The 144,179-nt window shown below is 32.8% G+C and overlaps 6 protein-coding genes across 6 annotated transcripts in view; all 6 read left to right on the plus strand.

Annotated features, from left to right (window-relative positions):
• Nucleotides 1-39,644: 39,644 nt before the first annotated feature.
• On the plus strand, nt 39,645-42,863 carry LOC133202098 (patched domain-containing protein 3-like). The gene is made up of 3 exons (XM_061337880.1): nt 39,645-40,669; nt 40,887-41,093; nt 41,193-42,863. The coding sequence occupies exons 1-3, from the start codon at nt 39,655-39,657 to the stop codon at nt 42,734-42,736; spliced, it is 2,766 nt and encodes a 921-aa protein (XP_061193864.1). The 5' UTR covers nt 39,645-39,654; the 3' UTR covers nt 42,737-42,863.
• Nucleotides 42,864-51,524: 8,661 nt separating this feature from the next.
• On the plus strand, nt 51,525-55,263 carry LOC133201983 (patched domain-containing protein 3-like). The gene is made up of 3 exons (XM_061337769.1): nt 51,525-52,533; nt 52,787-52,993; nt 53,318-55,263. The coding sequence occupies exons 1-3, from the start codon at nt 51,549-51,551 to the stop codon at nt 55,261-55,263; spliced, it is 3,138 nt and encodes a 1,045-aa protein (XP_061193753.1). The 5' UTR covers nt 51,525-51,548.
• A 5,301-nt stretch (nt 55,264-60,564) lies between these two features.
• On the plus strand, nt 60,565-103,187 carry LOC133202144 (phenolphthiocerol/phthiocerol polyketide synthase subunit B-like). Its single transcript, XM_061337919.1, has 5 exons — nt 60,565-60,817; nt 87,547-87,707; nt 100,998-101,201; nt 101,766-101,947; nt 103,005-103,187. The coding sequence occupies exons 1-5, from the start codon at nt 60,609-60,611 to the stop codon at nt 103,185-103,187; spliced, it is 939 nt and encodes a 312-aa protein (XP_061193903.1). The 5' UTR covers nt 60,565-60,608.
• A 10,530-nt stretch (nt 103,188-113,717) lies between these two features.
• On the plus strand, nt 113,718-117,369 carry LOC133201984 (uncharacterized). Its single transcript, XM_061337770.1, has 2 exons — nt 113,718-117,185; nt 117,355-117,369. Exons 1-2 carry the CDS (start codon nt 113,718-113,720, stop codon nt 117,367-117,369), a joined length of 3,483 nt encoding a protein of 1,160 aa, XP_061193754.1.
• Nucleotides 117,370-117,428: 59 nt separating this feature from the next.
• Nucleotides 117,429-119,982, plus strand: LOC133201985 (uncharacterized). Its single transcript, XM_061337771.1, has one exon. It carries the CDS (start codon nt 117,820-117,822, stop codon nt 119,980-119,982), a length of 2,163 nt encoding a protein of 720 aa, XP_061193755.1. The 5' UTR covers nt 117,429-117,819.
• A 21,370-nt stretch (nt 119,983-141,352) lies between these two features.
• Nucleotides 141,353-144,179, plus strand: part of LOC133201878 (leucine-rich repeat-containing protein 46-like) — an 11,860-nt gene continuing 9,033 nt past the window's right edge. The window contains exons 1-4 of the mRNA XM_061337671.1: nt 141,353-141,449; nt 142,876-142,963; nt 143,137-143,248; nt 144,174-144,179. The exon at nt 144,174-144,179 is cut by the window's right edge and continues 151 nt beyond it. Coding sequence (XP_061193655.1) covers nt 141,386-141,449; nt 142,876-142,963; nt 143,137-143,248; nt 144,174-144,179 — 270 coding nt within the window. The 5' untranslated portion in view covers nt 141,353-141,385. The remainder of the gene's footprint in view (nt 141,450-142,875; nt 142,964-143,136; nt 143,249-144,173) is intronic.

The raw sequence follows: 144,179 nt of genomic DNA on the forward strand, positions 1-144,179 counted from the left end.
TAAAATGATACCTTATTACTTATATTTACATTTGAGACTGATTCACAACGCACATGATGTACTTAAGTTTTAAACCCATAAAATGATTTATTTTTTTCCAAACCTTACCGGTATAAATTGAACTTGTCTACCACTTATGACGTCACTGTGAGATTACGTCAATCGTTTATGAATGAACAATGAATTAAAGGACACGTGACGAATCTGTTTTTACACAGAAATAAATACGCCTTGCTTAGATAGTGTTACATAAGGAAAAACATTTGCAAATGTAAATATATGCGTTTTAATAAAGAGGTAACTAATAAAATTTAAATGTTGTTAAATAAAATTAAGTTTTTACGAATTATCTAAACTACCGACTCTTAATCTTTAATCTGTTCCAGAAAACAAACATTTATAATAATTTTGGCTTTATTTCGAGAATAGGAGGAGTGAATTCATGACCTTTCTTCCATTAACCAACAATGAAATTAAAACTTGCTTAGAGAAAATGATAGAAGGTGCTTCAGTTATTACCGTTAATCCTTAAAATCTGAGGCAGGGGAAAATACAGATCTTTTCCGTAAAACTTTTATTCGAGGGTTATGAAAAAGCTTATAGTGCACACATCCGTGAAATTTGCTTAGAGAAAATGATAGAAGGTGCTTCAGTTACATGTATTACCGGTAATCCGTAAAATCTGAGGCAGGGGAAAATACAATCTTTTCCCTAAAACTTTTATTTGAGGGCTATGAAAAAATTAATAGTGCAGACATCCTTGAAATACCCACAATGATTCTTAATGATCTTTATTCCAATGCCCGCAGTTACTTAAATTGAGCTTTTAATTTTAATTTTTTTTTCATCGAAATACTCTTGCGGAATATACTGTTAAAGGACCCTCTCTACACTGCACCCTAGTTTCAGGGTACTTTTGTGTAGCTAGACTGACCTACCATTTGACATAAAGTAGAATAAATTGTAATCTGTACTGTATGACATAATTTAAAATAAATTCAAGCATTCTAAACATTATATTAGACCAAGATAGAATGGTTGAAAACTTTATTTGCATGCAATTTCTCCATTTGAGTGAGTAAAAGCGATTTTTCTTTATTATTACTTCATTGTCTTTGAAGATTTTTCCTGGATAAAAAAGCCACGCTCCCTATCTTAAAAATGAATTAGTTAATTTCAAAATATCCTACTTTACGCCATATAATTTTCTCAAAGTCTAAAAAACATTTTTAATCAGTGTATAGAGGGTCCTTAATATTACAAAAGGCAGTAAGTTATCAAATGACAAGATCTAGAGTGCATATATAAAAGTAAAATTTTTGTCGCTAATTTTAATCAGTTGTATCTATGCATTTTATGAACATTTAAATGTTTTCAGCATTATTTCTTTATTTTGTAAATTCTTGGATCCACTCCTTGGCTGATGTATTCAATATTTGCCAGTCATGTCAGTGTATTTTAATACCCACACGCTGCATGACCACGGTTTAAGCACAGTATGCCTATTTTGAAGACTCACCACCACCCAAGCGATCCTACCACTCTTGAAGTCCAATCCACACTTTGCAAAAGTTGCATCCCTTTGCAGGGTCAACCAAAAGGTCAAAAGGGAAAAAAAACGAAATTTCTCCTCCTTGTGCTACCAAACATTTGGGCGAGCTCCGATAAATCCACTGTGTTTATTTTTTTTCTTTCAATGTGTGGGTAGCCCCATCTCGGGGCAATCAATATACAAGATTCAACGATTTTTTCCCAATCAAATGACAAAGTTACAGACCAGAAAACTAGAAAGGCTATTGTGAGGATTCTATGGGTTTTCCCCAAAAGATGGCGACCAAGGGACATGAATTTTGAAAAGTGTGGATTCAACTATTCTTTTTGAATCCTGTGTAATTTTCTTTTTTATTAAGATGTAATATATTAGATCGTTCATTCTTCAGGGAGCGGAAAGCAGTTTTGCTTACATATGTATATTTAGAAATCGCATCATCAGATCACAATTATCAGTCTTGCCAGACCACCAGCTAATACTAGATAGCTAGTTTCTATTTGCCAGATCACCAGCCAATCAATGGCATCTTACATTTGAAATTCACTTCCGGCTTTCAAACTTAATATGTTATCTCCCAAGAGAGATGACAATGAATGTTAGCCTAAATGGTTTTTAGAATCGTCAAAAACACATGAAAAATATTGCATAACGTTAGATCAGTTGGATTATTGGCTTATAATTCTACGCACTGCGTTAATTACAATAACATGTTATGTGATGAGAGTGCTGGAAGTTCATAAGCATATGTAACTGTAATGAAATTAAATCAATTATCTTAAGATCATAAACTAAACGGAAAGCATTTACTTTTTTGTCCAACTTTCGATACTTCTGTTGCAATAGTGACGCCAAACATGACGTACACTCCTCCGATAAAAAAATGAAACCGACCTGAAAATAAAATGTGGAATAATTTTCCTCATCATTACGGCTATGAAATAAAATACAAATTTATTCATTCTTGAAAAAATCATTATGGAAACACAGTTAATGTACAACAAACAAATTTGACTTTGGATAAAGGGGGGGGGGGGTCAGAGTAGCAGAGTAGATATCCCCACCCCCTGAACGCAAGCCTGTAACAAAAAATGATCTTGATTCATTTAACGTAACTTTTGAGCGCAGGTGGATCAAGCGGTGAACACTTTCATACGTGATTTCTTGTTGTTAGAGTGTCAGACTCAAAACATACGTTGGACGTATGTTTGAAACAAATGTATGTTACAAATATGTACGACATACGTTAAAACTGTGGTAACCATAAACATACGTTCAACGTATGTTTCGAATCTGCTATATTTTCAACATATATAGAAAACATATACAGTGGAGCCTCATTATAAAATAATATAATATAATATAATATAATATAATATAATATAATATAATATAATATAATATAATATAATATAATATAATATATAGACACAAAATTTTTGGGATCAGTCCATTTTTCTTCATATCAACTGAAAGGTTTCACGATTTTGAACATTTTCAGATCAACAACTTTTCAGATTTTTTTTTTAATTTCTGAGATTTGAATAAGAGAATTTTTATGGGGTATTCCTTTAAGTCCTTATTGGGGCCGTTTTGCATTAATTGAAAGGGTACATATTGTTGAGAACATTATTCTGAACATCTTTTGTTCAATATTGCTTATCAAAATATTTCTCCTTTTCCAGATATGAAGCGTTAAAGATTTAGCATTCTGGCCCCCTTTGGTCCCTAATTACGTAAAAGTTTATAATATATAGTTGCAAATCGTTAAGATGAACTTTTTTGCTTCAGTAATTTATAACAAAATATTGATCGTTAAAGAGTTATATATAAAAGACTTTTGGCCCCTCTGAGCCTCTAATTTAAAGGGACAGCCCCTTTTTCTTGATTTAAAATCACAGGTTTTGTGATTCTGAAGACTTTTTGTTCAACAACTATTCAGAAGTTTCTTTTCGTTTTCGAGATATGTAAAATAGAAATATTTAGGGGACAGCCCTTCAAGTACTTAAGGGGCCGTTTTGCGAAAATTGAAAGGGTGCATATTGTTAAGATCATTATTCTGAACATCTTTTGTTCAAGATTGTTTATCAAAATATTTACCCTTTCCGAGATATAAAGCTTCAAAGAAGTAACATTTTTGGTCCCTTATGGACACTTATTACGTAATATATGATAAAAATTTTATAATATTTTGTTGCAAATCGTAAAGATGAACATTTTTGCTTCAGTAATTTATAATAATAAATTGATCGCTAAAGAATTATAAATGAAAGATTTTTGGCCTCTCTGAGTCCCTAATTTAAAAGGTCAGCCCCTTTTTCTTGATCTCAAATGGAAGATCTTGTCATTCTGCACAACTTTTGTTCTAAATGTTTGAGCAAAATATATGCAGGTATAAAGATATGAAAGAAAACGTGTCAATTTTTTCGATCTTCGGCATGCTTCAGTTCCTTTTGCGCTGGAAAGGTATGGACGCAAAACGGCACATCTACAATCCTTCTTCTACCTTTACTTACATTCTTAACTCAATATCTTAAGTCGTTTAGGAGGAGTTTCCAGGACCTGCCCACCCTCCGAAAATCAGAAAATCTTCTATATCTCAAGATTGGAAGTTACGTCATGAACGAACAAAATTTCCTATCAAGATCAGATGAATATCTTTCAGATCAAAATGTTTTGTGAAAATCGACCCAGTCGTTTCCCAGAAATCGCGTGCACAATATCGGTTGGAAGAAAAATAATAGGGAAAACAAAACGGTCTTCCGTTGTAGACGAAGGACCTTATTGATGATGATGATGATCATTCGTCTTCTTTTTCTTCTTGTAATTATTTTTTATATTTTCACGAAAAATTGGTTTGTAGATCATTTTCGTTATCAAAAAGAAAATTGTTATTTCCTAGCATAATTTGAAGTCTTTGGTGGAATTCTACTATTGATTTTTTCTGGATATTTATCCAACCAATATTTGATCGCCTCATATTATAAACTTATATACTGGCTACGAGAACATTAGCAAGTTTATTGTCCCCCTCGACAACAACCTTTTCCTCGGGCTGCGCCTCGGGAAATAATGGCTGTCTTGGGGAACAATAAACTTCCCATTGTCCTAATAGTCAGTAAATAGGTATTTTTATATACCGAAGCAGACTTTACTTGTGTTACGTCACGATCGGAGACCAGAAGAGTCCTGAGATGAGACAGGAAGGAAATGAAATGCTGTCGGTAAATATTTCGATTCTTACTCCTCCATGGCACCTGATCCCACCTCTGTGTTGTTAGACGTCCGTGTTTATTCTTCTCCAAATTTGATATTGATCTGAACCTAACTGGATTTTTTCGTTGATGACGTCACTTCCTGTCCTTATATATTTAGTTTTTTTAGAGGATCGGCTTGTCCTGGGAAGTCCTCCTAAACGACTAAAGATATTGAGTTGAGATTTTCACTGACGGTAGAGGGAATATTATAGATGTGCCATTAGGTGTCCATATCTTTCTAGCTCAATGAATGCATTCTTCTGATATAAGAAAAAAGTGGCTTGCTCTTCAAACTAGGGACCCAGTAGGGCAGAAAGTTTTTAATATATAGGTGTTTAACGTTCAATGTTTTGTTAAACATTACTGAAGAAGCAAAAATGTTCCTCTACACATTGCGCAGCGAAAGTTTGTGACTATTTTTTTTATCATTTGTTAAGTATGGTGTTGTAAGTGGCCAGGGTACTTAGGGTCTTAATTTATTTTTCAGAACTGGGAATATTTTTAAAAGAATTATTGAACAAATGATGTTCAAGATGATGTCTATAGAAAACCCAAGAATAAAATCTAACGTAAGAAATTCTTTATATCAGTATCTATTAACTAATATCGCAGTCAAAATCATATCTCATCTTATCGAAAATCGGCCCAAAAAAAAAAAAATCACATCTAGTTTTTTTGAGGTCCCCCCCCCTCAACTTTTTAAACCGTTGCTACGGACCTGAGAGGTATATAATAAAGGAATCTATTCAATTCTTTCTATACGATGTACAGTTAATTGAAAATTATATGGTAATGTGGTCATAATTTCTATTTTACGTAATTGCAAAAAATGAATTAATGAAAGTCAGTATTAGAATACTTAAATATATAAACAGTAGTGATTTTCTCTTCAATAAAACAACATGTCTTCGAAATAATTCGCTTTTTACTGTGTCGTTTGGCTGCACTCAGTTTCAGTCAAGCGCATGCATTCCGTGACACGGAATGATGTTTACATCTAGCCTGATAATAATATTGTGGCGACACCAGCTGAGATGTGCAGTGGAAAATGGCAGTAGTTAGGTAATTTCTTTTAAAATGACAGGGTCAAAATAATTGGCTTCATTTATTTCTTTTAGGAGGAAATGATGAATTTATGAACTTGTGTACGCATAGTGCATAGGTACCAATTGTTAATATCAAAATGAAATAACAAAAAGTGTACATGTACAAATAAAATGTTTTAGATGTTACAAACTGTAATGCAATACCCCGCGTCGATCCCCCCCCCCCCCCCCCCACACACACACATTATGAAAATTGCACACTATGTCACTTTCAGTGAATTTACAAGTCCTTGTCGCTCAACTTATTTTTGTGGAAAAACATGTAGCAATGGAGATGTGCAGTCATGCAAAAGTTAACTATTTCATTTAAATTAAATTAATTCATTTCTATACTTGTACATCATTGATTACTAGTTATATGAAATGATGTTGGCATACATAACATCCATGTTACATAGTATGAAAAGCACAGCATCTTATTAAATGATAATTTCAATACATGTTGAGTGTATATATTTGTAAAGTCAAAGTTTGTGTATGCATGTATGCATTTCATACCTCTAGCAATCAAATCGAATAAATTTAAACCATTCAATTTTCACAAAGCACCTCAAATTTTAGATTCCTCTTTAGAACTTTAATTATATGTATTACTGAACTCTAAATTTGTTGGAAGGTATTTCAAATTATTTAAGGTAAAATACTTGTCATGGAGTTACCGTTCACGATAGCTCAGTCGGTAGAGCGCTCGCTCCGTGATCAGGAGGTCGTGAGGTCGAATCTCGGCCGCAACTGACCTAAGTCAATAAAAAAAGAGAATGGGTAGCAACTGTTCCTTCGCCATGCACTTGGCACTTTGAAGTGAAAGTTGCGGGTCCTTCGGATGAGACCTTAAAAACTGAGGCCCCATGTCATGGTAGGTGTTGGCACGATAAAGATCCCTCACTGCTCAATGGCCCTTCTGAGTGCCGAGTAAAGGTCAAAATTTGAAGCCCTTCACCGGTATATTTTGACATCTCTATATGAGTGAAAAATTCTCGAATGGGACGTTAAACAACATACAATCAATCAATCAATCTTGTCATGGAGTCAGTTTCATAGTACACTTTAACTGTGTACATGTACACTGCTTTTATCATTGTAGTTGTCAGAAGTTGCATCAACGTACCAGACTTATCAATGGAAAACATACGCATCAATTTCTCCACTGGGTATGGTCATTATTAAAACATTTAACATTAATTTTATGGTAAGTCAATGAAATTTTTCTTTCAGTTTTGTATAGTTGAAAAATTTTATGATTAATCAAGAATATTTTTTCTTTAGCACATTGTTCTAGCTGTCATTTCTTTATGATAAAAGTAATCATGATCCACTTCACTCATTTTATTTGTGGTATATTGTCTTTCTAGCTGTTCCCAAACAATTTGAACAAATACTTGATTCGGGCAGCAAGTGTATGTGCACCAAGTGAAAAGATATGCTCTATATAAGATATCAACCACACATATTAATGGCAAGATTATTTAAATAATTTGGGTATTGACCGAGTTACAGATCTAAAATTAAGTGGATTTCATTTTCATTTCATCTATATTTGGTGTAAAATGAAATAAATCTTAATTTCAGCATATATATATATATATATATATATATATATATATATATATATATATATATATATATATATATATATATATTATGTTCAGTTGTTATAGTGGTGTATCTGTTTCTGATTACACTATGATTAACTTGATTGTTCATTTCTATAAGTATTGATTGATAATAGAAAATGAAAACCCCTCCAAATGTGATTTGTGTTACAATATCCTAATAAATAAAACCAGATACTGAACTAATATAAACACTTTTTAATTAACTATATTTTTCCATGCAAGATTATTTATTATCCTATTAGTGAAAGAAGCCACAAGTAAACTGTGAGGTGTTTAGATCTGTAGATAAATAAAGTTGGTATAAGAGAAACCCACCACCAGGTTCGTACATCGATTTAACTAGAATCCCTAAACACCAGAAGATTTTGATAGACACTGAGGAAAACCTATATATAAACAACTTCATTCTGGTGGAAATATCTCTTTTCTTTGTTCATTTCATGTGTGTGTGTAGGGAAGGGGGGGGGGGGGAGGGGGGTTGAGGGTACAAAGAGTTACTCATACTTGAAGGGAGCTACATGCTCATTTAAAATGATTTCCATATTTGTTTTAAACCCACAACCATTCTTAAATTGAATTCATAAATGTTGGGGTAGTGCGGCGCTGTCTAATTTTATGTTCATTGGTATGTTTTATCTTCGAGAAAATGCGGGAGGTATCAACACCGTCACGTATGGTTTATGGAAAGGACAGGGACATACAAAACAAAGTTAAATTAATGATTTTTATAAGCATACCGTTTTAATTCGATGAAACAAACCTTAGCACAGTTCGTAGCTATTAATTGTTCAATTTGCGAGGTATACATGCAATCTTTGTTTAGTACCAAAGAGTTACCCCCCGTGCTGGGTCAACAGTGCTTTAGAATGAATGGTGGGACTTCATTTGTCAAACCGGCGTACGCCGAATGCGCCGCTTGACCTTTGGTAACCCGGCTTGTTGCTTCATTTGACCGGGGAAGGTTCACCGGCGTACGCCGATCTCGCCGGTCTGAAATGACCGGCGAGCAATTCGCCGGTCTTAGAAATATGGCGGGAAGATAAAACAACTTATAAAATGAGGATACTTTTTACCAATTCGGCATATTCTTTAATTGTTTACTTTTCTTGAACAAATCTCCATTCATGTATTTAAAATCCGTTCTTATTTTCTACAAAAAATTTTTTTCATCAATTCCATGACTTTTTTAAAAATTGAATTTCTAATTATCCAACCTTTTCTTCGCTAAGACATAACGTAAAAAGTGATAGATCTTAATTAATTGATTGTTATATAGTATAATTATTTTTTGTTTTCGCCGGTTTACTTCATTTGCCAGTTAGCCGTTTTACGCCGATCATATGACCGGCGCAATTCGGCGTACGCCGATCTGTGACAAATGAAGTCGGCCCAATGTGTCCAGATTTTGATTTTGAATTTAAAAGTCCAATGGCAAGGCGACATCCCAAGAGCTGTAGAGTTTTTTTTTAAATTGTTTATTTTATTGCATAGTTTTTGAAAAGCAAAACTAATTTCTCTGTAATTCATTAGGTGATTTGTCATTTCCCATGAAATGTGGAAAATACCCTATTTTATAACACTGGCGAATATTTTCACTATGTAACTAAATCATTTTATAAATTTGATTGTATGAGCATCACTTTGAGTTATGATGGATACTAAGAGACAATTTGAAACATTGTACAGTGTAATTTTTCTTTGCCTTGCCTTTGAACTTTTGGTTATATTTGACATTTCGTATTTAGAACTAAAATCAGAGCCCACGTGACTAAAGATGATCATGATAACAAAAACTACATGTAAAAAGCGAAGGACAAACTCTTCAAGAAAACACTAAGATTGTTAAACTTGAAGTGTCTAGTTTTCAGTGCCTTTTTTAATAGAAAATGTTGCCTTAACTGTACTGCCTATTTTATATATTAAAGTATATAGAGAGAATATATGCTACAAATTGTTAAAGAGTTTTCATTTCGTTTAGGCACGGAATAAAAATCTTCCCAATTTAGACATTTCTTTGACATTTTTAGCACATAGTAATTATATTAATTTAAAGACATCTGTTTTTTTTTTAATCTGAAATCCTTTTATGTGTTGTTTTCTGAGACCACGATATACAGAGCAAACTATTATGTTTATAGAGCTATTAGATTGTCCATAATATAAAACTACTAAAAACTAGAGAATGTTCCCGTTTAATATCTTAGGGGTCTTTTGAACGGTGAGTTTCAATTTTGTATTATGTAACGAGCATGCCCCGAAACATTCCGAACACAAGTGTTGAATATCGAACGTGCCATTGTAAACAAAAAAGTCGTCTGGTAAGCTTTTCTATGGTAGAAATTATTATGGGTACAAGTTGCTGTCCTTTAAAAAAGGACTGCAATACGTGGACCATATGCATGTGTTTCGAAACGAAATTCAAAGAAAATTTCTAGATTTAGTGAGTTTTAAAGGTGTAATTAAGTTTAATCTTTTTTTCTAATTTTCATCGTTATTTAAGTCTGCTTAATAAGGCTGTAATGATAAGAAAAAATCATGACCTTGAAATGATATGAATATGAAATGTTGATCTAGGTATCTATCACAATTGTAATTTAGCCTTTAAAATTAACAACAGAATTAAAAGAGGCCTAAGCGTGCAGGTATCGTAATCTCCATTGGCGTATCCAGGGAGGGGGGGGGTCGGGTGTTGGAACCCCCTTTATTTTTGCAGAAAGAGGAAGAGAGAGAGAATGTTTATTCTGTAATATATATATATATATATATATATATATATATATATATATATATATATATATATATATATATATATATATATATATGTATATATTTTAAATCTAGTATTTTCAATAAAATATTAAGTACTTCAATCTCTGCCCTTTCTGCTCTCTAGATAGAGTTTTGCTTATTGCTTCCTCCGTGTACCTTCACAATACCACCCACATGTAACATGAAATATTTCACTTTGATATCATCGGAAGATTCCAGCGAACGAAAGTACGGCTATGCCATTTTTGGACCATCCTCTAAAGTAACTAACTTTAAGAAGTATGCATAAAAAGTCATGAAAGGGAGTATCCATAAGAGAATATTATCCTTTTACAAAAAATTTGATATTTCTTATGCAAAATTTGTACATGACAATTAATTGTCATGTACAAATTTTGCCTAAGAAATATCAAAATTTTTGTAAAGGACAATATTTATCTACTTATATTATGGGAATATTTAAGAGCCGCCATTCTCTGTAACGACTTGAACTTTTATATAGAAGCTGTGGCACGCATAGTCTCAGAATTTCTCCAAACTCTCTATGATAAAAGTCTTTGATACCGTAAACTCAAATCAGGCAGAAGTTGGTTGCTACGTGACATGGTTACCATGGCAACATGTCCTAAAGTTTTAAAAATGGCATTTTTCAACATGTTCAGAGTCCCACAGTTAACGTTTGCAGCAAAGCAAACAAGTGGTAATGATTGTTTCTGAAAGTTGAAGGCCTGATGTCGTAAATGCATGATAAAAATGTTTGGTAAATCAACTATTACATACGTTACTATGGAAACAAAGTATTCAAAAGTAATAATTTTGCTCATTTAATTTTATAACATCATACACTTAAGAATAAAAAAAATTATAGGTTGAAATACAAGCAAATAATAGACAAAAGATCCTTGTAACATATACCATGGAAGAAATATGATATTTTTTATAGGTTGGCAATGGTTGCCATGGTTTTAATACCAAGAAGGGATTTTAAATTTACTCTCTTAGTGATTAAATCTAATCCTATCATTTTAAAAAGCACATTTCTATATAACTAATGATAAATTTTTAAAGATGTTCATGTGACCCTAATTCTCACATTTCAAAAAATGCAAATCCAATTCTTTAAATAGAGCGTTGCTATGGAAATAAGCCGAAAAAATATGCATAAAAATCTGAAAAATATTCGGTTTCCTTGGATACGTACCCTTGTATGTAGATTCCCAAAACTTTTATGATTGGTAATTATGAACAACTAACCTGGCTTTCAATTTTGACTGCCACCCAATCTCTAACTGGATGCAAAAAGCTGGCACATAGGGTTAAATATTGATATAAAATTAACAAAATCGAACATTTTCCCTTCTTGGTTACCATAGCAACAGTGTTGTATTTTTCAACAAATGTTATCAATATATGATATTCAACTTTAGTTTTACCAGATAAGTACTATTCAAGGTGAGTCAAATTATATGTTTCTTGAATAAAAGGTAAGTAAATTCCTAAGGCAGCAAAAAAATATCACTTAAAACAACTGGTACATTGTTTCCATGGTTACACTGCAAAGTAACAATTAATCCCAATTTTTCTTATGTTGTCGGTGTTGCAATGTTCTAAGGATATATATGTGCCAGTCATGAAATTTATTGTTTTTCCTGAATATAGTAGCATTAACCCAATCTTACCAACACATTTTGAATGGTAACACTGTGTTACCATGGCAACCATGAAAGTTATTTTTAGAATAATATTGCCAATACCTAATTACTTAAGGTCAGATATTTTTATTGTTTTTTCTTAGGTTGTTGATTGAGTTTGATCATTTAACACCTATCATTAGTGAATATTGAGCGTTTTTCTGCAATTTTCAGCATCTAAAATGTATTCCAAATGTACCCATGGTTACCACTTACTTAGAGATAAATTCTAAATAGTTTCTTTATAGCATAAGTGGCAACAAGGTGTCAGGTTTTGGGCAGAATGGTTTGTTTGTTATTCTTATTCTTTATTAAGGCTTAATAAAGTATCAAAATAGCTGAAAATCTCAATTTTTTCAACTTTTCTGGCTGTTACCATGGCAACCAAGACACGTAGCAACGAAATTTTATTTGATATATGTTTCTGGTGTCAAGTTGTAATAATATGCAAAGTTACATCAAAATCGGTGACCATGCGTGGCAAAGAAGTTTTAGTGGTTACAGAGAATCGCTATTAAATCAATGAAGAGAAAGGTTCAAAATGTCCTGTAGTATATGGGGGCTCACTTTTTCTTTAAAAAAATCTTTTGTTAGAATTTGAATATATAAGTTTTAATTTGCATTGGAAGCTCCCCCGCACTTTTTGTTGCGGAAAGGTTCAAAATACAGAAAATCAAACATTTAAAAGAAATCAAAATGTACCGAAAAGTCAGGCGAACCCCCCCCCCCCCCCCCCAATAGAATTTTACAGGGTGGTGCACAGGTTGTTAATTTATTTATTTATTTCTGCTTGTGACCTCTTTTTGGAGGTTGGCCCCTTTTGAAACCCGTTGCTACAGTCTTGAATGTAAGTGCCTGTGGTGTGACTTAGAACCCCCCACCCCCCACCCCCTTTTACTAAAGGGTCTCGAGTTATCTTAAACAATGCTAAGTTATCGATTAACTCGATCAATTTAAAAACACAAAAAAGATTAATTTTGTGTGGGTTTTTTTCTCTGTCTCTTTTAAATAACGGAATGGTTAATATACAACACCTGCAATCGTAACTTCTCGGCAGAAGGTCTAAGACCTTGTGTGTAGACCTAGGCTATTTGGTCTTGCAAGCACAGGTGTGTGTACTGTTTGCTAGTGACGCTTAGACTGGTGACGGTATCTGCTACAGACATGAAGAACTATACACCAGTTTCATAACATGTACAGTTTTTTCTAGTGAAAATTGGAGTAAATTAAAAGTCGAATATTTTGGATATGGGGTAACCCATATCTATTCTTGTTACAACGACCGTCAATGCATCCATGGACGAGTTCATTGGTTACTCTGAAAGGTAGCACAGGTTTACCTTTCGTTAACATTTTCTACAATGATCTGCCTACTTTGAGTGATTGTACTTTCATAGCAAAGTTGTTAAATTTTATTCCCGATTGGCCTATAGTTTTGTCATATAACTGAAAAAAAAATCGGGCTATTTCGATACATGTAATGCTTAACGACTGGGACTTGACATCTGTACTAGATTTATACGGAAGTATCCTATCCATTGGTGGATTTAAAGGGGGGCCCAGGGGCCCTGGTCCCCCTTTGTGTCCAAAATATACATAAGATTTAATAAATCAATTTTTTTCGTGTGGCCGTAGGCCCCTACCCTGACCCTGGACTGGTCCCCCCCCCCCCCTTTTCAAGATTCCTGGATCCGCCACTGCTATCATTGGAAAGATAGATGGTACACGTGTAGCACAGATCTGTAGTACGCAGACTTTTTTTTGGATGTTTCTCCCTCTCCCCCACATGGAAAAACATTGCTACAGGCCTTTATCAAGCTATATTTGGATTGCTGCCTATCAAATTATTTTGCAAACCTTGATGCACAAAACTAATGTCGGTAAACATGGCAAAGACTATCTTTTAAAACCTAGTGGTTTTAATTCAACATGTTCAAGCTGTTAAGCTATCTCTTTAAGTTCTTCCTACTTATTTAAAATGCTTGTACCATAGAATTTAGTTTGTATATAAGGATATATGTATTACAGAGATATTCAGATCTTGGTTACGCCAAAGAATACATAAATACGATGCGCAGATTTTAGAGCGAGGTTTGCCAATGATTGGCATATTCTAATTCGAAAAGGGCGAATTGTTCTACGGGCAAGTTGTCTTAGAGGCGAACTCTCTAGCATCCTCGCGCATGCGTAGCCTGACGTAAACCCATGGCATCCGGTTTAACTCCGCTAATATATTTTCTGGCAGCTAGGTAGGATTTGTTTATTTCTTTACGGTATTTGAATATTTGCAAGTGATATAGTGCGTACATAAACTTCAATAAGCAAATCATAAAACTTTGTAGGGTTATTGGAATGACATAATATTGATCACTTCCAGGACTAAGCCCTTATTGTACGCGGGTGCATTTGTACACCAAACTCATGCCAAAATTCACCAAAATAAATTCAATAGCCCTATATTATAGTATCCAAAGCTTTCTAACTGAACATTTTCCATTACACATGTTTCCTTTTTGTCAGAAAAAATGAAATGTGCTGTTTAAAATTTCGAACAATAGGAATTTATTTAAGGGAATAAAAATTCAGACATTAACAACTTGAACAAACACAGATAATATTAAATATGTATGAATCACAACTGTTTTCATGAATCATCATTTGAATGTGTGTCGTTTTATTTTAATGGTATCTGCTTATACAATTTTGAAAGAAAAAAAATCAGAAAATGTCACTCAATTACGTTGTTTTTCTTTGAGTCATGTTTTTAATGTTTTGATACAGTTTTATGCACAAAGGTTTATTGATCAATGATACGCATATTAACCGAGTTGATAAGCAATTAATACAAAATAGATGTCAGAGGTTCTTGATATTTATTTGGGAAAAAAGTCAATAAAGCCGTGGTGTGCATTCAAAGCATAGTGATTGTATGGTGTGAATTTCTACCGTAGTCGTGACTCAGTGGGTCATTCTTGCGTAACAAATACCATCTGACAAACACCTATGTAAACAGAATATAAAATTGCTCCAGTTTCATATACAAGGTAAATGGACATACTTTAAATCTGATCAGAGCCCTTTGGCCCGGCATGGCCTCAAATTGGCCTCTCTAAAAAATATTGGCCTCAGTTATGTCTTCAACAATTTTTTTTAAAGAATTTGATTGATTTCCGATTTTTATTTATACCCGCAATTTCTAAAGAAATTCGGGTATATTGTTGTTACCCTGGTCCGTCCGTCCGTCTGTCACACTTTCTTCTTAAACAATCTACTCCTACATTTTAAGCAGAATTCAATTAATCTTTTGGAATATGATAGGTGGTGTCCTATAGATGTGCAAAAAGGTTTTGGAATTTTCAGTTTTACCCTGGGGGCAAAACGGGGGTAAAAAAATGACGGTTTTTATACAAAAGCCTGGTCCCCAGTACTCCTACATTTTACACAGGAGCCTAATCATCTTTTGGAAGATGATTGGTAGTGTCCTGTAGATGTGCAATAAGGTTTCGGAATTTTCATTTTCACCCTAGGGGTTAAATGGGGGTCGAAAAATGACGTTCTTTATACAAAAAGACCAGGTTCCTAGAACTCCTCTTACATTTTATGCAATAGCCTGATCATCTTTTGGAAGATGATTGATGGTGTCCTGTAGATGTGAAATAAGGTTTCGGAATTTCCATTTTCACCCTGGGGGACAAAAGGGGGTCGAAAATGACGTTTTTTATACAAAAAAGACGCTGGTTCCCAGAACTCCTCTTACATTTTATGCAGTAGCCTACTCATATTTCGGAAGATGATTGATGGTTTTCTACATATTTGCAGTAAGTTTTCAGGATTTTCATTTTTACCCTGAGGGTCAAACGGGGTTCGAAAAATGACGTTTTTTAATACAAAAAGACCCTGGTTCCCAGAACTCCTCCTACATTTTATGCAATACCCTAATCATCTTTTGGAAGATGATTGATGATGTCATGTAGATGTGCAATAAGGTCTCGGAATTTTCATTTTCACCCTGGGATAAAATGAGGATCGAACAATGACATTTAGTATACAAAAAGACCCTGGATCCCAGAACTCCTCTTACATTTTACGCAGTAGCCTAATTGTCTTTTGGTAGATGATTGATGGTGTCCTGTAGATGTGCAACAAGGTTTCAGAATTTTCATTTTCACCCTAGAGGTCAAATGGGGATCGGAAAATGACGTCTTTTTTTTTTTTTTATCAAAAGGACCCTGGTTCCCAGAACTCCTCTTACATATTATGCAGTAGCCTGATCATCTTTTGGAAGATGATTGGTGGTGTCCTGTAGATGGGAAATAAGGTTCGGAATTTTCATTTTCACCCTCGGGGTCAAATAGAAGGGGGGGAGGGGGCAATGACATTTGATGTTTTAATGTCAAAGATTTCATGAGTTACGGTCTGACTGTCTTTTTTCTTAATTTGACCTTGAATGAAGAAAGGGTCAAGGTAAAAAAAATGATGGAGCAAATCTTGTGTCAATGTCTTCTATCCATGTTCCAAATCCAGATTATGCCCTGAATTATATTTTCATGTAAAGTTTGACCTTGACTTTATAAATTGGTCAAGGTAAAAAAATTTTGTCATGCACCCTTTCTCCATACCACCTTTCCATGGTCCAAGATTGAAGTTTTTATGTCAAAGGGTTCTTAAGTTATGGTTTTGAGGTGTTTTTCTCAATTTGACCTTGAATGAAGAAAGGAGTCAAGGTCAAAATTTTGGTGCAGTGCATCTTGTGTAAATGTCTTCTTTCTATGTTACAAGTTTGAAATCCTAACGTCAAAGGGTTCTCAGGTAGTAGCCTGAACTATATTTTGATGTCAAGATTGACATTGACCTTATCAAAAGGTCAAGGTTAAAAAAGTCTGGTGGCCTCAATCCCACCTCCATACCACCTCTCCATGATCCAAATTTTAAATCGTAATGTCAAAGGTTTGTCAAGTTACGACTTGGACAAAATTTGATTGAAGAAGAAAACTGACAAAAACAATATGTAGACTAGTATAGTCTACTTGTCGCATCAAATCTGTATGAGGAGTAGAGTTTTGAAAGAACAAATTTGTTTCTACATTATGTAATGAAACTTACACATAAGATTCAAATTTTCTTGCCCAGTGGTTCTTGAGAAGAAGATTTTCTAAGTTTTTTTCTTATCCAGTAAAGCATGCTAATAGCGAATACGCTTATAATGAATTCACGCTTACAGCGAAGCGATTTTCATTCCCCTTGACTTTAAAATATATTGTAAACTTAATGGATAGAAGCAATTACACTTATAACAAAGCAAAATCGTCAGTCCCAGACACTTAGTTATAAGCGTGTTTTACTGTACATTCACATATTTACAAAACTCTGATCCCTTATTGTGGCCCCATCCTACCCCTGAAGGTCATGATTTGGACAAAGTTGAATCTACACTAAGTAAAGAAGTTTCAAATAATTTTAAACTTTTCTGGCCCAGTGGTTCTTGAGAAGAAGATTTTTGAAATACCATTTAATTTTCACTCATTCTTATCTCCCCTTAAAAGAAGGTTTGACTTCTTCATTTGAACAATTGTTTTACACAAAGAAAGAATATTTTGCACGAGAAATAAAACTCTTTGTGTTTCTAAATAGTTCATCACACCTGTAGTGTGTTTCTTGTTATTTTAACTAAGATAATGATGATTTAATTATGACTTCAATTTTGTAAGGCCTTTGTATGATAATCATACACTGTACCCTGAGGGGCATGCTTACCTGTCTTCAACAAGTCTGGTGATTGTTCACAGTGAGTACTTTTCAAGCATATTTGATCAAGTTCATTTCTGTCTACTGAAAATATTGATCTTGAGCAAATTAATAGGAGTTACAAGTGAAATTTGTAACAAACCACGTTGAAAGACTTCTAGCTATGTCCTTTAGTAATTATAGATATAGATCAAAGACAAGATAGTGAGTTAACGTTTTTAAAACTTTTTTTTACGTTTCGGGGAGGGATAAGGTAGTAATATAAGATTAATTCCGGGAATCTGAAGTCCGATCCATTTTGTTTTCTATCTATATTGAAACCTTCAAGAGTCTCCTTTCTTTTGTTATTTGAATTCATTTGTTCTAAATCTTATGCAAAGCGGTGTTTTTTTTTATTCGAGGCCTTTCTTTGTTGGTCTAAGGACCAAGCTTTCCCCTCTCCCTCTTTTATATATATTTTTTTTTATTTTACTTCTAAATTAATTTTCTATTTCCCGGACTTAAGTGTTAATTTTTGTTATTTTGTTTTCTAGTATATACTGTAATAAATTATAAATCTTCGTTATCTTTCTTTTCATTTTGAAGTTATTATAGACAATCTGAAAGTAAATCAATGAACCTGGGTTGATCAATTGATAAGGACACTGTCCTTATATAACAATATCATTCTCGCTGCAGTATGAATTAGAATCCTAAAACGTCATCAATTTATAAAAAAAATGATTAAATATCTAAATCAAAGTGTTTTGAATAGCAAAATCAAGCTATACAAGTAGAGCTAATTCAACTACAGAGCAGCGTAATCAATTTCATGAGATTGTTCAGGACCTGTTTTTATTCTTAATCATTCTTAAAATATTTATATCACCATTCCTAATTCTAGGGAGAGCTAGGCATATGACCAAAATGTCCATGATCTATTGATTTAATAAACATGTATGTTGTGAGAAGATCAGTAAATAATGATGACAAGTGGGAAACGGCCCGGTTAATATTCACAAATTTTAAGAGTTTTCAACATTTAAGACCATGTAAACATAACTCCTTCCCCTTTTCCCCCTTCCAAGCCCCCGGGTCGTTTATGTATACAAATTATTTATAAATCGATCGTTTTGATATAAAAACAAATTATGTATACAAAAATGTACATGTACACAAAGTTTAATGGCGGGTCTCTGAATGATTTTCATTTTTATAATTCTAGGAGGGTGGGGTCATGAATAAAATGTCAAGGAGATTATCACTGACACACTTTTGACGCAGGTCATATTTTGATCATTTCCAGTTTCAGGGTGAGGATGACTTCAAGGGGTCATAACCTTTATACCATTTAATGCATAATGACTCAAGGGAAAATATTATATATGGTTAAGGGGAGAAGTTTTAAACCATTTTCAAGATATATCATCATGATGATTGGCGCGAAATAATGTATGGTGACCCAGCTTTCATAATAGACAAATGGACTGATGCAGTAGTGTAAAAGTACAGAATAAGATTACACAGACATGTCTGTATTTGAAATTGCAAAGAATAAAAAGTTAAATACATAAAGAATAAAGGAAGTAAATACATCAATAGTTTTTTATCAGTAACAGATTATTTCTTCTGCTGTTATTTTAAAACTCTAGTACCAAAGTCCGCACTATGAGAAAAATAATTCAACTTTCAACCTGCCTGACACTTATAACTTCAGGCAATGAATGCTTGCAAGGTTAACATCGATGATGTCTGGTACATTGCGCTAGTGTAGTGGTTTAAATATTAAATTTCAAGCAGGCGATCTGGGTTTAATCCCGACTATATCTAAATATTTTGTCCCCCGCTGAAAGTGGGGGATATTAATTTCGGTCTGTCTGTCCGTCCGTCTATCTGAATTTTTGTCTGTCTGTAACACTTTCGTTTCTACGATATCTCTAGAAGCCTTTGAGCTTTTGCAATGATATTTTACACAACAACTTCCAATGGCCTATGGAGGACCCCCTTTTAATTTTGAGGTCAAAATTTCAAAAGTCAAGGTTATAATTTCAAAAATTCTGTCTGATTTAACACTTTCGTTTCCTCCCGATATCTCGAGAAGCCTTTGAGCTTTTGCAATGGCAATTCATACCACAACTTCTTATAGCCAAAGAAAAACACCTATTTCTTTTGAGGTCAAAAGGTCAAAGATCAAGGTCGTAAATTCATATATTCTGTCTGTGTGTGTGTGTGTGTGTGTGTGTGAGGGTGTGTCTGTGTGTGTAAAACTTTCATTTCCTGGCGATATCTGAAGAAGCTTTTGAATTTTTGCAATTAAATTTTATACCATAACTCTCTATGGCCCCGCCCGTCTTAATTAAGTGACCCCTCCCCCTCGACCCCATTCCCCCCAGATTCACGCATGCTTTTCTTTTTTCCTCAAGCGGGGGACACAGATTCTCTGAATTAGCTTGTTTTATTAAGTATACGTTTTCATCTTTATAGCTGATGTTGAGGTTTTTTTTCTCGATCTTTGTAAATTCTGTGTTCTTTCTATTTATTTATTTATTTATTTTTCTTTTGAATAAAAAATCTTCTTTAAAACACATGTTAAATGTGTAGGTGTCTTTACTACAAGCATATATAAATGTAATTTTACTTGCAAAGATTATCATATATAAGGATAGTTTATCAGACGGAAGACCTCTCCTTGCAAGCAACAAGTATCTAGTTTAGTTATTATTATTACAAAGACAGGTTTTAAAAGAAATAGGGTACTTTCCACATTTCATGGGAAATGATAGAGTACCTAGTGAATTACAGAGAAATGAGCATCACATTTTAAAATGTATGCAATAAAATAAACAATTTAATGGGGAAAAAATTCTTTTATATGCCGCCTTGCTCTTGAACTTTTTAGTTTAAAATTGAAATCTTGAAACATTCATTCTAACTAAAGTTTTCAAACGCATTATTGATCCGGAATGGGAGATAATTCTTTTGTACCTAAGGTTGTATTCTTTTAAGCGACACGGGTAACACTAGTAACAAGAATTGTAAATAAAATTTCTAATTTCCGATACTTGTGTTGAACGCGTGTAACGCGAGTATTCTCCCCAATTTAGCTGGAGTGACAGGTGTTCCAAGATGGCGGGATATGAATACAAAACGAAAATGTGGAAAATTTTTTGCTTCTATTAAAATCAGAAATGTTTATCGTCGATAAAAATGCCTTGAAAATATTGATTTAGTATTCTTTTTGAGTTTTTTTTTTTAAAGTTTTCAGATCGAATTGAATATTAATGAACAACAATATACAGCATTTGTGAATGCAAAGACAGTAGACGTGTTGAAATCGAAAGGTATTACATACAAATATAACAATATTTTCTCTTAATTCAAGTTAATTTAGCTTCAATATTATTTTATAACTATTTTCCGCTAAAGGGGGGGGGGGGGGCATAACTTACCTAAATTACAGCCAACTATATGGTAATCAAGTGCTTGTTACTAGAGACGGATTTACTCTTTTAACTTTTTTGGTAAAAGGATTAACACAAGACACTTAAGCTTCATATTTTATAGGATAGAAACCAAATGAAACAATTGCCAACCAAACAATATCTGAAAAGGATTTGGACATATTTTCAGATGATAATTCTCTAGATCAAGGTCAGATATCTACAAAGTCCTTACGTCCTACATAGTAATCACTTTCGTCCAAAATACACTCTACAGATAATGAATCAAAAAAGATTCAAATACATGGCTCTCTTTCTATAAGTATCAATGAATTTCATGCTGTGGTTAAAGAAGGTCTCGTTTAAAGTCATCATTTCGTAAGTTCTATGGTCGATACAAAGACTTTGTCAGCAAATACAATTTATCATTGAGTCAAATGCTGACTGACGTTTTTCCTACTAATTGTTAGGCCATTATTTACACACTGAATTGTCGACGGATTTTTCCGTTATTTACGGATCATGACAAGGAGCACACGGCGGGTGTGACCGGTCGGCAGGGAATGCTCACTCCTCCATGGCAACTGATCCCACCTCTGATGTTTTGGACGTCCGTGTTTGCTCTGCACCTATTTTGTAATTTTTAATGGACTTTTGAGCTTGAATACTGTTCGTTATCTCCATATATTTCATTTGGAGGATTATTGTGAGTAAAAAATCTTTTCTGTCCAATGAATAGTGTCTTTTGAATAGTATGGTTTCCATCTGCTTTAAATAAGTCTTTTTCATTGATATTTTATATGCTAAAGAAATCTGTCGGAATTTCAGTGGGTACTAATTGTGCCCCGTTATTAACAGATCTATTTTTGTATTGATATGAAGCAGAATTTATTCAGAACTTCTACATGAAAAGAAGAAGTCTCTTGCTTTGACGTTCACTTCAACATTTATAGATATATGGACGACGTTTTATCAATTAACAATATTCCTATTCAATCCTACGATTCGCTATAATAATAATAGTAATAAATAATTTCTATAGCGCCCTATATAATAAAAATATCACCCTAAGGCGCTTTACATAGAATGTACATAAAACATTAATAGATTACTTTAAAAATAAAATTAGTCTAATATTGAAAATTTTGCAAAAAAAAATTTAAAAATACGGTTGATTAAAAGTCTAGTGGTAAAAAAAGTAAAAAATCACAAGATGGATAAATCTAAAAAAAATAATCAAAAGCTAATTTATAAAAATAGTTTTTCAATTGTGTTTAAAATCACTGGATGGATTTGGCATGTCGAATGCGCACCGGAAGACTCTTCCATAAATGGGCAGCAGCATAGTTAAACTGTCTTTCGCCATACGTTCCGGTGCGCACCCTCGGTATATTGAGTTGCAAACTTCTGTCCGATCGTAGAGTACGGTTAGTTTTACAGATAGTAACCAGTTCCTGTAAATACTCTGGAGCAAATCCATACACTGCTAGGTAGGTATATACAAGAATTTTGTATTTAGGTACAATAGTACACTATTCTTGTAGTCCAGTCTTGACGTAACTACGGAGTCTTGCATGCATCTGTTGAGATGAAACTCCTAATTCTTCCCATGTTGCGGAGATGATAATTACAAGTTTTAATGATGGACGCTACTTGCTTTTCCATGGTGAGAAACTTGTCAAAATGGATGCCTAGATTACATACAGATGTTACATTGTTGATGACGCTTTCTCCAACTTTAAGTTGTAAGACTGGCACATTTTGGGATTGGAATTTTGTTGTAAAAATTATCAATTCGGTCTTGTCCTTGTTTTATTTAAGAAGATTATTCGACATCCAGGTACCTATATCCTGCAAGCAATTTTCAAGTTGCTTAAAATAGTTGTTCCAGTTTTCACGGCATCTTATTATCATGTAAACTTGGGTGTCATCGGCATAGCAATGATATTTGAAACCGTGTTGACGACAAATTTCTCCAATTGGTTTAGAAAAGAGACAATAAAGTTTTGGTCCTAAAACGGATCCCTGTGGGACACCAAACCGAAGATGGCAGGGGTCTGACGTGTCCGATCCAATGATATAACGTTGTTGCCCGTTGGTGAGGTATGAGTGTATCCATATTAGTGATTTCCCAACAATACCATAAGTTGTCTCTAAACGTTGGAAAAGTATTGTGTGATCTATGACATCAAAGGCAGCTGAAAGATCAAGGAGTACAGTTACAGCAGACGATTGATATCGAGGGCCTCCATGATGTTATGATTAACCCGGAGAAGTGATATTTCCGTAGAATACTGTGGTCTGGAAGCCGATTGCAAAAGGTCCCTTAACAAATTTTGTCAAGATGTTCGTCAAGGCGAGGGGCAACATTTTTTTCCCAAAAATTTTCGATATAAAAGGGAGATTAGAAACAGGACGGTAGTTTTTATAGACTTCCTTATCGAGTTCAGATTTTTTTCAGCAATGGTCTTACTAATGCCTATTTGAACACTAATGGTACTTCTGATTGGTCAAATGACATATTAATAATGTTGGTAATAAATGGAACTACGGCATCCAAGTTCTTTTTTTAAAATTGACGTCGGGACTGGGTCAAGTTCACAAGCCTTTGTCGGTGCTTTGCCTAGAGTTGCTCTCACTTCGTCGTTTATTGTGTGTCTGAAACTCAGCAACGGCTCGCCACTAAAAGAAATATCCATGGACATAGTCCTTTCTTTGTAAAAGGTAGTAAGTTCTCTCAGACCATCTCTAATTGTGGCCACTTTGTTGATTAAGAATTTAGAGAATGCATTAGACAACTCTTTATTGGATGTCGACGATGGTAGTATAGTTTCCTGTTGTTTTCCCATCAGTGACTTTGATAGTTTGAAGAGTTGTTTGTGGTCCTTACCGCATTTTTCAAGCTTTTGAGAAAAATAGTCTTGTTTGGTTTTATGCGAGGATTGATTCAAAGGTAATGTCACAGTGTCCATATCTTTTATATTTGGCGTCATATTATTAAATACAATATACCAAACTATGCACATATATAAATCTAATTAACATTGGAATTTTGGTTAAATAATGTTAAATTAAATTCATTTTATAGTTGTTTCAAACATAAGGCATACGGGGTGTCGCCGCGAGTCACAACTAAACTTCTCGTTTTATAGAGTATTTTTTAGGATGAGAAAGACAAACACATTAAACAAAAAACATAAAAAAACACGACTTATCGGCCAATAATTTTAACAGACAAAAATATACGTAATTCTCTAATGATCAGTTGAAAATTAAATGACGTCATTGCTATTTTTGATTATAAACTTTGTGTTTTACTCATGCATTGAACAAAGGACGTGTCAAAATAGGGGGAAAATGCCGCAACTTCAAAATTGGGAAATCACCGGTATAGACAGTTACGTTGATTAATCAGACTCACAGTGAAAAGAATGTAAATAAGAGTCTTGTTTATAGATGGTTTCAGCGATTTTGGGGTCATTGAATGATTATCAGAGGGCAGGAAGACCAAAAGATGAGAGGTCGGACGGAAACGTTTAACTAGTGTCTGAAGTTGTCAAAAAAGATGCTTGTATCTGTTATGTAAAGGGATATGAACACTTTGTCTGTGTACTGTTCAAAGAATTTTGACAGAGGACTTAAATATGAAAAGAGTGAGTGAACGATGGGTACCGAGAATTCTTCAAGAACAGAAATTTGTGAACGTGTTCGTAAATCTCAAATATTTTTTATTGGGAAACGTTTGAATGTATGAATGTATGACGGCGTGTATCCATTATTTGACGTTATTTAGATGCGGCGACTACCAAAATCGCACTTTGTATAAAATACGATATTTTTAAATGTATAAATCATGTTGAATTGAAATTTTCAGGTCTGATTTGAAATAAACTTAGCTTTCACCATTTATAATTTCGTTGTTTTACGTCGACTAGTAACAATATAAATATAGCTTCCATCCTTTATAATTTCGTTGTTTTACGTCGACTAGTAACAATATAAATATAGCTTCCATCATTTATAATTTTGTTGTTTTACGTCGACTAGTAACAATATAAATATAGCTTCCATCATTTATAATTTCGTTGTTTTACGTCGACTAGTAACAATATAAATATAGCTTCCATCATTTATAATTTCGTTGTTTTACGTCGACTAGTAACAATATAAATATAGCTTCCATCATTTATAATTTCGTTGTTTTACGTCGACTAGTAACAATATAAATATAGCTTCCATCATTTATAATTTTGTTGTTTTACGTCGACTAGTAACAATATAAATATAGCTTCCATCATTTATAATTTTGTTGTTTTACGTCGACTAGTAACAAGTTAAATATAGCTTCCATCATTTATAATTTTGTTGTTTTACGTCGACTAGTAACAATATAAATATAGCTTCCATCATTTATAATTTTGTTGTTTTACGTCGACTAGTAACAATATAAATATAGCTTCCATCATTTATAATTTCGTTGTTTTACGTCGACTAGTAACAATATAAATATAGCTTCCATCATTTATAATTTTGTTGTTTTACGTCGACTAGTAACAATTTTATCAAAGTTGTAACATTACTTTTGGATCAACCCTCGTACAAGAGTTTGACTGTCGTAGAACATATACCCCTGAAAAGTTTTCAGCTTTGCGTCTCTTGCGTTTTGCGTCACGGAGTTCTTCAGAGCACCACTGGGTGTTTGGTCGAAGTAGCACAGATTTTGTACATAGAAGTGCATGTTTTTCCACAGCATTTTGTAGTGTGGTGTTGTAATGGTTCACTAATTGAACAATAGAAAAAAAATTATCAGGTATATCAAGAGTGATATCCTTTGATAGCTCATCTAGATCAACATTTTTCATTTGCGGAAAGTTATTTCCTTCTCAGTGCGCTTTGGTTTACTACATGATAGCACTGCTTGAATGGAATGATTATCACAAAACGAGTTTCCATGTGCATCTAATAAGTTGGGATCGTGCACAGAAGGTTTGGTTTTAAGCAATCTGATTTAAATCTGATCCTTTGATCCGCTCACAAAGATCGCTACACAAGGATCTGAAGAAACTCCATTTAGGGTCATCTCCTGGTAACCTTTCCAATAAAAATATTCATTAAAATTTTGACCAATCAGAGAGATCGTACTTACGCGACATTCGGGAAAATGAATGTAGAAGTTAAAGTAGCTGTGGAGAAGATCTTATTGTTTCTTACAAAAAAAAAGAGCTATAAAACAAGGCAAAAGCAAATACTACAGATATTTCTGTACAGAAAAGACTGTGGTCGTTTTGTTTTTGTTTTTTTTTGACAGGCTACGGAAACCAGGTCACGGTTTTCCGTTCGTGTATCATAGGGCTTTCACTTCTGTAACTGAATTCCGAAGTTCTTCTAAATTCTTGAAAGCAAAGGTTTGATTGGATAATTGAAAGGTCATCAGGAGATGACCCTGAATAGGGTTTCTTCAGATCCTTGTGTAGCGATATATGTGAGCGGATCAAAGGATCTGATTTTAATCAGATTGGGTTTTAAGTACAGTGGATTCAGATCTTGTTATGAGGAGATCCAGTATATGTCCACGGTTATGGGTACCTGTGTTGTGTTAAGTTATCATCTTTTAATGTTTGTAGAAACTTTAGAGCATTCGGGTTATTTTCGTCGATATATCCATTTGAACTCGAAATAAAAGATACCACAAAGTATGACACATCTAATTTATATTTCGATATTTTACTAGAAAAAGGCATTAATGGTAACCTAATAACAAACGTTTCTATCGACAACTTCCCTTATTTATGTAGCAATATACCATTATTACCTGCATATGGAGTTTGTGTCTTCAAGTTAATTCGATACGCAAGAGCATGCTCTACGTGCAAACATTATCTAATACGAGGCATGCTTATGACAAATAAGTTGATGAAACAAGAATATCAAAAGTCTCGTTCAAAGTTAACATTTCGCAAATTCTATGGTCAATACAATGACCTGGTTAGCAAATACAATCTATCGTTAAGCCGAATGTTGAATGATGTTTTCATACAAATTGTTAGGCCATTATTTTCAAACTGAATTGTCTACAGATTTTTCTGTTTGCCCGATCATGACAATGAGCATAAGGCGGGTGTGGCCGGTCGACAGGGGATGCTCACTCTTCCATGGCACCTGATCCTACATCTGATGTTTTCAGAGATCCGTGTGTGCTCTGCTCCAAATTTGTATTGTTTCAATGTTTTTTTTTTTTTTTCTTTTTTTCTTAGCTTGATTACTGTTCGTTATCTGCATATTTCATTGATACCTTTCTATTGTGTCATGTGCTTATTGATTCAATATTTTGTTGAATGTCATAGGTATTATCATGTTATGCTTGTGTTCTGTGTCAAAAAGCACCCGTCCATTTTAATTTTAATCAGACTTTTTTTTTATTTTTGAAAACTGCAGCTGATTATTTTATTCTTGTTAACATTAAATATGGAATAGATTTCAATCTTTGTTATCCTTTAATTGTAGAATTAAAAAATAATAGACACTTCATCTGCCCTTAATTCTTATCATGACAGGAGATCGATTTTTTTTTTAAATTGACATTGCATAATGACTGATATTATTTTATGGCAAATATTACTAATTTTATTGAGCGATAAAAGCATTTCAAATTTTATGAACTAATCTCTTTGATTTTTTCCTAAAGGGGTCTAGATATAAAATAAATTTAGCTGTAATTTAGAAAACTTTGATGGATTACATGTAACTTAAATGAGAAATTGGTTCCATGTTGTGACAATGCATTGATTATATAACCTATAACTGATGAAGAAAAACTGTTTTGGAAATATGTTTGAGATACATGTACCTTACAGATTACAATGCATAATTCTTATTGTGAGTTTTCTAAATAATTAACAATGATATTTCTGCTGACTATTCCAGGAACAGCATTTCGAATTAAAAGGACCATAGTTGTTAACTTTATCTGCAGGAATGTAATTTTGCAAAATATCTTGAACAGAATCGTTACATATAATATACATAATATACATAATTATGCAATACACAACATGCAGTTACAGTTTTGCATGATCTTTCCATGTCCAAACAGGGCAACTTAGTTTCTGAAATCTGCACTTCAGTAATCCTATGGCTCTCTCCACTATTTGGCCTGAAGTGCTGAGTTTCCTGTTATATGTCCTCTGTCCTTGTGTTAAATGACAATTATCTCTAAAAAGGGTTTATAAATATTCTTTCAAAGGATGGACGGAATCACCTATAAATAAAAAGATACATTAGGAATCTTAAGTTGTTCATCAGGAAATTAATAAGGTTGATTAAAGTGAGACAAAGAGAAACTTGCCTATAATAAAACCATTCCGCAAGATAACACGACTATTTTGTGCTGCTTCGCATAAGGGAGAGTTTCTTAAAAAAAAAACCTTGCGTCATGCGAAGAACCTGGCGACCCAACATAGGTACCCTTAAAAGGTCTCAAATCATCCACAACTACCCGAGGGTGTAAGGAGGGATATTCCCTTTCTTTTTATATAATCAACTCCCTTTTCGGAAATGCCATTTAACGTGGTATGAGTACCGTCAATAACGCCCACTATCCTAGGAAATTTGCTGTCCAATTCGAAAGTCTGTGATATTTCCTCCTGAGTATCTCCATCTGACTATGTCTACTGCAGATGGTGCTAAGTGCGCCACATACGGACTTTCCGCATTCAAAAACAGTACAGATTGACAACCCAAATGAAAGTGTTATTTCTCGGATGCTGTTGGTATTTAAAATGTACCACAAGCAATTTGTTTTTCAACTGTTAGTGGCCTCTTTTCTTTGGTTCTTTCTTCTTTGGCTATTTGCTCAGTCGGTAGAGCGCTCGCTCCGTGATCGGGAGGTCGTGAGTTTGAAATATCGGCCGCGTCTGACCTAAGTCGTTAAAAAAAATGGGTAGCAACTGTTCCTTCGCCATGCGTTCGGCACTTTGAAGTGAAAGTTGTGGGTCCTTCGGATGAGACCTAAAAACCGAGGCCCTGTGTCACGACAGGCGTTGGCACGATAAAGATCCTTCACTGCTCAATGGCCCTGGGTGCCGAGTAAAGGTCAAAATTTGAAGCCCTTCATCGGTATGTTGTGACGTCTTTATATGAGTGAAAAAATTGGACGTTATACAACATACAATTATTCAATCTTTGGCTATTTGGGGACCAATTTCTTGAACAAATTTCTTGAAATGTTTCCTTACTTAAACGAAAGTGTTTTCTAAAATCACCTGTTAATTGTGGAATTGTGCCTTCATAAAAGTTCTGTACAGATAGAACAAATTCCTTTACAATAGGTTGATTAGATAAGAAACGAATCACAAATTCATCAGCATCTTCAGTATGCCTACTCAATTCACATGTGGTAAGTTAATTGACGATAAACATTGGGGGGGGGGGGCATAGATACAGCTCCTGGGCATTGACAATACATCTTCCTATACATACGCACACTTGATTATTTCATATTGATGTTAACAATAGTATGTCTACATGTTGATACCTATGTGTACACATATAATATAAAAGTAGGGTAATTCCCAAAGTCAGGGTATGCACATATCAAAGAATTCAATTTCTTTCCTTACAAAGATAACACAAAAATGAAAATGGTTTTGAATGTGGAATTTTCTCTTCTTTCATATATATCAAGCATCTTTAGTTCAGATGACCTACTTATTTTATAAACTGCTCGCAAGTTAAGGAACTATTTCGTTTTAGTGAACTACTTTCTTCCCCTACCGATTCTAAAAATAATTAGAGGAATGTAGGGAGCTTAACCACATGCAGTATGCCACAAACACTTGTGAGACTTGTCTATTTAAGGCAGCTTTTACCTTGGCATTTCAGGAATTGCTAAGACTGGGCGAATTTTCCTTGTCAAAAGAAAACACTGCTAGTAAGCTCATCCAAGCTGAGGACACTTCAATAGAGAATAACAAAATTGTCCTGTTTGTGAAACATTCTAAAACGGATCAGTAAGGCAGAGATACTAGATTGCTGTTACAGGCATCAATGGGGTTGTCATGCCCAGTAAGATTACCTGAAGGTTAGTCATGCAAACTCGGGCCCCCTCTTTTGCCACTATTCTAGCAAACCTTTAACCCGTTATCAATTTTCATAAGTATTAACAAAAACTTTGATTGTGTTGGGAATTGATGGTAGGAACTTTGAATCACATTCATTAAGAAATGGTGCTGCAACCACAATAGCCCAACAGGGCATGTCAGATGATATCATTAAGGCATCAGGACGTTGGGGTTCAAGGACATACAAAACTTAAATCTGAAATTCACCAATTACTTTGCCACAGGTCAGTAGTGAAAGCGTGCTACCTAGTGTTTCAATATTCATTAACTTGAAACTAAGATTTATTTAACACACTGTTTTTATAGTATACCAATAGCTAAAATACACCAAGTTTTGCAGGTTGGGTTAAAGTTTGGGTGGTTGGATCATCGATCATCAAGAGAGCAGTTATGGCTGCCAGAAAGATGGAGGGGTTTAATCTTACCCTGTATGAGACTGAGATTTGGTGGCAACGCTATGGTGGAATGAAAATCCAAGATCTGTTGCCAAAATTGAAGCACCGCAAAAAAACATAGAAGATCCTCTTCATTTCTTAATTGAACTTTGTGGTGCAAACAATATTGGCCTTACAAGCACAAGGTACTTGCTGTATCTAATAAGATCTGTAATGACAAACATAACATCATTGTTCGCCACAACAAAAATCATATGGTCAAGCCCCTTACCAAAAAAGTGTGAAGATTTTCAACGAATATTAGGGCAGTGGAAGATATTAGGTTGACTGGATAGAGAGGCCATATCGACTGTTATTTCCTTGGTTGGGGGGTATATGAAACATCTTCAGTTTAGAACTAGAGATAAACATTTATTTGATGGAGATGGTGTGCACCTTTCAGAACAGGGGGCTATTGAATATTTTGCTAATGGTAATGATAATTCGTATAAACCTTATTACCATCAAGATAAAAAGGCGCTGGCTGTTGTGACCACGTGAGATAGGGTACTGCCGCCGTCACCAAGGTTTTGTGCCACTCCTCTGGTGGCGGTTGCTAGGTTCATTGAACCTGAAAGTGGCGTGTTCGTCGCATCCCAATTCAACTGGAGGAGTGCTCATTAACATTGCAAAGACTGGGGATATTGGCCTCATATCCATTGATGACATTGGCTGTTGATTCGCTTGCTGCATATTGCTTGAATGATTGATTGAACTGAATTTTTGTTGACTTTGTGCATTTGCTTTATTTTTTTTATTATTGAGTGTTGTACTGCAGACGGTGTGCACTTGTGAAATGAATGTGTTGTATTGCGGGGCGGCCTTCCGGTAGCCCCAAAAACATCACTGCGGCCAGTTGAGCCATTAATTAATAAATTGCCTTTAAAATAATAAATGATATGCAAGTCTAGAAGATAGCTTTGAAAACTTTCCTTACATGTTTTTCTGAGATTATGAGTTAAATGCGTCGAAACCCCCCAACCCACCCTATCCCTTCCTGCCTTTAAAAACATTACTCTATGCAGTTCTTTAATGCATGTGTAAAAGTTTTTAAAAAATGTTGCCACAATAAGTATATTCGATTAAGAAACTGATGATTAATAAAGAATATTCCCAGAAACGTTATTATACATTTAACAGTAATTTTAAAGTCGGTGACGTGAAAATGTTCTTTTTTCTGAAACAAGTGAAAAGGAACAAATATATGACATATTCGTTATAGTTTTCGATTCAGCATAAAATTATTTTCATTAAGCTTATATTTGTCCCAATCAGTTAACAAATAATACGCTTAACCTGACAGTTATGCTTATTTGTCTTTGTTATATGAATTTTTATTCCTTTTAAAGAGCCTTTCTTTAAAACTTATTTTTGCAGCAACGTGCAATTTTGAAAATTTTTGATTTTTTAAACATTACTTATACATGTATAACCTTAAAGGTTATTTTATTGCCATTTCTGAAAAAAATTAAAACACTGCAGGTTAACTGCACATATGCCGAAACGCTTAGCTATGTGCCTGACACATTCTAGGTGTGTTCTATGTTCTGTTTTAAGATATAATCTTCAGACTTGATACGCAGTATAGCAGTGGCGTAAATGGAACATAACTTCTTGCTCTAATTGATTTTTGAATTGAAATATTACACTTCCTTTGAGCAAATGTAAGCATTCGATTTTTTCCTGGATATAATGGAGGCTATTTTTAAAATTCCCCCTGCTAACCAGATATTTATGTTTAACAAATTTATGAAAATGTGGGAGTTTCTTATATTGAAAATTAAATATTGCTTGGGAAAGATGAGTTGTCTTCCCATGCTTGCTACATGAAATGTTTGTGAACTGAACCTTATTCGTACCTTGAAATTAGGTGATCTGAATCACTGAACTATAAGATCTGGTACATGTAGACGTTTCTGTTAACTGTCGCTATTTCACCACTGTTGAGGCCATGCAGTATAAATCAACAATCGATGTTTGTAGATTTTGATTTTCTTGGTACCAGAATAGCTTAAATATTGAGATTTTTTTTTTTACCACAACAAAACAAAAAGGGGGATAATCATACATGTGATTTATCAGCATGTAGGATATCATCAAGGCGTTTTACATCATCACTAAGAAATACCTTTTCAGTGGAATTTCATCTTAAAGCAGGTAATAAATTTACTCAGTTGTGGTTATTTATCTCCAAGCGTGCATATCGATTGTCCTTTTGATGTTTATATATCCACATATCAGTTTTAAATTATATCCACAAAGGTAAAGATGAAGTCTAATCAGAATTTAAGGACATAGGATACACAAAAGATTTTGTAATGAAATTTTTAAAACAGTTTTTGCAGACTTTATTATTGCTAAATCACATATTTATCAATTCATATTGATCTTTTTTTTTATTATCAAACCAGCCTATTGTTTTACTCTCCTCCAAATCTATACTTTTTATCTATATTGAAATTCAATGCATTAACATAATAGATGAAATCTTATCTTCTAAATAAAAAACATATTAACTCTAATTTTCCGTTGTATATATTTCATTTAAACCTAAAAAAAGAGTAGTATTATGAATTCCCCATCTTCCCCGCATTTGGGTATGCTATGACCTTACATATTATTGGGACACCCAAATATATTTTCGAATCTTGATCTTCAGCCATCACCAGAATTTCTTCAAGATATAGAATTATAATATTGCACACGGAAATTGACAACCTTTACAAAAAACAAAAAAAAAAACAAAAAAAAAAACAAAAAAAACGAGATTTATCTTAATTTCTAAATTTCTATTGAAAGACTTTATTTATTACATTATTAACAAGTGAAAAAAAATTAATATTCTATATTAATTCTAATCTGTGATAAATGAAGTTAAATATTTTTGCTAAATAAGAAAAATGTGCTATAAATCACCTACTTGGTTGATAATATATACTGTAATGTTTGTCAAATTCAGTCTCCAGATATAAGCATGAAGAATTGAAAGTATAAAATAGTTCGTATTACAATAAAAAAAAAATAAACATTTAATTCATTTAATTAAAGAAAAAAAAATAGAATGGAAAATTTTAAAATGATATTTTTATGAATTACTTTACACACATGATCTATGAAACTGTAGATATAAATTGTTACTTGACAAATGTCTTTTAAAATTATATATATATATATATATATATATATATATATATATATATATATATATATATATATATATATATATATATATATATATATATATATATATACACTTATGACAATTGTGCAGTCTTTAAAAAATGTCTTGTACCTTTTGTGTAAAAATCTTTATTCATTAATACTTTTTTCACCTTTATCAAAGATGTTTGAGACAGAAACGTATTATGTTTTATGGGGTAGCAAAATTCATAAGGTAAAAAAAAAATTATCAAGAATTATAAATATGGAGTTCTAAAAATCATAGATTAGACAGAATTCATATCTGCTCTAAAATCAAGTTGGATCAGAAGACTTATTCGCTCACATGCAAACTGGGTAAAATTGTTTGAACTGAACTAAAATCTTTTGATAAGAGGTTTTGATAACATTCTCAATCTTTCAACAATGATTTTTTTTTTGGAAAGAAGTTCTGTTAAGCTGGGTAGGACTTCTCAACATAAATCAAGGAAATGGCAGAAATATGCTGTTTGAACATCTATGGAATAATCCAAACATTAGATTTAGCAATAAATCTTTCTTTTGGAAAAACTATTTTTTTAATGAAAGCATTGTTTTTCTTAATGACCTCTTTAACAATGAGGATAGCTTCATAAGTCTTGACTCCTTAATAAACCTGAAATTGAGAACAAGTTTTGTTGAATATAATGGTCTTAGATGAGCTGTATTAGATAGACTTGAATATGTAAACAGCATTGAATTTTTTTAAAAAAATAATAAAGTTGATAGGGCCAAATGTTTCAAATTACATATGTATATACTATAAACATAACGAAGACTGTGGGGATTTGTATAATATATTTATAAGTAAAAAGAAAGAACCAGTTAACTCACTTCAAATTAGGAGGAAAACAATGTTTTCCTTTGTGATGCAGACTGGAATAAAATATTTGAACTGCCTTTTAAAATAACACAGGAATCAAAATTTCATTGGCTACAATTTAAAATATTACATAGAATCATTCCAAATAATTATTATCTTTTTAGACTTAAATGATTTTATTTTTCTCGTGTATTCTTTTTGTAGAAGTTACAAAGAAGCAATTTATCACCTATTTGTCGAATATTTTTATGTAAAAGAACTCTGGTGCAACATTGAAGAATGGATTTTAGAAAAGTTTGATATCCTTGTAGTTTTGATTCACTAGAAAATTTTTAGGTAAATATGAAAATATGAATGTTCATAAATTTCAAAACCTTTTAATACTTATTGTGAAATAATTTTCTTTTGCTAGTTAATATAAAAGTATCCCAAAATTAAATGTTGACGCTGTATTAAAGGGGATCACAGACAGAATTTTTATCGAAAAAGTTTTGTTGTTAAAATGTTGTAAATATGAGAAATATGAAAGGCATTGGCAAAATATCTGTGATGCACTGTAATTAACACAGATTATATACTTATCGTTATCTTCTGATTCATAGGAAATGTAGATAATTTCCGTGTGACGTATTTTCCCTTCGAGTTGTTTCCCTTTGCCACCCTCTTAGAGGTCAAACTAGTGATTTTTTTCCTCTCTGTGCAACCAATTTTAAACTTGTATGGCAGAAATATATGGCACAAATCTTGAAAGTATTAATATTATGAATAAAAGGAAGCTTTTGTAAACATGTATTCGATTCGTAAGAAGAACGGTGTTATATTCACTTCATTGCCAGTATGACAAGTTTAAATTAGTTAAATAATGAAGGAATCTGGGCTTGTTGACTTCAAATATGGCGAACAACGGGAAGCAACTCTTGCTAAATTACGTCTATCGAAAACTATTAATAGTTTTCTCTTGCTACCCCCCCCCCTTTTTTTTTCTTGAAAACATTTTTAACCGTATATAAAAGAATATCTGTTGTTTGTAGATATGATATATGACGGATTATGTGTAACTGAATGTTAACTTTTGTCTAAAGATGAGACTTACTATGCATACCTGTGGAAGTTATTACAATAAAAAAATACACTTCCATCTTTCTTTTTTTCATCTTTAATAATGATAGTAGGGTCATCACAGAGAGTTTTAAGACTTTCTCATATTCCTTAGAAAGGTTTGGGTATATAGTCTTGGGTTTGGTCGGAAGATGAATATTTTCAATAAAAATAGAACTCGTAAATATACTTACCTTGTCATTGGTCATTTGCAAAAATTATTTTGTTAAAACACATTCTGATTGTACACTCAAGTACTCTGAAGTTGATATTTAAAAGATGCTTGTGTTTCTGATTGACCATATTTCTGTAGTTTTTGGACAACAGGTCTTCCAACAATCTGCTAGAATTTCCATTGGTACCAATTGTGTCCCCTTATTAGCAGACCTATATATATTTATTGTATTCATATGAAGAAGAATTTATTCAAAAACTTTTACATCAGAAGAAGAAAACACTTGCTTTGGCTTTCAGCTCGACATTTAGGTATAACGATGACGTTTTATCAATTAACAATACTTACTTCAATTCATATGTCGACTACATATATCCCAGTGAGCTTGAAATAAAATATAGCACAGATTCAGACACATCTGTTTCATATCTGGATATTTTACCTGAAATATTATTTTGCAAGTTCTATGGTCGATACAATGACCTTGTCAGCAAATACAACCTATCATTAAGGTCAGACGATACGTTCCTCAAATATCTGTTTTGCAAATCTTCATAATGTATGAAAATTATTCAAAATTTTATTTACATTCTGATTTCTTAGCAGGATTCTTATTGTCTTAAAATAATCAAAACACTAAAAAAATGTTATATTGACAAATAAAGATTTTTCCAAAAGGATAATATAGGAAACTTCATCCTCTGGTATCTTGCACAAATGCCTGGTAAGGTACCTCAATATTTTGTGAGTAAACATGTTGAAGTAGCAATACTTCACTGACAAAATCTTGGAAAAAATTATATATTATTCAGGAACGTATCGCCTGTCCTTAAGTAAAATGCTGACTGACGTTTTTCACACTAATTGTTAGGCCATTATTTAAACATTGAATTGTCTACGGATTTTTCCGTTCTCCCCGATATTGACAAGGAGCACACGGCGGGTGTGACAGGTCGCAGGGGATGCTCATTCCTACATGGCACCTGATCCCACCTCTGATGTTTTTGGAGGTCCGTGTTTGCTCTGCTCTCGATTTGTATTGTTTAAATGGACTTTGAGCTTGAATACTGTTCGTTATCTCCATATTTCATTTCTCACAAGATCATTTTGTTATGCCTCTGTAGATTCGGAATCTGATTCATTGGTCATTTGCAAAATCATTTTGTTAAAAAACATTCTGATTGTACACATAAGTACTCTGAATTTGACATTAAAAAGATGCTTGAGTTTCTGATTGACAATATCTATGTGGTTTTTGGAGACCAGGTCTTCCAATAATCTATTGGAATTCCCATGGGTACCAATTGCGCCCCGTTATTATCAGACTTTTTTTGTTTTCATATGAAGCAGAATTTGTCCAAAATCTTAAACGTGAAAAGAAGAAAACACTTGCTGTGGCCCTCAACTCGACATTTAGATATATCGACGACGTATTGTCAATTAACAATTGTTATTTCTAGTCTTATGTCGATACGATATATCCTGGTGAGCTTAAGATAAAAAATACCACAGAGTCTGACATACCTGTTTCGTATTTAGATATTTTACTTGAAAAGAACGTTAATGGTAATTTAACAACCAAGCTTTATGATAAACGTGATGACTTTAACTTTTCAATCGTCAACTTCCCTTACTTATGAAGCAATATACCTTCATCATCCGCATACGGGGTTTATATCTCTCAGTTGATTCGATACGCAAGAGCATGCTCTACGTATATACAATTTCTAAAATGAGGTAAATTATTGACAAACAAGTTGATGAAACAAGAATATCAGCAGTCTCGTTTAAAGTCATCATTTCGTAAGTTCTATGGTCGATACAATGACTTTGTCAACAAATACAATTTATCATTGAGTCAAATGCTGACTCACTTTTTTCATACTAATTGTTAGGCCATTATTTACACACTGAATTGTCGACGGATTTTCCCGTTATTTCACGATCATGACAAGGAGCACACGGCGGGTGTGACTGTTCGGCAGAGAATGCTCACTCCTCTATGGTACCTGATCCCACCTCTGATGTTTTGGAGGTCCGTGTTTGCTCTGCTCCTATTTTGTATTGTTTAATGGACTTTTGAGCTTGAATACTGTTCGTTATCTCCATATATTTCATTCATTGTCTCTCGTTCATATAAATATTCATGTAATTCGAGTCACCGAGTACAGGATTTAATATCCGTTTTAAGTTCTTTGTTATTCAAAGGAGGTTTAGGGCAGTATTTAAAACCCTTTAAAAGTAATTTGATTTCGGAATCTGTTGGTTGTTTATTCGAAAGATTAAATATTTTAAATGATGATATGTCACAAATATACCAATCAGCTATCCTTCTGGAATACAGAGATTCCTCTATATTTTTTATGTCAAGTACGATACTAAGAAAATACGCTCTTTTGTTCGAGTTGAGAAGAAAAGGCAATGAATCCCTATTCCGAGGTAGGATAAGGTTTCCCACAAAATTCCACAGTACACTCTGTGCCTTCACTTCTCTGAACTACTAATATATGACCTCATAATGGAAAATAATGTCAAGTCACTGAAAATTGAGCGGCTATGACGGAAAGAGTTCAAAAACTTTTATCTTTATTTCAAATTGTATGTAAAATATCAGTACGCTATTGAAAAACCCACCTGTCTTAAGGATGTCCGCTCCTCCGTTAATTAGGGTTAGGGTTAGGAATGATAACTATTTAAGAACAAGGTTCACTTAGGGCCTTTTTGGCCCTGTGAATTTCTGAAAAATCAAAACTGCCAGTTTTGGTTGAAAAATACATTAAATTTCACTTAGACATTGGTGACTGCATATCTATTAAAATGACGTAATTTTCTTGCTAGTCCATGTATTATGATGTCATGAATTGCGTCATTATCCTAAAATCCTGAAGATGTCTCCAAAAATGTCAAATACTTAAGCCGTCTTAGAGCCCAACATCTGATCCAAAATGTTCAATTATGTTATAAAAGAACTGTTCCAGAAGATTTTAATCCATGTTTTATTTTTTGGATCGAGGGATGGGCTCATATTTTAATTCTTTGCTGGACCTACTCAAAAACACCCATTCTCTTCAAAATTCAAGAACATTGCAATTTCACAAAGCCTGTTTTTCAATACGTGGACTCTCATAGGAAACTTTTTTTAGGAAATGAAAGCACGTAGTCTCTACTTTATACTGAAATTCGAAATGGGACATTGGGACTTAGTCAGTTTATTGGTACATGAACAGGGCCATTTTATGGATAAAGTAAACCTAGCTCTTTAAAAATCAATATAAAAAAGTATCAAAATGAACCTTGAAATTGAAATCTTTTTGTGCTACATTTTTTATTTCAGGCATCTGTATAAGGAATTCGTAAAATTTATTTAGCTGGGGATCCAAGAAAACATCGCTATATCCGTGAATTCGCAACATCCGTGTTATATATATATATATATATATATATATATATATATATATATATATATATATATATATATATATATATATATATATATATACAAAATGATGTGTGAATGAAGACCTTCCCATCACACAAAAAATAACATACATGTCATATGAGATCATCCTAAATTGAATATAATTATTATTCAAAGCCAATTATTAATAGGCATTGACAATTATTTTTATAATTTTTTTAAATAATTTCAGGCGAAATGGCATCTAAGTGCAGTCCTTGCTGTAAGATGTGTCATAAAAAATGGGAAGCAATAATTCATAACTCATTTGCCAAGCTTGGTGCCTTCATTTCAGACTATCCTGTTCGAATAATGGTTTGCTGTATTGTTGTAAACTTACTCTTGACAATAGGGTTGATAAGAATAGAAGTAGAAAATGATGTCGAAACCCTTTACACTCCCATGGATAGCCAAGCAATACAAGATCGATCTGTCTTACGAAACTTATATGGTGATCCGACGGACAATCATTTTCGTTCATACCAACTTACCGACTTTGGATTATATGGCAGTGTAATGATCCTTTCAAAAGAAAAGACAGATATAAGAACACAAGCTTTTGTGGACGAAATAAATAGCATACACAATGTGATAAACACCTCCATTACAGTTACGGATTCTTTCGGAACTGTGTTTACCTTTAGTGACATATCTGCAGGATCCGATCCTGTCGATGCGATTTCTGGATCCATTTTATTATCACAAACATTTCAAAACAACTTCGTTATGAATAACATAACGTATCCCTTCTTCGGCCAAAACACATTGTCTCCTTTCCTTGCCAATGCTGTTTCGGAAAATGGAATGTTAACTTCTACCATTGGTGTTAAACTGCAGTACTATCTAAAACATTACAATACATCTGTGCAAGAACTCTCCAAATCATGGGAAAAGGCTTTTGCATCCAAACTTGAAAACATACAGACAAATTTGACAGACATTGCTTATGCATATTCAGATTCCCTTGAAACAGAACTAACAAAAAACACAAATAGTGACATTCAATATTTTTCAATAACTTTCGCCCTAATGATGACTTATGCCTCCATTGCCTCCTTATCTATTAATTGCAATAACGTGGCAAATCGCATGAATTTAGGGTTTGCTGGGATCCTTGCACCGATTTTAGGCATTGCTTCAGCCTTTGGTTTTGTTAGTGCAATAGGAGTCGAATTCACAAATATTGTTGGTGTTATGCCCTTTTTGGTTGTTGGTGAGTATTTGAACTAACATATCCATGCCATATCCTCAATTGTACAATCTCTAAATTCAAATTCAGGCATAAATATTGGATATCAAACTATTTGCACATCAAATTTTCTTTGTAATTTATCATTTTTGCAGCTTTGAAAGAATACTTTCTTTCTTTTAGTTGCCTTTTATACTTTTTGTACAATCCTTCAGTTGTACATTTGAATCTGTTTGTTTAGGTATTGGAATTGACGATATGTTTATCCTTATGTCTGGAATGGCGGACGCGCCCCCACTTACTAAAGTGACAATAAAAGACAGAATGGTGTTCATGATGAAAAAAAGTGGAGTAGCTATTACTATTACATCCTTAACAGATTTGCTGGCCTTTGTTATTGGTGCAACCTCTGTTTTTAAAAGCATCAGGAATTTCTGTATTTACACAGGTATGATTGCAAAAGCATAATTTTAAATGAAAAAATCTAAACAATTCAAATGAAGTTGTTGCCTCTGAGTTGAATATACATGTATGTCATTCAATGCAGGTGTGTCCGTGTTCTTCTGCTATTTAAATCAACTATTCTTCTTGAGTCCGGCTATGCGAATTAATGAACAAAGAACAAAAGATAAGAGACATTTTTGTTGTTCCTGCAGAACAGTGAAAAGAAAAGAAGATTATGAAGGGAAATCAAAATGCTTTCGTCTTTGTGTTCCTGGATCAATTCCCGAAACAAGACTTGACGTTGAAAGTCCTATGGAAAAATACCCTAAAAAGGTTATCCTTTTCGTTTTAAATCATACAGTGGGCAAAATCTTGATCATCTTTGCATTCATTGCTTATCTCGGAGCTTCTGTTTATGGCTGTATCAATCTTCAGCAAGGCCTACAACTATTCAACTTGGCTTCAACAGATTCATACTTTTATAAGTACAGTCTATTGAATGAAGATTACTTCACTACCGAACCTATGATTACCCTGTGCCTGACAAAGGTTCAAGAGTATCACAGGACAGAAACACAAAATCTTTTAAACTCCGTCTTATCACAAACAAAATTGGACAGTCACATTGATGCACAAGTTGAAATAAATTGGCTTGAAAACTACAAAAAATCTGAAGTTTATAACTCTTCATCAGAAACCGCATTCGTCAGTGGTCTTATCAACTTTCTGGGATCACAGGATGGTCAGTCATTTACAAACGATTTGGTTTTAGACAAATCTAACTTGAAAATATTGTCATCAAGATTTTATTTGAAGTCGAGAAACATGAAGACATCGAATGAGCAAGGTGACTTTATGAAAAGGATGCGTAAAATTACGGATAGTACTGAACTTCCTTGCATTCTTTATACCCCCGCTTTTGTATTTTTTGAACAGTATGTACAAATTCTATCCAGTACCTTTCAAACTGTAGGAATTGCGGTTGCTGTCATGCTTGTTGTGACTTTTATATTCATGCCAGATTTCAGAGTTGTGATAATTGTTTGTTTGACTCTAATTAGTATCCTAGCCGGGATATTTGGTTTTATGTACTACTGGGACCTCACTTTGAGTTCCATTACCATGATTCATTTGGTTATGAGTGTTGGTTTTTCTGTAGATTTTAGCGTCCATATCTGTCATGCTTTCATTTCAGTTGATGGAGAAAATCGAAAAATTATTTTAGAAAATGCTTTAGATCGTGCTGGTGGTCCTATCGTGAATGCCGCGATTTCAACACTACTGGGGATATGTATGTTAGGATTTGCGAGAAGCTATATATTTAATTCATTTGGTATTCTAATGTTTCTTGTCATAGGGTTTGGTCTGATACATGCTTCCTTCTTTCTTCCTTTATTTTTATATGCGTTTATTCCGTGGATCACTAAATCAGGTATGACAGAAGAAGAAGGCTATTCTAAAGATGGTCATGTTCCTGTAATAGAACCACTTCCTAGCTTATCAGGAAAAGTCCCCTCACAGCAAATATTTTCAACAGAAAGAATCAATAATTATATTCAGGGAAATGTAAATATGAATTCAAAACATCGTGGTAAATTTACGGATATTGGTGATGGATACAAAATGTATCAGCCCTACAAAACTTAGGCAAAATGATTTTTTTACTTCTTTTGGAAACTGTATGCTAAGTTTTGTTCTGTCCTATTTGCTTTTTTTATGTTTGAACAGAAATCTAAACTAAAAATCAGGAAGTAGATCGTAAACATGTTAGATATTTGGATTTCCAAACAGAAGTAATATTGCAAATACAAAGTTTATTATTATTATTATTATTATGTATTTGTCAAATTTTCCACAAATTTGTAAAGTAAATAAAATCCATGTCTTATTGGTCTGTGTGAAAAATTAAACCGTGTACTTTTTCTTTGTAAAACTTAACTTTATACTTTTGTATAAGGAAGTATTACTTAACAAAGTTAAACACCTTCAAATACACATTGGTATGACATAGTTGAGTTTTCGTTTTTGAGTTTAAAATGTCATGAGCATTAACTTCTAACCCCCCTTGTTCCGTATTGCAAATATGAATTTAAAGGTGAAAAAAACGAGAACTTTTACTTTTATTGAAACAAAATGTTGAATTTTTTACTTGTTTAAATTGAACTTCAAGTGCATTAATTATCCTCATAAATATTTACTACATGTCATGTAATAATATATTTTTGAGTAATTTAATTATCTACATTTTGACCTCCGTATTGACCTTCACTTTCGATGAAAGCTACCCTTAGAGTTTAAGAATGCAAGTTACTGAAATTATTAAAATAAATTTTAATGACAAAGTGTTGGGTATGGTAGTTGCTGTTGCTGAAATGTTGTAATACTCGTATACAACCTGAAAATCAATATTTTTTAATTGAACGTGGTAGGAAAAAAGGAAGTCCTAAATGATCATGCAAGTTATCAAAAGAGTTTGTTTACTTTTTCATTAGACATTCTTTTAAGTTTTTGGAATTTATATGCAGTTAGTATAGAAAGATTTGACTGTTTAAAATATATAGAAATTTTTATTATCAAAAAATACAAATACTCGCTTTCATAAAAAGGGAAAGATATGAAGATTTAGTAAACAATAGAAGTATCCTTTAACATTTTTAAACAAAGGTATCAGAGTGTGACATTATCCAAACATATTCTAATATTTATGTAAATAACGCTGTATAGATGTTTTTGTCAAATGAAGTGCCTAGAACATGTTTGTGAAGTTTTTAACAGAAATAAATACTTTCCATTCCGTTCATGCCGTTTATAAATGCAAATATTTTTTTTAAAGCAACAAACTGATTTTAAGCAAATTTCTTATAGATATTATGTACAAAATCATTAACATTCGATCAAGTGTCACGTCATGAATGACAGATCGATTTTCTTGATGATAATAGGAAATTCAAATTTTTTTTGGGGGGGGGGGGGGGCTTAGCTATATTTCTGCAGATACAGATACATGTAAGCATGTTAATGAAGTTTCGATAATATGTATAATTTAAAAAGTTAACTTTTGACATACATATAAAAATAGATATACGAAGATTGGCCAAAACGTACATGGACAATGAAGTTTTCGTCCAACTGATTTGTCCCAGAGCTAAACATTGTATATCGAATATTTGTAATGAAAATGTAAGTCAGAATATTTTGGTTTTGATACTTTTGTCCCAATCTGACCCTGAGACTGCTTTCTAAAAATCAGGTACTGTTGTGGGAACTGCTCTGGGATTGCTCTAGAAAAAGAACCTTGCAGTCTCAGCAGTCCTTAGGACTGCTTAGTGGGACAATTATGTTCAACCTTACGTAATTTGAAGGTTCCTTTTTGCAGATTTTTTTTTCTTAATTTCAACAAAAGTAGCAGGGTTTCCTCTAATATGTGCATTTAACTTAAAACGGTTGTTTGAAAAAAAAAGAAGATAATTAGGATTAATCAATACTCTTAAAGTATATGTAATGAATGATTTCATCATCATAAGCCCTGAAGAAAACAATAATTATGTCAGCATGAATAGATATTTAAAGGAACATGTTCAATAGGAAATAATTATTTCTAAACTGAAAAATAATCTGTCTTTTTTTTCATTGCTTCAAATTAAAATCTAATTATCAAATCACTATCCATGAAATAAATTATTCTAACATTCCGCCGTCATATATAGATAAATAGAAATATAGATAATAGATAGCGAATATGGTTGAGAAATATCAAAAATTGTGATTTATTTTTTATTTCTTTTCGTGCGTTTTCAATCGCATAAAAACAAGATAGATGTAGGAACTGCAATGCCTGGCAGACTAAAAGCCATACATAGTGTACAGAAAGTTGTCAACACCTGAAGATCAATCCTCTGTGGGCATAATTAGCAGAAAATCAGCGTGTTTTTTTTTTTCGAAGACGGAGGTCTGTGTGTGTATCAATATTGCATGTCATTGATCATGCTACTTAACACTTCTAGAATAAAACTGTTAAAATAATAAGTATAAATTTATTTCAAAATGTTTTTTTATTTAATGTTGAACAGAGCAAAGTTTGTTACTTGCTTGATTCACATGAACATGTAAAACGCTCATGAACACTTTTAAACAGAGATTGTTGAAATTATTGTAGATTCTAACCATAATTAAATCTACAAGTTAGTGAAAATAATCATAACAACCAAAATTGAATAAACTAATGATTTATTTTGATATGGAAGTTTTAGTAAAAGAAAGTAAATAATGATTTGTACAATGAAGAATTTACTGTATCCGTTCTTGATTTTTGTTTCTCAAGTTCCAACATCAATAAGAAACGAATAAAGAGTGGACATAAGCGACAAATATCGGATTCGGCTTTGCTCTGTAATTCTAAGACCAATTATTTAAATTCAGTATTTATATTCTGATCTTAAGATAAGCTATTCATGTTATTTAGACATGGTCAATTGTCACAAAATATACAATAAGCAATATCAATCAATCAAAATTGATACATAAAAATTTGGTTAAAATGAATGAACTACGCGGGAAGATCAAAAGGTTCTTGGACTGTCGAGGTACAATTCTCACTGTGTATTTTTTTATTATTATTATTATTTTTTTTTTTTTTTTTTTGAAAATGTATATACGTTAATTTGACAAGCATGAGAAATTTTCATCGTCATGTGCCAACTTTTTTTTTAAATGACCTCGTACAAAATCGAAGGCGTCGTGAACCGGCGCAGTCCGCCAATCAGTTTTTGCAGTTAGTAACGTCAAGAACTTTTTTATCGAAGTCTTCTCCATCAAATTCTTTTGGATACATTTCTGCTGCCATGCTTGTGGTAACTTTTATATTCATGCCAGATTTCAGAGTTGTCAGTTTACCCACATGTTAAAACAGATTCAAAACATTCAATGAAATCAAGAATATATTTTTTATTGTTAGTCTAAGTTATTGCAGATTGCTCTAAACTTAATTGACATTTCCATTTCATCTGGGAAAAAGGAAAAAATCGCACGATGTGGGGAGTACTCTCCTTGACAAGACAGACGCCGCTTCTTGCGTTACAACATTTTGACATCCAAAGCAAAGGTCATTTTTACTTTTCGCCCTTCTGTCCCTGAACTGCCTATGCTATCAGAATACTCTGTCGGATTTGACACATTAAGCGTTTCCGTTGGTGATTTTCCGAGTTTTATACGAAACTGCATAGTATTGCAGGATAACATTTTTCTTTCCAGCGTCACTTGTCTAACACTACCAGGAGGTTATCCTGCATCATTCACGACAACAAGAACTTTATTTCTATTCTACTAACAGCTCTAACATACGGCTGATCGTTTCCTCTATAGAGAAATGAATTAGGTCACCATGTAGTGATTAGGCTGTTCCATACAATAACAGAGGGACAACTTGTTTATTTACTTGTGTTTTGATTGCAACGGAATGCAGACAATGTTAGCTTTCGTTGGATTAAAAATATTTTTTGATCATTTATAAATTTGTTTGTCAATATATTGATTAATTTTTATGATCGAAAAATAGCAAAATCAGTTCTATATTTCATTGCTTTATCAGTAAAATCACGGAGTGTAAATTTTGTGGGGAGATGCTTACCCCTCCATGGCACCTGATGCCACCTCTGATGTTTTTTAGAGGTCCGTGTTCGCTCTGCTCCCGATTTGTATTGTTTCAATGGACTTTTGAGCTTGATTACTGTTCGTTATCTCCATATTTCATCTATAAATAACTGATTTTTTTTCTCTCAAATATCATTCGTTTCATAATTTTTTTAAAATATGAATCGTAGATATTTTAACCATTTTGTGTGAAGATACGTACATTTCAGCCAACAGTCACAATAGATAGCATAAAGTATACTGTAAACTCACATGTTTTCGCGGGGTCAGATTTTCAATGTTCGTGGACAAATTATTGGTACCTGGGGAATTGATTTCGTTGGTGAAGAAATGCTTAAGTTATAATATATTAGAAATTTTACATTTCGTGGAGGACATGAATACATGGGTCTCTGTATACCTAGAAAACAACAAAACGTAAAGCCCCACTGAAATTAGTGACTTACAGTAATTTAATAACTTGTCTGTTTATGTTTCTAACAGTAGCCCTATGTATATATACGAAAATATACAGGTGTCTGAACTGGTTGGGTAATAATTTGTACATAGTCTTATTTTAGTTGTCCTTATATATTTATACATTTGTTCAGATGATTTTTGGACTATTAAAGCACCCTCTATTATTTGATTGATTTTATTCCTATATTTGTTATCGACATGAAAAAATATTTATTTGAAGAAAAAAAATGATCAAGCATTAGATTCAAACATATCGATGAAGTAGTTTTGACATGTCTCTAAGGTTTTACATTCAAGATTACATTGACTATTAGATTTATACATATTTGCTATTTTGCTTCATGCGAGAAAGTCACAGATTTGTCAGAATTAAACATTTGATAAGACAAATGCACGAAATGAACACATTCGAAGAGTTAAATTATGTTGTGTTATAATAAATATCAACATTTCAATTATAAATCAATGAGGTTATTCACCAAAAAAAAGCGTGCACTGATTTATGTGTGAATTGAAATATGACACATTTATTGAGCGAATGTTTGCATAGCATGTGGGGAGGAAGTATCCCACTTGCTCAACGGCGATTTTTATTTATATTTATATGCAGAACCAATCATTTTTATACAGACAAATTCATCTGCAATTACGAATAAATACGATTAATGCAGTTTTGGATTTACGGAATATTTAAACAAAATATGGGCATTAGTCAGAGTCTGAAGTAAGCTGACCTAAATCATTGAACTGTGAGAGCTCATGGAAGCTTTTCCATTTATACGTCATGTGAAACCAACAAATCGATATTTTAACAATGGTTAGCAGACTGTTTTTATTTTCCTTGGAAACAGGGGTATCTAAGAGTTTAAATGCAATATTTTAACAAAAACTAAGCAGAGACAAGAATTAAAGAAGAAGGTACTCATATGTCTGTTATTTCTGCAAAGGAAATATGGCCAAATAAATAAGGAGTTAGGAGTTTGAAGGTAAGACTGTCATCAACATGATAAAGAGGCAAATGAAATAAAAGACAAAAATCAAAAAACGCGAAGCACTAGGATAAATCAACAAAACCAATTGTTTAATAATTTTACATTTTTATTTTTATTCTGAAAACAAAATAATATTAATTGATCTGGAATTCTGTGAAATACTTCCAGTTCGTCGTGTGTTCTATTTGGCACTAATATTTATTTTTAAATACATACAAATATACATAATGATATAGCAGTAACAAATTTGTACTATTATAGCAGAAGATACCTTGTCAAATCGACAGTCAGCAGGCATTAAACGTTATTAAACAAAGAAATTCGGTTTTAAATACATATCATTCTCCACCATTGAACAAACCTAATAAACAGATATGATTGACTTTTATGTCTTGTTGATTGATTGATTTTTTATACAGGCAAATACCTTTTTTTGCAAACGTCCTGCTTGCGTAAAATTGCTAAAAATGTATCAACAGAAAAAAACCCAGATATCGATATGATATTCATAGAATTTGTTTACATTCGATGCTTTTCCTTGATTATCATCTTTAAATAGTTGACTAGTCCTTAATAAAACACTGCATAGTTCATTAAAAAGCCTTAACCTTTTAGTAAATGTCCAAAATTAAGTTAACTTTTCAAAAGTAATACACATGCTGGTTCATTTATGGTCATTTTGTAGGAGAATGGTATTATGAAAAAGACGTGAATAATGAGTTTAATGAAATGTTTTTAACGTAAGTGCGCAAGTGTGTAAGTACCATTCTTCAATTAGTGCAAACAGAGTAAAAGTAAATTATCAATCCTGAATATTAAAACATTGCTTAATTCTATTATTCATCATATCTTATGTTTGCACCTTTGTTTAGTAGCAATATATTTATTTACAGAATTTGTATTTAGTTAGTTCACAAAAGTTTCAGTTAAAAGTGTTTCGAGCTGTAGTTCTTTTTGCGTATTCTTTCGCCGTTACAAGGTTTAGAGTGCATGTTCATTGCCGATTGAACTTATTAGATTTCCAATGGATTTCGACAAATAAAAATGCACTGCATGTAAATATTTAGTGATAAATGGACTTCAAAATTGATGTTTTGTTAGAAGAGAAGGTTTATGTAAAAGAGCATGATTTATCATTGCTTAGATGTCTTCTGTTTACCATTTTAAATGATCTTATATAAAAACTGCATGTAGTTGAGAGTAACATTGAAAATTCACCCCAAGAATACCATCGTCAGCCGATGCTGTCAATGGTTTTCGAGGGGTTCAACGTTACCTTCAACAACCTGTAGCATTCACTATAATATACTTAATGTTTTATACATATACAAATAAAGGTGAAACGGTCGCTCATAAATTTTGTGCAGCCATTTTATTTAAATATCACCAGTCGTGAAGCAGTGCTGACTGTTTCTATGTTTGCGCTGGCGTGCTTGGTTTCCTAATTTAGAGAGTAATAGTGTTTTTTACCAAATGTTTCAGGACAAATCAAATTCAATTATTTACATTTGCATATATTTTTCTTAGATGAATCTATTGAAGAGAAAATATGTTCAATTCTGTATGAACTTATTAGGGGGTGAGAGGTTATGGCGTGACCGAATCACACAGTGAAATGATATCTTGTCTACATATTTCTGTCACGGTGAAACTGGTTTCCGAACTTCTAAACCGTTAAAGCGATGAAAAGATAATTTTTTTTCGTTCAACAAATGATCATTAGTTCTTTCTTCGGTGTGAAAAATATTTTAATTAGCCTAAAATCACGATTACCTTTTTAACCCGAAATTCCTTTGAAGGTATGTAAACTGAAGACGATACCACCGCTTTTGACTTCATATATAAAGAACTCATACAATAATAGTAAGATTATTCCCAGTAGCGATCATTGTTTTTTCATTATGAACAGATATTTCCTGATCTGGACTGCTGAACATCAATGTAAGTATTCAAATGTTGGAGCGAGGCGAACTCTCAAGACCAAACAGCTTCTAGGTCATTGCACATCACAACATAGCAATACGGCGGGCCGTTCGTGTAATAAATGCAGTTCTTTCAGAATATTCGTCTCAAATGTAAATAAAAGTGATAAACAACAATGTAAAAAAGGTTCACTGGCAAATGAACTTGGTTGGTACGTGATCAAATCTTCTGAGAAGCCATTCGGGCTTCAAAGGATTTGATCACGTGACCAACCAAGTTCATTTCCCAGAGATCTTTTTAACATTGTTGTTTATTTCTTATGTAATATACATAAAAGCATGATACAAACAATAATGAATTTATGATAATATTATTTTTAATTATTTTTAATGCCCCAACCTGCACTTTATTTCATATCATAATCTTTCTATAGAGGGTAGCATTATGGCTTAATTAGATATCTATAGACACAAATACTATGAGCAATTCACTTAAAAAGTAAAGCAAAAAGATTTAGAGTATAATGTAGTTAAAGACTCCCTAAAAATTTTATCTTAATTTAGAAGTTAATAAATTTATTGAAACAAACTATAATCAAATGTGTCTATTTCTTTTCTTTTTTTTAATTTCTGTTTATAAGTTGTTAATTTAGCAGATATGCAAATGACCCCATTAGACCTTATCAAAATTGAGATGAACTTTGCGAAGAAAGTGACCTAAAATGGTTTTGCTAAACACGCAGGGGTAATTACAAGTCTTTGTTTCACAAAGCACTCATACTTGTTAATTCAAGGATGTTGGTGATACAAAAAGCATAACCACTTATTCGAAAACTCCTTCGTAATCCTTAAAAAAATATTATAATTATATAGAGTTTACTATAGTTAACGACACAAATTATAGCAAATTCTTTGATATACATTAATTTACTTTGAAAATTTACTCCAGAACTTTTTTATTGAGATCTAGGGCCTTAATATCTCAATTACACACCAATGATGTAAATTTTAGAAATAACATATGCATGTCAATATATAAGTTCATGTAATATTTCCAGTGACTATAAAAATGCATGTGAGGCTTAAAGGAATAAAACAAATCAATTTGAATTTCATAGTTAAATTACTTTAATTTACTAAGGTAAAACTTTTAAACTATAGTTAATTAGAGAAACTATAGTTTTCAATATTTCTCTTGTTAGAGAAATTGAAGAATCAATGACATGATGAAATGCTACCTTTGATGCGAGCGCAGTTGTGTGTTCATTACTTTCTAACTTAACTCAATCTGCCATTCAAAGAGACATTTCTTGCACCGCTCCCTGCGCTCGCTTTAATCAGGACAAACAAGCTAAAAAGAATTCGTAACCATTTATTTATGTGTTTATAAAATATTTTCAGGCGAAAATGGCACCTAATTGCAGTCCTTGCTGTAAGATGTGTCATAAAAAATGGGAAGATATAATTCACAACTCATTTGGCAAGCTTGGTGCCTTCATTTCAGACTATCCCGTTCGAATAATGGTTTGCTGTATTGTTGTAAACTTACTCTTGACAATAGGGTTGATACGAATAGAAGTAGAAAATGATGTCGAAACCCTTTACACTCCCATGGATAGCCAAGCAATACAAGATCGATCTGTCTTACGAAACTTATATGGTGATCCGACGGACAGTCATTTTCGTTCATACCAACTTACCGACTTTGGATTATATGGCAGTGTGATGATCCTTTCAAAAGAAAAGACAGATATAAAAACACAAGCTTATGTGTACGAAATAAATAGCATACACAATGTGATAAACACCTCCATTACAGTTACGGATTCTTTCGGAACTGTGTTTACCTTTAGTGACATATCTGCAGGATCCGATCCTGTCGATGTGATTTCTGGATCCATTTTATTATCACAAACATTTCAAAACAATTTTGTTATGAATAACGTAACGTATCCCTTCTTCGGCCAAAACACATTGTCTCCTTTCCTTGCCAATGCTGTTTCGGAAAATGGAATGTTAACTTCTACCATTGGTGTTAAGCTGCAGTACTATTTAAAACATTACAATGCATCTGTGCGAGAACTCTCCAAATCATGGGAAAAGGCTTTTGCATCCAAACTTGAAAACATACAGACAAATTTGACAGACATTGCTTATGCATATTCAGATTCCCTTGAAACAGAACTAACAAAAAACACAAATAGTGACATTCAATATTTTTCAATAACTTTTGCCCTAATGATGACATATGCCTCCATTGCCTCCTTATCTATTAATTGCAATAACGCTGCAAATCGCATGAATTTAGGGTTTGCTGGGATCCTTGCACCAATTTTAGCCATTGCTTCAGCCTTTGGTTTTGTCAGTGCTATAGGAGTCGAATTCACAAATATTGTTGGTGTTATGCCCTTTTTGGTTGTTGGTGAGTATTTGAATTTTCGAAGTAAAATATTCATGCTTAAAATAAACATCCGATTTACCATAGAGACACATATGCATTTTTCAAACTCTGTAGATATTTTTATCAAATTTGTTTTTGTAATTCATCTTCGATCTAATGTTAGTCAGCTCACAATACATGAAGACTAGCTTCAGTATTTTGTGGATTACTACCTTGTTTTCTTTCAATATTTACTGTGGAATTATTCAGTTGTGCATTTGAAATTGTCGTTTAGGTATTGGAATAGACGATATGTTTATCCTCATGTCTGGAATGGCAGATGCGTCCCCACTTACTAAAGTGACAATAAAAGACAGAATGGTGTTCATGATGAAAAAAAGTGGAGTTGCTATAACTATAACATCCCTAACGGATTTGTTGGCCTTTGCTATTGGTGCAACCTCTGTTTTTAAAAGTATCAGGAATTTCTGCATTTACACAGGTATAAATATGATAACAAGTATTTCAATGAAAAAGAATCATATATTCAAAGTTACTTTCGGTCCATGTTATTTTTTGCCCTTTCATACCTGCAAACAACTTTGTGCCGTTTCAACTGTTCCCAGAAACAGTTTCGATAAAGAGATACAATGCTGTGGAATTTGATTTTTCTCTATTCTAATTTTACCAATATTAGCGAGGACTAAAGGGACGAAAATAAAACGGGTTGGAAATTTCTATGTAAACAGTATCTTTATTAATTATACAAGATAAATTCCTAAATGATTTAAAATGGTCTTAAATGTTTTATATTAAATCATTTCAGGTGTGTCCGTTTTCTTTTGCTATTTAAATCAACTATTCTTCTTTTGTCCCGCTATGAGAATCAATGAACAAAGAACAAAAGATAAAAGGCATTTCTGCATCTCCTGTAAAAAAGTAAAAAGAAAAGAAGATTACGTAGGGAAATCAAAATGTTTTCTTCTTTGTGTTCCTGGATCAATTCCCGAAACAAGACTTGACGTTGAAAGTCCTATGGAAAAATATCCTAAAAAAGTTATCCTTTTTGTTCTAAATCATACAGTGGGCAAAATCGTGATCATCTTTGTACATGTATTCCTTGCTTTTCTCGGAGCTTCTATTTATGGCTGTATCAATCTTCAGCAAGGTCTACAACTATTCAACTTGGCTTCAAAAGACTCATATTTTTATAAGTACAGTCTATTGGATGAAGATTACTTCACTACCGAACCTATGATTACCCTGTGTGTGACAAAGGTTCAAGATTATCATAGGAATGAAACACAAAATCTTTTAAACTCCGTCTTATCACAAACAAAATTGGACAGTCACATTGATGCACAAGCTGAAATAAATTGGCTTGAAAACTACAAAAATTCTGCAGTTTATGACTCTTCATCAGAAACCGCTTTCGTCAGTGGTCTTATCAACTTTCTGGGATCACAGGAGGGTCAGGCATTTACAAACGATTTGGTTTTAGACAAATCTAGCTTGAAAATATTGTCATCAAGATTTTATTTGAAGTCGAAAAACATGAAGACATCGAATGAGCAAGGTGACTTTATGAAAAGAATGCGTAAAATTACAGATAGTACTGAACTTCCTTGCATTCTTTATACCCCCGCTTTTGTATTTTTTGAACAGTATGTACAAATTCTGTCCAGTACTTTTCAAACTGTAGGAATTGCGGTTGCTGTCATGCTTGTTGTGACTTTTATATTCATGCCAGATTTCAGAGTTGTGATAATTGTGTGTTTGACTCTAATTAGTATCCTAGCCGGAATATTTGGTTTTATGTACTACTGGGACCTCACTTTGAGTTCCATTACCATGATTCATTTGGTTATGAGTGTTGGTTTTTCTGTAGATTTTAGCGTCCATATCTGTCATGCTTTCATTTCAGTTGATGGAGAAAATCGAAAAATTATTTTAGAAAATGCTTTAGATCGGGCTGGTGGTCCTATCGTGAATGCCGCGATTTCAACACTACTGGGGATATGTATGTTAGGATTTGCGAGAAGCTATATATTTAATTCATTTGGTATTCTAATGTTTCTTGTCATAGGGTTTGGTCTGATACATGCTTCCTTCTTCCTTCCTTTATTTTTATATGCGTTTATTCCGTGGATCACTAAATCAAATAAGACACGTGTAGGGCATTCTGATGAGAATGGCCAAATTTCTGAACCAACCCCAGTTTTAAAAGGAGAACGCTATTCTAAAGATGACCATGTTCCTGTGGCAGAACCTTTACCTAGTTTATCCGTGATTCATTTGGTTATGAGTGTTGGTTTTTCTGTAGATTTTAGCGTCCATATCTGTCATGCTTTCATTTCAGTTGATGGAGAAAATCGAAAAATTATTTTAGAAAATGCTTTAGATCGGGCTGGTGGTCCTATCGTGAATGCCGCGATTTCAACACTACTGGGGATATGTATGTTAGGATTTGCGAGAAGCTATATATTTAATTCATTTGGTATTCTAATGTTTCTTGTCATAGGGTTTGGTCTGATACATGCTTCCTTCTTCCTTCCTTTATTTTTATATGCGTTTATTCCGTGGATCACTAAATCAAATAAGACACGTGTAGGGCATTCTGATGAGAATGGCCAAATTTCTGAACCAACCCCAGTTTTAAAAGGAGAACGCTATTCTAAAGATGACCATGTTCCTGTGGCAGAACCTTTACCTAGTTTATCCGGAGAAATCTCCTCACAGCACTCACAGCTGTTTTGTCAACTAAGCACGTAACAAATATAATCAAGGAGATGTTTGAATCTAGGGAAAACTAAAAAATGATATACGTATTTCTATATCCTAATTTAAAACAATTCAAAACATAAGCAATTAAATTCGAGCAATTTTTTTTTCGGGGATGCGGTGGGGTTGGGGAGGGGTTATTTTCATTCTTTAAAATATTTAATAATTCAGGGAATTAACTTACACATATTTCTTATTCTCTTTAATTTGTCTATGCTTAGATTTGAACTGTGTATCATTCTTTGGTGACGTTCAAAATATTTCTTCTCTTTTGTGCTTCTTTTAAAGATATGATTTATAAGGTAAGGAAAACCCCAGTTGAAAAATTTTGGCATAATATGCTTTTCATTTTCGAGTTTATGACATAATGATATTTTAGCTTCAAAAATCATTATTATTCATAGTCAACATAAGATAGTGAAAGCAAAAATTGGACATTTTAACTTTATAACTACGCATGTAAAATTTGTTCTTGGAAAATTCACTTTTATGATAATGGATATTCATGATGACTTTTACTGAATATACATGTATATACTAAAATAAAAATATCACTGAGCTATTGAGTTATCAGCTTAATGTGCTCTGTATGAAGTTGTTTTGAGTTGAAATCCAGTCTAAGGTTTAAGAGTGCAATTTAAGGACGTCTTCAAGAAAGATTTTGCTCAAAATATGCTTTGAGTAGGGTATTTGCTAAAATGATTTAATACTCATACACAGACTTTACATTACTTAATTCATGAACAGCCGTAATTCCATAATTAAATGGGATGGGACAAATGACAGAACACTGTTTTAGGTTGAACGTGCCGGAGGTTTCTTGATTTTGGAACAGTAATTTACTAAGTTTGTCTTTAAACCTTTTTACATTGTAATTTAAAGTAATAAATATAAATGCTATGAAGTGAGTCTTAAGAAGTAATCGATTGCTAGATTTGAAACTAAGATTTTTTTTTTCTGTGTTGCATTTTGAATTAAAGAAAATGAATATTTTCTGACAAAAAATTAGAAATGACGAAGATCTAGACGAAGTTTTGTCCACGGAAGAAGTATCCCTTTTAGCTTAGCATTTGATTATTATGGTGTAAAATACTGACATTCCCTACCCAAGAAAAAAAAGAGTGTAGTAAGCTATAGTTTACTTTAGTTAACTTAAGTTTCCTATAGTATCAAAGTTTTCACTATAGTAAATCAAATTTAGTTTTTTTTTATATAGTAAATGGAAGTATTTTATAATGAATTTAAAATTGCTCTATTTCACTTTCCCCATGTCTTATATGCAATTTTGATATAAAAAGAAACTATTACTTGTATATTCGTATGTCACTTCTACAATTTACAGCATAAAAATGTAATGAAAGAGATACTAAAGCCTTAAATCTCAAAAAGAGTTCTAGAGTGACGTTTCAAGGTAGATCAAAGGAACAAAATATTTACTGTAGTTAATAATAGTAAGCTATTGTTAAGTATACATGTAGTAAATCTTTGTTTGGGTTTCTATTCTTCAACTTAATTAAAAATTTTAGCTCATTACGTCCTCATTTTGGCTCAAAAAATCTAATGAATATTATGGCAACATTATCGCGCATACCCTACCTGCCTTTTCATGTCATGCATAACTTAATACATTAGATAATATGTCAAGCATAGAAATGTTGTTCTTATTTCTATCATACATGTAGCATCATATACATGTAGTATACATGCTGCCGCTTTGGAAAAAAAAAACTTCATTAGTTTAAATAGGTAAATTTTAAGTTTCACGTAACCTAGAATGTTTGCAAAATAAAAGAAAAATTGCACAAGACATTATTTTAAATCATATACGGTACCAATGTTGATGCACACATTAATATGTAATATATCATTTTTGTGAAAAAAGCACACTTGACTGGGTTCAATTTCACAAACATTAGATCAACTTCAAATATTAATATCTATGTTCTTTTTATTATCATATATTGCTTACTTCTTGAACATGTTATATAAATATATATATGCATATTTACATGTACTTTTGCTTAGCTACTAATGTTAGAACAACCTCAAGTTTTAGTTTCTATGCATTGTTTATTGTTAGATACTTAATTATCTATTGTTTTATTCTTTTCTTTATATACACTGAAAACAATAATTTAGAGAAAAGAAAGTGCATAAACTATTAAAATAAAATCAACCAAACCAATACAAGGACAATTTAAACACAAACTTGAATAGACACACCAAGTTACAGAAGGAAAACCTTAACCGAAACGGGTAACGCTTTCAACCTTTTTTTCTACAAAAGGATTGTAACTAACTGATACCCTAGTTGTTTTTTTTTCGATGTTTAAATGCTGGATGGTTGCCAGATTGTCAAAAGGCAATTAAACCGACGTTTTCCTTTCATAGACATCTATACCTCGAAAGTATTGAGGCTTTCTGATATCATAAACAACTGCTTCTTCGATAAAAATGGATCTCAGAAATTGTGTACCTTGTGATTGGTCATCAACAAAATTACTTTGTTAAAAATCACTCTGATTGTGCATATAAGTACTCTGAAGTTGATACTTAAAGATGCGGGAGTTCCTCAGTTCCTCATTCAGATATATCGACGACGTTTTATCAATTAACAATAGTTACTCCTATTCATATGTCGACTCGATACATCCCAGTGAACCTGAAATAAAAGGCACCACAGAGTCTGCCACATCTGTTTCATATTTGGATGTTTTACTGATTATAGATAATAGAGGCCAACTAATAATTACAAACAAATATAACATATCATTTATTCTTTTTCCGGGTGACGTGTTTCATACCAACCAAAAGTCCTTTGTTTTTATACTTAATATGACTACTGAATGTTCCGTCTACCTGATCAATATATAAGGCTCAACGCGGGTGTGACCGGTCAACATGGTGTGCTTAGTCATCCTAGGTACCTGATTCCACCACTCACATTTCCATGGATCCGTGTTTTATGCCCTTTTCACTAGTTTGTATTGATTTTTTGAGATCGATAATGTTCGTTACTTTATGTTATCGTCTCCAAACTTATTCGATACTCAAGAGCATGCTCTGAGTACGATCAATTTTCAAGCGGTGGCAGGCTACTAACAGATAAGTTGATGTTACAAGGATTTCAACAGGCTCGTTTAAACTCAGCATTTCGTAAATTCTATTGTCGTTATAATGACCTTGTTAACCAATATAACCTATTATCGGGTCATAATTTGGCTTATAGTTTTTCATAATAATTGTTAGGCCTTTGTTTGTACTAAATTTGACTAGGGAATGTTCCGTCTACCTGATCAATACATAGGGCTCACAGCGGGTTTGACCGGTCAACGGAGGATGCTTACTCCTCCTAGACACCTATCCCATCGCTTGAATTTCCTGGGTGCGTGTTTTTGCCCTGTTCACATATTTGTATTATTTGATTTTTTGAGTTCGATCATGTTCGTTATCTTCACCTTTTTTTTTTAATCAATAATCACAGTTTTGCAGACAATCATACTTACTAAGTTTCTGTCATTATATCTCATCCCTTGGATTATTTCATTTTGATTTTTTCTGCATTCTATATATAACTTCCAATCCTGCTACATCGACATAAATGAGTTGCAATAGGGATGTAAGTCCTGATACATCCACACAAAAGAGTTTCAAATGGAGATAACTAGCGCTAATAGACAGTTTTTTTTTTTTATCAATTTTCAGGCTCAAATTCGCCTAAACAAATCGTTGACTACTATTGTTGACGAAAGGAATGGCAAGTTATTGACTTGAATATTACTGCTTATATAAGGCATATTTATGATATATTGCTTTTTTTAATTTGAACAATTCAAAATTACTTTGAAGCATTACAAAGTAAGGCAATTTTTGTCCAAGGTGAAAACAGAATTTTTTTTTTAAACATAAAGGTAATACAAATATTATCTATATTTAGCCATATGCTGACTGAGCATTGAAAATTCCATAAAGGGTATGCGTTTTAGCAAATATTTGTTTTATGATTTTTGGAAACCAGATTTAAGTGTGCCATTACGAAAACGCATATGACTTAAATAAAGATGGTATAATGGCAACTTATTTTTTTTTCACTTTCAAAGAGGGCTTTAACAAAATCTTCATATTCTGTACATAGCAATAGCTGAAGTTATCTCTTTAATTTACATGATTCGACATATTCATAGAAACGTTAACATTAAAAAAAACATTAAAAAAGGAAACGCATACAGAAACATACATAAGAAGAACGGACATAGATATAAAATATATTTACACAAGATTATCTATATGCAGTCTAACAGTTAACGTATTAACAGTAGTAATATTTCATCGCAGGATCTATGTTAAACAAAGACTTAAAGTTTGGTATGTTTATTTATAATATCTTGTTTGTAATGTAAATCCCTTATCTTAAAGATATATTCTGTATCAAAATTTTACAGTTTTATTTAAAAATAAACAAGTCAATAAGATAATTCTAGAATAAAACAATTATTACATGCTTCATTTCTTTCCTTATGAAAGAGACAAAAACATTGATTACATTCTTAAAACGAATTTCCATAGGGGCTTTCTGCTTAAAAGAGTAAAGATATTGTTGAATTGATTACAAAGAACAAAATGCGAAAATAAAAGTATAACCACGGAGCAAGTGTTTAAAATTCTCCAGAGTTTAATATTAAGTTCCAGAAATTTTATTTTATAGATAACTGGTATAAAAATCAAAACTTATATCAATTTCACAATTCAACAACATATTAATCATAAATTCTAAACTACTAAACAATTTCTGTCCCCTGATACATATCAAATATCAATAGGAAATGTTCCAGTTTTTCTCCAGATCATCTATAAAAGATACCTTCTAGTATTCAACTTCCGGCATCAGACATTTAATGTGCTGCATAGAATTTTTTTATCCGTTTCGGTCGACTGCTATAGCAATCATGCATTACTCTCTCTTTCCCTTTCTCTAGTTAGCTGTATTTTGAGTCATTATTAGAAGAGGCGGAGTTCCGTTTGATGACCAATCAGTCAGCAGTGATATTATCTCTTTTCAGAACTTAAGACATGTCACTGAAGTAATTGTACATTTTGCATAACTAATCAATATCTGATTCGCAATTTTAAGAATAAAAAGGCGGAGTTCCCCTGTTTTGTTTTGGTAACCAATAAAACAGCATGACATAATTTCTTTCAACGACTTTTGGCAGTGTTATAAATACCGACACTAGTGTTTTCTGAAAATAAGACAGAGACCAGCTACAAATGATTTATCTAAAAACATTATCATAGGCAATCTAGTTATGTAAATATTGAAATATCTCACACTAACAATGGATGAAGACACTACAATTGCTATCGTAGGCATCGGTTGTATTTTTCCTGGGGCTAACAATATAGAGGAATTCTGGAGAGTTCTTCTTAATGGAGAAGATCATGTTGTAAATATCCCTAATGAGAGATTCAATGTTGATGCGTTTTACGATCCCGATCCAGAAAGTCCACGCAAAACGTATGTCAGAAAGGCTGGACTTGTAAAAAGGTAAGATTTTTTTTTCTATGGTTTAAATTTTAATACTGTTTATTGTATAATTTTTTTTCTCCCCAAGGTGAATTAAATGTAAGATACTGAAAGTGGTGTCAGAAAAATACAGATAGATAATCACAATGTTCTGACTTAATATTGAGAAATCTTTAAACATTATTCATTTTCACTGAGATGGTGTGTACAAAACGAAGATAACAAACAGCGATCAATTTCATAAATCCAGTTAACAAAAGGAATGTAATAGGGCATAAAGCACGGACCACTGGAAAAACTAGAGGTGGGATCAGGTGTATAGGAGGAGTAAACATGCCCTGTCAACTGTTTACATTCACGGTGAACCCTATCTGTTGAATGGGGATATGACGAATGTTATTTCAGCTCTTTTGAATCAAATGCAAGAAGCACTGCAATATTTTTAACAACACATTTGAATTTGTTATTCATAGAGAATAAAGGACAGGAATGACAATTATATCATTTCAGAATAGTGAGTCAATATGGCCCAAGATATTCACAAGATTTTTTGAAGATGTATTAGGGAAAGCACAAGATTTTGAAAATAATATATCTTTGTGGTGATTTTAATTTTGTTATGAACCCTAATTTAGATTGTAAACATTACAAAAAAAATAACATAAATATTCCTAATGCCTGAGATATTATCTTAAAAACAATGGATGATTTAGATATGTTAGATATTTTTAGAGAATCACTTCCAAAAACAAATATACATGGAAAAGGAAAAAAAAACCATGAAGCTAGCAAGGCTTAATTATTTTCTTGTCTCCAATTCCTTGTTTAATAGTGTACAAGAATGTTTTGTTGAACAAGTTACAGGTCTGATCATTTTTCAGTAATCCTTTCACTCAAACTACAAGATTTCAAAAAAGCAAAGGTCTATGGAAAAATAATAGTTCCCTTTTGCATGATAAAGAATATGTTGAAAAAGAAAAAAAATAGCTCATATTAAAAACAAAGTATATGATTCCTGTTTATAATATTGAAAATTTTGCTCACATTCAAGATAATGAAATTATCTTTCAGATAAGTGATCAACTATTATTAGAAGTTCTTTCAATGAAGATCAGAGGACAGAGTATATCTCATTATACATATTTGAAGAAAAGTAAAAACTGCAGGGATAGGGGCTTATATATTAAAAACTAAACAAAATATGAAGAACAGGAAGAAAGTACTAATAAGGTTGAAGGTTCTAACCTAGAAAAGGATAAGGAAGAGTTAGAAAACAAAGATCAGAAAAATTAAAGGGAACAATGATAAGATCAAAGAATATCCTTTGTATTCCTTTGTATGATCCCCTGTTATGGTCCCTCTATTCTCCAAGGGATCATGATTTGTACAAATTTGAATCTATGTATACATTACCTGATGATGCTTCCATTTAAATATGACTAATCATGGCTTTAATATTCTTGAGAAGAGATTTTTAAAGATGTTCCCTATATATTCCTATCTAAAACTTTGATCACCCATTGTGGCCCTACCCTACCCCTGGGGGTCATGATTTGAACAAACTTGAATCTACACTTCCTGAGGATGCTTCCATATAAATATGACCAATCATGGCTTTGGTGTTCTTGAGAAGAAGATTTTTAAAGATGTTCCCTATATATTTCTATTTAAACTTTGATCGCTCATTGTGGCCCCACCCTTCACCCGGGGGCCATGATTTGAACAAATTTGAATCTACACTACCTGAGGATGCTTCCATATAAATATGACCCATGATGGCTTTGCTGTTCTTGAGAAGAAGATTTTTAAAGATTTTTCCTATGTTTTCTTATGTAAAACTTTGATCCCCCATTGTGGCCTCACCCTACCCCTGGGCGTCATGACTGGAACAAACTTGAATCTACACTACCTGAGGATGTTTCCATATAAATATGACCCATGAAGGCTTTGCTGTTCTTGAGAAGATTTTTAAAGATTTTTCCTATGTATTCCTAACTTTGATCCCCCATTGTGGCCCCACCCTACCCCCGGGGGTCATGATTTGAACAAACTTGAATCTACACTACCTGAGGATGCTTCCATATAAGTTTCATATTTTCAGGCACAGTGGTTTTTGAGAAGAGGATATTAAATGATGCCATTAATTTTTCATGAATTCATAATTATCTCCCCTTGGAAGAAGGCGTGGCCCTTCATTTGAACAAACTTGAATCCCCTTTACCCAAGGACACTTTGTGGCAAGTTTGGTTGAAATTGGCCCGGTGGTTCTTGAGAAGAAGATGAAAATGTGAAAAGTTTACGACAACGACGACTACGACAACGACAACGACGACAGACAACGGACAAATTTCAATCAGAAAAGCTCACTTGAGCCTTCGGCTCAGGTGAGCTAAAAAGTAGAGATGGAAGGGAGTGAATCTATTTTGAATCAGACAGATATATTAGAGAAACTATGTAAATATTATGAAAATTTATATCAAAACAAAAATAGAAATTCAGCATAAGAGAAACGGAAAAAGATCAAGCATTTAATAAATTCAATAAGCTCTCTTTGGAAGGAAATGTAAATTTAGAAGGGGAAATAACTTTTAGAGAAGCAACAGAAACACTGAAAAGAATGAATATGACACCAGTCCTGGTGTTGATGCATTAACCAAAGAAATTTTCTTAACGTAATTTACCCTCAATTTGTCGAACCCTTGGATACCATAATTTTTTTTTTATCGCATCAAGTTTGAAATAACAAGGTTTGACTGTACTTAAAACTGCACATCTTTTGTATCCTTGAGTAAAACAAAATGCTAGCAAATACATGTATGCTCTGCTATACAAATTACACATTTAAGGTTATTGATGTTGTGTCTCTAATCCTAGATTGAGAAATATTGCCCATTTATTAAAGTTTCAGTTCCACTGTGCATTTAATTTCTTTATCAGCTTGAATCGTTGTACCTATGACAAATCATAGTCATGATTGGTATCAAACTTTTTATTCAGTAAGACAGTGACAGTAACATCTATATAAAAGAAAATTATAAATTTATCTTCTTTTTCATAAAGTAATAATACATAACGTTAAATCATAATCCTTTGAGAATGTTTGTCATAATTTCTGCACAGTGTTTAAGTATTCTAGGCCTATTCATTAAGATATTTACCATTTACACAGGCCAAGGGTTTTCACATCTACCACTCCCAACAAGATCAGAAACCCTCGTCTCCAAAAAATGTATGAACTCAACATGCTGCCATAATTCATTCATTTCAAGGATGTAAACAAATAAATAATGTACAGGGGTGGATCTATCAATTTTTTAAGTTGTCTAATATTCTGCCTGACAGATTTTACTTAGATTGTGCACATGCAATGTTATTATAGTTCATTTAAATGGACTATGAATGCAACAACAAGGTAATATATCAAAGCAGAACCAAATCTGCTCAATATATTGAGTGATTAATGAGTGGTTTCAACCCAATTCCCTGTTTGCCCTGAGTGGATTACCCATAGCACACACACAAAAACACAAGCATAGAACATTAGCGATTTGTCAGAACAAACTGCGAAAATCCATAAGTGCAAAATTTTAACACTTATAATTAATTGGTATAATAAGGGCGAAACAACTCGAGGCGAAACCATGCAGAGCAAACATGTGATCGGGGCAAATCCACCCGTTACCTAAGAAAACTGTACATTAATTAAAAAGTTCAACACTACCCTGAGTACCCCAGATTATAAAAATTTCTCTAATTGAGAATATTAAATAAAAATTCTGAAGCTTTTTTAAAAGTGCTGATTGAATCCCCCTGTCCTATTAAATCTTAAAAGAAATAATTCTTCCATATTATATGACATAAAAACTTTTCCCAAGTTTCTAAAGTTATCTAGATTTAAGAATTTTCGTCATCAATGTTTTAATCACACAATTTTAACCACATTTCATCACGTTTATATTTTTCATATGTATTATTAAGGAACAACTTTAGCCTGGGCAATATTCAAAATATGAAAGTCAGTGTAGTTTTAAAGTTTGTTTTGCAAAATGCCTTCAAGAATGACAGAAGGAAGACTGTGTGATATCTTTTTACATGATTCCACTACTTTGATCATGAAAAAAAAAATAGAGTAAATAATTCAGCCATTCCTAATTAATTAATGATAAATTCATATGTTAACACATAATATTCCTGTATTCACAGCATATACTTTCATCTAAGTTTTTACATCATCTGTTAAGAACATGTACATGCTGACTGAAAATCTACAAAAGCTACAGTTTATTTCCCACAAAGTAAATACATGTATGTTCAACATTCACTTATAATTTATTTTCATTTTGTCAGTTTCTTTTCATGATTTAAGATTGTAAAATAAATAATATTTGCTAAAATTAACATTCTGTATTTTGGTGTTATCAGCTACAAGATTTGAAATGTGATTAGAGGACTTACAACACTGTACAAGATACAGTCTAATTTGTTTACAAAATAGATACACTGTATCATTTGCATCAATGTACATGTTAGTGCGGCATACATGAGAGGTTCGTTGTAGTCGGGCATTTATGTTCATTTATAAGTGTAAAAGATCTTATCTTAATTTGCCTGTTTGCGTCGACTATTAATAGGTCTACATGTACATTCTAACCCTGTGTACGAGCTCCAGAATTTCCTCGCTTCCAATTAACAGAATAATAGAGAAATGGTTCAGAATCATAAATAGACTTGCAGTAACATAGACTAATATTTTAGATTCATAACAAAAGAGTGTTCATATGCTCAAGCTATGGTCTAAACAGCTGAGTATTATCTACAATCTTAACAGTGAATGAAACGTCAATCAATTTCTGAAACGTTGTTTTTCTGCTTGTAGAAAATGCCCGAGAAGTTGCGATTGAAATTTAATCGGGTCGTACTAAAATACGTATGGCAAATGCTATCGAATAATTTATTCGCCAGCCATATTTTGTTTTATTTCTTATGTCAGTTGTCTACTACAATGCTTATTAAAGAAATTTGTCAAATTAAAAAAAGGACACTGGATATATAAAACGGCAGACAAACAGATAATTATCGACAGACGTGTTTTCCCCAACAGACGTCTTTTAGGTGGCAGAGGATAGATTCGGATTAAGTACCGGTCAAAGTTATAAAAAAGAATAAAGAAACCTAAGGTTTGAATGCATATTATATGTGATTTTATTTCTAGAATATTTTATGTGTGCATTTGGATGGAATTGGTGGTCTTGTATATTTTATTGATATATGACACTTTAGTGTCACTACTACTATTCATAGGATATGGACTAGAAAAACGAAACTAAAATCAAAAATCACTCATCCGGGATTTCCTCAGAAAAGCGGGATGGGTTTATAGGATGAATTGTAGCTTGAAAATGAGGTGGTTGAGCCAGTATCTCTTGCTGTTCAGTGGTATATACAGGTGTTTGTCTGCATTTTATGTGGTAGCGTAGGGCATTAGCACGGGCCTGGAAGCTGTTGCGGATCTGGTGAAATAGTGAAAATAGGCTAAATTTTCATGCAATTTTGAGATTTTCCCTGAGCCATCATTTGGGCTTAATATGTAAGTTGTACATGTTTTATTCCTAAAAGCTTCAAAATTCCTCAAGGGACTAGACCATACAATTGTTACATGTAGAGAGAATTTAAAATTTTCCAATGCACATTTTACTAGCAGCTCAATATTAAGGAAAACGTCAGCCAAACGTTTTGATTGCCAAAAAAACTGTCCTCTGCCACCTTAGTATAAAGTTTAAAGTTTAAATAACTTGATCCCAGGCAATTTCTTAATAAAAACGTTCTTTTATATAGAAATAAATAAAGCACAAAATTCAATTCATTTAATTGCAAGTAAAAAGCTTTAAAATTTTAGATAATAATTGATTGAAAAATTGCATTGAATGTAAACATTTTCAGTTATGTAAAAAAAGACTAATATTAACTACTGACCCCTGATTTAAAGAGACAGGCACTTTTTCTTGATATCATTTTGAAAATTTCACGAGACTTTTGTTCTACATGTCTTACCAAAAATGGTCAGTTTAAAAGTTAGACTACAAAACTTCAAAAAATTCTTTTAAAAAAAACTGAAAAATTTGCCACTATATAACTTCTGATTTCATTAAGTTTAACTGACACTTTTGATATCTGGAAAAACAACATGTTTGGCTGAACCTGAAAGTGATGAAGGTCAGTAAAATCACTTAAACATCATGAAAAATCATTGTATGCCACCTCAAATGATTTCAGCAAAAAGGCTTCATATTTCCATTACTTCTGGTTTCCATCGGAAGTACTTCGATTAAAATGTTTTCCAAACTGATATTCTATAAGAGCACTTGTTCTTAATGCCTCATTCAAAAGAATTTTTTTTTGTTTTGAAAATGACGAATTCTAAAAAGACTTCCGATGACGACGAAGTAACGAGCGCAAAAACAAAAGGGGTCATACCCAAGCCAATGAATCATTCTATCATCACTGAAAAAATAAAGTCTCTATCTTTATTCATTTTTTAGAAAACGCGTGGACAAAATGACAATTTGAAAATATGTAAATCGGATAAAAAATGCCACCGGTGATTTTTTCAAATGGGAAAAAAAAGTCTGGAGATATTCACATGATGATATTCCAAAAAAAAAAAAATCTTGCAGATTGGTCAATTCGTTTTTAAGAAATCGCGATGTACTATGAGAAGGGAATAATAATAATAATAACTAGATACTCGTTGCGAGCAACGAGAAGTCTTTCGTCCGAAAAAACTATACTTATATGCATATGTGATGTTCTTTGCATGTAAACATATATTTTATATGCTCGTAATGGAGACGCACTAAAATATATCATGGGTCTTTCAAAAATGCAAGGATTTTAAAGATTTCTTCTGATAAATGAAAATAGCACAGAATTCACACAGAAAAAAACCCGCCAAACATCATTTATAAACATGAAAACGTAAATCTAAGCTAAAAAATGAAAAAGGAAATTCAGACATAATCGGGATTAAACCCAGATCGCCTGCATGGAAACTCAATATGGAAACCACTACACCAGATCAATTTTACCAGCCATCATCGATTTTTTACTTTGTATCATTGCCTGAAGTAACGAGCGTCAGGGAGGTTGAAAGTTTTTTTTTTATAAAGTGCGGAATTATAAGATGAGAGCTAGCTAGCCAAATTTTGTGCAAGCTGAATCATATAGGAATTCGTTACGTGAGTTTAAACAATAACTGTTAGCAAAAGAAATAATCTATTACTGATAAACTGATGATACTGTTTACTTCCTTTATTCTTTATGTATTCCACTTTTTATTCCATGCAATTCCATATACATGTCTTTCATACAGACGTGTCCACGTAATCTTTTTCTGCATTTCTGCATCCGACAATTTTTCTACTTTGAAAAGGGAGTCACGATACATTGTTTCCCGCCAAAGTCACGTGTAAATCTTCGCGCCTTTCTTTGAAATGTATGTTCTATTGAATGGTTTCGATTCTCATATATATCATTGTATGTACCGTACAAATTACTTATTTAATTGCATTTGGAGGTCAGAGTACTTATGTTTTCAAAGACAGATTATCAATTTCAAAAATCTTCCAGATCTAACAATTCTTTCACATTCCATTGATCCATATGGTAGTTACCTTCAACAAGACGCTCGGCTGTCTCCATAAACTCCGACCTGCCCATCGGCAATCCTCAGCTGAATCCGCTACGCTCCATACAAACATACAAATACATCAGCAACATGGTAGAACACCGTTGACGTCCAAGGTTAGTGTGCGAGGTACGAGCCACCCGAGGAGCTCCGAGTGTCGACCTGCTCGTCGGAATGTATGGAGACAGCCGCCATTTTAGAACCGCTTCAAATTTTAAAATGCGAATATCTAGAGTTCGAATTCATCTATTTGAAAACAAATTATATATTAAGCATTTTCAGAGGGGTTTCTATTAACACTACTTCCATTAAAGAAAAATATTGAAAATCAAAAAAGTTTAAAAATTCAACTTTTTAAATTTGCATCTGGGAACGACCGGAAGTATTGACAACGAACGAAAGGTCACGCCTAGGCTAGTATTTATTACGATCTATAATCCCTGAAAGTTTCACATTGATATCTTTTACCGTTCTTGAGATAATCGGCGGATAAAATGTCATTTTAAATTCAGAAAATGGTCCTAAACTTGGCACCGGAAGTGAATTTAGAAATAGATCAAGTTCATGTTACGACACATCTTTCCCGAAAATTTCAAGTAAATCCGTCCAATAGTCTTCGAGAAATCGCGTGCACAAAATTAGAAAGTCAAAAAAATAACAAAAATAATAAGAAACAGTAGAATCACTATAAGGTCTTCTTAAGAGATGGTAGACCTTAACTAGAGCAAAGCTCGTTGCAGAGCAATGAGTAGGTCTTCCGTCCGATTTTCAGAAGCACTGCTCGTAAGATGGGTAAATAAATATAAACTATTCGCTTAAAAGTAGGTTTCCAAACCATAAATGCTGTCGATCTGTATTTAGTATTTTAATGATTGAAACCTATGCTGAGTTTCGTGAAATAAAACAATTAAAACTACTTCCGGTTTGACCAAAAGTGACCCTAACCGACAGAAAATTTGGTCCGAAGTCTTGGGTGAAGGAAATCATTTGATTTTATGTTAATATCTGCATTAATAAGTTATTTGTGGTTACTTCCGGCTTAATCGGAAGATGTCAATAATGACGATAGTCGACAGGAAATACGCTCGGACGTCCTCTGTGACCTGTATAATTCAATTCAATGCCAATATCTGTGAAAATAAGCTTTTTTGACTACTTCCTGTCATTTGACGTCTTTTGACAATCACACTACAGTACCAACCAGACCCAACCTGACACAAAGCAGTTCCAAAGCAGTCCCGTGGACTGCTTTCTGGGACTGCTAAAGCAGTCCCACAGCGGTCCCAGAGCAGTCCCACAGCGGTCCCAACAGTCCCAGCGGTCCCAGAAAGCAGTCCCAGCAGTCCCAGTGGGCGGGGTTAAGCAATTTAATGGGCGGAGCTTACTCAGAATTGAGATTACCAATAAACTATGTAACTATAAAAAGCAGTTGAAATTGATGATCATTTCTTTCTGAGTAGTATCAACAAATATTTACAATTCTTACACGACAGTCATTTCTGAACTGTTAAGAAAATTACAGTACGCGTATAGAAATAAATAATAATTATTGACGAAGAAGACATTCACACCCATTAATTACATGAATATTTAGACACAATTATTTGGTATATTATTTTTCACCAAAATAAATCAATGTCTTTATTTTCTGTGATTGATATTGGTTTTTGTATTTATTTATTTTTTTTTTAATAGAAAATTAAATTTGAATTGTTTCTTTTTACCAGAATTAGCTTTAAATAGATCTTATAATTAAAGAGCAAGGCCAGTTCCCATACCATACTCTGAATGCATTTTCCTAAGTATTGGACAATCGGGCAAACCGTTTTTGAGAAATCGCGTGCACAAAATCGGTAAGAAAAAAAATAATAAGAAAAACTAGATGAGATCTCGTTGCGAGCAACGAGTAGGTCTTCCGTTAGATTTGGGAAATTTTGATTAATACAAGAAAGTAAAACAACTTCAAATGAAAAAAAAAATATCCATATCAATTCTTCAAAATATGCTTAGCAACACATGAAAGAGTAAAATCTATAAATTTCAAACAACTTCCGGTCTTTTATATTCACTTCCGGTATGACCGGAAGTACTCAAAATGACTTTTAACTGAGTGTGGAGGAGTCATCCCTCAAAGTTTCGAAGAAAAATGAGCATTTTCTCGTCTACTTCCGGTTTGGAAGAATAGCTTCCGGTGGAAATAATATGACTTGAAACAGTCTATTTGCCTCTATTATCTCTATTGTAAACATTTAAAAAAGAAAAAAAAGAAAAATTTGCATTTTTTAAACTACTTCCAATGGACAACGGACGTCACGGCAACATACACTAATCAAGAAATTCAAATCTACTAGTCACAATCTATCATCCCTGAAAGTTTCGAGACTCAATCTCAAAGCGTTTTTAAGAACACTTTCGGACAAAATGCAACTTTAAAAAAAGAAAATTGACTGTATCTCGCGACCGGAAGTGACGACGGCAAAATAAAAAAAACGCCCTAAGTTCAGATGATTTTCCATCATTCTGAAAGTTTCATGAAAATCTATAGAGGCGTTCTCGAGAAATCGCCTGCACAAAATCTGTAAGAAAAAAAATAACTAGAGCAAAGCTCGTTGCAAAGCAACGAGTGGGTCTTCCTTCTTAGCGATTAGCTTGTAAATTGATGAAATAAATGATTTAATTTTAGTTTAATTTCCCTCTAAAGGTCAAATGTTTCTGTTTACATTATCAACTTTTCTAACATTCTTTTCTCCTTTGACCTTTGAAACTTTGACCCAAATATTGACCTCCTTTCTGGAAGTCTGAATCTGAAGTGATTTTTCATTAGCTCATTTGCATAGAAACGCCTATACCTAGCTTTAACTCACATACGTCTGCAACAGTACTCTGTATATTTTATACACAACACTAATAATCCCTCATATCTCAACCTTTACGACTTCTGATTTTTAATTCCTAGACTTCTCTCTAAATTAATCTAGCATCTTTGAAGCAATTATGTTAGTAAAATGATGAATGACATACTATGCGCTTTGCTACATCAGTGTCAAAAAAAATTGTTTTAAAAATATTTACTAGATAGTAAGTAATCCAAATGTTTAACTGATTGATGATTTCCAATGTTTGACAATCAGCAAGTTGAGAATACTCTCATAAGGAATCCACATGGATGATTTCTAGTTTTACCAGAGGGGGGAAATCAATATCAGTAAAGATTAAAAAGGCGAAGTCGCAAAATCAACGTATCAGTAAGACAGTGTTACTTGTGGATATTTTAACATAACCTCTTTCTTAACCTTTTAAATACAGTTGAACTTCATTATCTCGAATACCGATATCTCAATTCCAGGATATGTCATAATGATTTGGTTGTCCAAATCACTTATCATGTTTTTTACCCTTCCTGTTTATCTTGAATCAACAGATATCTTGAAATTTAATTTTGGTTCCATTGAGGTTGAGATAACAAGGTTTGAGTATACATCTTGGGTTCATTTATTAAAATGTTTTACAAGGAAAGAAAAAACACACACATATTTAAATTTTGCAACATGTTTAAATAATTTTTACATGCATATTACAAATATTTTCAAGTAAATTTGCTATCAAAATTCACTTAAAATATCTGAATCCATTGAAGTTTATTGCAGTAGATACAGTACAGTATAACATGAAGGAACAAGTGAACCTAAGACACAGCAAGAAAATTCAAAGAATTCTTGTCTCATTCTTTCGGAGTCTTTTTGGTTGACATGCAATTATCTATGGCATATTTTACCTTTCTTGTCCATGTTTCCTGTCTTGTCTGTCTATTGTACAAAAATATAAATTTTAATAAAAGTTCTGACCAAGACTGAAGTTTCTGAAAACTGCATCAAATTTCAAGATCAAGGTCATGAAGTCAATTTTCATAATACAATCCAAAAGGTTACAAATAATGCACATGTGAAAAACCTTTTGGTAAAAAATAATGCACATGTGAGAAAACTATCTTCTGGAGCAAAAATTATAGCCAAAATTAAAATGTTTTATAGGTAGGTTAAAACTATATTTAAATAAAACCATAAAATTTCAAAAATAGGTCACAGTGACCTCCATATCATTCGACTAACTCTGCAGACCCAAGATGCATCAACTGACAAAGTTTGATGTTTCTAAGCCAATCATTACCTGAAATATTTAATTATAGTAATATAAATTGAAAAGTAGGTCACGGTGACCTATTTTACAATCGACCTACTCTGAGGACCCAAGATATATCAACTGGCAAATTTTGATGATTCTATGCCAAAATAGTACCTGAAAATATTAAAAACAGCCAAAAAAATTCAAAAGTAGGTCGGGTGACCTACTTTTCAGTTATCGTATTCCAAGGACCGAATGCATCAACTGACAAAGGCTGATGATTCTAAGCTAATTAGTACCTGAAATATTTAATTAAAGCCATAAATTTTCAAAAGTAGGTCATGGTGACCTACTTTTCAGTCGACGTACTCCGAAGACCTAAGACGCATCAACTGATAAATTTTAATGATTCTAAGACAATTCGTACCTGAAATATTTAATTATAGTCATATAAATTGAAAAGTAGGTCAGGAGACCTACTTTTCAGTTGACATTTTTTGAGGACCCAAGATGCCTCAACTTACTAAGTTTTATGAACATAGGCCTTAAAATGTCCAAATTATGCCTCTAAAACGCTTTCAAATCGAATGCCTGCAAAGTTCAAAAAGTAGGTCAAGGTGACCTACTTTTTAATAAATATGCTTTATGGCCCCAAGATGCATCATCTTACAAGATTTAATGATTCTAAACCTCTCAGTATTCGAATTAATGAACTTAATTGTTTTAAAAAGATTAGCCATAAAATTCAAAAAGTAGGTTAAGGTGACCTACTTTTTAGTCGACATACTCCGAGGACCCAAGATAAATCAACTGACAAAGTTTGACGATCATAGGCCTTAAATTGTTCAAAATATGCCTCTAAATCATTTTGAAAAAGATTGTCCGCAAAATTTGAAAAAGTAGGTCACCGTGACCTACTTTTGAGACAACGATATGAAGTCGTTAGATGCATCAACTGACAAGATTTGATGATCCTAGTCCTTATAGTTAGCAAAATATCAACATTTTAATAAAATTTAATTTTTGGTCAACTTTGAAGTGACCTTGAGACCACGCCCTTTGCCCCAGGGTGATGCCTTGAACAAATTTTAATTTTCAACATATCCTCATCCTTTTGTGTAAGATTGGTGATAATCTTCCCAGTGGTTCTTGAGAAGAAGATTTTTTAGCAACCAGTACTTTTGTTTCTATTTTCCTAATTATCTCCCCTTGTTTAAGGGTCACAACCCTAGTTTTACTATAAATGGGAGCCCTTGGGGCAAGGATACCCTGTGACAAATTTGACAATAATTGGCCAAGGGGTTCTTGAGTTATGGCCCATATTCTAAAAAGTTTATGCACACCGCACAAATGGCCATAGCATTAGCTCTTTAAGCCTTTGGCTCAAAAGCGCTAATAAATATAATAATGACTCATTTATTTCTTAGACGAAGAATTCTTAAGATAATTCCTACATATTGAATGGACTTTTGAGCTTGAATACTGTTTGTTAAATCCATATACCAGGTACAGTAAAACATGGTATTGTTTATAACAAAGTGTCAGGGATGGACGATTTAGCTTCGATATAAGCATAATTGATTATGTCTGTTAGGTTTACAATATAATTCAAAGTCACAGGGAATGAAAATCACTTCACTGTAAGCATCAATTCATTATAAACATGTTCGCTACAACCCTTTCTTACAGTAAAACTTTAATGTTCTGTTGTGGCCCTGTTCTACCCCATGAGGTCATGAATCTACACTACACGAGTATGCTTTTATTCATGGATTTGCTATTTGTGAGAAAAAGATATCTAAAAAATTTTCCTATATATTGCCATGAAAAAATTGATCCGCTGCCATGGCCGTACCCTAACGCTGGGGGTAATGATTTAAACAAACTTGATTCTACACTATATAATAAAGCTTTCACATGTGTAAGTTTGATCTTTTCTGGCCAGTGGTTCTTAAGAACATTTTTAAAGGATGCCTTTAGGTTTTCAATAATTCTTAATTATCTCCCCTTGAAAGAGTTGCCCTCTACTAGAACAAATTTGAATCCCCTTCACTCAACAAGGTATTGTGCCAAGTTTCATTTAAACTGGCCCAGTGGTTCTGAGAAGAAAATGAAATTGTGAAATTGTGACTTTTAAAGTTTAAGACGATGACAAAAAAGGGAAAGTTTTGTTCAGTTATTGGCTCAGGGTAGCTAAAAATTGAAAAGTTTACAAAGGACATAAGGCAGACGAACACTGGGCACCCTTCGATCAGAAAAGTTCAAGTGATTGAACACTGATATGTGGAATACCACAGATATGTTGAAGTGATTTTGGGGGCCCAACCCCTTATTCTTTAAGAATTTTACCCTGGATATCTCAAATCCTCGGATATATCAAAGTTAATTCTCATTCTCATTTAATTCAAGATAATGAGGTTTGACTGTAGTTGTATATATGCCAAAATAGCTCTTCCTAAATTAAACTGTAAAATTACACATATTACAAGTTCTTAATGAATTAATTTAAGATCTAATGTGTCCATAATCCTAGATGGACTTTTATCCTTGTGTGACTGTTTAAATTTTACTATGCTGCTTATTTCTGCATGTTCTTTTTCATCTCCCAACATGTTTCTTCTGGCAAATCATGGGCATGCTTGGTATCAAATTTCACATTCAGTTTTCAGATGACAGTCACACCTATCTAAAAGGAATTTGAAATTTCTCATTTAAGTTAAAATAAAAGAAATTGATATTGTGCAACATATAGATAATAAACCATCATTTTGAGTACAAAGATACTGTCACATTTTCTGTGCATTATTTGGTAAAGTACTGTTTTTTTTACATGCAGTCATTTGAGGGTGTAATAAAAATAAAATAAAAAGATGAGTGTAAAATATTTTTTCATGATTTCACATAAAGAAATGCATATATAATGTAACTTGCAGTACATGTATAAAATTTATTAATGATGGCAATGGTTAATAGACTAATTGGTTAGAAAGATGGTAAACTGTTATGATTTTCATATATATTTTTCAAATATGACTGTCAAAACAAATCCCATTTATTTAGTCATTATAATCCAATTATTAATCAAAAGTTAACAAATTAACCCCCGTCATAAAAATATTTGACCTATATTTTCTGTTTCAATTGATGAGTTTAAAACAACAACTAATTTTCTACTAAGCAATGGTTTACATGGTATTTAATCTAGTTTGTTACCTGACATAGTAGCTTAATTAGTGGTAGGGTGTTTAATTTGTGATGTGGAAGTACCGGGTTTGATTCTCGTTCACTGCATCAAACCTAAGACATAAACATAGATAGTGACTGTTCCTTCACCAAACATCCAGTATTAGAAGTCAAAGTTACAGGTTTTTCAGATGAGAACTGAGGCCCCATATCACAGTAGATGTTGGCACGATAAAGAACCCTCACTGTTCAATGGCCTGAGTGCCAAGTTAGGTCTAAATGTGAAGCCCTTCATAGTATGTGGTGATGTCTCTACATCAGTGAAATATTCTTGATTGGATATAAAACAGCAAACAATCAATTTTTTTTCATTATATCTATCTAGATTGTAACACAAGTTCTGATTGGTTACATATGTAGCAGGCCAGGTGTAAAATTCTGTACACCTGGCTCCAGCTTGGGTAAATAATGTGACGTCATAATGTATTGTTTCTCTAGCACAAAAAGCAAATAACATGACGTCACAATCATGACGATGCAGCGCAGCCCAAAGTAAATCTCATCGATAATTTGAAACACCATTGATAAGACTTGGATTTATAACGAATTTATTCGTTACATAGGAAATAATTTGTTATTCAGGTCCAATCAAGGTTGTCTGGGGTGTACGGCCTTCGGGTGTATGGTATAAAACCCGGGGTGAAATCCACGTACACCCTTGATTGAACCTAGATAATATTAGTTATCTAGCTCCAATCAAGGGTGTATAGGGATTTACCCCGGGTTTTATTCCAGACACCCTGAGGCCGAAGGACAAAGGGTGTATGGAATACAACCTGGGGTAAATCCCCGTACACCTCTGATTGGACCTGGATACTTCGGCCTCAGGGTGTCTAGAATAAAACCCAGGGTAAATCCCCATACACCATGATACACCCTTGATTGGACCTGGATAACAAATTTATTTCCTATGTACCCAAATAAATTCTTTGTAAACAAGCTCAATCAACTGTGTTTCATGCTATCGATAAGATTAACTATGTCCTACAATGCATCATGACGTCATGTTTGCTTTTTATCATAGAGAAACTATGCGTTGAGACGTCAAGTTTTTTACCCCCAGCTCAAGTTGGGTGTACAGAAATTTACACCCGACTTTGTAACCAATGAAAGCTCGTGTTACAAGCGACATAGGAAATAACTAATATTACAGCTTTTAGTTTATTAGCGAAAGTAAAGAATTCTGATTATTATCATTGTTTACAAATTGTTTTATACATGTAAGAAAATGAACTAAAAAAAATAATAACAAAATTCTAACAAGTCCTGTCACCTGTTACTTGGTGAGAAAATTTTCGGACTAACCCGAGTTTCAAAAATTTATCCAACTCCCATCCCTAAAATTTATTTCAAACTTTCATATAAAACATTTCCAATTTTTTGCTGTTTATATACATTGTACACTGATCATGAAATATACCTGAGAAATTTAATTAAGCTGTATGACTTTTTACATGTGTTACAGAATATCAAATTCTGACATATGGCAATATTTAATGTATTTTGGATAGTGTATTGTTGAACCTATGCCTTTTTGTTTTCAAGAATAAGGTACGTGGCATAGTTGCTAAGAGTATTTTCTCATTTTCTTCTAGAGTTGTGAAATAAGGAGCTGATCCTTAGTGCGCAAGGTTCGACACTTACATTAGTCCGTTAGTTTCAGGCTAATACATTTTCATTCTGACTAATAAAACCTATGGCTATAATTAGTCCAAATGGACATAACCCTTTATACTTCCAGTTCATGGGTTCAAATCCACTGAGTGACAAAGATACAGATCCTATGGATAAAACCATATAAAACCAGGTCTCGTGTTTCAGTAGGTGCTGGCATAGGTGCTAGGAAGAGTGAAACCGCGATTGAAGATTTAAAGAAAACAAACAACTAAAAATAAATTTGGATACCTAATTAGTTAACTTAATTCAATGTAGGTCCCCTGCTTGGTGCAGGGGGTAAGAGCGAATGCTCTAGAGTCACCAAGTAAGGACTTGATCCTTATGTCGCAGGTTCGAATGTCACTGTGGGACGTGGAGACAGGTCCTTTGGATGAGACCGTATAAACCAAGGTCCTGTGTCGCAGTAGGTGCTGGCACGAAAAAAGATCCCTCACTGCTCAATGGCCCTGAGTGACGAGCATAGGTCAAAACCTGCAGCTCTCCACCGGCAAGCGGTGGTGTCTCCATATGAGTGAAAAATTCTTGAGAGGGACGTTAAACAACTAACAAACAAATAATTCAATGTAGTTTACACATACCATAATAATTATCATGATTATGGCATTCGCTGTTTACAAGCTGGTATAACCGACTTCACACCGAATTTCATACAAACTATTAAATCATTGCCAAATAGTTACGACATCAGCGATTATAGCTATATTTAGAGTATTCACTGCCATGACTGTGAAATTTACACAGCTCATGTAAACTACCCATTAACAAACCTACAAGTTTTTGTTTTTCATTTGGGTCTGCCATGTACTACCCAACATACGGTTGCATTGTGCTCAAAATAAATTTCATAACCACACTCCATAAAGAAAACGAAGTTTGGTATTATATGTAATATACACTATTTTTTTCTTAATCTTATCACCATGATCACTGCAGCTGAACTGTACCATCTGAATTTTACAACTTATTCAATACTCAATTATTTCAAATTCTTTGTGAAATAAAATCTAATAAAGTATTAATTAGCATGACAAACTATTGTAGTAAAAGTTTGATAATATCATCAAAGTGTTTACAGTTTGAGTCTGTACTATAAAATAGATAACATCAGCTGATCAGTGTATACATGTATGTCATGTGCGTGCTGGCATTTATCAATATGTGTATATTCCAAATAATTTAATTACATAAAAAATCTTATCTTAATTCTTTTGAATCGTTCATACTTCACAGGAATGACATAGACACTATAACACATCACTGATAACTCTTTTAATGACATAGACACTATAACACATCACTGATAACTCTTTTCTTACTCGTTACACAAATACTCTGTCGTCAGAATTTCCTCGCAATCGCACACAAGATCTTCAGTTTAAAAACTCAGAATAAATCCTTCTTTACATTTATGCTCCATATACGTATTCAGAAATGTTAATCTGCACATAAGCCTAGCTGCGGATTGAATAATGCATGCCTACATATGCAATCCATGTCAAACATACAGTGCGAATTTTTGGTTCATTGACAAATGCCGCCATGCTGGTCCCCTACCCACAATGCCGTTGAATGTTTACATCCAGTGCGATCGAACCAAAACATTTGCGATATTGTAACTTAGGAATTAGATAGGTGTTTAAAGTGACAAATATTTAAGCACATTTCAGTACCAGCATGACAGAAAGCCGTCATATAGTAATAATTGTATACATTTAGGTCCTGATAAGACATGTACGCGTTGATCTATTTTTAGTTTGTAGACAACTTGTTCTTATATTTACATGAAATTCATTTCGTAAAAAAGCTTTAAATAAAGCATGATTTTTTTATGGCAAATAAAAAGATTTAGTATTCTAGATAGTATGGAATAAAAATTTTGTAGCAAATGTCAACATTTTTAGCTATTTCAAAAAAGACATTTATGACGTACTGACCCCTAAATATAGGGGCCAGCCCCTTTTTCTTGATTTCATCTGAAAGCCCTTGTTATTTCACACAACTTTTCTTCTATATGTCTTAGCAAAATATTTTTAGTTTAAAAGTTATTAAACAAAAAGCAACAAAATTTAATGAAAAAAAAAATTCTTCAAATTTGCCATCAAATAACATACAAATTTGAAAAGTTTAGCCAATATTTTTAACATCTTACACAACTACAATACGTTAGCTACATTTTCTTAAAATTTTCATACAACTATCTTACATAGTTCCCAAGCTCTCAGCCGGACACAAGACCCTCCAAATATCAATTATAGGGCAATAACTCTTAAATAAAGCGTAAATCAAAAAATTGAAAAAACCGTTTTTAGGCCTTAACATAATATTTCATAAAAATCAGGCGAAAAATCTCCGAGAAATCAGCTGACAAAAATTTGCGGGGAAAAAATAAGAAGAAGAAACAGTAGAATAACAGAAGGGTCTTCCGAAGCCGAAGATCGGAAGACCCTAATAATAGTGGAAAAGAAACAACAGAATCAGTAGAAGGTCTTCCGTTGGAAACGGCCAATCAGAGCGAAGCGCACGTGCATGCGCGTGGGTTCATGCTAATTTAACCATGTCATCTTGTCTACATTTCTAATGTATCTTTATTTATGAGTTTCAACGCATTTAATCAAAAAATATAAAAGTTATCGTTATATTAAGAATATCAATCATTTCACTCACATGCATATGAGCGCAAAATGACCTTCGTCGAACACATCTACACAACATGCCTATTAACCCTAAAAAGGTTTCAACTCAATTGGATGAGCAGTTTCCGAGAACACTCGCGGACAAAAAGAACCGGAGAAGAAATAAGAAAAAGAAGAACAAGAAAGTCTGCTATTGCAAGCAATAGCGTATGTCACTACGAACTGAACCATAAGCTATAATATTCTTCAATGCTTAAAAAAGTGGGTATTTGTAGAAAAAGACATCCACCCACCCCCTTTCAAACACAAACGAAACACGTTATGCTTGCTAGCTTTGGTGGAACCCAAGATGAGGGAAGCGAAAGTAGAGCTTTCGGAGTATTGCGAGGTTTACGTCAAAATATAGCTGAAACAAAATAATTCCTGAATTTACCTCTTCATTTCGGGCATTTCTGCATTGAAGAAGGGCTGATTTTTTATGAGGTGATAAACTATGTGTAAATTTTCTTAGTTTAGCAAAATCATAAACATTTCCGGCGTGCTGGATGTTTTGTGTACAGTATGGTGAGGCCTTCACGCACCTGCGGGAGCGGATCCCAGGATTTTCAAATTAAAAAAAAAAAAAGATAAAAATTAATTTCAAATAATTTTAACTATCATTGAATGAAATTATTCATATGCACGTAACACATTTTCAAGAAAACGCAAAATCCTAATGAATACAGGTGACAATCACTACTATTTAAAGATAAATTGATTTAAATAAAATAATTATAAATTCTATAGACAAAACAGAAGAATGAATGCTGGCAAAATATCAGATCACATAAGCGGAACTGAATTTTTTTAATGAAACTCTCAAGATCTTCCTTATCAATTGTAAATTTTATATCTGCGTATTCTACCTCGCTGTTTCGAAGGTAGGGAGGTGGGGGTTGATCTTCAAAATAGACATGTTAATGAAAAATCATTTTGTAGTAAGTATTAAGCCTTAGCATTCTCAAAACTTCAAGATGAAGGGTTGCTTGTGATATGAAGGTCAAGGTCATTTTATTTAGAATACAAGATATAAAGCAAAGTTTTCTTAATAATTAGAGAAAGAGATAGAGGGGGGGGGGGGGTTAAATATGACAATGTCTTCTACATTTAAAAAGAGGGAAATAAAAATGCGCCCACGAGATTTGTACCATATATAACCCTTTTTTATTAAATAGAGACTGGTTGCTATGGTAACAAGGTTTTCCGTCTCCTCTCCGTCACCAGAGAAGTTTTACTTCTACACTTCGTACTATGTGTGTTACTCCCCGTAAACTACATAAATGAAAGTTTGTAGTGTTTAAGAAACGTTGGGCCTAAGTTTTTGGAAAATGCTAAGATATTTAATTTCTTCTTAATTCTTAAGCATATCAAGAAACTGGTAATATATAAAGCTAACTAGACGTACCCTAGGAATATTACAGTAAAAAAAATTAGAAAGAAAAAGAAATTGAATAATTTATAGTTTTAAAAAGATCAATCATAAACGTATATACAACTTTTTTTTGGCAATTCGTATCAAGAAACTTCATATATGTACTTTTTAGTTTGTAAATAGACATCGCCACATAAAAGTCACATAAAATATTTAAGAACAAAAAATATGTTGTGGTGGGATTGTAAACGTGTTTATTAAAGAAACTTCTGATAGCATACAATGGTCACGTGACAGCAACATTTCTTAAATTATTTGTTCTTTCCATGTCTAAAGCGACGAACTTTGAAAATTTAAAATACATCCGCAAAACTATAAGTGTTGACTTTTATTTCTGTAAAGTTTCATATAGATTTTATAAGCTATCTACGAGAACAGCCCGGACAAAACTATGGTGATTCAAAAACAGTAAGTCGCCCCAACTTCCATCTGGTGACCATCGATTCCATTTTTTGCAGAAATTACTTTGATGCAGTGAAAGGGATTAAACAAACAAAGTTTTGAAAAGATTGCTTGGGTAGTTACTAAGAGAAAGGAAATTTAAAAAAATTCTTTTTTTTCTTCTGTTTCCATAGCAACGATAGGCATTTAGGAATTTTTTAATGCTGACTGTACAAATAGAGTGTCTAATCATAATTTCTGTAAATTTTCGTCACCATTGTCCAAGCAACCTCGGAGAACACATGTGTGCATATTTAGCTTTTTTTTCTGTTTCGTTTCTACGGCAACTGTTTGCGAATCTATTTTTTTATATAGAAATAACTTTGACACAAAACAAGGAACAATCCTTAAAAGTTTCAAAATAATTGCCTTAGCATTTAGTGAGAAAATCGAGGTTTAAGGTCAGACGACGCGTTCCTCAATAATATATAACTTTTCCTAAGAATTTGTCACTGAAGTATTGCTACTTTAACAAGTTTCCTCACAAAAAATTTAGATACCTTACCAGGCATTTGTTCAAGATAACAGAAGATGGTGTTTCTACATAATCCTATTGAAAATCTCTTGAATAGTCAATATCACAATTTTTGCTGTATTTATTTTTTAAGACATTTTGAAAACAGTTTAAAAATCACAAGATAATGATAATTATGAATATTTTTCTATATATTATGAAGAGATACAGAACAGATATTCAAGGAACGTGTAGTCTGACCTTAATATTTTTTACTTTTCTTCTGTTTCCATGGCAACGATTACCAAATTAAAAATTTTAAATGCCATCTGCACAACTACATGTACAATTACTGATTATCATTTCTATGAAGAATCATTACGATTGTCCAAGGGACCAGTGAGAACACTCCCGGACAAAATTCTTCATTTTTCGTACGTTTCCATGGCAACGGTAGCCATGTTGAAACTGAAAGTGTTCACTGCACAACTACAGCTGGTCATTATCTTTTATGGAAAACTTCAGCAAGATTGTCCCAGCCATCTGCGAGAAAATCCGGGACAAGGTTATTGGGCGTACAATAGCAAAATGTCCCCCCGATTCTTTCGGGGTGACATAAATAATAAGAAACAGAGTAAAAACAAAATATGTTCCCAAACTTCGTTTGGAGAACATAATGATAATAAGATACAGAGTAAAAACAAGATGTTTCCAAACTCCGTTTGGGGAACATAATAATGTTCTTGCAAGATAAAGGAGAAATATGCAGCTGGCATGCCAGCATTTAAAGGAAAAAATACTCCCTCAACATTCCAAATGTAAAATTTCGACACGGTGTGATAAGTTGTTTTAAACTGGAGTGTCATTTCTGTTGCATAATAAAAAAAAATATGAAGACCCATGTCAATAATTTTAAGTGATCAAAGGCAGTTGTATGGCTGGCAAGAAAACTGTTTATGATTGAGTGCCACATAATGAGCATATAACACCTTACATTTGTTGAACTTATCATAAAGCTTATGATGCATTTAACTTTACATTATACTGGGTTAACTTTATTAAGATCATTTTAAACGTGTCTCCTTAAGATTTCCATCTGACTGCACATTTAAATAGGTAGAATTAAGAAATGAATCTTTAAATTTTTCTTTGATGGAGGTATCAAAGAAACTTGGACGGAAAACTTTATCAATGCTCTCAGCGCATTGATGAAAAAGTTTTCCGTCCAAGTTTTCTTTGATACTTTCATCAAAGAAAAAATTATAAGATTTATTTCTTACTATTAAATATTTATCTTTCAAATTCACTGATGAGATTCAACATAAAACGAATGATTGCCCAACATATAGCTTAACTTTTACAATATTTAACCCAAATATTTGTAAGCGGAGTAATAAATAACGAACAAACAACTTCCACAAATTGTCGTGTAAATACCAGCTGTTTCCATTTGCTGTTTCTAACAAAAACACAAAATTGACTTACCAGTTGTATTATTACATTTTGTTATATCCCTTGGGTATATATCTACTTCAATTTTTCCTCGGTAAGCTCGTAAATGTAAGGGGAAGCTACTCCAAATATTTTAGGTCACCGAAATTTTGGATTTCATTTGCGTATCTCTTCATCTGTATTTCAAACCTAACCTATAACGTACACGTTACAACCTGCCCATGCATAACACCTGGCTGTAAAATCTGCTATTTCTTGCCGATTGTTAAATCGTCCTCGCTCAGTGTCGTATTTCCCATGCATGCATTTCCAGAGAATTAACAAATTAACGGCTTTTCCCTGATTTGATAGCATAAAGACCATTTCTTCAAAGTTTTGTTGTTCAAACCGGTTATCTCAAAGGCAATCATTTAGCATCTGTATAATGATTTCTTCCTTTCTTTCCGTAAAAATGTGCATTGTTGTCATGCAGACGATCCGAATTGTTAAGCAAATGGGGATAAGACGAAAAAAAGAAACGAAAGTAGAAAATATCTCGGGAACATATTGGACAACGTTTAAAATTCATGAAAATAGTGTATTTTTTTTCACAACGTACTCTGGAAGGGGAATTATGTAAAATGTACATGTAGTTTCGGCTGATTTGTGAAAATTTATTGGTGCAGGTATCAAAGAAACTTTTCAACCAAAGAGAAACGCCGATATCTCATCAATCTAATCAATATTAAATGATTACTCCTGCAAGCTATTTCTGTTATTTGCAGGTGTTACTAAAACAATATGTTTATATTTCTTTATTAACATAAAAAAGCAACAGTCAGAAGAAATTCAGAAATAATTCAATAAGACGTTATACTCATGTAATTTGCCATCCTTCTTACCTTTTTTACTCTATAATATATCAAATTTTTTTTTCTCTTTTATTAAGACCTGGTACATAAATAATTCAGTGTACAGAAAATCATAATACATACATTGTATAGAAATTTATAAATCAAAATCACAAATAATTGCCTACTTCTAGATACAGATTATCATTAATTACATGTGCTTTCTTTAGAATCACGTTTTGTAAACAAAGACAATTTTTTATCTTATTTCGAAAAACTTCTATATACATGTTTTCTTTTTGAAATCTACATTTCATTTTATATTTATAAATGGTAAAACAAATGAATGACAATAGATTATTCAATCTAATTGTTTTTAAATTAATTTCATTGTAAAAACCAAGTACCAGTATTTTCCATGTGATTTCAAAACCGAAAAACAAACCAATTTTTTTCCAAATATTTTCACAAAGTTTACACCGGTACAGGAGATGTTCAGTGTCTTCAACAACCATACAATATTTACAAAAAGGTTCTACATCTTTGTTCCATTTACTTACATTTAAATTATTGTTCAATATGCAATTCAATAATTTATAATTGAATTCAGCAACATTTTTTTCATACATATACTTAATTTTAGCTAGATATACATTTTTCCAGACATATTTGTAACTAAGATCAAAAGTCTTTTGCCACATATTTTCATAAACTGATCGTTGAAACTTTATGTTTACCAAAATTGAATAATAAAAATCACATTTAAGGTTTGCTACAGTTCTTACACTATTATCTCTAAATAAAAATGACACTTCGTTTTTAATATTAATAAATTTTGCATATGTACAATCAAAATTGTTTTTGTATTCTCTGAGTGCCTTCTTTATCATGATATATTCACAGAGTATATTGTTTTTCTTTTCCAGTATATTATAAAAGTGTTCAATACTAAGGAAGTTTCCATCATTATCAAAAAGATCTTTGATATATAGAATATCACTTTTTATCCAGTTTTCAAATCAAAGAGGTTTAGAATCATACTGAAACAGATTATTGTTCCAAATGAATTCCGATAAAAATTGGTCTCTCTTTAAAGCACAAATTTGTTTAACTTTTTTACATTTATTGAAAGCAGAAAGGACTTCACCATAAAAAAGTGGTATTCTTAGCATCTTAAAAAAAGCAGTATTTTCAAAGTTACATACACTTGTTTTAACAATATCATTAACTGACAGGTTTTTAAGATTAAGAATATTATTCAACATTTTATATATTATACTTCTTTTATCTAGTATTCTTTTTATCCAAGAAGCCTTCGCTGCAGTAAATTTACTCTCTACATCAACAATACCTATTCCACCTTGGTCAACTTTACCAATTAGCGTATTTCTCTTTATCCTATCTTTTTTCTTCCATAAGAAATTAAATACAAGTTTTGATACATTTTTAAAGAATTCATTTTTTGGATTTGACAAAATAAAAGCATTATATACCAATTTAGATAATGCTAGTGTATTTATTATAGTGCATTTTCCGAAGATCGTTAAGTTTCGCCTTCTCCAAACACTCAGTATTCTTTCAAGTTTCTCTAATTTATTTGTCCAATTCATATCATAACAAATATCCTTATCATGACCGAGGTATACACCTAATGATTTTACATGACTTTTAGCAATTCTAACACCACAAATATATTTTTCATTTAAATACATTTCAATAAATTTTCCTGTCAATAAACATTCTGTTTTGTCCATATTCAATTTCGGGCCTGCGACTTTGCTAAATTCACGTATTGTTTCTAAAGTTTTTTTCAATGAATAAGTGTCTTTCAATAAATTAGTGCAATCATCGGCATGCTGTACGATTTTTAAATTTCCATTATCACCTGGCGATAAACCGATGATTTCTTCATTATTTTTAAGCTGAACTGCTAGTATTTCTAGCACGAAAATAAATAAAAGTGCTGACACAGGACAGCCTTGTCTAATCCCTCTTTGCATTTCACATGATTTTGACATCCAGCCATTATTTTTAACTTTAAAAGTTGGTTTAGAATATAATGTTTTTATCATTTTGATAAAATTTTCACCAAAATTAAATTTTTCTAGAGTTTTGTACATGAAGTTATATTCAACAGAATCGAAAGCTTTTTCAAAATCGAGAAAGAGCAAAATACCATCAATATTATTATTGTTACAATATTCAAATATCTCTAATATTATTCTCGCGTTCTCCCCAATGTATCTACCTTTGATATAAGCACCTTGTTCACTACTAATTATTCTACTAGCAACTTTTTGCAAACGATTAGCTAGAACATGAGCAAAAATTTTGTAATCAACGTTTGTAAGACTAATTGGTCTATAGTTCTTAAGATTTTCTTTCTCTCCTTTTTTATATATCAGGGATATCACAGCATTTCTTTGCGAAAAAGGCAAGTACCATCATCAATACTTTTAAGTAAAGAGGAAAAGAATGTTTCCTTTATATCATGCCAAAAAACCTTATAGAATTCTGCTGTTAAGCCATCTTGACCAGGGGATTTGTTATTTTTCATTTTAAGAACAGCTTCTTCACATTCTAATTTTGTAGGCAACATGTCACATAACTCTTTCTCGGCCTTTGTAACCTTTTCGCAGTTAACATTTTTTAAATAGTTTTCTATTTCATTATCAGAAATCTTCTTACTAGTATATAATGAACTATAAAAAGTATAATATATCAAATATATTTTGTCATCTAGCTTTGATGAGTGGGACAACAAATTTTTTGGAATAAGCGATAAAGAGGCTGAGCTCGTTGATCCACAACAACGTTTTGTTCTGGAAACAGTGCACATGGCCCTAGAAGATGGTGGGATAATAAGTGAAAAATTAAATGGCTCAGAAACTGGTGTTTACATCGGTAAGATTTAATTGCTACATTTGTCGTTCTTTCTGCTGAATGAATACAGTACCGACCAGAAACAATCTAACAGAGCGATTCCAAAGCGCATCCCGGGTTCGCTCTCTGGGTTCGCTAGGGGTCCGCTACGGGTCCGCTTTCAGAAATTTGGGGGGCGCTCTGGGTTCGCCTTTGGTGCGCTTCGGGTTCTCTGCGTTCACTCAGGGTCAGCTCTGGGTCCCCTAGAGCGAACCCGGCATTCGCTTCTGGGTTTGCTTTACGCACTCATGCATTTCTCCGAGACAGTGTTCCACAGACCAGGAACAGCCGGTCAAAGGTCAGAATTAACAAAACACGTAACAACAACAAGTTTAAAGAAATCAATAAATATTACGGATGTTTTCTATAGGATACAATACCTTAATGAATATTAGAGAGAATTTAGTTGCAAGTACATAAATTATGTAATAAGTAGGACTTCTGTCCCTTTTTTGAAGAAACAACTCTAGATGATAAAAAATGTCAACCTTTTTTTAAATATATATTAAAATGGATTTTGACTGAGATGTATGAATTTCCTTATTACTTTTTGGTTCTTCTAAGTACATTTCCAGTCATGACTGAATGAAAATGAAAATTTTAAATTGATAATGTAAGAAATATCTCTAAGCAACTCATATTTAAAACATTTGCGGTTTTGATCATTCATAATTGCAGTGGAAAAGATATGACTTAAAACATTTTTTTCGAAAATTAAATGCAGAGAATTTCAATATGAATTTGAAAATTAAAAACAAATCCTTAATGCACATTTTCATCCAAAATATTTATCCCTGAAAGTTTCATGTCTATATCTTCAACTGTTTCTGAGAATGTACCTGGGCAAAAATTCCTTCTCAAATAAAAACAAGAGGCCCAAGGGCCTTAACCGTCACCTGAGTATAATACAACACTGTAAAGGACCCATTAATTAAAGTTAACAAAATTAACTGATAATTGAAGTATTTTGCCCTAGAATTTTAAAAAAAATCTGGTAAAATTACCTTTACTTATGTTAACAAATGAGACCCGAGTGATTTCCTTGGGATCGTACTTGGTATTCCTAAGTCTTACATGGATGATAATGAATGCAAAATATACAAATACAATGGACACCTGCCTAGTGTGTAAGGTATTCAATATATACAGATATTGTTTTTGTCACTTGCCTAGTGCTACAATTAAGTACACAGAGAGAAGTCTCTAATGCCTGTATATTTACTCAAGGTGATGCCTCTTGACTACACAAACAACTTAGCTGCTTGGTAACACATGGTATCAACACTTGCCTCTTGGCTATACAATAAACTTGGTAATACTTGCTACCAGCACTCGCAACTTCAAGCAGACTCTAGCAATCTAAACCCCAATCTCCATGAATTTACCTGACCATAACTCTTTCTATCATCGAACAGAACACCCCGGCGTACACATACTAAGTACAACTAGCCCTTTGCTACATAAATAATCTTTATGACAATCTTTTATATTGCTTGCTCGTTTAAACCAAATAGTCAGCTTTATTTTGTTTCTATATATATAAAATTCTTTTTTGTATTCTAATTCAATTAAAAAACCTGTTAATTAAATTAAACAGAAGAACTTCTTGATTAAGCACAAGTTAGCAAAGGAAAGTAACTCTCAATTGCTTCACTTATTACAATATGTAACTGCCTCCTAGATACCCAGGAGCAGAGAAAAGGCACGTTTTCGCAAACATTTACATTTATAATATTGCATTTAGTCTGTTTGTTTAATACTCAGGGGCAGAGGAGAAGATTTTCAAAGTATTAAATGTATTTCTGCCGCTACTAAATAGAGCCTTGTCCAAATACCAGAACCCTTGACTCAGGGGCCATGAAACTACCGAATTTGGAAGAGGCAACCTTGCTCATCATAACTATGCATTTAGTTTGTTTGCTTAATACCCCAGAACAAAAGAACATTAATTTATTTTCAGTATGTATTAAATACCCCCCCTCCTCTAGGGATCCCCTGACCTACGGGCCACATCATTCACAATTCTGGAAGAGGCACCTTTCCTCATCATAATTATGCATTTAGTTTGTTTCCTTAACACCCAAGAGCAGAGAAGACGATTTTCAAAGAATTCATGCATTTTCACTAAATAACCATTATAGCCCCGCCCTTACACCAGAACCCCTGACCCAGGGGCCATGAAATTCACAATTTTGAGAGAGGCATCTGTCCCCATCATAACTATACATTTAGTTTTTTCTTTATACCCAGGAGCAGAGGGGAAAATTTTTAAGAAATTAATGCATTTTCACTCTATAATCATTAGAATCCGCCCTACTCTCCAAAATCGCCGACCCAGGGACTATGAAATTCACAATTTTTAAAGAGGCACTCTTCTTCATCAAAAGTATGAATTTAATTTGTTTCCTTAATACCCAGGAGCAGAGGAGAAGATTTTTAAAATAATTAATGCAATTTCACTATATTTTTCAGTCGCCAGCGTGGCCCAGTGGTTAGAGCGTCTGCTCTAGAGTCGTGAAGTAAGGAGTTGATCCTTACGTCGCGGGTTCGAATCCCACTGTGGGACGTGGAGACTGGTCCTTCGGATGAGACCGTATAAACCGAGGTCCCGTGTCGCAGTAGGTGCTGGCACGAAAAAGATCCCTCACTGCTCAATGGCCGTTAGTGCCGAGTATAGGACAAAATTTGCAGCTCTCCATCGGCAAGAGCTGGCGTCTCCATATGAGTGAAAAATTCTCGAGAGGGACGTTAAACAACATACAAACAAACAAACTATATTTTCAACAGAGCCCCGCCCTAGCCCAGAACCACTGACCCAGGGGCCATGAATTTCACAATTTTGGTAGAGGACTCAATGCTTATTACAATCATGCCAGCAGTTTGCATGCCTGATGTCCAGAAGTAAAGATGAAGATTTATAAAGATTGCATTAATTTTTATGGTTTAAGTCCCACCCCTCAGGCCCCACGGGGCACGGGCCATGAATTTCACAATTTATGTTTCCCTTCACCCATAGATGCTATATACAAAATTGGTGAAATTGGTTCAGTGGTCCCAGAGCAGAAGATGAAAAATGAACAAATGTTAACACACGGCGCACGACGGACGACGCACGACGGCGGACGAAAAGAAATAGCAATAGTCCGTTAATTGAGACTGGAGGTGACGTCACAAAATTCTTTAGTTAATGACAAATGTGAAGATGACGAACAATGATAGATCTCATAAATTCTGAAAACAAAACAAATCTTTGAAGGGGCAGGGTAAAAACATTTTAATATAATTTCCTGTTCATCGTTGAAAGCTTATAGCTATTTTTGAGGCTTTTTTCTTCGGGTGGGGGATTGCAAACATTTGGTAAAAAATATTAAGATATGGTAAATGACGAGATATTTCAAAAGAATGAACCATGATTCTATACACAATTACATGCTAAAACTAGCTAATTAAAAAAAGTAATTGACAAACTAAAAGAACTGAAGTGCTGTGCTTTTTATATGTAGTATACATTATCCATTCTCTATTTTAAAAATAAAATGAAATGTAATGTAAATTGGGCATAACAAGACACAAAAACAAGACAAAATCACAATGTGAAAAATTAAAATTCGGACAGAAAGTTCGATTGAAATTTTTTCTTTAGGGGGAGGGGTGGGGTGGAGTAGAGAGGATTATGTCCGAAAAGTCTTTGTGTGAAATGTTTGAAACATCACTTACTTATAAATTTCGAGTAATAAAAAGAATACCATAATTTGCTAATTTTCATGCAAAAGCACATACAAAATCAGTATAAAAATAAAAGTTTTGACTTTCAATTTGCGAAAAATGCATTTAGAAAGAGCGTAATTACTTTTAAAAATCAATCTAAATATTTTTATAATTAGACTAATGTCTTTAAAATGAAAGCACATACACTGGAATTCATATACCTGCTTGGCAGGAAAAAATATCATAAGCCAAAATGTAAGTTTCTTTCCATTTTCCTTGCAGGAAATTTTACAATTTTGTTATGCACAACAGAAAATGTTGAAAAAAATCTTTTTGTTAAACTTATATATCTAATATTTTTTGAAAGAATTTTTTTGAAGAAAAAAAACTCTTACTATTTCGATATAACAAAATACCTTTATGGTCAAATAAAAGAGATATATTTAGTTTAAATTTAATTTGACCTTTCTGAACTAAGGCAAAAGTAACTAGGGCTAATTGTAACGGGAACCGTTACAGATGTTCCCCAAACGCTCCCCAACTCCCTTTTGGTGCCTTATTCCTAGTAAGTTTCATTAAATAAGGCAAACTCCATGTATTTTTGACTTGAAGAACATTTTCCCCGAAGTTTACCAAGTATATTGCAAATTTTAACATTGCACGCGCGCGCATGTGAACATGTGCAGAATGACCATATCATCCTTTGTACGCTATTGATACATCTTAATATTCTGTGTATTAATGTCTTTCATTAAAGAGATATCAAAGTTACCGCTATATCAAGTATATTTGTCATTTTAGCATTCCACGCGCGCAAACGTGCAAGCATACGCATGATGACTATATCATCTTGCTTACACTATAAATGTATTTGAATATACCGAGTATTAAAGCATTTAATCAAAAAGTAAAAAAAAGTACGGCTAAATCAAGCATATTGGTCATTTAAGCATTTGCACGCGCGCACACGTGATTCTGCGCATGTGAGTTAAGGCTAGGTATAGGCGTTTCTATGCAAATGAGATTATAAAAACGCATAAGAGGTATATTTATTATTCAGAAGAAGTTTTGATTAATTTTCTTATGCATGCTTAGTACCCCTGATATGTCATAGCCAATACACAATATGACGTTATATTATGACGTCACTAATCTTACCTACTGGAGGTAATAAAACACATCAACAAAACAGCTTTGGCGCAGGGGATTACCCTATTTATTTTTACATAAAAATTGTGTAATGCTAAGAAGAATATTCTATAGATTAATAAAACTGCTGCACAAATCCTAGGTATTTGTTCATTTGATCGGAATTTGAGGAAACTTATACCGGACTGTACATTTTAACCCTTATTCAACTTAAGATTTTACATATAGAAATTATTCAACTCAGCTTTTGATATTTGTGCAGCAATACCAACAAACTTTGGAATATTTTGCTTCTAAATATACCTTGTTTCAGTTAAATAAAATAGAGCATGCCCTTGCGCCGAACCATTTTTGTTGATTTCCTTTAATCTTGAGTAGTAAAGAACAATGACGTTATATTATGACGTCATAATGTGTACTGGCTATCTCATGTCCTGTGTATCAAGTATGTATTAGACAATAAGTTTTAACTTTCTCTGTATAAGGCTATTCCTTAAAAAACTGTTTTTTGCGGTAACGCGACTCATCATTTTAGATGTGAGTAGGTAGGTAGGGTTTTTTTTTTTTTTGGTAGACAAATGTCGGGAATGATTTGATTTTAGGTTATTTTAACACCAGTATCTGTTGGACCCAGATTTCTTAAACTTTTAAGAATAATATACTCTAACTGAATCATTTGGACAATTGCTGGCACAATGCAAGTTACCACGAAAATTTTGTTCGCTTTAAAGCGCATGTCATCTTGATGGTTTAAGTGCTTAATATGACCTGTCTCTGCAATCATCAGGAGCCCACCTTAACCTCATGTCTCATTTTTTTTAAATTTAGATCTAAAGATCAAATCACCAGTTTTTAAAGTTTTATAATATATAATTATAATATAATTATTGCAACCATAGGTGTATTTACATTCCTCAATTCATCTGGCTGCATTTAATGTTTCATGGATTCTACTCTCTCTCTCACAATTTTTCTCCCGATTCAGTATTTGACATATTACTTTTGAAAACCATTTTGATGTAAATTGATACAAAATATGTAATAAAATTCCTATTTAAAAATAAATGTGCTGCATATCAAAGACTTTTTTTTAAAATAAAAGTGTTTGAACATTTCTAATTGATTTGAACATTTCTAATTGATTTTAAAAATTCATTTAGTAGAGTGCATCCCCCCTTTTTGGGGGGTCAAATTAACACAAATTAAAGGAAGTGATATTTTATTATGACAACACATCATTGTGTTTCTGACAATTAAAAAACGCTGGTAAAAAGTAAGATTTTTTGTTTTACCTTTGAACGTCATTTTCTTCCTGATAAATTTATTTACTTGAACTGTTCAGTATGGCATTTACGTAATACGTATGTATTGAAGTTGAACAGATAAATGACAAGAAAATTACGTATCAGGTACAAAACATCTATAGTCATTTACCGAATATATTGCATTATTTACGTTTATAGCTGGAAAATACGACCCCATGTTGATTTCTACTAAAATTTTGTGGATTGTCACAGTGAAAAAACTACATCGGATGGAAAATATAACACTTTTCCGCTCAATAATGATTTTAACGTGTTTAAGATAGTGATAAAAAATGTACGACGACTAAAATCTTAATCTCTAGAAAACCTGGCAAGGTTTTTAGCCTAAGGCAACTTTTTTGACCCAAATTCCCTTTAGCTTCATAGCAAACGCGTGTGTCAATAACAATAATCAAAGAAGTGTTTCCCGCGGACATGTCGTAGCCATTTTTGAACACGGGTTTGTCATGATCAACAAAATGCTTTTAATAGTTGCAGATTGACGAAATCAAGCATATCTATAATTCAGACATGAAGCAAGAAATGGTCGGATAAAAACGGAAAGCAGATACGCTTGTAAAAAAAATACATACATACATAGGTTTGAAATAATTTGAGTCGGTGGATTTTCATGAGTCGGTCACGTTACCGCAAAAAAACAATTTTTTAAGGATGGCCTAATAGATATAGTCCTTAGGCATTTTAATTAGTTTATTTGCATAGAAATGCCTGTACCTAGCCTTAACTCACCTGCTTATTTGCATGATGACCAAATCGTCTTGTCTACACTATTAATATGTTTTAAATATCAAAGCATTTAATCAAAAAGTATTAAAAATAAGCTAAATCAAGTATATTTGTAATTTTATGCATTGCTCGCACGTGCACGTGCACGCATGTGCATGATGACCATACCTTCCTGTAGGAATCCATTATATCTATCTCTGTTCTAAAATTCATCCTGTTTTGTTGAAAACCAAGAGAGTTATAGCCATTTAAAGTGTAAGCCTATCAGATTGCAGTACACCTGCATGCGTGTGATTTCATGAAAATTGTTATATATCATATTGTAGGACATCCTAATGTATGACTAAGATTTAAAATTCAAAGTATTTTGTCAAAAAACAAGAAAGATATTGAGATTTTTGTTTCAGCCAATCAGAGCAAAGCGCACGTGCATGCGCGTGAGTTCATGATAATTCGACAGTGTCATCTTATCTACACTACTAATATATCCTTATATAATGAGTTTCAAAGCATTTCATCAAAAACTATAAAAGTTATGGCTATACTAGGTATGTCAGTCACTTCACTCATTGCATGCGCCCGCAGGGTGCATGCATGTGCGCTCAAAATGATTTTCGTTCTACACATCTACACTACATACCTATTAATCCTAAAAAGGTTTTAACTCAACTGGATGAGCAGTTTTCGAGAACACTCGCGGACAAAATAGTACCGGAGAAGAAATAAGAATAAAAATGAATAATAGTAAGAAACAGAGTAAAAACAGTATGTCCCCAAACTTTGTTTGGGAAACATAATTAATTATTGATAAACACATAATTGTGATAAAAATTTTGAGGAGAACAATATTTTATGTACTTCAAGGGCTTGAATTCGACTTGAATTAACATACATGTATTTATTACCCCCCTTCCCCCTTACTCCAAGTCCACTTCACAGGCCCATATGAAATTGCCAATTAACCAATTTCAGTGGAATATTTAATACTTATTTATCTATTTATTTATTTGATTTCAAATATTTCAAGTATTATGAAAAGCAGATCAAATATGTCAATATCATAAATTTATCATACTTTTCTATGTTGGGTCGCTTTTAACTCTGATATATAACTGATTTCCTTCTACTAAACGAAATGTCATTGATTTTTTTTATTAGAAATTTCTACGCTTTATTAATAACCAAGAGACAATATCAATTTCTAAATCATATAGAACTGTTATCTTCAATGCACAAGTTTTTTCGCAATCTGTGAACAATTGCACCTAACCTCTAATACAGATTTCGTAATATCACAGATACACGTCAACTGAAGCAGTAAAAAGACACAATGCTCTTGTGACGTCTTGTGAGATCTGGAGATTTTCACGCGATGCATCATCTTGTAAATCGGTGTAATGCGACGTACTAAGGAGAATTAAAATAATAGACAGAACGAAAACTGTAAGTTCTTCCGAAGGAAGTCGGAAGATCTTAATTATTGTGGAAAAGAAACAAAAGAATAGAATCAAGGTCTTCTGTTGAAGAATTAAGACCTTTATAGTAATGATAATAAAAATAACAATAATAAGCATCAAGCTCAAAAGTCCATAGAAAAAATACAATACAGAAGCAGAGCAAACACGGACCTCTAAAAGCATCAAAGGTAGGATCAGGTGCCATTGAGGAGTAAACATCCCCTGCCGTAGTTTAGAACTACCAATATACAAGGATTAAATGTGCCTTTACTTATGGCTTTGAGCTGTCCTAGAAAAATTATTTCTCTTTGCTATAAATCAATAAAAAGCAATTTTCAAAAGTTATTCAAGATTAAAAATCTGTTCTGACTGACATGTTAATACTCATGATAATATAGATCTTTCCCTAACGGCATTTAATTGTATTCTGAGTGCTGAAGTGACCTATAGCTATTTGTTCTCATCCGTCGTCTTGCCTTCACATTTGAACATTTTCAGCTTCTTATCTGAAAACGCTAAACCAATCTTAATCAATTTTGAAATATAGCATATATAAACTGGTTTATGGGATCAAAAATTGTGAATTCCATGACCTCCTAACCACCAACACCAACTACCGGACCTAAAATTAGGTTCAACACCATCAGAATTAGTGCAAGTCTTTAAAAATCTTCTTTTTTTATTTCCGGACAGCAAGCAGTCAAACTGTTAGCATGATTATACTATTATACTACCAAATTCGTGGTGGTCATGGTTCAAGGGTCATAGGTTCTGGTGTTAGGGCGGATTCTATTCATCATATGTATAGCGAAAATGCACTTTTTAAAAGTCTTCTTGTTATTAAGCAAACATACTAAGTGCATGTTTATGATGAGCAAGAGTGTTATTTCAAATGATTTCTTTTAAAGTGTTCTTCTCTGCTCCTGGTTTTTAAGCAAACAAACTAAGTACATGGGTGTCTCTTCCGAAATTGTAAAATCCATTGCTAATGGTTTAGAGGTTCTGGTGTAAAGGCAGTGTTCTATTATTCATAAATTGAAAAGGCACTTTTTCTTTAGAACTCATCGTTTTTGTTCCTGGGAATTAATCAAACATATTAAGTACATGGTTAGAATGAGGAAGAAAGTTTCTTCAAAAATTGTGAAATTCACAGCTCCTGACTTGGGTTTCTTGTTACGGCGGGATTCTTTGGATTATATACTTAAAATACAGTGTTAAGGCATACTCTGAAAAAATCAACGGAATACAAAAGTGCACAAATTGATACCTTTTTAAACTGGATTTATTTTTGAAAAGCTATTATCATATGGATTTAGTATTAATTGAAATAACATATTGTTATCCCACTTTGAAGTGAGTTCAGCTTGATCATCTGATTGGACAGTCAAGTGATAAATGTATATATGTACTGCATGGAGGTCATAAACAAATTTCAATATAACAAGTGCATACCCTCTATGCTGCCCCGTAATCGACCACAAAAACTTGACAGCTAGTTTACGGTCTTTATTCCTTAATTAAATCGCCGTGAAGAACTACAATAAACAAGAAACACTAATAAGCACTTACATACATTCATACATTAACACGAATACACTCAATAACAAAATAAGATCACGGCTTTCAAAGTTACAAAGCACAAAATATACTAAAACAATTGCAGAGGAAATTCGGAAAAAGCAATGAATACCATATTTTACACAGATAATATATTTATCAACATGCGAACCTTGAAAAACAATGCAACAATAAATAGAATTACGGTATGTATCTTATTGTAGTCTACTTCTGTGCCAAGTTATATTGAAATCAAACGAAAACTGTAGGAGGAGTAGCGTTTTGAAAGTATTTCACATAAATTTCTTTTTTTAGTAACCATGACAACACCATTCATTGAAATCAAAAACTGAAATTCGTATTATGTATTCTAATTGTGTGCCAAAATCGGTTGAAATCAGACCAAAACTGTAAGAGGAGTAACGTTTTATAGGAATTTCACAGAAATTTCTATCTTTAGTAACCATTGCAACACCGTTCATCGAAATCAAAAACCAATGCACTAAATTATGTATCTTAGTATAGTCTTCTTGTCTGCCAGAATATATTAAAAGGACTAAAACTGTAGCAGGAGTAACTTTTAAAGGAATTTCACAGAAATTTCTATTTTTAGTAACCATGGCAACACCGGTCATTGAAATCAAAAACCGATGCAATAAATTATGTATCATTATACAGTCTACTTGTGTGGCAAGTTATATTGAAATCAGACCACAACTGTAGGAGGAATAGCGTTTTAAAGGAATTTCACAGAAATTTCTATTTTTAGTAACTATGGTATCACCGTTCATCGAAATCAAAAACCGATGCACTAAATTATGTATCTTAGTGTAGTCTACTTGTGTGCCAAGTTATATTGAAATCAAACTAAAACTGTAGGAGGAGTAGCGTTTTAAAGGAATTTCACAGAAATATCTATTTTTAGGAACCACGGTAACACTGTCCATTGAAATCAAAAACCGATGCACTAAATTATGTATCTTAGTGTAGTCTACTTGTGTGCCAAGTTATATTGAAATCAGACAACACTGTAGGAGGATTAGCGTTTTGAAAAATTGTTTACAGACAGACGGACAGACGGACGGACGACGGACACCTTACTATCGCATAAGCTCTTCTGGTCTCTGACCAGTAGAGCTAACAAAATACGAAACTAAGATAGATAACTCTGACAATCCACTACACACTCATTCAAATTTAAATTTTAATTCACAAATGGTTTTGCATAAGTTGTAGTTTTTTGGGGGAGGCGCTTCTGCTATAAACAGAATTCGCAATTTATAAATTTAAGTTTAAATTTCAATGGCAAGCCAGCAGAAAAATGTATGACCCTTATCAAGTATTTTAAGTTTTTGATAAGTAACGTTCTCAATTTCATTAATTTCAAGTTTAGGAAAATTTCTAACGTCTATATTTTCAAAGAAAATTACCAAGATCTTTTAAGTGTATGCCCTTACAAATAGGCAATTTAACGAGGCACCTCGATGCTACATGTTATCATGCCATCCTTTACACTGAACACTGCGCGCACTGTGTATGTACATTGTTGAATGTTGAATTCCATACACTCGCTCGATAAAAACGGATAATGACATTGAATAAATGTTACGCATTGGTATTAACTGTCCAACAAATGTCTGTAAAATATTCTGTTAAATAATAAAATGCAGTTTTCACTGTGAAAAAATCACTTGATCCGCCTCTCACTGCACATAAAATGCGTCAAATTTTACCATGATGACGTCATGTCGACAAGTGCATTTCGATCAGTGACTTGTTTATATCTTGCTGTGTGGAATTTAACTAGAGATAAAAATGAATGCAGTGGTAAGTTTTAATGTATTGCTCATATGCAGTTTAAAATCGCAGATTATTTCATTTTCTGTTATTGTGAGGAATTGCTATATTTGTGTGATGGCACAGTAAGTATTTCCCTATTAATTTAGGCCCCGCCCCATTTATGCAGCCTTAACAGAGCTGCGATCTGTGGCTATAAAGTGTTTGAAAATATCTCTCGGTATATTCTCACTCCTATAAAATGCTTTAAAGTGTGTTATATCAACTGAATAACTGATGATAGATAATCATGTCCTGGAATTGGTTTTATACAAGATAAAAAAGATAATTTTTAAGGTTTCAAAAGAACAGTTCAAATGGATATTCTAGTGGTAAATATTCCAGTTTGTTCAAATTACACCCCTTGGCAAGTGACAAAATAACGATGAAATAACGTGTCAATAGAAATTTATTTGTAAGATTATATCTTTTCTTTGTGTGATAAAGTTATTAACTTTGAGTCAGAATAAAGAATCGTTTTCAAAAAGAACTTTCATGCAACTAGTTTTAGGGTAAGACCAAAGGCTAGTAATATATTGACTTTGTCAAAAACAGAGAGAAAATATACCGATTTACATTGGCTGTGTTTTTCTACTAAGCCAACTGTGAAATTGATTTGAACGCCATATTTGTGTATACTCACGCGTAGAAATATACACGGATAAATTCGCGCTGAAGGGACATTACAATGAGGCTACAGAGACGTTAATAAAAAGGGACATCACAATGAGACGTTAATAAAAATATGACGATATGGGCACCGAGAATTTCAAACACTGAGTATATTTTTGGTACAATTAAACATTGTAAAATATAAAGAATGTTGTTAAGTTAATTGTGAACTATTGATGTGTAAATCACACAGACTAGAACGTAGGCATATTTTTCATGAAGCGCTAGAGCGTTTCATGAAATGTGCCTACGTGACAAGTCTGTGTGATTTACACACCAATAACTCACAATAAACTTAAAACATTCCTTAATTAATTTTCTATCTACAAATCAAGCAAAAATACTGCTGTTTATTAAGGTCAGAAGACACGTTCTTCGAATATTTGTTTTGCATCTCTTAGTAATATATTTAAAAATTTAAAAAATAAATTTCAAAATGTCTTTATAAGAAATACCCCCACAAAGTGTGGTATTTGCAATGCTTGTGATTTCCAATAGGATTATATAGGAAATACCATCCTCTGGTTTCTTGCACAAATGCCTGGTACATGTAAGGTACGTACCTCATTTTCTTGTGAGTAAACATTTTAAAGTAGCAATACCATAATGACAAGTTCTTTAGGAAAATAATAATTACTGTCGTCTGACCTTAAAGTCATAACATTTAAGATAAGGTCTTTTTCCAACTGTTAACAGATTCGTGTCTTTGTCCAAAAAATGACCATATTAAGTGATGTTGTCCTTAGACCCTTGATTTTATCCCTGTAAAAAAATATTATGAAATATTCTACATGTACTTCAAAATTGACAAAAATTACACAATTCATCTTGTTCTGTTCTAGGTGCCATGAATCATGACTGGGATTGCTTATTGCGTTCAGCAAAACAAAGTACCACAAATACTACAGTCACGGCAGCGGATACTAGTATTCTCTCGGCAAGAGTATCATATTTCTACAATCTGCTTGGTCCAGCAATAACAATAGAAACTGCTTGTTCTTCCTCTATGGTCGCCATACATACAGCATCACAGGCTTTACGGAACGGTATGACCAATTGATTGCTTGCTTGGACGGTATGACCAATTGCTTGCTTGCTTGGACGGTATGACAAGTTGATTGCTTGCTTGGACGATTGCTTTACCACATACACACACAAACACAAAAACACAGACACACATTTACATATATTGGAGAAAATTTTATTAACAGAAGACAACACCTCCTTAAATTAATTGATGTGACTATTTTTTTTTAAACATCGGGAAGCGTGAAAAAAAAAGTTTTTCTTTCACTTCACACTAACCTTAGAACTTTTGCTTACATGACTGTATATCTTTAAAACGCTTGACCGTATAAAATGCAACAACGTTTTGTGTCTAAAAATATATTGAAAAAAATACCATATAATACATTAAATACGTTTAACGATATATGATTAAATTTCTGTTACTTACTAGCAAAGTAAACATGTGCGGCGAATTGTAACTTTGAATCAAGTGTACTTTTACAAAAAATAATTTTATTTCACAATCAAAACAAAAATATATAAAAGAGGTTTTGAAAAAAAGAAGCTCCTAAATTTCATTCTTTTATTTTAATTTTTTACAGGTGAACTATCAATGGCCATTGCTGGCGGTGTCAGCTTTATTCTTGATCCACAAAGTTTTATAAGCTTATCAACTGCAAAGATGGTATCACCAACAGGAAAATGTCATACTTTTTCAAAGGATGCTGATGGATATGCTCGGGGAGAGGGATGTGGGATCGTTATATTAAAAAGACTTGCAGATGTAAATTTTTTTAGAAAAAAAAAATCAAGTCAATTTTTAAAACTTTTCCATTCTTATCTACTAATATAAAAGAGAACGAACATATGTCAACTATTTCTCTGAATATGGTTAGAAAGCGTCATACACAGATCAAATTATAACTTTACTTATGTGAATAAATTAAAGATATTTTGAGTGCAGAGTATTAAATTTTTACATCAAATTTCACATCACAAATTACGTATCATATTATAGTAAAATTCCATAGCTCAGAGATTTTTAGAATATTTTCTAATTAAAAAAGCCCCACATGTTCCTCCGCGGAAATAATTTGAAAGTCAATGAAATGAAAGACAAATTGTAAATTTTGTAAACAAAAGTTTTCAATTTTTAAAAAAAAAAATCTGTAAGACTTTGCAACAATCTTTGCAGTTTATTGCAAAACTCGCTTGAAAGTATACACTACGACGGTAATAGCAATGCGTTGAGTGAAGACGCTACATGTGTATTAACATTTGCAAAATGAAAAAAGAAGTCAATTTGTCCTTTATATAGGTCTGCCCATATTCTCAAATGCAATGTGGAACATGTGGAAGGAAGACAGAAACGGATTTAAAATTGTTTTTACTGAGCTTACAAGCCGGACGATGCATAGTAAATGCATGTGAAATGATTATGAAAGCTGGTAAACTGTTAAATGGCCATTGTATAGCAAACATGTGCCGGGGCATACATGTACATCTGCGATTGAAAAACGCGGCTGTGTTTTCTTATCTTCTTCGTCAGTACTCAATGAAATTCAAAATTCTAAGATTTATATTTAATATAATTTTATAATTATTCGCTGTAAAATCTGAATTAAAAATGCAACGATTCTGATTTCCTGGACAATTGTTTATTGTCATAAGGGCCGGTAAAATGGGACAGGATTCAAATTGTTCAATTGTCACATCCAATTGCGTCATTGCACAAAGCTTTGCTATTTCTGTCTTAGTTCATACTTTTAAGCGAACTTTGCGATAAAAAAAAAATAGTCAACATATGTGCATTCCATATGCATAAATTAGTTCTATTTTAGGCTATACGGGACAAAAATAAAATATGGGGTACGATTTTTACATGCCTAAATCAGGATGGTCATTTGAGTTCCCCAATAACTTCTCCTTCCGGTGAACAACAAGGAAAACTTGTGGAAACAACTTACAGAAAAAGCAATGTTCCACCAGGTTCTGTACAATACATAGAAGCACATGGTAAGTAATATAAACAAAAATTAAAAGCAAACTTATTTACAAAATAATTAAAAGTATCGAACAGAATTCAAAAGATGAAACATATCAAGAATAACAAAGAGATAATCCTGCTAAAAACATTAGAAATATATCTTACTAGTTTAAGAAAACAGTTACAACGTATCGTCATATAATCGTCATGTATCATCATATATACGTGGGGTTATCAAAAAGTTCGTGGACTAGCGCCATAAAATTAAAATCGCTTTAGGTACAATGAATTTTAATACATTTAGTTAGCATCATCTTTTCTATCTATAGGATAAACCATAAATCATAAGTTTTATTTTTTAATAAATTGTAAATGTTTTTGTAAACAATGTTATGTCCAGGTGGCGCAACCTCTAATATGATGCTTTTTCTACCTGAGTGTAATTGAGATAAACTCTTTTGATATGAGCATTTGTCATCAAAAAATCCCGTTAATTCAGGCATGTGGTACGACACAATTGTTCCGTAAAATTTGCAATTTTTACCCCATTCTGTAAGTTCTATGAAATTTTATAGTAAATTTTATTTGGAGTTCTAAACAATTAAGGGTTTGTTGAAAATGATGTCAAAAAGGGGGAGGGGTTTCTTTTTCCAACATTCTATTAAGTTTCGCACCTGGAAAAACTGGTATAGACCTAGGGAATGTTTAAACGGGCTACAGAAAAATAAAATGCATCCAGAGTACTTGTTTTAACTACTCAAAATGATTCAGAGAGATGAAAGATGCACAGTAAATGTCGATTTGTATTCAAGATGTCAAAAGTCCGTCGCGTCGAAAAGTGACGTTGATCATGTGTGGTAGAAAATGACTCCAACAAGCTAAGTATACTGACATAATCAAGTGATGATCTTTATGTATAGATCCATTTACAATATTACATGCATTGAAAGCAGCTGTTCATGACATTGTAAAGTCACATAAACAAGACGGACTTAAGTCCTTATACTTAACTCCAGGTAATCTCATCAAGATAAGTGTACGAGGTAGAGAGAGAGGACATTGAGAAACAATGACGTTGTCGGACGTCATGAAACTAAACGGCGACAGCGCCGGCTGATCGTAACATGTCTTTTTTATTTTAGAATAATTTGGCAAGTTATTAACGTATCAAGCTAAAATTTTTAACTTTTCTTAAACTTTTGTTGATTTATGTTCCTTATAAATTTTGTAAGCACAGACTACGTAGTATTAATTTTATCGCATCAGTCCACGAACTTTTTGATAACCCCTCGTACATGTACTCTATAAATATATTTATGCCTCCTCATTCCATACCTATACATCAAAATTAGACAAACTCATATGTGTGTTGAAAAAATTTTATTGATCAAAATATGATAATATTCTGATCAAATCATGTCGTTAACTCATACTTTGTAAATTACAGTTCCGGTATATTAAAATGGATTTCATAATGTAAAGATGTCAATTACAATTCTATTATACAAAAAAAGATTTCACAATGAAACTTGTAATTTGCAGTTCATTTATATTAGAATGGATGTCAAAATGTAAAATTTTAAGTTAAGTTACAGAATACAGTGTATCGAAAAGGGATATTGGAATCAGTTAACGTATCACACACAAAATACAACGATTAGAACAATACTGCGTAAGACTGTATCATATAATGGGTATCTATAAAGTATGTATCAAAACCTATAGGATAAGTGTACATAAAGCATTTATCAAAACCTATAGGATAAGTGTACATGTACTTACACAAAAACCAACTAGTGGCAGCAGGTAGGGTAAAGATACCATTAGTTGAGAGGATTTGCAAAATCATCGCAATTACCCCACCAAGGCTATATCATGTCCAGGTCGTCCAACCAGGAAAGTTAACAGATAAGGCACAACCAAGCAAGACAAAATTCTGGCATAAAAGAATCAAATCAGTTCAGATTTTGTGTTAGGCCAAATAAAAAAATATGTGTGGTTCCGGTTACCCGACCTTCCCTATTTTATAACCCCAACCCTAAACTTTTTTTTGACAATTTTCATATTTTTTCCGGAATTTTCCCCGATTTCCATCAATGGCTCCAGTTTAAGTTTTAGTTTCCTCAATGACGGCCTCCTTGCAAAACATAGTGCTAGTGTTTGATAGTGTTAAATCCAAAGCAAGCTAGCATGTAGGTGTCCCCTACCAATATTGACTAGTATATTATCACACCACATCTAAATGCCATTTGCAAATCAGTGATAGGTATTATTTAGAAAAATTAAGAAAATAATTTAAAAAAAAAAAAAATCCCTACCTACCTATCCTAATTTTTTTGGAAGTGTAACCGGAACCACACATATTTTTTTGTTTGGCCTTAGCAGCCCAAGCAGGTAACATTGTATAATATGACATTTAAAATTGCGCTATAAATGAAACAATAATAACATGCATTCAATAATCTGGTTTGTGTAAACAATGGCGTCCAATCAAGAAAAGAAAGTTTACCATTAATAGCGCGATATCGAGCGAAATGAAAACGCATTAACAATTCCAACTTGCCACCGCAACTTACTGTGGTCAAATATAGCTTTTTTTGAAATTGACTGAAGAAATAAAGGTAAAATCTATAAAAATTCAACAAAATACAGAATGTACTTCTTGGTAAATTGACGCCACAAAGGCAGCTGAAAAGGGTACGCTATCTTCAACCAACCAAATTGCTCAAAAATGATTTCACAGCTATGAGGCTTCCATAAAATTATATTAAGTCCAGGAAAAGTTCAGTGTTTCATATACAAAATATATATGACTTATTAGTTCTATATATATATATATATATATATATATATATATATATATATATATATATATATATATATATATAACCAACAGCACTGTATATCTTAAGTGTCGGATCTTAGCTACTAAGTAGATACAAGGTCACGGAAGGAAATTTATATAAAGCACTAAAAATGACCAACGACACGAGCAATAAAAATTGTCAATTTTTCGGGACGACCTGTCCCTTCCTCAGGACAAAGAAAAAAAGTTTAAAAGTCATAAAAACAAAGGAAACGGAGAAGCAAAAACAACTAGCACTACTAAAAAGCTACTAAAAGCTAAATATTTACAGTGTTACATGTTTAATTGAAGTTTATAAACAGTTGTGAAGAAAGAACACCCGATAGACCGGACGCAATTCATAGCGGTCCGGATTTCTTTCTTTACAACTGTTTATAAACTTCATGAATACACGTTTACTGTGAGTTCTAATAAATAAAGAACTGAAAGCTTTTATATTTACAAAGTAAGTATCGGAAAAAAAATTGTTTAATAAAATTAACTGAAAAAAATGATCTCACTGCGGCAACTGGTCTGACCCTTTAATGTAGACAGTTTCGGTTCGCATTTCCTCAAATAAAAACATAATATTTAATATCACTGTAATTTTTTTCAGGCACATGAATAGTTTAAAAATAGATGAATAATTCACGGTTTGATATATGGAAGTTAATTTGGACAAAAACAGAATTTCCGTTTTATTTATAGAAGCATTAGAAGCATGCATACAATACCGGGGTTGTGTGGAGGAAACCGCATCCCTCTCCTGTTTAAATTAATTAAGAAACTATATTTATATATGTATATATATATATGCCATTTACATCACAGAAGAGTTAGACACTATTGTTCATTCACTTAAAAATATAATAAACAATGCAAGTCGAATTCATATACAGGTATGAAACTGAATGCATGTGTATGGACTACAAAACTAGACATTTACACATAAAATCCTTAAAAATGAGATTTACTGAATACATAACATATAAGAAGTCCATATTTAATCTTGAATATATGAACATGGCATGAATGAACGAATTAATACTTCAGGTTTCAATAGACTAAATGTATCTGCAGATGTAACCAATGTTTCATGAACTTGAATGGACTGCGTTGCAAAGAAGAAAGGAAGGGGTTCTTAAAATTTCAGAAGTTGCTTATTCATCTACATTTAAATGCACTTAAAGTTTTAAGTTTATGAATAAACACAAATGTAAATAATATATAAAAACAAAATATATTTTCCAGCTTCGAATTTTTAATATGTAATTGAGGATTCATAGCATTGTTTTTGTCCCAAGTCTGAAAGACTCTGAGTTCATGAGAAATGTAATGGGAGAGAAAAATTTTAATTTAAAAAGGGTGGTTAAAAATTATTACAAATAATTCATAGAAATATTTCATTTGAAAAACATGCATCTTCAAGGCTATGATGAACCATAATTTTTCAGTTTAAGTTCTTCAAAATTGTTTTTGTTGATGTTTACCTATACAAAATTACTTTATCTGTGTGTTTAATGGTTAAAAGAATGATTCACAGAAATTTGACAGTTAGCATTATCCTACTTTTTTGAAAATCAAGGATTTTATAGTTAGTCGGTTCAACATTTTCTCTCTTATGCTCGTGATTAGCCAAAGGTGTTTATCTTTTGGAAGTTCTTGTGTAAATACGACTCCAACGAATTTTTTTTTCCAAAATGTGCATACACATAGTAAATTGTTGATTAACAATATAGTAATGCACAATAATATATACAAAAATAAGAGGAGGGTGTGTTATACATACTTAAAAAACGAACATACTAATAAATGTATCACACTTTCATTCTTTATGATCGTAAAAAGTAGGGAGGCAACACAAGAACTCCATCGCCATCGAAATCAAGTTTTATTTCACTTAAGCCAAGGGATCTATTGAGCTTTTTCTGAACATAGGGTGTCCAGCGTCCCCCAGTCGTGTGTGGGTGTAATTTCTTGGGGTTTTTTTAAGGGAAGGGGGGTCTTTGTTTTTTTTTTTTTTTTTTTTTTTTTTTTTTTTGGTTGGTTGGTTGGTTGGTTTTTTACATTTTCGATCTTCTTCAGAACAGCCAGATTCAACAAAAGTTGTTGCATAGCATATTCATGTTAAGAGAATTTAAAACTTTTTTAAAGAAAGAACCAGGAAAAATGAAACTAAAATAACGACGCCAAGAGGTAGGCTAGATCACAATAGATCAACGTTTTACGTGGGAATATAGAAAAACTTTAAAAATGTTCTCAAGAACAGCTGGACCATGATCAATCACTTCGATACAATGGCATCTTCGTGTAGTGTAAATTCAAGGAGAACAGATTCTTACATAGGAATATATAGGAAAATTTTTACATTCCATTCACACTGTATTAAACAACTTCACGAGGGTTGTTCGAAAAATTCGTGGACGATGTCAATCTTCCTTATACTACTTTCAGGAAATTTAAAATAAGCACAGTATCATGTGTAAAAATATTTGTTTTGTTGATGTGTGAAGTTTCATTCCATTCGATTTAATAGAAATCAATTTACTTCATTTTAAAATCAACAAGTTTGATAACCCCGGAGACCACTAAACAACATTATAACGTCAAAAATATAGCGTCATGAGGTTCTCAAAACATTCTCCCTATATATACATTTCACACAGTCTGGTCCAATATCTGCTCATTAAAAACGTGTCTTCATCAACTGAAATTTCATTTGCTAAAGATTGCTTCAGTAGCATATTTTTGTTTGTCGATGTTTTCTTTTTTACCACTTAACTATGCTTTCACAAGATCAGCAACCATGAAGCGCCTTTCTCTTTCCAAGACCCTACTAAGTGAACGTTTTTGGTTAGATTTTTAGTAAAAAAAAAATTTGACAGATAATCCGTTTCCTCAGAGATCGTCCTCGTCTGAAACAGAGTCTATATCATTCAAATACTGGCTGGACCATTTACATACACACATGCATGACCCGGTTTTGAAACATTTCATGCTTCTTGCAACATTTTTAGATTTTATTCTGACGTTTTCCAGAGTACAACAGGAAATTGTATCGTAAAGTGCTGTTTCGTGACGTTTTACGACGTCAACTTTTTTGCCGTTTTCATTGAGGACTACCTATCTTCAGAAATTGATTTCTTTTCAACAAAGCAAACTATTAATTCATAATCTGGAATATGAAAGGATGTAACAATTCTTCATTTGATCGTCTAGATTTTTTTGGTTTAGAGCCATTTTACTGAGAAAATGACTACAGACATTATTTAGGGTATTGTTTGTAAATTTCTAAATTTTGACCTGCTCCGCGAACCAATTTTCGCAATTTTTAACTCCTAATAAGTTTGAAATAAATCATGATATTTAAATTTTTAATGCAAATCATTTGAATTTATTATCAAAATATTTCTACCAAATTTGGATAACATATGAAAATAAAAAAAGATATGACAGAAGTCAACGAACTTTCCGAACAACCCTCGTATAAGGTATTTTACGCTTATCACACTGAATAAAATATTTTGGAAAGCTGAAGAAAAAATATTTCTTTGTCTATCTTGTAGAAACTACAATTAAAACACGAAGCTTTAATTAATAATTGGTGACTTAAATATAAGAGTGACAGTTACTGGCATTATTTCTTACCCTCCATTGTAATTTCATTTTAATATGAAACAGCTTTTAAACATTTCATTTTAACCTCATCTGAACAAAATGTTCAACTGAGCTTTCCTAATATGCTGGTGTCCGTCGTCTTTCTATCCCTCCGACTGTCACTTTTACACATTTTCGATATCTTCTCAAGAACCACTGTGCAAATTTCAACCAGACTTGCCACAAAGCTTGCACAAAGCATAAATGCATAACAGGATTATAAGTTTGTCCACATGAAGTGCCACGCCCAGATCAAAGGAAAATTGCACAATGTCGCATATTTGAACATCAAAAATGCATACGATTTCTTTATGTTGAAAAAATTTATTGTTCATGTCATTTATATTTAAAGTCAGACATAAGATAAATGCCAATCCACGCATCATTTTTGGCTATGTTTGTGTTATTTATCCTTAATTATATAATTAACAAAAATGATTAAATGTTACCATAATTATTCAAACACATTTAACATGTTTTGTGAAAGATAATTTCTGAAATTTCAAAGGCAAGGTACGAAAGCCCAGAAGGCTCATTCGAGATTCGAGTTTCGAAATACGAGATTCGAAATTCGAGATTCGAAATTCGAGTTTCGAGATTCAAGATCCAAACTAACCAATCAAAAGACGGTTTAAGATTCAATTCCTCCCCTTTGCTAAGTTTTGACCTTCAAGAAATCGTTGAATATGTTCAAACTGAAGAGGTCATTTGATTATATTACAATGCAAGAAAGAGTGCTATATATATCAGAACGAAATTAGAAAAAAGATTGGGTTTTTGGTCTGCAAAATATGCTTAAATTTATATCATAACTTCTTAAATATTATAATAGATTTATATCAAGAATAACTATATCGTATTATCTACTTTGTTTACATGTTCGATGTCATATAATAATAAATATTGTTAATCGGATTCAAAGAGCAAAAGTAGGGGGAAGGGGCGTATTGTAGTCGATGAGAATTATTAGTGTGCAATTAAACAAGTGACTACCGATTAATGATAAATAGAACTACGGGTTTCAAAGAGGATATAGTTTGTAACAATGTATTAGAAAGTGACCAGTGACTAATACGGGTTTCAAATGTGCAATAAAACAAGTGACTAGCGATTAATAATAATTAGTAATACGGGTTTCAAAGTGGATATAGTTTGTGACAAGGTGTAAGAAAGTGACCAGTGACCAAGTTTGTGAAACCAAGAGACAGCCCCACAAGTACATGTACGGATGGCTGAAATATACATGCTTAAAAAAAATTATAATTTCTCTTTGTTCAGGCCCGAAGGGAATAATAAAATGAAAAAAAAATCACTTTAAAGCCCCCCCCCAAAAAAAAAAACCAAGGGGTTATCACGGTTATTAGACGTTATTTTTGAAAGGACATAAGGACAAAGTTGCTATGTTTTCTATAGTAAATTATATCGGTAAAAAATATAAAGGGAAGGGGGGGGGGGGCACGTGCCCAGGGTCCTATGGCTATGTTGTTTATTTTATTACAACGGTAGGCAAATGTTCGGTTATCAATATTCAGTGTCAATCTTGCTATGCATGGGCAAAATAATTATATATTCGATAATTATTGATAAGGAAACCGCTCGGGTCTCGCAAGATACATAACCAATCAATACACAAGTTTCAATACATGATGTAATGGCCATAGAGAAAAAGAGATATGAATGTATTTAATAATGATAAAAAAATTAATTATTTTAACCAAAAAATGCACCCTCTATACACCTTAAGGACTTTGAAAAAATCGTATAGCCTAAATGAGTACGTACATGTATTAAAATTACTTAGTTCATGTATGCCTTTTTAGTGTACACAGAAAATCTTGATAGACATCGTAGTAGTGATAAAGAAAAAAAAATATTTATACATGTATTTGATTGAAAAATGGGGGAAAGTTGACCATAAATCTTATTCATTTACCAGTTACTAGAATATATTTTCATCAAATGCAATAAAAGTATTTTTAGCAATCCACACTTATGCCTATCCAATTTTTACTGTATACAAAACTTATGATTTTTATAGCTGGTTAAATCTAAAATTGAAATGTTACCCTGAAGTCGATATCAGTCTATTAAAAATGACATCAACAGGAGTCTACTAATATGTTTGGGTTAGTAGAGAGTCAAACATAAAACATCTTACAAATTATATTTAGATTATTCAGTAAAGAGGTTTCCATAATTTCCATGCACTGTGTAAGGATTTTAAAATTTCTCAATTTTATTACAAGTGGTCATGAAGATTTTAAGGAGATGGATGAACATGACGAGCGATAAGCCTATAGTGTGACAAACATGAAGATGAAAAATTAAATTTCAATTATATCAAAATTTTCTTTGATATTTCGTCTAACATTAAAATATACTTTATGTAAAATCTCTACAATTTGCAAAAATCCCTCAAAGATTGAAATTATTTGCCTGTGAAATATTAGACATACACTAAAGCGGGCAAAAAGAGTCATTTTTGCATACTATAACACTATTTTTCGATATGAGTGGGTCTTCGCTCCACATTTTTGAAAGTTAATTCTCAAAGTTTACATAAAAATATACATTTTTTGGTTACCAAAAATATGGAGCAATGACCCACTATACCTTAAAAATATACTTTTATGACATAACATTCGCATCTTTTCGAGAAATACTTGAAGTCCATTAAGTCAAGGGTCATATCACAAACATGATTTAAATGCCACTGTTCGTCAGGACTTGTGTAGTCTAGTGGTTAGCGTGATAGTCTCGAAAGAAAATGATACTCAGGATTTTTATTGCTAGGGTTCGAACCCCACGAATACCACATTGTTTTTTTTAATAAAAGAATAAATTTTTCCGAGAAAATTTTCCTCAGAAAAGCTTTGTTTATCACAATTTCATAAATTTCAATAATGATAACTTTACTCTAAATATTAAATTCACAAACTGAACATGATTTATATACTTCTGAAGCTATAGGCTTTCTGCACGCTATGTTCGCCCATCTCCTTTCTGTATCATAAAAATATGTTTAAATGATTTATAATTATATTCACTGGAAAAATGACAATGATAGATGTCTCCAAGATCGCAGAAAGTGAGCCTCCGACCCCCCCCCTTCTATTTAGAGGGGGCGACTCCCTCCTTGCCTATCCGCAATCGGCAATAATGCGCTTTAGGTGAAATCTGTGACCTCACATTAGTTTACACATTAGCCGAAGGGAATATACGCCACTGTTTCCCAATATGAGAAATACATAAAAACTGAGTTTTCAATTAAGGCTTTGAATACTTGAATTAATTAAAAATCATATAAACAATACAGACTGGAATTTATTTTATTCCATATCAAATAGTTGATCAGTCTAACTGCACAAATTCACCCTTACATGTAATGAAATGTATCCTTAATTAAATTTCTGTGCAGTGTAAAGACGATCCTCAGCAATTCATATCAGTAATATGTTCCTCCCTCATCAATGTACATATTAAATAATTTATCGACATGCAATCTTATTTCGCAAGTCAACAATAAGACCATAAAATATTCTATATATGTATCTATTGTTTTGTTTAATGAGGAAAATAAGATTTTATACATATTTTACAAAAAATTACCCAAAATTCATTTGTATTTTGTTTTGATACATACAACATTTTTTCTTGCATTATTAATTATGCAAATGACCCATTTGTTATCAATATATTCAGTGATTTCTTGATAGTAAAAACTTAATAAAGGGGAGTAATCAAATATTGAATCCGCCTTTTGATTGGTTATTTTGGATCTTGAATCTCGAATCTCGAATTTCGAATCTCGAATTTCGAATCTCGTATTTTGAAACTCGAATCTCGAATGAGCCTTCTGGGCTTTCGTAACAAGGCACATTTAGAAACAGCTATTTTATTTTAGGGACCGGGACATCTGTCGGAGATTTTACAGAGGTAAACGCATTGGGCACTTTCTTTTCAAAATATACATCGAAAGAAATACGGATAGGTTCCGTCAAATCAAACATTGGTCATTTAGAGTCTGGGGCAGGTGCTGCTGCATTAATAAAAGTACTCTTGATGATGAAAAAAGAACTTTTTGTTCCATCAATTCATGCGGAATCATTGAATCCAAAAATCCCTTTCAAAGAGTGCAAGCTGAAAGTGTGCCAGTCTGTTGAAAAATGGTCACAAAATGAGAAAGGGGATAGAATAGCTTCTATTAATTGCTTTGGATTTGGTGGTACCAATTCACATGCAATTATTACAGATTATCATAGAACAGGCACAATGAGTAACCAAAAGATGCACACTTGTCTGAGCTACAGAAAGTATGTTATTTTATCTGCTGAGGATTTGATTGCACTGAACAATTTAGCCAAACAACTGGTAGCATCTCTGCAGAATGAGTTTACTTTAGAAGATATTTCAAGTACAACTGTGCATTTCAGAAATCATTACAAATTTCGCAAAGTATTTGTCGTGGAACAATTATCTGAATTAGTCACAAAATTGGACAACTTTGTAAAGGAAGACGTAATTGTAAAAAGCATAGGAAAAGACAGACCAAAAATTATATTTGTATATTGTGGTGTCGGTACAACTTGGAGGAAGATGTGTAAAGAGTTCATAACACAGGATTATATCTTTAAGAGAACTATACAAGATATTGATGATTCGTTGCGTTCTCTGACGAGTGTTTCTGTAGAGTCTCTCTTTGAAAATGAAGAAGATATTTCAGATCCTCTGGAAAATCATCTTGCAATTTTTGCTTGCCAGATAGCACTTACAGAAGTTTGGAAACATCTTGGTATTTGTCCAGACACAATCGTTGGACAGTCCGTTGGAGAAGTTGCTGCTGCATATGCAAGTGGAACACTTTCTCTTAAAGATGCAGTGAGAGTTATTTATTTTCGATCTCTTCATTTAGCTAATGAAAATGCCGGCAAAATGGTCGTTATTCAAAACTGTCCCATTGCAGTTATAGAGGAAAAATGCCTTAACCTCAAATGCGGGAAGGCAAACATAGCGGTATATCACAGTTATCATTCGTGTGCCGTTTCCGGTGACAAGATTGCTATCGAAGAATTACAATCACAATTAGTTAGTCATAATGCAAAAATGTTTCCGTTGAATGTAAAATGCGCATATCATAGTCACTTAACAAAAGAAGCAAGTTTAAAATTGGAAGAGACGTTGAGAGGACTTGAATGGAAGATCCCCAGCACAACAGTAATTTCAACAGTTTCAGGAATGTTGGTAGATAAAACGTTTGGATCTCCATCATACTGGGCGGCAAATGTATTTAAACCAGTTCTTTTTCGTCATGCAATACAAGAAGCAAAGTCAATAAACACCAATGCACTTTTTCTCGAGATAGGACCAAGTCCGGTATTGAAAGCGCATTTAGCAAGCATATTTCTGAAATCAGAAGAGGTGTCTCTCCCCTCTATGAAGAGAAACAATGAGATTGAAATTTTAAGAAAATCGTTTATTGATATATTTGAAAAAGGCATTCGAGTGGCTTGGGAAAATGTTGTCCCGTGCACGAGCAACATGCTTGCAATTGGCAAATATCAATTTAACAAGAGGAAGAATCTTCTAAAATCAGAGAGACTTAAATGCTTGCTCAATGGAGAGGAAGACAATCAAAATAACATGCTACTTTCACGCATTCCGGGAAGTTCAGAGCAGTTTAAAATTATGTTAAGTCATGAAAATACTCCCTTTGTCTATGAACATATTGTAGATGGAAGCACAGTTGTACCTGGTGCCCTGTACGGTGAAATTGGACTAGAAATTGGACATTTCCTGGTTCCTGAGAGTGGATTTACAGAATTGGAAATTTCATGGTCTATAAATCGGGCTGTCTTAGTCAAAGACAGTGAAGAATCTCTTGTCGTTATCGCAAAACGAAAAAACAATCAAGTTATATATTTCGAGACTTATCCTTCTGGAAATATGTCTCCGGTGTCTTCAGGAAAGATATCAATTGCAAGAACACTGAAAGAACAGATTATTGATGTTCAGAGACTAATAGCTTTGCTAAAAACAGAGACAGAATCTCGCATCATATATATGATAATGCAACGTTTAGGATTTCAACATGGTCCCATATATCAAACCATCAAAAAATGTGTAACTCGTGATGAAGAGATAATCTGCGAAATTTGTCTCTCAAATGAACTGATGAAGGAAATTACAAGAACATGCCTACATCCCGTCATACTAGACAGTATGTTTCACTCATGTTTTGGAATTAATGTCGATAATGGAAAGAGTCAAAAGGTTAGAATTCTGCCCTTAAAAGTTCATCATCTGGTTGTGAGACAAAGACCATCACAATCTATGATATGCTATGCAACTCTTGTAAACGACAATGCCACGAATGCGAAATTCAATATCCTCTTATTACAAAATAATGGTAGCATTGTAGCTGAAATGAGGAATTTTGAAGTGGAGAAAATTAATTCACCAGAGGCCATACATTCTTTGTCATACCATGAAACTTGGAAACCAGTTTCGCTTCAAGAGAAACCAGTTCAAGGAAAGGTTATTTTCGTACTTTCTTGGAACTCAGAATATCTTTCTCTTATAGAAAACACGTTTCGTAAGGAATGTACGGATGTGGAAATATGTTCCTTGAATTTAACAAAAACACCTGATAATGAATTCTCTACTCTCCAGAAGAAAGCTGAAATGCAGAAAATTTTTGTGATATTCGTCCCAGGACTTCCAGGAATTGATGAAAATACAACTGGAAAATGGCTTTATGATAATGTTAGAAAGACAAGTCAAGTTTTTCTCGGACTTTTAAAATCAATTTACAAGATGAAATCGCACATCTTGGTCATAACTAATGAAGCACAGCCTTGCAAATCCCCTAAACCATGCGTTATTGGAGCAGAATTATGGGGTATGGTTCGAGCTGTGTCGCATGAAGGAACAGAACTCTCTTTCACTTTACTAGATGTAGATAGTCTGAGTGAATTCTCCTTGATGAATATTAGTAGAGTAATTATAGGACAAGATGCAGGAAACGTTCAAGTTCCAAGTGAATATGCTATCAGAGGAAATGTCATCTATACAAACGAAATCACAAAGCTACCTGAAAATTTCCATGCAAGTCTCTATAAGCAAAGCTTCAGAGAGGCGTCTCAACCTGTTCGTATAAGAAAAACTTTTGAGAGTGATAAATTAAATTTCTTTGCCATCCCTTGTTCAGTTGAATGTAATAACATGCAAACTATATGTGTTCAACCAACACATGCACTTACCTGTTCGGAAGACACTCTTTTCATTTACAATAATAATTCTCCTGAATTATATTGCTCGGACGCCAATATCAAAGGAGAAGAAATTCAAATATGTGAACTTCTCGGTTTTGCAAAGCTTGGAAACAAGAATGTCGAAGTAATTGCCTGCTGTCAGATGGAGCTACAAACAGAAATGATGATATACAACGACTGTGTTTTTGTAAAATCAAGTTTCGAAGGATATAAACTCGGAGATATGCATGCTGTCATCATTGCTTTGTCTCTAGCTGATCTTGTAGAGAAAAAATCACGCGTGTTTATTGACTTCAACCAAAAACATATGGCTATATTTCATTTTCTTTGCGTGTTGCTTAAGGAAAAAAAATGCAATATATTACACTCGAAGCATACCAATGGCAAGAAAATACAAAACGCTTCTGCAACAGAAATAATTTTATTGTCAGATGATGGTTACCTAGAAAAAGACGCACTTCAAATTTTGTTTCCAAATTCAAAACGTTGCATCTCTTTGAAAATTATTCGAAACAAAGCAGTTACGTATTGCATCTCAGAGGGCGTCGAAAATACTAAAGTCTGGCCTGAAGAAGAAGAATGGGAACAATTTGTTTAAACATGAAAGCTCGATAAACGTTACTGATATTTTAAAAAATATTGAGATCAGAACCTCAAGAGAACTCCTAATCAGAGATGATAGTGCGTACATTGTGGTGGGTGGCCTAACAGGCTTAGGTTGGTTGATAATCAAATACTTATCAAAAAGAAAAGCAAAGAAAATAATATCATTATCGAGACGTTCTCTTTCCGATGAAATAGAAAAACGAATTCAAAACATAAAGAATTTGCATGGAGTCGAGATTATTCACAGGGAAGTTGATATCACCAATTTAAACAATCTTACTAAAGTTATTATGTCAATTCAACAAGAAATGCCAAGCATTCCAATTCGAGGCGTTTTACACGGCGGCGCTGTAATTAATGATAGCACAGTACCAAAAATGACGCAAGAAAAATTTGAATTGCCTATTATAGTGAAGGTCCTTGGTACTTGGAATCTCCATCATGTTACTAAATATATGGATCTTGATATATTTACTATGCACTCCAGTGTAGCCTCTGTATTTGGTAACTACTCTCAAACAAATTATGCAGCAGCCAATGCATTTCTAGACAGTTTTGCTTATTACAGAAGATCATTAGGACTCCCAGCACAGGTCATAAACTGGGGAGCCTTAGACGTTGGAATGGGATCAGACCCAACATTAAAAGACATCTTTTTTCACAAAGGCATTACTCTATTGTCTACTGGCCAAATATGCAATTCACTTACACAAATGTTCCTCTCAGATCAAGTTCAAGGAATATTTGTGGATTTTGACATCAAGCGCTTTTTTACTGCTAGTAACTTAAAATTGAAGGCATCGAAATATGCTCGACTAGTCTCTGACAGAGAAAAGTCTGCCCCAGAGGCTGATTCTGGGGGAGAAACAACTTATGAGTCCTGTGGAAATATGGTTGATCTTATCAAACAAATTGCAGCACATGTTTTGATGATGGACGTTTCAGAAATTGAAGATACAAATTCCCTTGCCCAATATGGGGTAGACTCGCAAAATTCAATTGAGATCATTAACACAATTTTTTCAGAAACAAAAGTAACGATTCCTATTTTGCTCGTGATGTCGGGTGACTTTTCTATACAAGAACTAGCTGATTTTCTATCAAAAAAGATGTCAGACAGCACCTCAGATGAATTAAGCAGTGACAGACATATTTCGGAAAGTACTTCAATGGTTAAAAAATATCTTGATAGCGACCGGTTACAACAGTCCTCCTATGTATTCTCCTTTTCAATATCCCCTTCCATAAACAGACCAGAATTCTGGAGAAGGGTAATGCAATTTTTTGCTAGGTTAAATCCAGAAATACTTGTTTATGCCACTGGAGGAAACGACCCAACAGATTCATCAGAAAATAATGTGGATATTGAAGATTTCATTATTCCATTTGAGCATATTCAAACAAACGAAGTACTACAAACAAAAATAGCAGAAAATAAAGACACGCCTTTGTCTGTAATTTATGATGAAAAAAAAAATAAAGCCAATCTTAATATATCTTGTAATCGTACGCACTTTGATGCTTTTTGTGGGAAAATTATTCAAAAAGACTTACAAAAAATCGCAACTTATCTCATTGCCAAAAATGACGTTCCTTCGTGGCTTGATAAAGCAAACGTTGATTTGCTTTCATTATATAGCAGCAAATTGCACATTGTTGCAACAAATTCTAAAAATTATTGGAGGCACCGTCTTCGTTTGTGTAGTGCATCAGCAAGTTTGAAATCCAAATTCCCTATGCTGGAGCCCAAATATGAGAAGGGCAGAATACCAATTCCACTGACTGATGTTAACCATCTTAGAGAACTTTTAAGTAAAAATGGATGGACTATGTGCAACATTGTGACCAGTGCATTTCAGATAGCTCTGCATAAAATAACTAATATAGAAAGAGTCCCAGTATTGTTGGAGGTTGACTTGCGTTCATGGATTCAGGAATGTCAGCTACATGTCCTAGCTTGTGCAAACCATGTGCCATTGGTATCCCCAAATTTTATAAGACCTGGATTAACAATGCATGAAATTCTTAATGAAAATGAACAAAATGTGAAGGAAGGAACATCAAACTGTCTTTATCCATTCTCTGCCATCATGGAGTTACAAGAATTCGATAGCAAATTACACAAAACCCATTCTTTTTTGTTCGACACAACCGATTTTGCTGATCACCAGTATATAAATTTCACATCAACTCAGATCGAAAAAAATCCCAGTTTTGAAACATTGCTCTATGCACTATATAATAAAATGGAACAGACACTGTTATTAGAATTTCATTTCTGCCCAGGACGTGTTTCTTCGTACACCGCATCCATATTGGCTGAGTCTGTGTTGAATTTCATTCAAACACTTTCCGAAAATCACACAAAAACCCTGAGAGAGTTGCAATTACGGTCCACAATAGGAAGAGGTTCAATGTCTTCTCCAAAAGGTAAAAATAAGTCATTTGGATAGAACTTCTCTTAACTATAGAACAGTAATTACTTTACTGAATTTTTTGTCTCTTTCCTTTTTAGCATGTTTTCTGCTGGTCAAAGACAATGGCAAGAGAAAGCAAGTTTTTCTTGAAGTAAAACAGGATTTTCCCCCAATTGTCTCTTGGGGTCCAGATCCAGACAAGCAAACAAAGCTATCTGACATAATGGACGTGAATATTTTCCAAAATAATGGTAAAACAATTTTTGTTACAAAATAATAGAATTTTATTTAATATGACGTTGACTTATATTCCTGTATGTGAGCAATACGGACAAACTAAATATATATTTGAAATTGACACGAACAAGTCTAACTTTAGTGAAAATATGTGTATTCTTACAACACCATAATCCTTTGAAATGTGAAAACATATTGCACTTTTTGATTGAAGTTCATCACATTTATAGGTTGTTCGCGATTAAGATTGCAGTGCTTTGGAAGAAAGGCTTTGACGTTTGAAACTTCGGAGAAGCAAGTGTGTCAGGCATGGTTAACCTTTTTAAAACAACAGCTGCCTTCAACTCCATTCAGAGAGCAGGAATATGAGGAAATAGAAAACTTAATTCATTCAACTGAACTGGATGTTGAAAATACCTATCTGTGATTTTAAAAAATCACATAAACTAAGAAATTGTTTCTCATTATAGTGAGAATGAATTTTTTTTTTGATGAAAATTCCTTGATATAAAAATTTAGGAAAAGAAAGACGTTGATTTAATGAATGTCAACCATGAATTGTACTTTCCCTCATGAAAGGTCGCAAATAGTTTATACGTCGTTATAGAGAAAAAAGGGTTTGCTTTAATTATGTTACTTAAGGTGACCGAGAGACAGTATGATGCATTTTAAATTTTATCCAATAAATCAAGAAAAGTTCCTCCAATAATGAAATGTTTATTTAAAGATTACTTTGTTATCTATCCTCAATTGATAGAACTTTAAAATTTTTAAGCTTGTAAAGTCCTGCTTTCATGGACTTGATCAAACAGACCTAAAGATCAGTGCATTTACTAAAATCTATAATTTTTTTTTTTTGAACTCAAATTTGCGCATGAAAATTTCAATTGCAAAATTATCCAAAATTTCGAAATATGCATGTGTAGAATCTAGTAGGGAATTCAGAGAGATTCTGCATAGTTCTTTATTTGAGCTTATCAATCTTGTACTTCAATCATAACCCATTGTATATTTTTTTATTATTAAACTGAATTAAGTAGTTTCACCCTTTATCGCATTTGATAATGCAAGATAAAACAAAGAAAAAGGTGCGTTTAAACAGTGAATTTTGTTTATTCAATGATTATTTTTCAATTCTTTTATATTATATTTCGATCTTCTATTTTATACGGCATTCATGTATAATTCAAGCATATAATTTTGTTTGTAGCGTATCACGTGGCGACGGAATACAATATGAAGGATGAGCTTCTCTTTTTAATTTACACTTTTTACTCAACATTCTAAGATAAAGATAGTAAAACACAAAGAATAACAGTTTTAACTGTTAATAAAAAATAAAACTATTATGATATTGATTTACTAGATTTAAACCATTTCGTCTTAGCATTTTTTCTTGCTTTCAGTCAAATAAATAAATTTCATTTAGAAAACAATATTATAAAGTTTATTAATGTGTTCAAGAACTCGTAAATAAGCTCTCTTAAGTGATAGTTTAATCATACCATATTTTATTGAATGTTTTTCTGTAACGTAGAAAAAAATTAGAAAATGTTTTAGACAATGTTTCCTACTCCATTCATTTTACCAGTACCTTTTTAATTACTTTAAACTGATTTAATGATGCGCAGCTAGGTTAAGGACTCCCATATATACGTCAGTCTATGCAGAGGTTCGGGAAAGGTATTATAACGTCACATTAAAACAATACAAATGAGTCTCGATGAATAAATACTATAATGTTCTTTTTAAAACACACTTAAATACATTCGTTTCTCATAAACATTATAAAGATAAATGGATGTGAAACTTATCTTGCCATAATAGCACTTAGCGTATGTAGAATGAAAGCCAGCTTGATCTCGCTGCACTTACTGAGATGAAGTCATTTCTTAGTTTGACACGCAGTTTCTCTGTACTTGAGGCGTGGATCAAGCTATTATCGTAGCTTGTTAAAAATAAAAATAAAAACCAAACACGCATAATCTGGCCAAAATAGAAACATATTCTGAAATAAATAAATCCACATTTTATTGTCAAACTAAAGTGATAATGTGTAGACTTCATATATAGCCGTAGGGAACACATTTGTATAGTAACGAGCTAGAATGACAGGTCCAACCCCTCGAAAATATCAAAGGTTCGACGATATCCGCTTCACTATAAATTCTGAATTTTTAAACACATATAGCTATTATTCCTACCATTCTGAAAAGTGCTGGGAGCTGGTTGTGCATTGTTTATTTATTCCGCAATATAGCATTATTCCAATCCGTATTACATTTATATCTGGTGTTAATTGAAAGACGGCTAAATTTTACACAATTCCCGAGCATGAGGAAGTTGCTCCAAGCACTTTACTTTTCATGTTAAGGAATTAGTCTCAAACAAAACAGAATAAATTATGTAGCGGAAAGATACCCGTATATCATTGTACTTTTACGATCTTTGTAGTAGTACGTATATGTTCTAATTTAAGACCTGTCACGTGACAAACAGCTGATGTGAGGGATGTCTCTTTGCCCGAACTCAGCAGAGACCCAGTGTATACAAGTGCAAACACCACAATTCACATTCATTAAAACTTATGTTGTTAATAAAATATTAACATTGTATTCATTTTCCCTGAATACATTTAGGCGTTTATTATATGGGCGTCCTTAACCTAGCTGCGTGTTTGCTGATAAGAAAAATAGAAAAACAAATAAACTTTAGCTGTAATAGAAATATTGTTAAAATGGAGAAAATTCTTTTCTGGAGCAGTGCAGTGATTTTTTTTTTATGAAAACCAGAAACGATATTTCTTTCCTATATATAATGTGGTATTAATTGTAAATGAATTTACGGTAGATTATAAAATTATATTAGGCATTTGTTAACTGTGGGTTTTTATTTATCTTTTCAGGGATTTCTTTTGAAATTTATTTTATATTTTATAATAATTATCATTTGTTTCATACATGAAAGTATGTTTTACTTTCTCATAACTGTTATTGGTCTGCACCACTGATATTTAAATTCATTTCACTATCAATGTGCAAAAAATCTAAATGTATATTAAATTTATTATAATCATAACTATTTACAGAAAATAAATAAAGTAAGAATTCATCAAAGTGTTTACTATTATTATTATTATTTTAAAGGAGAAAGGATATCCTGTTACAAAGGTTACTGTAAAATTGATGAAGTACTATATCAACAAGGATTTATCTTAATCTTTCGACATATTCTTTACTAATTTTTCTCTATTTCCATTTTTTAATATTTCTTTTTTGCTAAAAACTTGTCCTTATTTCATTATTTACAGAAAGAAACTCTGCAAATGAAATGGGCCGTTTTCTTTTTTCTTTTTTTTTTATAAACTGTTTCAGAAAAGTTAATTTTATAAAATTTATTATTTAAAATTGATATTTATTTGATTTTTTTATGTAAAGATTACAGTTTTAGCTAATTCGTATTCATGGGATATACACTGTACTTCACTAAATATTGAAGGAAATTCAAATGGAAGGGTGATGTTTACCAACTATAGGATCAGATTTCCACTTTTCTCCGCGACATCAAGCAGTTAAACTGTAAGCTATTATTAAAATACTGCGTCCTCTAGCAAGGGCCGGGTGTTTTTGTGATAGGGTGTGGCGGTATAGATCATATAATCAAAATGCATAAATTCTTCAAAACTCTTCATCTCTCCACCTTATATTAAGCAGATAAACTAAGTGTATAAATATGACAGGAATGTCGCTTAAAAAATTGTTAAATCATGGATCAGTTGTTCTGGTATTAGGGGAGTTCTATTGATCATACAGTAAGAAATGAATCAAGTCTTTGAGAATCTTCTTCCACTCTTTGAAAATTCGGCTTTACAAAACAAGTAGATGTGATATAAATTTAAGATTTACAATGCCTCTAATTAGTTTTTCTGGAAAAAAAGGCAAAGTTGGTAAAGGTGATCTTAACATTTATTTAGCTTTATATCGCTTTAAGGTAGAACCTATGTCGGAAAAGTCTTTGTCACAAGATTTTCAAACTTTTCAAAATGATTAATTAGCACTCGCTTATCAATCAGTTAAAAATATATAGTATGTTTCCTTGTTATTAAATGTTGTGCAGCCTGTGCAACTTGGAATGCTTATTTTACACTGCGACTACATATTTTCAGCCATTTTTAGGGGGGTAATGGTCATAAAGAGAATAAAGAAAATCACAAAAATACTACTTCAAACATCATTGTTTATATACTTTATTAACTGAACCGTATGAAGCAATATTATTCAAGAATAAATTCTTTTTTATTCAGTTGACATAAAAGTTTAAGTCCACATTTCAACGAATATAGGCAAATGTGCTCAATATTTTTTGAGTCAATTTACCACCTAAATATGTTTAAAAAAAAATCAAAGGTCTTTGTCAAAATGTTTTCAATCTTTAATATGATGAAAAACATACCCAAATAATTACAAAAAGTTATTAAAATATATATCTTTCCCCGCAATCGAATGAGAGAAACTCGATTTATCAATACTTCTTTTGTTGACCTTTTTGCACTTACACAAGATTTAATTATTAAATGACTGTTTTGGGTTACGTTCAGATTTACAATGTGAATATTTATTTAAAAAATCTATTTTTTTATTTAAAAAGATAATATTTTATGGAAACATTATTATTATACACCAATCATTATGAATAATTAACGAATAATTATGAATGGGAATCAAGTCATTTCATGATAGACATTAAAAAATTTACACACAATTTTTAACAGATATTTGACTCAGACACATTTCATCAAGATATTGTACTGTTTAGATTTCTTAGGACTTTTGATTTTCTTCAAAATAGTTACATGCCATTCACATTTTCACAGTTGTGTAACTTCATTACATGAGACAGTCTTGTAGAAAGTACGGGAAAAAGAAACATTAAATTAATTATGACGTCATAATGGATCTAGCACCAAAAAGACGGTATAAACTCATTTACTTGATATGACGTCATACGACGTAGGTTCTACGTTAATATGATTTATTGTCCCATATTGTCTTGACTGTACAAAAAAGTAGAGAAAATATTTACAAACATTCAATACAGTTTTTTGCACACATTAAATCTGATAATTACAAATCATAAATTTGATCATCAATTTAATTAAATACCATATTTAAAAACAAGGAAATTAATGTTTACTGTTGACAATTATTCTGAATAAACTTTGTGCAGTTAATAAATAGGTTTTCTTTTCTTCCAAATTGACACAATAGGAAAGCGTGGGCATCATACTTAATATAAAAATTAATAACAGTTAAAGTTAAGCTGTGTTTATCAATACAAAATCTTGTTATATAAACAAACAATCAAAAACATTTAGAGTCTTTTGACAGTATCCTGCGAATCACATACATTAATTAAGTATCCAGGAAAAAGTACATGTCTTGTCATTTTTAAGGTCTTTTCATCAAATCCTTTTGAAGAACTTTTCTTTTTTATCTCTTATACAAGGGTTGTCCCAGAAAAATGCGATCTTTTTAAATATCTCATGAATTACTAAATTATTAATTTTTTTTTTTTTTTAGCATTAGTTGGAAAATGATATTCTTGTTATTTTGACTTAATACTAATCTTCGAGGTTGTATGTTCATTTGCGTATGAAGACGACATTTAAAGAGTATCAAAATTACGTGGTCGGCGCACCGCAGTTTTTTCACTTTTTAAGGAAAGCATTATCTGTAATGTTTTGTTTGGAACCGGATTAAACGGAAATATAATAAAATTTACATTGACAAAAAATCTATGATTTTTGGTACTAATGTGTGATAGTGCATTAGTTTGACATCATAAATGGCAATTATATGACGTTATATGTACAGACACTTTGCTTAAGATATTGCCAAAAATGGCGACGTCGGATGGAATTTATGCAAATTATCATTCCATACTTTGTTGAGCGTGGTAACACTCCTGTGAATACCGGAAAAGAGATGGAAACGACACAAACACGTGTTTCGGACACTGGTTTATGCCTGTTAAAACCAATTTAACGATTACTGGACTGGTTATCCAATGGAGGAGGCGTTTGGTAGACCAACAACAATGACGACGAACTGAAAAGTCAAGAACTGGACGTCATCTGTGGAGACCGCCGCTTTAACTTCTCTAGAAGTTGGGAAATAAAATATTCAAAGAATCAATAATGCGATATTTCGATTACTCCAGAATGTGTAAGATAAATATACACTCGGTTAATATCTGAAAATCAAATGCACTGTCCAATTTCTGCATCAAATGAAATTTTAAAATTATGTAGAAAATAAGTACAATTTCCTGATGAACAATTTCACAAATGCAAGGAGCTATTTTTTTTTATCTTGTCGGTGTTGCGCCGACAGCCACTGTGTAAGATCAGTTTAACTGGAAGAAAAATGTTATTTACAGTGATATTTTATTAAAATTCATAAGGTGGTGCATGCTACAAAATTTTCAAATTTATAGCATTAGTGAAACAAAAATTACTGTAAATATTCGCGTTTTTCTGGGACAACCTTTCGTAGAACCCCGCACTCATCTTTGAATTTTCTCCGGAGAAGAATAAAACATGAAACTGAAATTCTCCTTCTCGTTACTGGACATAGGTTTTTGTGGAGATCAATACTATTTTTTCACATCCTCCTTTCCCATTACTCGTTTCACCTTTTTCCTAATGCAGACAGTCTCCTTCTTATTTTCCTTAAAAGAAAAAAGAAATCTATTAGTTTATTTTAGTGACATGAATACTTTCATAGTTGTCTTCTACAATTTAAATAAGGGGGGAGATCAAAAATTTAATGTCTGACAAAAAGGGTACATTCACATAGTTTTCAACAAGACCACTCCCCCCTCTCAAAAGTAAATGTAATATGAATGTTGCTTTTTGTTTTGATGAAATACTAGTATTTATAATTCTGTAAATAACACATTTCCTTTATTTATTCATAAAAAGAATATTTTACCAATGATATAAAGTCTCATGTACCACATGCACTTCTTGTGTAATTAATGATATCAGGCAACAAAAACTATCGGGGCTGTTGAACCCACCCCCTGACACACACACACACACACACATGAATATAGTTGTTTTTATCAGACATCCATCTTATGATCTCAGTCCTAAACTGTGTTATTGATACTGTATAACAAATGACCAATATACATTTGGCAGTCTAAAATGGTCAATTTCATACCATGAAATTTAAAAAGACCCAAGGTAAAGATAAAATTTCCTTACGTGACATATGACCTACAAATAAGACATTTTGACCTGATATAAAGAATGCCTTCTTTTTTTTTCAAGAATGAAAACAGATGGACCTTATGTTGATATAATTCTAAATATATCATGGATAGGGCCCTGTCATCTATATTTGTGTATAATGTTTTTGAACACCTAATAAACTCCATTTTCCTACTCAACAGTCAGGTTACACAAAGAACAATATTTCCATTAGCCTATAGCATGTTGCTGCTCATGAGGTATTTTCCTGAGGTTGGAATTATCAAAGGTCTTTCTTTTTCAAGATAACATGCTAAAATGGAATTAATATTTTGATAAACATGTAAATTAATTTATACTCATTGAAACATTTAGTACACATATTCAAATGGTTTCACTTGTGTTCCCTTAAAAACTTTTGATTTTGAAAGATACAAAAGATTGACTATATATGTATACACAATGTAATTACAATTAACAGATAGCATATAAATTGTGCAACACACCATGAAAAGCTCAAAATAATAGTTTTTCGCATTCTAAGAAGGCTCATTACACCGTTTTTTAATGACGTACTACACAAAAAATAAACCTTTATCGTTTTCCTCTTGGGACGAATTGTACAGGTTCCCTCTATTAATGATCTAAATCACATGAACACGAATTCATCATGAATCTTAAAAGAAGGTGGATTGTTTTTAAGCACAGACCTAAGAGAAGAACAGCCAGATCTTCATTACGCAAGTAATAATCAATGTGCGAACGCATCGAGACCTATCTTGACAGCATGTACATATGGAGAAAATTCGAGTTGAAATCTACATGACAATAATTATAATGGACTCACGTAATATACACTGTCAGTACTCTTGGTGATCTATGTACATTCTTGAATTTTTAAATAACATATTTTAGAATTTTAACATTATTCTGAATTTCAGATGTTCAAACATCCATTAGTGTTTTGAGTCTGGGGGATAAGGAGAGACAACTCTTGCAAGTGGACTTTTAAAACCATTTTTTTTAATTGGACTTTTCATTTCACTAAAACTTCTTTCATTCAATTTTTCACTTTGTATTTATTGACAAACATTTGTCTATTTATAATTGATTTCCCGAATTATTCATATGCTTATTAAGAAGAAAAGCACATTTAATATACTAGTTGTTTCTTGGAGAAAAATATTTTTCTAATGAAAATAATATTGAATATTATTAAGTGTTGTCATTTTCTATACATGTCTGAAGGAAGATATCCATCACTTGTCACCGTGCTTTCTGCAATTCTATTGATTAGAAAATTGAAATAAAACATTTAACCAAAATTAGAAAAATAATAATAATTCACTTAAAAAACTCTGATATCGTAATCATCATTTGGATATTTGAAATCTACATAACAAGTGGGGCTGTAATGAAATACACTGTGGTTGAATGAGCCTCCTTAAAAGACTATTAAAGATCGAATGCCTAGTCTTTAGATTTAAGTAATACATGCCATATATTACAATTAGAGAATGCTAGCTTTTTGAATGTTTCTTCCTCGTGATAAATCTGTCAAGAAGGTGTTGACTTTTTTACAGTAGTTGGACGGATTAATGGAACAATTTTTCACAATGTAGATATATTCTGACTACTGTTCAAGTTAACCAAGAGATCCTGTAATTATTGTGGAATATTTATGTAACATTTTAATGACACAGTTGATTTTCTAAAAATAATACGTGCAAATACTGGAAAGCGTTTGGAATCCCTTGGTCTGGTATATCATTCAGTGTTGTTGTCCATTTGTTTTTCCTTCGATAACCTACATAACTTACACCTGCTTTATGAAAAAAGAACATGGTTTAGAATTAAAAATAATATGTATTAAAAAAAATAATTTGACTCCTCAACAAGAGCCCTCCCCAGAGCACTGACACTCCCCCACCCCACCCCCGGTTCCCCAAATCTACCCTTTCTTTTTTATTCTGGCACAAGACATTTAAAATTGACAACAGCTGTTCATTATTAACCCAGAATTATTTATGTTTAATGTCCTTGCCTTATCAATGAACCTATATACAGAATAAACTAGAACTAAGTCCCAATATTTAAAATACATAAAAGGTGATACATCAGACTAAATTCCTCAGTTTTCTTTAGCTTCCATGTTAATAAGCTATGCCTACTCGATGAAGACATAAACAAATCTGCATGCTGGCCCGGAAACTCGAGCAGTCGTCCATGTAAGAAACGCCTTAAATCTAGAAGAAAAGGTATCGAACGAACTTTTTCTGGTGATTAATGCCCATACAGTGTGACATAATCAATTCCCATACGGAAAAAGGGGGAATAAAATTACTATAAGAAAAGACTAAAAAACTACTATGCTTTGAAAGTAGTTCAATAGTATAGCAAATTGCATGCAAATGAGGTTAACAAACCACTGTTACAAACCATGCATGAACAGATCATTTCAACTAACTAGCACCAAGACACTTCAACAAACTACTTACAACTCATTTTAACTAACTACCACCAAGTCACTTCAACAAACTACTTACAACTCATTTTAACTAACTACCACCAAAACACTTTGAACAACAAACTACTTACAACTCATTTTAACTAACTACCACCAAGACACTTCAACAAAATACTTACAACTCATTTTTACTAACTACCACCAAAACACTTCAACAAACTACTTACAACTCATTTTAACTAACTACCACCAAAACACTTCAACAAACTACTTACAACTCATTTTTACAAATCATCAACAAAACACTATATTTCTTAACAAAACACCGAGTTACATGTACAAGTAACAAATCACTTTCAAAAAATCTTTAAAAAACATTTTTTGATTAACTGTAACTAGTATTTATTTTTGTTTGTTTGTTTTTCTTTTCTCTTCTTTCTTTTAAATCGGGGATTGGGGTTCAAGGTTGGAGTAGATTACCGAGATCTTACTGCTGTATCTGTAAATCTGTACATATAGCTAAAGACCACGGGCACCTGTTTCAGTAATTATACAACTGGGAAAAATTTATTACAGAAACAAGTGCTTGTGCTAAAGAAGTTAAGAATATTCATATCTCTAGCGGAACCAAATTAAAGTTCATAAAATGCACTTTATTTAGAATAGAAAATGAAACCCATCACAGAGTTAAAATTTTAACATAAGAATGTTATATGGGAGAGAAACCGGGGGGGGGGGGGGAGGGGGGTTGATAAGATAAGTATTGAAATTCTTTTTCTCTTTTGTCAAATAACATCAATATACCAACTACCTTGTAAAATCCTTCATTTCTAAAACCGACTAGACTGGAAATTTTATGTAATAAATAGTAGCAGAACTTAACTATACATACATATGTACATGTATACATGTCCAAGTACATTACAAAAAACAAAACACAAAAATTCCTAAAAACTGGAAATTAAACTGCATGATTAATACGTATAAAACAGGTAATATATAATCATTTATGATTTATTTCAGTATTTTTTTATTTGATATTCATGAATAGATTGGCAAATTAATTCACAGAAATTTGGATTGATTAAAATAATATCCCCGGGAATTTATTTGTACCCATTATACTTGAAAGATTTAATTTCACAAATTAAACTCAATCGATATTCTCTGGTGTCATTTTATCCGTGATTGACAAGAGAAAATATCAGAACAAGTTTTCATTCGCAGCATGGACCTTGATGACAGTCGTAGATGTAAAGAAAATTTCAATATATTTTTAAGGGGTACATCCGTTGTACCCCCTAAACAAAGTATTTTCTTAAAGAAAATTATGCTGTAAAACACTTGTTAATTTCAAAAATTCAAAGTTAGTGTTTTCAATTGACCCCCTCCCCCAAGGATATATCTAATCTTGCGTTCGTCAATGCATGTGAATTATAACTAATTTATTTGACAATTATTAATCAACCAAATTTACGCATGGAACGACTATAAATGAAACATTGTTTTAAAATTGTCTATCACAATCTGGTAATATAAAGACAATAGCGGAATCCAAATGGATTTTCGTTTGAAGAAAAAGTTGAATATTGTTTTCTTTGAAAAAAATAATATATAAAAGCTATGTTTGCTCCTATGGTGTATTGTACTCAATGCTTTAGAATTGTTGTATACTTAATTAATTACTTTGAATTCATTTTCCGTCCATCTTTATTTTTAGAAAAACATTTTGACATATTGACCCATTAATAGACAGATCTAAAATAAATTACTTTCGAATGAATCCTACACGTTTCTCACACGATTCTTGCAAGAACGTCGTACATTCTCACACGTTTCTCACACACTTCTCGCACCCTCGCTACACGGTTTGCACGAAACGCTTTGAAGCTTAAATGCTACAAGGTTTACACGAAACGCTATACGGTTTGGTCTACACGAAACGAAAAGTGCACGAAAGGTACACGCGTTTTTGTGGTAGAAGCACGCTTCAGGGTCTGTACCAAAAAAATATTTTACAATATTCAAGTATTTCTTGGCATAGGGCTGCCAATGGCGCCGAAGATGTCCCGTGTAGGCTTCAAACTCTGCTATCTTTTTTTCACTGTTACATGTATTGTAAAGGTGAAGGTAAAGTCTGCGACTCTCATACCGGCTGCCTCCATGTAATTGCTCTGCTTCCAAGACAGAATCTGTTGATGTGTTCATAAAAAGCAGACTTTACCTTCACCTTTACAATACATTTAAATTTGTTTGAATCGTGACCCCCAGGGGAACTGAAGGACCACAATTGGGGATTTTAGTTCTACATAGGGATACAGAGGAAAAAACTTTGAAAGTTTTCTCAAAAACAGCAAAGAAGTCATAATAAGACATAATTATATGGAAACATCCTCATGTAGTGTAGATTCAAATTTCTTCAAATCATGACCCCATTGGTTAGAGTGGCCCTACACAGGAATATAGAGGAAAATTCTTTAAACATCTTCCTAAGAACAACAAAATCATTATCAGTAATATTGATATGGAAGCATCCTCAGGTAGTGTAGATTCAAGGAAAATTAGTTCAAATCATGTCCTCCTGGGGTAGGGTTGGGCCACAAAAAGCGATCAAATTTTTACATAGGAATATATAGGAAAAGTCTTTAAAAATCTTCTCAAGAACAGCAAAGCCATGATCATTCTTATTTATTTTGAAGCATCGTCAAGTAGTGTAAATTCAAATTTGTTTAGCTCATGTCCCCATGGGGAAAAGAAGTATATATATTCACTGCATATCATTGCAATCAGGGATTCAGTCCACATGGTACGTGAGATTAATTAATAGGTCTTTTATTGAAAACGAATCACAACTTTGTGAATCATTTTCACTCAATTACATGCACATTGATAAAAGTAGGCAGACTAATTAAATGATTACTCTAAATATGTATTTGATTTTGTTTTGGTTTATATTTTATTATTTTCTTGTTTAGCAGAAAACGATGAGGTAAAATCTAACATCTAACATTTTAAACTCGTATTTTAAACATATTAGTCAGAAATGTATGTTTTTGTTATTCGTTGTCCATATTGAGCTTACCAGAGGCAAAGACTCTAATATTATCAATGTTTTCTTCTCAAGAAGAATGGTATCATAATTCCAATGACAGGGTTATTTTAAATTTTTCTCATGAATGTCCAGTGTTTATGACCATGAAAATTGGTATTTTGCTGGAAAACCGCTAGTGTACCTAGTAAAAATTATCAGTGATCATTTATTTCGTAAATTCCTTGGCATATCAGTACTTTCCAGGGTGTTTCGAAGAATTCAATGTGTTACAAAATACTAGTTTGTGGGACCTTGATCTTAATATTTAAGATTACTTTAGATGAAAAGAAAAATAGAATGATCCCAAAACGAATAAATACATGAGATAAATATTAAATCTGTACTACCACATTCGCCCCCGCAAAATTTTAATCTGTCCTCAGATTAATGTAATAAATACATGAGATAAATATTAAATCTGTACTACCACATACGCCCCCGCAAAATTTTAATCTGTCCTCAAATTAATATAATAAATACATGAGATAGATATTAAATCTGTACTACCACATATATATTACTTGTAATTGAAATTGTTTATATTTTTAGCTCATCTTAGCCAAAGGCTCTCGTGTCCTTTTTTAACAAAGTTTGTTTGTCCTTTGTCTGTCCTGTATTTTGTTCATATTTTATAACATTTTCCCAAAAAACAACTGGGCAGCTGAAGAAGTATATAGGGTATAAAGAAAATCAGGAATAGGCTACAAAAACATGTACTTATATTAATACAGCAATTTCCATGCATTGAAGATTCAAGTTTGGTTAATAGGCCTAGGAACATGAGGAATGGGGCACAATAGGGGTCATATTTTGACATATGTATACACGGAGGAAATTTTTAAATTTTACTCAAAAACAGAAAGGTTACTTTTGTTTAAGTCCCTGCACAGAATGGTGTCATAGTAAGACTAAATAAGGGGTCAAAAATTGATATAAGAGTGTCAAAGGGAAACTTTTTTATTTTTAATTTTTTTTTTCTCATGAAGGGAACTTCTCCATGTAAAGAAGAACCCAGTTTTTATAAATCATGGACCCGTTGGCAAGAGGGGAGTGAGTTTAACTTCATACAATATTTTACTAAACATAAATTTCTGTAGATAACACTTACATTTATTTGTCATTATGGTGAGGGGACTCAGGTACGGTGAGCATTGCAGACTTTGGATCTTTATTTATTTTGACAATGTTTGAAAGAGTCTTTCGGGTACCTGTAAACTGCGAAACGAAATCGAAATGAAACGACACCAAAATCAAACGAAACGAAACCAAGCGAGACAAAGTCATATCAAAGTTTTATTTAAAAAAAAAAAGAATGCCCAGGGTAATGAAGGAGGATGTCCGTTCAAATTAATAGTATCTACAGATTCGCAAAAAGAATATTTTACCAAAGTCTACCAAACCCAAGTCTACATTTATGATGCATTTATTATTTGTCAGAATACTATAAATACATATACATGAGTGGATAGTCGGGAAAAATTTCAGTTGATGAGACAAACACCAAATCTGGCATAAAGGTTCCTTATCTAATACCTAAATAGGAAATATCGTTGGCCATTCAAGTTTCGGCCATTTTCAAAATGACTGCCATGATTTTAAAATGGCGTCATTTCTTGTATTGTATATCTGGTATTTTCAATTTTTTGCAACATTTTCATTGATTTTATTCTTATACTGTTTCCTTTCATAAATCATTAATTAATCAGCTATACCAGGTGACCGAAAACGTTTAAGAACAAGTCTATTATATGCACTGCACATGCTGCCAAATCATCTTTAAAATGTAATATCAAATGGATTTCTAAATTTAGGGCTCAAAGCAAATTTCATAAAGTGAAATAGTAGATATGCGATATATTATCGTGCAAAACTTCATATAATTCGGGCATGTATATTATTGTTGCAGTGTAGTCAAACCTGCTATGTAAATGTATTCAAAAATTTTTCTTGTCGAAAAAAGTTAGATTTCTTTTTCTTGTCAAAAGATTTTTCAGGTATGTTGTCAGTTTTCTTCCCCTGCTCACCTTCCTCTTGTCATGAAATGTGAAGCCAAATTTCAAAATAAAAAAACAAGATGTGTTTGTGAAACACCGATGTCCCTGTATGGCAGCTTATGCTCTCAAATGCAAGTCATTTCTCAAATGCAAGTCAAACTCCAAGGTCAAGGGATGAAAAATATTGTTACCCAAAGAAAGGACTTGTGTCAATGGATACACTGGTAAATATGAAAGCCCAAGCACCAACCATTCAAAAGTTATGGTCAATGTTAATGTTTTCTAAAAGTGGGTCAAACTCCAAGGTCAAGATCAAAGGTTCAAAATTAATGGCACGCAGGTGAAGACCTTGTCATAAGAAAATACACACGCAAAATTAAAAGCCCTAGCACCAACTGTTCAAAACTTATGGCGAAGGTTAAAGTTTTTCAAAATCATGTCAAACTCTAAGGTCAAGGTCAGAAGGTCGAAATTGTTGGAATCCAAAGGAGGGTCTTGTCAAAAGGAATATACCTTTGAAATTTGAAAGCCCTAGTACTAACTGTTCAAAAGTTATTGCCAAGGTTAAAGCTTTTAAGAAGTGGGTCAAACTCTAAGGTCAAAAAATATTTACATCCATGGAAAGGTCTTGTCATGATGAATACACATGTGAAGTATGAAAGCCCTAGCACCAACTGTTTAAAAGCTATGGCCAAGGTTAAAGTTTGGTAAATTTTTGCAAAAGTGGGTCAAACTCCAAGGTCAAGAGGTCAAAAATGTTGGTACTCAAAGGAAGGTCTTGTTACAAGAAATACACATGTGAAATATGAAAACCATAGCTCCAACCAATCAAAAGTTATGCGCAATGTTAAAGTTTTTGCGGTAAACAGACAAACAGACAGACGGACGGACGGATGCACAGGAAAAAATACATACCCCCGAATCTTCGATTACGGGGGCATAAATATTGAAGAATCAAAGAATATTTATAAAATTTACACTAGATTACTGTTCGTTATCTCCCTATTTCATATAGTGCTAGATAGATACGAATATCTGACATTCGCTCATGGTATTCTCATTCGTTTCATCTGATTTCGATTTTGCTTTAGTTTCGTTAAATTTGAATTGTTTTGTATCGTTTCGTTCCGTTTCGTTTTGTTATGTTTCGTTTCATTTCGTTTCGATTTTATTACGCATTTTACAGGAACCAAAAATTTTCATGGGTTTGTAGATTACAGTAAAACACGTTTATAGTGAAGTGGTAAGGAGAACAATTTTGATTGGCTATCAACGTAATTCGTTATTTTCATTTAGTTCACAATAGATTTTGCAATCACGAGGAATGAAAATAACTTTATTATAAGTCTGAAGTTCTAATAAGCATGTTTATTATAACCGTGTCTACTGTATTTTCATATTTTGATCTTTCATGAATTATGTCCTATATTAATTATGGCTAAATTATAATATGAAATGAAATTCTTTTTGTGTAACAATATTTATTAATAAGCTGTGTTTGTTGAAACACTGATGCTCCAGTATGGCAACTTATAGCAAAGGTTAAACTTTCTCAAATGCAAATCAAATATGTTGGTACCCAAAGTAAAGTCTTGTCTCGAGAAATATACCTGTGAAATATGAAAGCACTAGCAGCAACCATTGAATAGATATGCAAAAGGTTAAAGTTTTTCAAAAGAAGGTCAAACTCCTAGGTCAAGGTCAAATGGTCAAAATTAATGGTGCCCAAGGTAAGGCCTTCTCACAAGAAATACACATGTGAAATATGAAAGCCGTAGCACCAAACAGTCAAAAGTTATGGCCAAGGTTAAAGTTTTTCAAAAGTAAGTCAAACTCCAAGGTCAAGGTCAATGGATTACAATTGTTGGTATCTAAATAAGGTCTTGTCACAAGAATTACGTATGTGAATTATGAAAGCCTTAGCACCAACCGTTCAAAAGTTATGGCCAAGGTTAAAGTTTTTCAAAAGTAGGTCAAACTCCAAGGTCAATAGATTACAATTGTTGGTATCAAAAGGAAGGTCTTGTCAAAAGGATTATATATGTGAAGTACGAAAGCCCTAGCACTAACCGTTCAAAAGTTATGGCCAAGGTTTAAGTTTTTCAAAAGTAGGTCAAACTCTAAGGTCAAGGTCAATGGGTCAAAATTGTTGGACTTGTCACAAGGATTACACATGTGAAATATGAAAGCCCTAGCACCAATTGTTCAAAAGTTATGGCCAGGGTAAAAGTTCGGTAAAATTTTGCAAAACTGGGTCAAACTCCAAGGTCAAATATGATGGTACCCAAAGAAAGGTCTTGTCACAAAAAATACATATGAGAAATATGAAAGCCATAGTTCCAACCAATCAAAAGTTATGGGCAATGTTAAAGTTTTTGCGGACAAACAGACAGCTAGACAGACAGACAGACAGACGGACGGACGTACAGGGCAAAAACTATATACCCCCGAATCTTCGATACAGGGGCATAAAAAATATACTTCTGAATATGATTGTTTAACCCAATACATCTCAGAAAATGTCCTTATATTAAACTTGGAAAGAAATCAAATCTCCCTCAAACACGCCTTCAGTACCAATGTGAAGATGCTATATGTTATTTACAGCCCATGGATGTACAGAAATTGCAGAAATTGTGGGATTTAGTAAAGCTCAAAATCAATACATATATTTGTTTTGAAAATATTTATATCACTATTCATATTTTCAGCATGACACACTGCTATCTCTTTCAGTTTGGTGAGACGGATATCTTTGATTATGCTTCTGACAATTTTCTCTTTGCGACATGGAACTTTCAGGTAGTACTAGCCTACAATACTGTAAAAGGATTTGACCTACCTGCAACAAACAGTGGGGTGGTGGTGGGGTGGGTGGTGATGGTGGTGTTGGGGGGGGGGGGGGGGTTGTTACCAACTCTTCTGTCAATAATGAAAATGTCCATATTTACGAAAGCCCATTAAGCTCATTTTCGTAGGCAAAACATTTTTTATTTGCGTTATAACGCATAACTTTCGTGAATAACGCGAAGAATATTTTTTAACCTACGAAAATGAGCTCTATGGGCTTTAATACATATTAAATTAACAGCAAAAGAAACTTTCGGGGGAAAAAAGAGGTGAGAAGAAGGTTCTACTCAATTCGATTCAATCTTTAAAAACATTCAAAATGGGAGTTATAGGTATTTTATTGCGAAATGAATTTGTTTATAACAGGCGCTGAACAATTGCAAGAAGTTTGGTTTTGCTTTGTTGTTTTAAAGGGGGGGGGGGTGTTTGGCATAATGTATGCTTTGATAATATTTTATCAAAGTATTTAAAAACAGTTATTTGATATATTGGGGAAAAACACAAGTTTAAAATCATCATTTTTCAACTCTAATTCATCAAAATGTTCCGTCAAAATACCGAGTATAACGATGAAGTACATTCTCAGTAGCATAGCCAACCAAAGTAGAATGTTTAAGATACAACTTCGATGGAAGGCTGGGGTTACACTTTAGTCCAGGGCAAAACCTTGGTGAGGCCAAGGGGGGAAGGGGGTGAAGCCCCAGCGGGAGCTTCCGGGGTTTGGCATTATAGGCCTGTTACACTTTATGAAATCTTTTTCACGAAATTGCTTTTCTTTCAATTCGGTTTATCATAATCAAATAGAAATTGACGTTTTATATATTATCTAAGCCGAACTCATAAGAAGAAATTGTACTTAATTTTTATATATTCCGTGTGTACTCGAAATTACGAAAGCCTAAAAGGATCTATCTATGGAAGAAAAAAAATGAAAGGCGTGGTTACTCCAATCTCATTTAAATCATATCCTCGTTACGCTCCGAAATTCTGATAGTCGCTGTACAACAACTATCAGAATTTCGGAGCGTAACAAAGATCTGATTTATATCAGATTGTAGGTAGGCCTTTTGAAAAGACATAATAAAGCGAAGAGTAAGACGTTTTATTATATATTTGTTATATAATACAGGTTTTTTGCATCCCTAATATGAACACAGGCACGCGCCCTGTATTACACACCCTGTATCAGCACCCTTTATTTCACCCTTTATCCACAGGCACTTGTTTCTGTAATAAATTTTTGACCCATAGTATAATAATAACACAGGCACTTGTTTCTGTAATAAATTTTTGACCCATAGTATAATAATAACACAAGGTATCCAACTCCGTATTGCACGGAGTACCCCCCTCCCTCAGAATCGCACTCATTTACAATTTCAGAGGACATGCACTAGCAAACTGTTTATGCCTATGTCTTCTACGATAATTTATCTACACAACCATATATGGCATGCGTGTCTTTATTTTCTTTTATCCCCGTAAACAGCGTCAAAACTCTGCTCGCCGAGTGGAAAAGTCGAACTCAACCATGAAATGGTATGTGCTAATCCCGGGCAGAGATTCTGATTGGCTAAAAATCTGTTTTTAAAATTACATCGGAATAATATCGTAGTGCTTTAATGGAAAATGAGAGGTAAACAAATTTTATTTATTCACTGCAATATTTAAACACTGGAATTGAATTTTTAAACTCAATCGTTTTTTTAATTTTGCTCTATGCCCGGGAGCAAAGGATGCAGCTTCCCAAATATTTTATAAGCAAAAAAAATTAATCAATTAATTCATAAATAAAAAAGTTAATATACTGCCCAATCTCGAAATTCCTATTTCGTTGTTTGGGGGTGGGGTGGGGAGGGGGAGGGGAGAATCTTTCTCTTAGTTTGATGAAATTTTTTTTAATGCAGGAATTTTCCAGAGTTCAACCATTCTGCACTAAAATTTGTGGGGGCAAAGCAGCCTCCAAAAACATACCCACCTTCGTACTACGGGCCAAAATTTGAAAGGCTTTACAATGCAAATTGCAGGCCCGTAGGAAGCAGTTTTACTTTGAGGGGGCACAATCATATATTTTCAGTTGGAGGGGGGGGGGCACTATCAAGTACCAAAATTCCTTGACAAGAAAAAAAAAGGTCACCAGACGTTATTATTGAGGAGGCACAGTCATATAATAGCTATTTTTCTACAGTATTCTATATCGGCAAAATTATTGGGGGGGGGGGCACGGCCCCCAGTGCCCCCCCCCCCCCCCCCGGTTCCTTCGGCCATGAAGTGAAAAGGCGTTGTTATGTGATATATAATAATGGTTATATGATGAGTGGGTCGAAGCCACCTTAACTCATGTAGTGATTATTTTTTCTATACTTTTGCACATCTAGCAGACATATATATTTACAAGGGTATTAAGAGAAATCCAGAATTAATAGCCTTCAATTAAACTTGTGAAATCCCTGACCCTTGGCCAAGGTGTCTGGCATCACAGAAGAGCTAAGTTGGTTAATTATTAAAACATCAAATTTTAGGAAGTTTCCCTCCCCCAATTTTTAAAACCTTGCAACGGGTCTGCCAAAAGGCATAATTTAGCGCCTTTTCGAAAGGCGTAATAACGTCATTTCACTTCGCCTGTTCATTGGCGTTATAACGCTTTTTTCTCGAATTATTACGCCTTTTGAAAAGGCAATATTTCGCCTTTAGTAGCTTTACATGTAATTTTTTTTATTCTATAGATTGATCCTTATAGACTTACGTTCGAAATACACCGACTTGATGTTTTGATAAATGCTGGACAAGGTGGGATACATTTCAGAATTCATTAATATGTATACGTATCTGTCACTTTCTCTGTTATTTCTTTCCTATTTTTTATTTAGCCAAAACTAAAGGAGATGCAACCCCCTTAAGCCCCCCCCCCCCTCACTCTAGATCTGCTACTCTTTTAAGAGTCATTTTTTCTACATATAATGAAATTTCTTTGTACGACAAGACTATTTATGGAGGGCAGAATGAATTTTAGTATTGATGAATGAACATTGCATATTTATGGGTTTTTTTGTTTTGTTTGTTTTTTTTGTTTTTTGTTTTTTGTTTTTTGTTTTTTTTTTTGTTTTTTTTTTTTTTGTTTTTGTTTTTTTGTTTTTGTTTTTGTTTTTTTTTATTTTTTGCTTTGTATTTTCTTTTTTTTTTAATTTCATTTTTGTTTGTTGGTTGCTGTTGTTGTTGTGGGTTATAGGTTGGTTTTTTTCTTTTTTTTTTTTTTTTTTTTGGTTTTGTTTGGGTTTTTTCATTTATATATTTTTTTCTTATTATTATTTATTTGTCTAATTTATTTACTTATTTATTTTATTTCTATTTATTTATTTATTTATTTATTTATTGGGGGCTGATATTTTTCTCACGTTGTAGGGTCTCAATCCGGAAAAAGTATAATACGTTCGGGTTCTTGTAGAATTTAATTGGTCAGAAAAGCGCTTAAAGACATGTTGTACTTTATTACCTGTAATAAGTAGTAAATTGACAGCTGTTGCCGATGTAAACAAACGAAAATCATGAACGAATCAGAAGAAATAGAGAAAGAAGACTTAGGAAAATGTGCTGACTTGTTTTCGTTTGGTATTTTCTTTTTTCCATAATTATTCACAATGAATTTGTGTTGATAAATGATGTACATTGAGTAGAACCATTTAGGAGCTCGAATCCTTACGTCTACCTGTCTACTTGTGCAGCTGTTGTATGTTATGTGTGTGTGAGCACAGGAGTCGGCAGTTTTATCCATAAGGCAACGTACACACAATAACCAGTGAGCCAGTTAAGGCTACAAAAAGGACGCGAGGCATAATTTATACGGGAAATGTTTACTATGACATCACACAAAAATTAAACCTATTCAAATTACCACAAAATGAAATGATTTGCTATTTTAAACTGTTGGGTAGCTATAAGCTGCATCAACACTTACTATTAAATGCAATTTTGTCATTTGTTAAATCCCACACAGCAAGATATGTAAACAATTCATTGATCGCAATGCACTTGTCTGTGTGATGTTATATCGTAAAATTTGACACAGTTTGCATGCAGTGGGAGGCAGATCAAGTTATACATGTATTTTATAAAGTGAAAAATGTCTTTTGTAATGAAATAAAATATTATTTGCAGATATTTAAGAGGCCATTAACTTGGATGCGATGTCTATTTTACGATCTTATTCATATACTTTCCGTACATTCCCTAGACAAGTGATACTGCTGTATATTTGTATGCAGATTCATGGAAGGGTAATAGAAGGGTCCTAATATATCGATATGTTGCAAGGGCATACCCTCAATGGATCATGATAAGTTTTTACACACAAACTCAAAAAGTATTAAAATATTTGAAAAGTGCTGTGAACTTGCAAATAAATTAATTATTTCTATATTTATTTTAATGTAGTTGTCCAGCAAAATATTCAACATGCAGTGTAACAAACATAATTTTATCAATTAGATAGTGGAATCTATATAGGTTCGCAGCACTTTTCACAAAGTACAAAGAGTTTTGAAAATGATTATAAATTAAACTTAGATTTTTAACTTGGTTATGCCCTTGCAATATTGGAATTAATTTATAAATCACCTCAACACTGCAAGTATATGTGTTAAAATAAGGTGACTACCACATCAGGTTTCAAGTCTAAATAAAAAATTTAATCCTCCTCAACATGCAGTTTTGAACCACATTACATATGTCTGATATCGGTAAAGTCCTAAAAAGAATTGCCCATCCTTGTAAAGTGTGTATTTTTTATCTAAAAAATTTGCTGATATTTCCATTTGGCACCTTAACTGTACTACGGAGTGGAGTGTAGCATGGATTTCTCTTGATTTTTATCCATATGTTTTGACTAGTAAAATGAAGGCTTAAAGCACTCTAGAAACATTTTACGTAACATGCACTTAGATTTCCAATAGGTTGTGTTTTCTATCTCTAAGCCTTTTTAATTATCAGGAGACTGAGGCAGCTGTTTTGTTTTAGATTTTGACATGAAAATTTTCAGATTTGGTCAAACCTGTGAGATTATCTCTCCATTTGATTGTAAAAAGACATCTTCCTCCAGATGCAAAAGACTGGAGTCATGAAAAGATGTAAGTATTAATTAGTATTACATGGACTGACTGATAAATAATGAAGATAAAGAGAGTAGCAAACTGTACAAAGATCTCCTGATTAACATACTAATAGATGTAAAATAAAACTGATTTCTTTTAATTGATAATTGAGACCATTAATTTAATATTTATAACTTTTTTTAATTCAGTCTGGAAGCTCTGCAGAAAATCACTCACCTGCGACTTGACAGAGAGAACATTTCAGACATTGATGGATTAGAGTTACTGAGTGATAAAGTCACCAATATCTACTTTCAACATGTAAGACATGAACATCATCAGTACGAGGCTCATGGGCCCCAATGCTCACCTGAGTCCCATTTTAGCAGGGCTCTCGATTCTCTATAATTGGGGCCGTTTAAAGGCCCCATTCCCAATTCAAAAAAGGAACCTTTTTTCCCAATTTAATGTTTTAATTTTCCCAATTGGTCACTTCCCCAAATATTAAAGAACATGTAGTAAAATATGTAGTTCCTAAACTTCTTATTCACATTTCTCTATATTACAAAACAGAAATTTAGTTGATAACAACCACCAGAAACTCAATATATAATGAATTTAATGGATATTGTCTAGTTATGATTTTCCCACATTTCCTCAAAAGGTCGCTAATTTTCCCAATTTCCACGGCCCCGGCCCCAGTCCCAAAAACTGGTGTGAAAGCCCTGTTTAGATATGGATGGTTTAGAGCTACTGAATGATAAAGTCACCAATATTAACTTACAACATGTAGGACTTCAGTAGTAGTATAAATACATGTATCTATAAAAATAGCATGAGACTCACTGGTTGCAAGCCTACTTGAGTTACAATTTATTTGCTGTGAAATGAATATATGTTGATAAAGGAAGTCCATAATTGGAGTCCTTTGTTGACGTAAAGTAGTGGTTTGAATTTATTCAGCAGTTTACTGTTCCTTAATATGAATTTTATAAAATCATAACCTTGCTGTTCTCAAAGAGGTCTGCATATAGTGGCATCTTTTTGTTGTTCTTTCACCCTTAAATGGAACAAACATGTAGCCTCTCATTTATCTAAATTTGTGTTACAAAAGAATGCTTTGTGCCATGTGTGGTTGCAATTGGTCAGATCAGACACCTAGTAACAAACACTATTGACCAACTTTGATAAGAAAAGCTCATTTGAGGATTGTAACATGCTATTGTTTTATTTCTTTTATTTACAGAATCAA

The sequence above is a fragment of the Saccostrea echinata genome, unplaced genomic scaffold, assembly GCF_033153115.1.
Source record: "Saccostrea echinata isolate AGI-Se365-2 ecotype Australia unplaced genomic scaffold, CSIRO_AGI_Sech_v1 ptg000046l, whole genome shotgun sequence".
Lineage (NCBI taxonomy): Eukaryota > Metazoa > Mollusca > Bivalvia > Ostreida > Ostreidae > Saccostrea > Saccostrea echinata.

Excerpts from the sequence above, each read along its gene's own strand:
- LOC133202098 (XM_061337880.1), top strand. The coding sequence starts at position 39,655 with ATGGCATCTAAGTGCAGTCCTTGCTGTAAGATGTGTCATAAAAAATGG. Across the intron at positions 40,670-40,886 it reads TATGCCCTTTTTGGTTGTTG|GTATTGGAATTGACGATATG; the intron begins GTGAGTATTTGA and ends CTGTTTGTTTAG. Across the intron at positions 41,094-41,192 it reads GAATTTCTGTATTTACACAG|GTGTGTCCGTGTTCTTCTGC; the intron begins GTATGATTGCAA and ends CATTCAATGCAG.
- LOC133201985 (XM_061337771.1), top strand. The coding sequence starts at position 117,820 with ATGTCAATTCAACAAGAAATGCCAAGCATTCCAATTCGAGGCGTTTTA.
- LOC133201983 (XM_061337769.1), top strand. The coding sequence starts at position 51,549 with ATGTGTCATAAAAAATGGGAAGATATAATTCACAACTCATTTGGCAAG. Across the intron at positions 52,534-52,786 it reads TATGCCCTTTTTGGTTGTTG|GTATTGGAATAGACGATATG; the intron begins GTGAGTATTTGA and ends ATTGTCGTTTAG. Across the intron at positions 52,994-53,317 it reads GAATTTCTGCATTTACACAG|GTGTGTCCGTTTTCTTTTGC; the intron begins GTATAAATATGA and ends AAATCATTTCAG.
- LOC133201984 (XM_061337770.1), top strand. The coding sequence starts at position 113,718 with ATGAAAAAAGAACTTTTTGTTCCATCAATTCATGCGGAATCATTGAAT.
- LOC133202144 (XM_061337919.1), top strand. The coding sequence starts at position 60,609 with ATGGATGAAGACACTACAATTGCTATCGTAGGCATCGGTTGTATTTTT. Across the intron at positions 87,708-100,997 it reads AGAAACTGGTGTTTACATCG|GTGCCATGAATCATGACTGG; the intron begins GTAAGATTTAAT and ends GTTCTGTTCTAG. Across the intron at positions 101,202-101,765 it reads ATCACAGGCTTTACGGAACG|GTGAACTATCAATGGCCATT; the intron begins GTATGACCAATT and ends AATTTTTTACAG.